General features: G+C 40.5%; 1 protein-coding gene, 1 long non-coding RNA gene and 1 pseudogene across 5 annotated transcripts; 1 reads left to right on the plus strand and 2 right to left on the minus strand.

The window, feature by feature from the left end:
- Nucleotides 1–11933: 11933 nt before the first annotated feature.
- Nucleotides 11934–12680, minus strand: LOC148978289 (uncharacterized; annotated as a pseudogene).
- Nucleotides 12681–18628: 5948 nt separating this feature from the next.
- Nucleotides 18629–121195, plus strand: galnt13 (polypeptide N-acetylgalactosaminyltransferase 13). 4 transcript variants are annotated; one of them, XM_039663986.2, is made up of 14 exons: nucleotides 18629–19094; nucleotides 24991–25235; nucleotides 39415–39583; nucleotides 44453–44619; nucleotides 49951–50158; nucleotides 67109–67279; nucleotides 68979–69096; nucleotides 69277–69457; nucleotides 79648–79787; nucleotides 80423–80521; nucleotides 86703–86837; nucleotides 87980–88009; nucleotides 92668–92879; nucleotides 117748–117883. In XM_039663986.2, the coding sequence occupies exons 2-13, from the start codon at nucleotides 25094–25096 to the stop codon at nucleotides 92851–92853; spliced, it is 1746 nt and encodes a 581-aa protein (XP_039519920.1). In that variant the 5' UTR covers nucleotides 18629–19094; nucleotides 24991–25093; the 3' UTR covers nucleotides 92854–92879; nucleotides 117748–117883. The 4 variants fall into 4 exon arrangements, with proteins under 4 accessions (XP_039519920.1, XP_088989157.1, XP_088989158.1 ...); XM_089133031.1 differs by lacking the exon at nucleotides 87980–88009 and having other exon boundaries at nucleotides 18630–19094; XM_089133032.1 differs by lacking the exons at nucleotides 87980–88009; nucleotides 92668–92879 and having other exon boundaries at nucleotides 18633–19094; nucleotides 117748–121195.
- On the minus strand, nucleotides 73370–74502 carry LOC148978290 (uncharacterized). The gene is made up of 2 exons (XR_016169247.1): nucleotides 74363–74502; nucleotides 73370–73887 (listed from the first exon to the last, which is right to left on the minus strand). It is a non-coding gene; the product is annotated as an uncharacterized LOC148978290 (long non-coding RNA).
- Nucleotides 121196–144179: the final 22984 nt, after the last annotated feature.

Here is a 144179-nt window from a genome sequence, read left to right on the forward strand (position 1 = left end):
CCACATCCAATTTTTTTTAGGACCATACACAAATAAGGAAATCCAGGGTAAAAGTGCCGGGCCCATATTCATAAAGAATCTTAATGCAAAAAGTAGCTCCTAGTGACAAAATTCTAAGAAAATTCTTTAAAAAAGTGGGTGTTTACTCTTAAAACTAAAGAAAAAATCCTAGTAAAGAAAAAAGTAATTCAGAAAGCATCTTAACCCTTAAAAAAGGTCTTAAGGTCAAAATGGTTAGGAGTATGGATGAGGACTTTTAAGAGGCTTAGGAGTTTCTTTAGCAGAAGAGAAAATGGCAGAGAGACGGAGAGGGAGAAGAAATGTGTTGCAATAGATGACAGTGAGTTAATAAGACACTAGACAAGATCGTGCAGGGATCATGTTTGTCACTGATCTTATTAGAGACACGCTAATGACACAGCGCAATGCCATAACGCCAGAAATGAAAGTAATCACTACAATAAGATATTTGGCAAATGGGAAAATACAATTAAGCAGCAGTGATTTGGGTCTGTCACAAACTTCTATAAGCAGTGATAACACAAACAATTACAGCACTTTCAGACAGTGGCGGCTGGTGAAAATTATTGTAGGGGGGGCTGAATAAGAGGGGGGTCTGGGGGTTCCCCCCCAGAAGATTTTGAAATTAGTAGATGTGATTTCCTGCATTCTGGTGCATTTTAGGCCTTAGGCCATGCCCTTACCTATACCAATAAAATAACTTAAACCAGTCAATACCAATGGTCAAATAATACAATAATAATAATAACAGTTTGACAGTTAATGATAATGAACAAGTTGCATGTTTATTATGCTCTGTGTGCTGACAGAAAAAGTGCAAACGCATAATATTGATAAATTATAATATAATAATAATTATAATCCCTATAGGTAATACAAAAAAATAATAGGTAATACAACAATCTAGTTCCCTATCGTAGTCACTTCGAGTTACGTCAGAAGTGACGGAGATTGGGGGTTTCGCATAGAAAGCCAATCCTCTTCGAGTATTAAAACACGAGCCAATGGCATGCAATGCCTTGGGGCTGCGGAAATTTGCATAGCGTACTCCGCCCTACTCCGTGAGTATAAAAGGAGGAAGTGAACGCAACCGCAGTATGTTTTCGCTTCGGAGCCAAGAGAACCTCTTCACTCCTGAAAGCACTGTTCAAGACTCTTCGAGACGAGCGTCCTCTTCAGTGTTGGTGTGACGGCGGTACCCAGCGAGATTCTGCATCGCCTGCGATCTGAGCAGTGGTCTGCCAGACTTTGCGCTTCTCCCTGGTCGCTTCAGCGCTGAAAGAGTGAATTTCCTCCTCTCATTGAAAGAGCTGCACGCGCACGTCTTTTTAAAGACGGTTCGCCCGTGCTCTTCTGGGTGTGATTGATTTCTGTCGTCATCTGATGGTCACGATCGCTGCTTTGTATGCCTGGGCATTTCAGCATGCAGCAGCAGCGTTCGTGGATGACTCATTTTCCTTCTGTGGGAACATGACCATCTCTACACTGAGGTCGAGACTCAATGATCTCACTTGAGTGAGAGTCCCGGTCCCCCCCGCTCGATCGGTTTCCTCCATAGGGGGCCCGTCGACCCGGGGACCTGGTGATTTACGGTGATGGTGTGGGATAAGCCCCGACGATTCCTCGGGCCACACCTCCCGCCTCAGTGCGAGAGCCAGCGAGCGTTAGTTCGATTCAGTCGGTTGCTTCTTCGGTGGCACCGGCTGCTTCGGGCAGCGCTCCAGATGATGATGCGATGTCGATCACAGCATCACTAGGCGGGCTTGACTCCTCGGGAAGTGAGGATGCGGCCGCGTTGCCTCCCTCGGGAGCGTCAGCGCCGCCGTGTCTGATCCCGCGATGATGGCCGTGCTATCTCGGGCGTCCGTGAGCATCGGGTGGGGGTGGAACTCCGCCCCTCCCCGATCTCTCGCGGCTGAATAATTGGTTTTTGGGTAACGCTGCCGCCTTACGGCCACGGCCAACCCCAATTTCCTTTTTTCCCCGAGTTGCATGCGGAACTGACACGCACTAAAAAATAAATAAATAAAAAAAAAAAAAAAAGCGTGCTTAGTTCCCCGCCCTTCCTCCCCTCGGCGATGCGGCTGTCTGTGGGTACGCTGGGGCTCCCCCGGTCAACCGGCGGTTGCTCTCAGATGCCCCTCCAAAGCCTATGGGTTCTCGTCGTCTATGGCGGCGCGATTCTGTAGAGCGGCGGGACAGGCAGCCTCCGCCCTGCATATGATGAGCACCTACAAAGCTAGCTGCTCAGGAATGTGCACGAGGAGGTGACGGACCAAGCGAGCTGCGAGCCTGTCGCCTACCTTGTCCTTAAACGGGTCACGGAGGCGGTCGCTCGCTCCCTTGGTCAGGTGATGCCCACCGCTGTGGTCCAGGAGCATCATAATGTTCGGCGGTGCGGTCCAGGACTTTGCCCAGCACTTCTCGACCGCCTAGGAGCAGACGAAGGCGGTTTCTCTGCCCCGACGGCCAGCTGCTGCCTCCAACCAGCCGTCGGCTCGGACGCCTCCGCCAGCTCGCCGCCGAGGACGCCCCCCTGCGGCTCCCTTCCCTCCCACGCGGCCCCAGCAGCAGCCTTCAGCCGGTTCGCGTCGCGGAGGAGGCCACAGGTAAGCGTCCCAAGAAAAGAGCCCCCCCTCAGGCCGCGTGCCCCGCTAGATGCCAGGCGAAGCGATGTTCCTGAGGCGGGCCGCTCAGTGATAGTGTCATGGTTTTTCTCGGGAGGCGGTGGCAGGGCCCCTCCTTCCCCGGTGGAGGGCCGGTGGAGAATCTTTTGTTCTAGCTAGCTCCCTGAGCTGGTTGAGGAAAAGCTGACACTGTCATTGAGCACACAGACTGGAATGAGCGCGCACGACGTCCAGTGCGTCGCCCCGTTCATTCCTCTCTGTCTCGGAGGGCGCGGAAGGGTGCGTGTGTCGTCCCCGGGCTACGCCAATCCCTTCCCCCTCTGTCGCCAGACCCCCGGCAGAACAGACCCCCGTGGAACGCTCTGCCTTCCCTGGTCTCTTCTGTCGGGGAGCGGGTTTCGACGGTGCATCCGGACGGGGTAACTCCTGCACGCATGCCGGTCGACCCGCCTCGCTGCCCCTCCGGGGGGACGTCTGTGGTTCGCATGACCCCGTTGGCTCACTTCCTGGAAGCCTGGCTAGCGCTTCCCGGGGTTCCCGCTGGGTCATCAGAACGATCGGATTCGGCTACGCGATTCAGTTCGCACGGTCTCTTCCCCGCTTCAGGGGAGTTCGCTCCACGATGGTTGGTGGCAATGCCCCAGTCTTGAGAGCGGAGATTGCGACCCTGCTGGCGAAGGGTGCAATCGAGACGGTCCCTCCAGCCGAGGTGAGGTCCGGGCTTTACAGCCCCTACTTCATTGTCCCCAAGAAAGACCGGTGGGTTACGACCGATCCTGGACCTGCGCATTTTGAACCGTTCTCTCCATCGACTACCGTTCAAAATGCTCACGGCCAAACGCATTTTCGAATGTGTTCGGTATCAGGATTGGTTTGCAGCGATCGACCTGAAGGACGCGTACTTCCATGTCTCCATTCTCCCTCGACACAGACCGTTTCTTCGGTTTGCCTTCGAGGGCCAGGCATACCAGTACGCCGTTCTCCCATTCGGGTTAGCTCTGTCCCCTCGCGTCTTCACGAAGATCGTCGAGGCAGCCCTTGTTCCCCTTCGCGAACACGGGGTTCGCATCCTGAACTATCTCGACGACTGGCTGTTACTAGCACACTCTCGAGCTCAGGTTTGCGAACACAGAGACCTGGTGCTACGGCACCTAGCCCGTCTGGGCCTTCGGGTCAACCGGGAAAAGAGCAAACTTTGCCCCGTGCAGAGGATCTCTTTTCTCGGCATGGAGATAGACTCGGTCGCCATGTCCGCGCAGCTCACGAACGAGCGCGCGCACTCACTGCTGGCTTGTCTTCGACAGTTCGAGGGCAAGAGTGCGGTTCCACTGAAACTTTTCAGAGGCTCCTGGGGCATATGGCATCCGCGGCCGCGGCAACGCCGCTCGGTTTGCTTCATATGAGACCGCTTCAGCTGTGGCTTCGCGATCGAGTCCCGAGGTGGGCATGGCATCGCGGCTCGCTCCGAGTTCCAGTGACTCCGACGTGCCGCCGATCCTTCTTCCCGTGGTCGAACCTCAGCTTTTTACGGACAGGGTCCCTATTCAGCGAGTTTCCAGGCATCTCGTTGTCTCCACGGATGCGTCTACCACGGGTTGGGGTGCCATGTGCAATGGGCATGCAGCCGCCGGTTCCTGGACAGGAGCCCAGCGCCTCATGCACATCAATTGCCTCGAGCTGTTGGCAGTACGGCTCGCCCGGCACCGCTTCCGAGCGTGCTCTAGGGCCAGCATGTGCTTGTCCGCTCAGACAACACTACGGCAGTAGCGTACATCAACCACCAGGGGGGGTCTACGCTCGCGCCGGTTGTCGCAGCTCGCCCGCCACCTCTTGATATGGAGTCAGAAGCACCTGAGGTCCCTTCGTGCAGTTACATTCCTGGAGACCGGAATCGGGCAGCCGCGAGCTGTCCCGGGCCCGTCCCATCTCCGGCGAATGGCGACTCCATCCCCAGTCGGTCCAGCTGATTTGGGACCAGTTCGGGGAGGCACAGTTAGACCTGTTCGCCTCTCGGGACTCGTCCCACTGCGCCCAGTTATTCTCTGACCCGCGGCTCTCTCGGCTCGGATGCGCTGGCGCACAGCTGGCCACGGGGCCCACGCAAGTGTGCGTTCCCCCAGTGAGCCTCCTTGCACGGGTGTTGTGCAAGATCAAGGAGGACGAGGAGCAGGTCTTGCTGGTAGCCCCCTACTGGCCCACCAAGACGTGGTTCTCCGAACTCTTGCTCCTCGCGACAGCACCTCCTTGGCCTATTCCTCTGAGACCGGACCTACTCTCTCAGAGACGGGGCACTCTGTGGCACCCTCGTCCCGATCTTGGAGGCTGCACGTGTGGCTCCAGGACGGGACGAGGCAGGTTTGAGTTCGCTGCCACCTGCGGTGGCGGCAACCATCACTTCCGCAAGAGCGTCGTCCACGTGACACCTTTATGCGTTGAAGTGAAACCTCTTCGTCAATTGGTGTTCTTCTCGCTGAGAAGACCCCCGGAGATGTTCGATCGGAGTCATGCTTCCTTCCTGCAAGAGGGGTTGTAGCGCAGGCTGTCGCCCTCCACCCTTTGGATTATGTCGCGGCCATTGCCGCGTCTCATGATGCAGTGAAAGGTAAGTCTATGGGAAGCATGACCTGGTCATCAGGTTCCTGAGGGGAGTGAGGGGGCTAAATCCGCCTCCCTCCCCTCCTGCCCTCTGGGGACCTCTCAGTAGACCTGGGTGCTCTGCAGAGGCCTCCCCTGGAGCCTTTGCAGTCGGTAGAGTTTTTGCCCTGTCCTATGTGACAGCACTCCTGATTGCATTGGTATCCATCAGGAGAGTAAGGGACCTGCACGCACTCTCTGTTGACGAAGTGTGCCTGGAGTTCGGGCCGGCTTACTCTCACGTATTCCTGAGACCCCGGCCTGGATATATGCCCAAGGTTCCTACCACTCCCCTCCGGGACCTGGTGGTGAACCTGCAAGCGCTGCCCCTGGAGGAGGCAGACCCAGCCTTGGCACTGCTCTGTCCGGTACGTGCTCTCCGCACCTATGTCGACAGAACGCAGTGTTTCAGGACCTCAGACCAGCTCTTTGTCTGTCATGGGGGGAGCCAGAAGGGAAGGGCTCTCTCAAAGCAACGGCTGTCCCACTGGATAGTGGATGCCATTGCTTTGTCTTACCAGCAGCAAGGCCTTCCGTGCCCCCTTGGTGTGACGGCCCATTCCACTCGGAGTGTAGCCTCCTCTTGGGCTTTAGCGCACGGCGCCTCGCTAACAGACATCTGCAGAGCTGCAGGCTGGGCGACACCCAACACCTTCGCCAGATTCTATAATCTGCGAATTGAGCCGGTATCCTCTCACGTACTCGTTTCGGCCAGTTCTGGATCCGCTCAGGTGTCTTCGCTTGCTCGCCACTCCACTCCCCGGACTGGATAAGTGCGATATTTCCTCAGTTCTTCCATTGAAGTCTTGAGTCCTCCAGCACCGACGATGCGGGCACCACTGCGTTGCTCTGGATGCTAGCTAGGTGCCTCCATGCGCACGGTTCCCCATGGTAACCGTCTCATGTGTATTATCCACTGTAAGCCTCTCTGAGCATGTGTCTTCCCTTGGCAAGCCATCTGCCACCCCTGGAGTTTAAATCAGTAGCCACCTGCGGTTGGTACTCCAGTGTTCCATATGCGTTCCTATGTGGCCATATGTGTATTCTTAAGTCCTCCCTTCGGTAGGCAGCTGGTAGCATGTCCCCTTCGGGATATGTTCCCAGTGTACCTTGGTAATCCTGTGTCAAAGTCGGATCCCCAAAAAAAAAAAAAAAAAAAAAAGAGGTAAGGCTCGGGGGTTCAGTCTTTCGCAGGGCACTGGAAGACAGCTTGAAGATGGCGTGATGGCACAGACCCCCAATCTCCGTCACTTCTGACGTAACTCGAAGTGACTACGATAGGGAACGTCTCGGTTACGTATGTAACCCTCGTTCCCTGAGTAGGGAACGGAGACGTTACGTCTCCCTGCCACTTCTGCTGTATCGCTGGGTAGAGGCCGAGTTCAGTCTTGGCTCCTCAGCGAAGACATACTGCGGTTGCGTTCACTTCCTCCTTTTATACTCACGGAGTAGGGCGGAGTACGCTATGCAAATTTCCGCAGCCCCAAGGCATTGCATGCCATTGGCTCGTGTTTTAATACTCGAAGAGGATTGGCTTTCTATGCGAAACCCCCAATCTCCGTCACTTCTGACGTAACGTCTCCGTTCCCTACTCAGGGAACGAGGGTTACATACGTAACCGAGACGTTTAATCAACCCCCAGCTGTAGACTACATATTTTTGACAAATTGACAATTGGATAATGGATAACAATGTGTTGATACTAGAGAAAGAGAGAGAGAAAAGGCTCTGAAAGAGAGGTTGGGACAACATTCTTGATTGTAACACCCAAGTATGAGAAGAAAGTTGATTTTAAATAGTATGAAACACAGTAATCTATCTCAGAACTTAAAAACATTAAGACAGTGTTTATGTGTGTGTGTGTGAGTGAGTGAGTGAGTGAGTGAGTGAGTGAGTGAGTGACAGAGCGACTAACTTTACATTATTTCCACTCGACGTCACTGGCGCTGCCATTCTTCTCTCATCTGAGGTAAAAAAAAATGTCCCGTGGTGCGCGTGCACGGTGCACTCCCCTAATCTGATACTGTGGGCGATATTTTCAGCGCCCCCAAACCATAAAATTTGACGGCGCTGATTGGCGAAATATAAACTTTTTTGCATAGCAACCGGGGAACCATTGGCTTAAATTCCAGCACTGTGGGGCTGAGCGAACTGGCGCCCTGACAAGACAGCCTATTGGCTATACTACTACACCAACATGATAAAAGTAACGAAAGTGAATGCAAATATCATTCTGGTGAGTTCAAAACACTTTTCAAAGTAAAACCATTATTAGCATATAATTAACAAAGATTATTTTTCAAAATGATAAATTATAATATATATATTAAAAAAACAGACAGACAGGTCGGAGGGAGGGCGGCGCCCCAGCGCCCTCTATGGGCGAGCCGCCCCTGCTTTCAGAACCTCTTATTATGTCGGAGTTCTTATATGTACCACCTTATTATGTCCCACCTCGCAGGCTCAAAAAAAACTATGCATTATGAATATAGCAGGCTTACCTGGTGCGCACAAGCAGGGGAATTAACCATTAATAATTTGCACTATAAGCTCCCATGTCTGCTTCTTGCTCCGTGCCGTGACACCCGGCCCAATTTTTTTCTTTAATGATGATGGTCTAGTGTTCATGCACTAACTGGACTAACAGCAAACACTGTTCTTCTGTCCACTCTGGGAAGAGTGGAACAATTTTTATCATTCTAAGCCAATCAAATACCTTAGGAAATTAACAGCATGGTAAAAAAAAAAAAAAAAAAAGATTTCTATATACATAATGTATATGATGAGAGTAAACTCTATACTTAAAAGTGCTCTTTTTCTTCTTGGACAACCAACCAATCACAGTCTTCAAAAGAGTGTGTCATACATAGCAACGGGATCAACCCCACCTCCTCACTAAGATGAAAGTTTTTATCTTTTCCTTACTCAGAGTTGCTGTCAGATCAGTCCCGAATCGCTCTTAATCTAAGACTCCTACGTAAAAGTTTTTAAGCTAAATTAAGAGTTTTCTGAGAGGATTCTTAGAATCTTTATGAATACGGGCCCTGATCTCCAAGATGACAATGGGGCAATCTTTCACAAAATGAACATTGACTGAAGTTGAGCATTGAGGGCAAACACAGAGTGCCACTGGGATTTAAAACAAGAAAGGGAACACTTTAGTGGTTGTAAACAACATAATCCTCATCACAACTACATGCCCCACCCGCTACAGCTGTTGCAAACTCAGGAACACCCCCCACAACCACCTGCCCTGCCAGCTACAGCCAGCCATCCCATCCTCAGAAACACCTAAACCAGCACACCCGGCTGCTATGGTCCTGCATCTTTAGCCCTGCTAGATACAGTCCCATCACAACCATCTGCCCCGCCAGCTACAGCCAGCCATCCCATCCTCAGAAACACCCCAACCAGCAGACATCGATGCCGGGTTGGGCACGTAGTAACATTGCCGGAATCAGTGCCGGAATGTGCACTGTGTAAACAAAAGCCAGGACCAATGCCGTAAGGGGTGTGTCATAGTGATGGCGTCCCATCGCGCGACTATTGCTCTTAGAAGAAAGTTTGTGTTCGTCATCAACAAAGAAAGGACTAACAAATGTCTGCAAACTGGAATGAAGTAGAGAGCAGGAGTTCCTCACTATCCGCACTGAAGCTGAGATCGTTCACCAGCTTTGTGGAACGGTATGCGCATGTACATGTTTTTGACATACGCGGTACATTACACGTCTCATCCTGTCGTCATATGTCTTTCCGGGATCTTTACAGGTTGTGGGTAGAAACACTCACAGATCCTGGCAAATCACTGGCAGTGTTAATGAACCGAAATCAAACAATCCTGGGACAAATGCCGGGTCACATTATCTGTGTATTTTCCGGAATCTCTGTGTGAAAGGGGCTTATGACTGCTGTATACATTTTAAGGACAATGTGGTTACAATAATGTATGTAGTGATGCATTGCAGGCATGTCCTTCGCTCTAAAGTAGGGGCTTACAAATTATTTTACTGGGATATTCAACATGTTGGTCTGAACATAGAGCTGGAACGTGAGGTATGTGTATAGTGAATACAACAGATTCAAGGGTAAAAATCATATTGATGTTCAACAAATAAAAACAGACATAATACAGCCTAAAATTAGCATGAATATTACACAGAAAAAAACACATGAATTACACATGTGATTTTGCACATGTGAAATTTAACTGTGAAAACATTTTAAAAAAATTTTGTTTGAATCCCATGTGAATTTCCATGTGAAACACATAATTTCACATTTGAAATGGATATAAACCCATAAATTCCCATGTGAAACCTAAGATCACATGTGAAACATGGATATTCTCATGTGAAACCCATCAACAAACATTTCTCATATACATCAATAATTGATGTATGTTCAACCAATATGCACTCCATGTAACTCCATGTGGAATCCATGTACAATCGTGTATACAAATACAACACAATTGCATGAAACTCAAATAAGGTGTGTGGCCGACAAGCAGTCATGGAGGTATTCCATGTCGTGTAAGAGGAAACAAAAGTTAAAGCAAATAAAGTAGGCTACATTTTGTCAGACTCAAACTCTTTGACACCAAGGGCAAGCCATGACCTTGTTGAGCTGTTGGTATGAAAAATAAAGGCACTATATGCTGTGATTGAGGCACAAGACACATCTAATGAGTCACATTGTGTAAACAGCAATTTACCACAACAAATGGATGTTCTTAGGGCCTATATCTGTTTCACAACATGAACACACATTTTACTGATTCAAATTGAGATTTATTTCAAAACATGCAATGCAAATGCAAGCAGTCCATACTAATTAGAAAAACAAAACAAATTACAAATTAAAACGCAAAGCATTTATTAAAATTATCCATTCAAATACCTCTAAAATGCAGATGTAGCAGACATGTTTGTGTATTGTGTGTTTATGCATGCATGTTGTCTCAAGTCATCAAGTCTCAAGTGTTTCCTTAAGCAGACTTCCTGTTTGGGGTAGAAAAACAAAATCAAAGATTAGAGCAGTACAAACACCAGTTTCATTTATTTTCTTTGGATTGGATTAGATCTGTTATGTTCAAGTGATGACTTGGTTGTGTACTGTATATTTAAAGTAATCAAAAAATATAACAATCAGATCTTGTTGAAACCCACATCATGACCTCCAGAAGCCAGCCAAAGTCTGGAGCCAGCCAAAACTGGCAGCTATTTCAGTCATAAAAGTACAGATCATATTTCTATATTCCAGATAAATCAAAGCAGCGCTCACCAAGATAACAATTCATGATTTCCATTACACAAGAGTAGCTGTTAGAACTTCATGCTGATTTATACTTGGCTTTCGCCAAGGTAAGCTAAGACATAGCTTTACAGTAAACTATGCTTCTCCATCCATTTCCCTTCTCCACGACGGCTGCAACTACAGTGTGGTCTCCCTAGTGGACCACCATGAAAACCGTCTGGATTGAGCCGAGTAGGGGATATCGCCAGGGTCTTCAAGTGGGCACCTTCCGTCCTCAGTGTTTCGTCGACTAGCCCACGACACTTCAAGAGGGCTCGACAGTGACCCTGGCGTCCCAGAGTCAACCCCCTCCATCCCCCACTCAACTCAGCCCAGCTTATTGACCCCTACAGAGACCTAACAAAATACACAGGAACGTAATAACTGTAATTTCAGTGCAACCTACAGTATACAAACAGACTCTTCAAGAATTCTAAGAAACCGTAGAGTGGCGGCCTGTACATAGCCAGCTAGAATCTTTCCGTCTCAACCACAGCCAGTTGCTGCTCCTTTCTGCTGCTTCAAATAAGTTCTTTACCGTGTGACGCAACTCTTGGCCACTGAATCTCTCTTGGCCACTTGGTCTCTGAGGAACGGGGTTGTAGAGTGTGCCACAAAACCTCGACAACCCTCGACACTGGATAAACTTGGACTATCCATCCTCGCTGCTCTGCCTCAGTGGCCAGATGAGCATACCGCAATTTCTTCCTCTCATATGCTTCATCTACCGCATCCTCCCATGGCACTGTTAGCTCTATCAGCTGAACAATGCTTGCTGATCCAGACCACAAAACAATATCTGGTCGACCTGGCCCCTGGAACTGTTTACCGCCCAGCCTTTGTCATCCAGAGGGCCCAAATGGCAGAGGCAGATGTGCTGGAAACACAGTCAATTGCTTGCTTGAGGGTAGATGTAGAGAGGCTAATCAGAAGAGTGAAGGAAAACAAACTGTTTGAAACCACAATCCCGCTTTCTATATCAGGGAGAATTAATCAAATTTTTACAGTCGCCTGTCTACTCTCTAATTTCCAAAATGGCCCTCTGGTCAAGACCTGGGCAAATGAGATTTTAAATGTTGACCTTGTATTGAATGGTGTGTGTGCATGTGCATTCCTAAAATAAATGTTATTCACTTTTATGTGCGGTTTTGTCTAAACCAACATTGTAAAAGTAAATCAGACAAGTTTGCATGTTTGCATTGTTTATTGAGTTGATCAGTTACATACATTTTTGCATCTAAACATTGAAATAAAATTTGTCAACTTTGTCTCTGATGACCTTGAACACTTCTTCATCTCTGTATATTCTATCAATCAGAGTGTCTTCCTCCGCAGACACAACAAAATCACACCACGTCATGCCACCAAGAGCTGCCCCTGAATTTGGTAGTGTGATGTCTGCAGCTCCATTTTGCCTAAGGTGATTTTAACATAGGCACAGTCAATGTAGTTTTTAACATTTGGGCACTTAATTTCTAGAACACCAAAAGGAGAGTGTTCTGTCGGGTCATAAACTACTCCATCCGGAGATGCTCCCAGCCAAGGCGTGTCTGGGTGGATTATAAATCCACACGGATAGTGGTTGACCCTCTTTATTTGAGTGTACTCCCATATGGCATCAGCCTCCAACTCCAGTCCTCTTCTCATTGCCTTTGTCTGATATGTTCCCTTCAGGATCCTATCAGCCAGACTGTCCTCACATTTGTTGCTGACAAAGCAGATCTCCCTGAAACGGGAGGCAGCGAGTCTTGGTCTCCGCAACTTGTGCCATTCCTCGCAGGAGCTTTGGCTTCTTGTGTCACTTTCCAGTTTATTTGCCATGTCCCAAGCTTGCGCTCTGCCTCAGTGGTGTTAGATTGCATGTAGATTGAGGGCTGTAAGTGGTAACCTTGCAGGGATAGGGATGGACGAGGTGGAGCAACGTGGAAGGATAGATCTCTATGTGCTGCTGCTGGCTTGCACCATCCCAAGGGCAAAGTTGACCAATGGAACCTCACAGCTGATGTTCATGCTACACACCATTGGCGACTCCGCTCTGGAGAAGTCGGCATACGTCTCAGTCACCTTGGGATGGAGTAGTATATAGCTAGTAGGGATGGGCATGATCAATCGACGATCGATTATTGATCGATTATTGAAGAATTTCATCGATGACGTTAATTTCTTATCGATTATCATTAAACTAATGCTGCTGTGTTGCATAGTGTGAGTGGAAAGTGAACGTGTTCCCCGGGCTGGTCATGTTAGCGCGGAGGTACCTGTGCATCCCGGCAACGTCAGTCCCCTCATCAGAGCGGTGTTTTCAGCAGCTGGACTGAAGCATTTGTTTACACTCGACGCGTCCGCACGAGCGTGAAGGGGCGCGCAGCAAATATTAGTATAAATATAAAAACCTCGTCCGTTTGGGGGGGTGCTCACGCGCTGAAGTGCCAGGCGAAAGTGTAAACAAGGCTTGACGGTCACCATGCAGGTTGCGGTCGCGTCTGACCACAGATCATGTCATCAACATGCTTATCTTTCTCAACAAACGTCAGTAGACTGGAGCAGAAGTTGTATGCGAGTTATTTTTTATGAAGCTTAAAGTAGCCTAGCCTAATTGATTGTCAGGTAGGCTAATCTCTCTCACCCTTTCTCGACTCCGTGCCTTGATTGTATTACATTTTGACAAAACCTGTCAGATCTAAATGTTATTATGTTTTTGGTTAAGTTATTTTTATTATTATTTATTATTTTGGAACAAACGAGGGTCTCACGAGGGCCAACTCGCAGCGGCAGGTTCAGTTGCGTTAGAGCATATCTTCAAATTTAGCCTAACCGAACGCCCAGTTTAACTGCCACAAGTTGATAATCTTGTAATAAAGATCTAATCGAGGAAAAACACGCTTTATTGTTGTATTTTCATTGCATTTTTAATTCATAAAAGTGAAATAGAATAAATTTGAATATAAAAATATTAATGATTAATCGATAGTCGATCGTTAATTCTTCCGACGATCGACTAAGAAAATGTAATCAAATGCCCATCCCTAATGGCTAGTTTAGCAATACAACCAAGGGGGTAAACATTGACCGGAAGTTGAAGCCTCGCCGGAGCTGCCATCTTGTAGCAAAACTTCACTTGCGTTAGCATTCCTATTGACTCCCATTCATTTTGGCGTCACTTTGACAGCGAATAACTTTACATCTGAGGCATTTGAGGACCCCATTTGTCCTTTATTTACTTCTAAAGAAACACGACAATGTATAAAATGCTCCATTACCTTGTAGCTTATGTTATGGCCCCGTAGAAGCAGTTTTAGTGAAAGTAGGTTAACGATTGCGTCATACCCATGCAACTCTCTGTCGCACAGTAGAGAGATTACCCAGATAGCATGGTAACATTAATTCAATGTTGAGTTTTGATCCAAACCATCATTTTGGTTCAGATTGACATTTCAATGTTTAAAGTGTGTTGGATCAGCATTGAAATGTTGATGAAAGCCAACAAGTGTAAGTTTCTCATCCACAAATCAAAATACCCATGTATTGATACAATATTGCTCGCTTTTACCTTATACCGTCTGCTGTTGCTTTAGGGCGGCTCTTCGGTTTAGCAGACAGCACAGCCATTTTATCCACTTGGCCTGGTTTTATAGTCTGTAGTGTGTGCAAGACATACTTTAAGCAAATCTCCAGAAAAACAACATAACAACTACAAAACAGTAATTAGTTATATGCTTTTGGTTTACTTGCCAAAGTTCTAGGTTTGTGCCATTGCTGTTCTCCCTCAGTACAGCTTGGGGGGGGGACTACAGGCACCTTCAGCTGCGAGTAGTGGGCTGTCTGGTACAAAAGAGCAACACAGTGGTTGCACAGCGCAGCTCCAGCAATGCAAGAACATTTATGGTGAATCAGCTCTACAGGCTTGCTGTCTTTAAGCACCACCTGCAATGTCATAGTAAGTCACAATTTATCATAGCCTCAGTCATTCTTTTAGGATACTCATTGCTTACAGATTCCTTTAAGATACAGTCTTGCATTGTGACTAATTTTTTTAGACCAGCAGACCACTCCTGATGTTGAATCCCCTTAGAAATTAGGAGATAAAACAATATTCTAAGATGTTTGTTGGATTAATGAGTTGAATATTATGCCATATCATTTTCCACGTATTTTAGTAGTAGTACCTTTCACTCCAGATTGTAGCTTAATTGAAGGATCAAAACAATAAGCAAGAAAACATTCAACCAGTGGGGACCAGCTAGGTAATTCGCTCTTACTACATCAGCCTTCATGTAAGCTTAAGACCATGGGGGAAAGGTGCATTTTTATACAAAGCTCCAAAATTATCGAACATGCTTTCCTCCTACCATTAGAAATGCACCCATTCTGTGTCACTTTAAAAAGCTGATTAAGACACATTTATTTAAGGCTGTTTTTCTTTAATTGTTGTACTGCCCTTTGTTGTTTCTGTTTATTTTGCTGTAGCGCTTTGGGTTTAAGAAAAGGGTATTACAAATAAAATGTATTATTATAGGTAACCTGCTTACTCGTACTGTACATTAGTGTTTTCTAGTCACCATCGTCAATTCACTAAACTTTACTCTAGCTGATTCCCCACCTGCTAACATAACTAATGCAAGCAAAAACCCAGTGGGGACAAGCAATGCATAGTAAACATGTAGCACTACTACATTAAACATTGCTAATCCCCAGGAACATCAAAAATGCTGGGTTATTTGGCTGATAAGCAAACTCTTTTCTTATCTCATCTTCTTACATTATCTCATTTTCTTACATTATCTTATCTTATCTTATCCTATCTTATCCATAACTAGTATCACCATACACTCAAGCTGTGAGGTTTCTCTTTTTTCGTCAGCGACCTGTTGCACATTGCCCTGACGACCACCTCTCCTGAATCCTGGGCCCGTATCCCTAAAGATTCTGAGAATCCTCTCAGAGAGCTCACTTAACCTAAACATTCCTTGCCAGGAGTTTTAGCTTAGAAATGATTCCAGAACATTTTCAATGAACTCTGAGCAAGGAATGGATGGAAAATCCTATCTTAGTGAGGAGGTGTGGTTGACCCCGTTGCTAGGTATGAGTCATCATTTCATGATTCGTGATTGGTCGATCCTACAAGTTTGATGAAAATGAACTTTTGATGATAATGAGCAAAGGATGTACCCTCAAATCAATGAACATAATTATACAGTCTAATCTTATGCAGACTGTAATTGTAAATAATATTTCACATTCGAGAAAATATCTGGAAAATGAATAGTAAGCTGTAGGTTATAGCCTAACATTAGAATCTATGTGAACACTTAAGCTCATTACACCCTGTTCAAATACTGATTCGTGTCTTATTTGCTCATATTAATATCCTAGCAGGCACATTTTGTACTTTCACTCCTATATGGACCCCATTGAAAACAAGATGGCCTATCTCAAGGGGCTGTCCTTAATGAGAAATTGCAACGTTGCAACTCAGTGTGGTCTTAACGATGGTAACACGGCTCAGCTTTTATCAATGTCTGTGATTGCTGGCTGGTCTATTTATGAAGGCTTGTTAACAAATATCCTACAAACACAGAAAATGGAGAAAAAAAGGAAAAAATAAATTTTGTGCAGCTGCTTAGGGGAACTCTTAAGCCACTAAAAGCCCTCTTCCCTGCTCTTAGCAGATCTCGCCTTAGGAGCCCTTTTAAGCGCTAGGAATCTTAGGGGAAATTCTAACTTAGAATTTCCTATGCAGGTACAATGCAAATTTATATTTTACTTCCTAAAATATATTTACACAATGTAAAATGTAAAATAGTGCCCTGTTGAAGTTTTGCTACATTTTATTTATTGTTTTCTATTTATTGTTTTCTTTATTTTTATTTATTCTTTAAAGAGATGCACTGAATTTTGGTGAATAAGAGCACCTGTTTTATTTTAATGCACATAGTTGTACATAGTTGTACATTAGCAGGAATGTAGCACAATATGGATGTGAATGGAGTTACAATTAGCCTATGTGACAATAAAATTAGTTTTGGTTAAAATCAACAAATAATCGTGATAATCACGATTATTTTGATCAATATTGAGATCACGAATAAATTATCTTTTTGGCCCAAATCATGCAGCCCTACGAAGAAATGTACATTTTAAATCCCTTGTCCCTCTTACTTGTCGGGGTGCGGGATCATATTCTAAATTAAGAAATCATAATGCAGTAAAAAATGATTTACAGGGAACATAAATAATCACTTTACATTTCGAGTCTTACGTTCATTTGTCACGTGACATACGCAATGAACAGATCGTTCATGAATCACATATCTGGGACTAATGCAGCAGGATGTCGAAACGAAATATGGTGGATTATTATTATGATAATAATAATATGATAATAAGAGCGCACCAGGAGCGCTCACAGCCGAGGAGACCGACTTTCTTGTCATGGCCGTAAAAGACGGAGAACTGACGTTGAATGGGGGTAAGTTATGTCCTTATAGTTATGCATATAGTTATGACCAAACAGGTCTAATCCGTCATTACTACAATAAGCCTGAAAAAATTGGGTAGCCTAAATGCCTAAGCTTGAAGTGTTAATATTTTTCCTTGTTATAATGATTTGCAAAAATAAAAAAACAGCTGCATCTATGTTGATGAGAGAATCAAAACTGTATGCGCGTTGTGCAAGCTACATAATGGCCAAGCATGCTGGTTTTTGCTGGTATACATTGCAAATAGAGGGGCAGCAAAATTGTTTTTTGCCTAGAGCGGCAGAAGTGCACGCGCCGGTCCTAGCTGTAAACACTGATGATGCGAAATACCGGAGTGAACATGGCTGTAAACGACTTTTGCTTCAGTTTGAAAAACCACAGAATTTTCTCCATAACAGAGCGAATTGCATCCCGTGTCTTGTTTCCCATTTCTGCGGTTGTTTTGGTTTTCGATTTCTCTAACCTACAATGTAAACTCGGCACTTAGCGTCTACGTCACGGCTCTCAGCCCGCCCTCTGTTCGTTGATTGGCCGGCTGTTTTCAGGCCGGTGGAAAACTGAAAGATAGGCCGCTATCTCAGACTGACTACAGGAGCGAAATGAAATTAGCGGAAGTAGGAAGTCTGACTTAGTCAGGCTAGGAGAGCACAGCAAAAAATAAAAAATAAATAAATAAATAAATAAATAAAATGGCAGTTGTCTCATGTATTTAAGTTGTTGTAAATATGTCTTAAATATTACATGTTGGAAATCAATCCAGTTTATATCAGTCAGATGTTCTGTATTTTGTTATAATTATTTGTACATTTATATTTGTTTTATTTGTAAAGATTTTGACAAGAAACATCAACAACAACAACAGCAACAGCAACAACAAAAATAATTCTGCAGTGACTAATTTGTAGGTTCCGATCAGGCAGCAGACAGTTCACATTCACAACCATAAAACACAACTTTTTTTTTTTTTTTTTTTTTTTTTTTTTTTGTGAGTGTGTGTGTGTGTGTGTGTTTGTGTTGAAATATTGCATAGGCAGAACAGGGTAAGTTGGACATTTTTTTAAATAATATCCACTGCGTCTAGTTTCTACTGCGTACAGCAGGTGTCGCTGCTGTGTCTGTAAATGTTACTGTGGACAGCAGCAAATTTGTGAACCATGGATGGATAGCAAATTGCAAATATCTCTGTTTTAATAATTATGTAAAAAAATCATGTAAAAATATTGTAATCATTTTTAGGCTATATGAAAAAAATAGTTATGTATCGCTTCTTATGATCACTTGTGATCGTGTCCTCGTGAAAAGTGAAAAAAGGTAATGCAACAAATTACTATGTATCATACTTATTAATTGTATTTTAATAACACATGGGAATGGGTATAATGGATTAATTACTACTACAGGTTCTAATTAAATACTGGCTACCCTTTTGTTTAATCGTGTGAAGAAGGCATGAGTTTGCAGCAGTAAAGAAATAGCCTGATGAATTATTATGATTTTTTTTTTTCAACGAGAGATCTGCCATTAGAGATAGCCTACATCTACCAGATGTCCTCGGCGCACTTGCGCATTGGTGTTTTGAGAAGGACACGCCTCTTGTCTCCAGTCATCCTAAATCCAATACCCCGACCGGAACGATCCCGACATAATATGAAAGCATTTCTAAGGACAAGCAAATGTTGTTTTCAGATGAGGACACAACCTGAGACCTGGTGCAGGACATATAGCTCCAGCATCCTCATCCTCATCTGATTCCAGGAATGACATCTGGCCAGTGATGCAGTGGACAGAATGCATGCAGCATCATTTGTCACACAGACAGTACTGTAAGGGGCAGCTCGAGGTGTATTTGGCCAAATAAATCCGGCCTGTTATTCGTTTAATTACTCATTCATTATTTTGTTATTGGGAATATGTCATTGCTCGCATCAAGAGATAGCCTACACATGAAATCGTGTTGGAATTATAAATTATAGGAAACGGACGCAACACGTTGTTGGCTGGTCGTCGGGAGCTCAAGGTGTCATTCAGCCTTTATTCAGTAAGTACAGAAGAGTCATTGCCTGCCTTACATGTAAATAACTACCTTAAATATTGAGTGGACATTTCAGCATTCACGAATCGATGCAAAACCAGGCTATACGGAAACAAAATCTTAACTTGTATAGCAGTCATCGTTATGTCCGAGTGGAAACCAACCAACAGCTTTTATTTATTTATTTAATAGCTAAAACCTGAGCATTTCATGTCATTAAAACTTACCTTTTTTGGCAGCTTGTGACCCAAACATATTTTAAAACGATCACGTCATCGGCATTATTTCAGTTTGTGATTGTTGTGACATTTCTTGTCAAACCAATTTTGAGTTTTGCAATGCATAACTAACTGACACATTATAATATTCGGGTTGTGAGGGGTTATTAGCCTACTGGTGGGCGTGGACAGAATAAATGCAGTTGCTCCAGTCAACTTGACACGAGCTTAAATGATCTTTAGTAAACACAGTAAAAGAATAATATTTGTCAGAAGGTATTAAAATTAATATTTAAAGAGCTTTTTGGATACTTATTTATTTTATGTTGAATTCCCCAGCTGTCATTTACTGAGAGAGAGAGAAATTATTCTCAAATGTTGCCTTGGGCATCTGATGGCATCACTTACTGTGAGTCTAAACAGGTGTGTGTGTGTGTGTGTGTGTGTGTGTGTTAGTCATCTGATTAGCAGATGTATGTGGATACAGTATATGCAGGCCACCATCCCTTCATGAAAAAACGCCTTAAGGAAAAATTGTGTTTGTCTTTAATTTGAAGTGAAAGCTGCTGACTCAAGAACTCAAGCACATTCTCTGCCACTGGAACTGATTTTCGTGTGAGTGATTTGTAAAAGGAAATAAAAGCTAAAGGATCAGAGGATTAGTGAGTTAACTAAGCTCCGAGACATGCTCACTTGGTGACCTTTGTAGTCCTGTGTCATAAACTGCTTTTTTTCTTCTTATCATGTCTCGCAATGTGTTCAATACTCTGTTACTGTATGTCAGTTGACTTTGGAAGCATGTGCAATATTCTGCAAAATATCTCCAAATGATCTCACTGTGCTGTTTTATCATACTTGTGTTGCAGTTCTGTGCTTTTTAACCTTTATGCAGTCATAGTTGTTATTTTAATAAATTGAAACAATCTGTAGAAATTTGCAGAGCTAAAATAGTCACAAGGTCTCGCTTGCTACCAAGCTGTGACTCTCAGACTTCCAAAGGCCCAATGTGAAGTGAAAGCCTCTTAATTAAGATCTAATCAATGCTTTCTTTGGGTTTTGAGTTTCAGGATACTAATGGTAATAGCGTTGAGGTAACTGTACACCACAGTTGAGTTTTTAGAGTTTATACCAGTCTGCTAGTTAACTGAAACATTGGAAGAAAACAAACAATTGAAACATTTAAAAGAAAACTGGTTCAATTTCATCTCTATTCTTTTATTAATTTTCAAACTTGTGAAAATGTGATTTGTTTACCAAGGGTCCGTATTCTTTTATCTTACCACTAGGACAATTTTATCTCACCACTAGGAGTACTTCTAAATCACACTAAAATATTTTAGCTATGAGTTTTTGGTAACACTTTATAATACGGGTGCACTAATATGCATTAATTCATGCTTAACTAATGCACAGATAATCATGAGTTAATGTATAAATCATGAAGAACTAAACCATTAATGAATGATTACTGCATCAGCAAGCAATAAAGAGTCTGTATGATTAATAGATTAAGTAATACATGAATTGCTATTAATTCAATGTGTCATTGTGTATTAATTGCCTAATAACATATTTTATTAACTAATAGTGTAAATTAATGTGTTAATTAGCACAATTAGTCAAAGCTATGCACTTCAACTTCCAGTTGTCTGCATTAATTAATCATTAGCTAATGATTTGCAAAGGTATCATTATGTTATGACTTTACTTGTTAAGGCATATCATTATTAACTAGTCATTTAGAAGTTGTAGTAAATTTGCGCATTAATTTGCACTAACAATGAAGTAATTAATCATGTATTAATGCATATTAGTGTACCTCTTGAAGTTGAAATACAAGGCTTTGGCTCATTCTGGTAATTAACATCAATTAACACTATTAGTTAAATAAATGGAATTAATTAGGGAATGAATCCACAATTACATATTTAATTAATAATAATTCATGCATGCACTAATACATTAACCTTACAGACTCTTAATTTGTTCCTAATGTGGTAATCATTAATGAATAGCTTAGATAATCATTAGTTACACATCAATTCAGTATTATCTGTGCATTAGTTAAGCATGAATTAATGCTTATTAGTGCACCCGTACTGTAAAGTGTTACCAAGTTTTCTCTTAAAAGTTATTCACAACTCTTTGTAAGGAAAAATTACAACTCCTAAACTGAGTGAGTCTTCGTTGCTATGGATGACGTCAATTCTCATGCACGAGCTTCCTCGCAATGATCACGGTGATTGGATGTTAGATGACAGGTCCATCATGCGGAACATAACACAGATGCAACAAATCATGGAATTACCATGGGGGCAAGGGCGTAACTTTGGGTCTACCATTGGGGGGGTTAAACTCGCGCCATATTTATTAATTTATTTATTTATTTAATCATTTTCTTTTGTAAATGGTAACGTGCTAATTTGCCATTCCTGTATTAGAAATACATTGTGATATACTTTTATTCCCCACTTCTTAGGTAGGAAAGGGTTCCGAGCCCCACCTGTCCCCAATCAACCCAACAAAATGTTAAGAAACTAGGCTTTAAGTTTAACTGTTAAAATTTATTTTATTAACATCACATTGTAAAAACTTAGCATCCAATAACAGCATTAAAACCAAAAACATACAGAGAAAAAAGAAAGTGCAATTATATTATCACTTTGCATGAAATACAACTCAAAAGTAGATGGAAAAATTGTGTTTGCATTTATATAGCCTCTAATAACATAAAATTCAGAGTGTGGACTAACGTTAGTTGTGCTATGATTCATTCTGTCACTTTGCAAACTCCATGCAAAAAGAACAAAAAATAAAATCATAATAATAATAATATCAAATTGAGCTGAAGGTGGCGAAATCCTAATAATGTACATAAGATACCTAAAATACGTTGCGCATAGCCTACAGCAAAGATGTTTCAACAACAACAAAACACATCCACTTGCACATATTTGACAATCGGAATATCAGATCTTAATATCGCTAGCAAATTGTGAAATTCTGAATAAAAAAATTTAAATAAAAGCAGATCATCAGTCATTCAGCTGTTGTGGCTGCGGTGTGACAAGCAATGAAGGACGCGTCTCCATGGGAACCATAAAATGATACTACGAAATGATACTTCAATAACGGTCACCTTGAAAAACTTTTAAACTTACGTGTGAAAAGGTTAAGTAAGGCTTACATTTAAATGTGTCTTTGTTTTGTTTTGAGAGTATGGTCAATAAATAAAGGAATTAAAAAGATGGGCACAAAAAAAACCTGTTTGTCGTGCCCCACTCGTCTCTATTCCCCAACAGTAGGCCGCGCCCACGCGCCACACTTTGAGAAACAGCTAAATGGGGTACCTCCGTTTGGTCAGGATTTTTCCTTTTTTTGGAGCTGACCAACAATTAAAAAATCGTTGTCTGGATGCCTTTCAATGTCCTTTCCATCTTTCTATCCGTTAGAATGCACCGCCAGCTATTTCCTCAAACCATTCATCCCAGCGACTGTGCAACATAGTAAACAAACTTGGTAGAGAAAGCGGGTTGGGTAATACCAAGTCGATGCGGTGGGCGGGGGGTACATTAGAGATTATTTAAAATATGATACTATCTTTCTTGCTGGCAAATGTATTTAATATTAATTCAGAATATTTCATATTCATTCTAATCTGAATGATGTGATGATATTGGGGGGGTTATATAGCTGAGTCTGATTTTTGAGGGGGTCATAACCCCCCTAACCCCCCCGCAAATTACGCCCATGCATGGGGGTAATCCATCAGCCGGAAGTTGAGCCGCCATTGTAGCAGAACTTCAGCTGCTGTTAACATCCCATTGATTCCCACTCATTTTGGCATCACTTTGACAGCGAATAACTTCACATCTGAGGCGTCCAAAGACTTAATTTGTCCATTATTTCTTTCCAAAGAAACAAGACACAAATGTATAAAAGGATCCATTACTTTGTATCTTAGGTTAGGGCCCCGTAGAAGCCGTTTTTGTAAAAATTGGCTAACGATTGCGTCATAACCATGCAACTCGCTGTTGCACAATAGAGACATTACCGTATAGACAGGAGGAGAAGCTCGCAGACAATCTTTTACTGTCTATGAGGCAATCAGGGGGACATGGAGGCACAAAGTCAAGGGAGAAGCCCATAGATAGAGAGTCCATAAAAGCAACGGGACAAAATATTTCAACAACGTTTTTGAGTAATTAAGCAATTCAGATTTGTCTTGACACGGCTACTAGAAGATTTTCAACTGTCATTCTGTCATCAAGCTCAGTTTGAGCCTGCGCAGTTGACTGGAAGTGCAATAATCGGGCTTCAGTCTTCTCAGTTAAAATCAATGGGGTCGCTGTGCCCTTTTTTATTTACTGTCTATGGGAATTACGACATCTAAATATGTCTGTGTCCTACACAAAATAATAATAGTAATGTCATCGAAATGCATATAATGACATGTTTGTGCAGGCTCCAGTGAAGTATAATTCTAAAAAGGCTGAGAGAGAGAGAGAAAAGTCATGAATTCAATTAAATTAAATCCTAAACCTAAACCATTCAATTAAATGGTAGCCTAAACCGCCTCTTGCCTAATGATGAAAAACGACACTTGCATTAACACTTGCTTGGTTAATTGACATCCTATTAGCCTACTTAAAGCAAGGAAATGTAATAGCTGAATGACGATGAATTATGAACTCGCCAAAACGGAAAAGAAAGCCCAACTGGACGCAGAATCGGTTACTGCTGCTGGCCCAGTTGGTGTTTAAAAAAAACAACAAAAAAAACACATAATAAACGGGAATTTCGGCACTGGGATATCAAGCAAAACTAAGCGTGAGACATGGGAGAGGATTTGTATGCAGATTAATGCAGTATTCCCGCTTGTGTCGCAGACCCTGGACGACTGCGAGAGGTGGCGGTCTGCACTGACCCAGACTTAGGTGCTACTTTTAAGGCTTAAATGCTTTGTGAATTACTCTTGGTGAAAAAAATTAGGCCTAAAATTTGGAGTGACATGCCCATTATTTTTAGGAGTTGCTCTTAAATTGACCAGTTAGGACCTACTTTTAGCCTTATAACTCTTTGTGAATATGGCCCAATAACTAATTATAGGCCTATCTAATTAATGAAGCTGTCCATACTGGAGTCCTGACAGAAAACAGTTTGTAAACCTGGAATTATTTGTTTTCTGATAGCTTTCACTTTTAACTTTTTGCAGCTTTCATTGTCAGGTTGTGTATATATAGAATGGATTCTATATGGATTCACTGTGTTATACAGTCTGGAGTAAGTGTACTGTTTCCAGTAAATATTTATAAATATTTTGTGGAATCTGGCTTTTCCCGTAGATGGCGCGCTTTAACCTCACGCACGAGCAGAACCATTTGCGATCTGGAGAAGCGTCTTTCCGCTTGCAAATTCCGTCATGTAAATAGCAATCCGCCATGGCGTGAGCACAACTGGCTTTTAAAGGGAATGGGGTTTACTCTGATTGGTTTATTATATGTTGCACGCAAAACACACCCATTACTCATTAAGAGAGGACCAACCCTTTTAGACTATGCGCCAGGCATGATGACCATTTTTCATATCGTCTTGCTATGTATCATTTCTAAAGGCTAAATGATAAATGTGTTGCAAAGAAGGATTTCAATCCTAATATTTATGCATTTCTTGTCTTCTTCCAGTGGGATGACGTCTCAGCGTGTGTCCTGTCACAACTCCCCCTGCCCCATCTCCTGTGTCCCTCTCGTCTGCCCATCTGTGGGGTCCTGACGCCAACAGGGGCTCATGAGACGCTTTGTGTACTGTAAGGTGGTGCTGACCACCTCTCTGGTCTGGGTGCTAGTGGACGTCTTCCTGCTGCTGTACTTCAGTGAGTGCAACAAATGCGATAGCAAGAAGGAACACTCACTCCTGCCTGCGCTCAGAGGTGAGTCAGACCGTTTAACACTATTCATATTTACTGTCTCTTAAGATGGCTCCTTGTGCACCCGTGCAGATGTAAACTTGTGTACTTACTTATACACTCACTTTGTAAATATAATGATAAGGCATACAGCCTGTATTTAAAAGGAAAAGTTAAACCCACAATGAAAATTGTCACCATTTACTGTCCTTCCAAACCTGTTTGACTTTCTTTCTTCTGTGAAACACAAAATGTCAGGTTTTTGTTCAGATTGCAGGTTGCTTTATTTTATACAACCAATCCCTCTGAGGGCAAATGCAGACCTTGCAACACATCAGTTTGAATGTTTGCCAAAGCACATACAACTTTTGAGGAGAACATTTTCAGTAAATGATGAAGGCAAGAAACTGCAGGAGAACGATAAAAATTTTAACTAATAGATACAACCATACTTTGTCAGTAATGTTTAAAAATGCAAATGGGGCCTTATCTAATTGAAAATGCACTCATTTAGATAAATTATTACAAAACATATAAATTTAAACAAGTTATGTTAAAAATTCTGATTAAATTTTTATGTTAGAGTTATAGGTTTTTACAGAGGGTTTTTTGAATATCTCTTTTTCTAACTCCATAAAATAAAAAGAAATACGGTAAACAGTCAGTAGAAAAAATCACAGTTTTTTTTTTTTTTTTTGGGGGGGGGTTATTTAAATCAGATGATTGATATATGAACAAACCGTCTCAGGTTACGACTATAACCTATGTTCCCTGAGAACATGGAACGAGACACTGCGTCAAGCGCTATGGGGAAACCCCTCAGCGTGACTGATGACTGAATTGCTGTAGAATCACGTCAATCCTATTGGTCGGTGTCGGCCATGACGTCATGCTCTAGTGCAACCAGGAAGTATAAGAGGAGCGCCTAGACAACATGTCATCCACTTCTTCATCTGAAGGGACTGTAAAAGCAGACCAGCGGCATGGCGACGAGATGCAGTGTCTCGTTCCCTGTTCTCAGGGAACATAGGTTACAGTCGTAACCTGAGACGTTCCCTTTTGAAGGGAACTTCGAACTTCGTCAAGCGCTATGGGGAACGAGATACCCACGCTGCCATGCCGAGGGGATGCTTCAGCAACTATGGCTACAAGCAAAAACACATTAACGCAAAGTTAAAGCCCCCTACTGCTTAGACGTCAGGCCAACTGTAGCACTACTCCCTACGGCCAATGCCCGAGCTTCATCCTAAGTGTGGGAACTCTGTGAATCACACAGAGAGCTTGCCAGCTCAAGGGCATGGGAACCACAGCACAACCTACAGAGGGGGGTCTGCTTTACGGTGCTATGGGAAGCAGAGGCCTCAGCAGGATGACTCTGAGGTTAGAGGAGGCCTGCCACACTTACACCACTGTGGTCTAGAGCTTTTCCTCATAGGTTGAATAAAGCTATGATGCAGCACGCAGGTAGTAAGGGGCATAAACACTCTCTGTTAGTGAGACGGCCCCTTACTACCACCTACAAAGCTTTTTGCATGGATGCCTCAGCAGGATTACTCTCGAAGGAGAGGAGACCTGACACATGCTAGCAGAGCGAAGGGAGCGAAGGGCCTAAAGCAACTTTTCATAGAGAGAGGGGCCACTTCAAGCTCCATCTGCAACATCTATATGAATGGAGACCTCAGCAGGATGACTCTCGGAGGAGAGGAGGCCTGACACATTTTAGGAGAGCTAATTCAACGATCATCGGAGCTCAGGGATCGTAGTGCCTAAAGTACCTCCTCAGATAGAGGGAGGCCTCTTCTCAAGCTCCACTTAGAATGCTGTTTGCATGGAAGCCTCAGCAGGATGACTCTCGAAGGAGAGGAGGCCTGACACATGCTAGAGTACCGCTCCAGCGCTCAGTGAGCGAGGAACCTAGGTGTTCTCCCTCCACACTCTACCGAGCTGTATATATGGAGGCCTCAACAGGATGACTCCCATAGAAGAAGCCTGATGCATATATTTCGGAGAGGTAGCTCGAAGATCATCAGAGCTCAGGGAGCTAAATACCTAAAGCACCTCCTCAGAGACGAAGGGGCCACTTCTAAAACTTCTCCATGTAATAGAAGTTAAGAGAGAGCTCGACTACCACCAGAGGTCAGGGAGCGAGGGGTCTAACAACTACTCAAGAAATGAGAAAGAACTCCTTCCGCGCTCCACCAAACTGCCTGCAAAGTCTGCATATATTGAGGCCCCAGCAGGATGACTCTCGAAAGAGAGGAGGCCTGACAAATATTTAGGAGAGCTAGCTCAACGATCATCGGAGCTGAGGGAGCGAAGGGCCAAAATCACCTCCTCAGAGAGAGAGGGACCACTTCTCAAGCTCTACCTGAAATGATGTATGCATGGAAGCCTCAGCAGGATAACTCTCGAAAGAGAGGAGGCCTGACACATGCTACAGTAGGTGGACCGATATACGTATTTTAAGATAGCTAGCTCAACAATCACCGGAGCGAAGGGCCTAAAGCACCTCTTCAGAGAGAGAGGGACCACTTCTCAAGCTCTACCTGAAATGCTGTATGCATGGAAGCCTCAGTAGGATGACTCTCGAAAGAGAGGAGGCCTGATACATGCTGAGAACAGATAGCATAGCCTAACTTTAAACATGGAGGCCTACGCAGGATGGGAGGAGGTCTGACATATATATAGGTGCTAACTTAATCACACAAGCTCAGGGAATGAAGGGCCTAAAGCACCTCCTCATAGAGAAAGGGGCCACTTCTCAAGCTCCAATCAGAATGCTGTTTGCATGGAAGCCTCAGCAGGATGACTCTCGAAGAAGAGGAGGCCTGACACATGCTAGAGTACCGCTACAGCGCTCAGGGAGCGAGGGGCCTAGGTGCTCTCCCTCGGCACTCTAATGAGCTGTATATTTAGAGGCCTCAGCAGGATGACTCTCGAAGGAGAGGAAGCCTGACACATATTTTGGAGAGCTTACTTGACGATCATCAGAGCTCAGGGAGCGGAGGGCCTGATTGCACCTCCTCAGAGAGAGAGGGGCCACTTCTCAAGCTCCACCTGAAATTCTGTTATCATGGAGGCCTCAACAGGATGACTCTTGAAGGAGAGGAGGCCTGGCACACGCTATAAACAGAAAACAGTCTAACTGTACATATGGAGACCTCAGCAGGATGACTCTAAAAGGAGAGGAGGCCTGATACATATAGTTAGGAGAGCTAGCCCGTTACTAAGCACTCTATAGAAACATCCTGTTAACTAGGGGAGTACTACATCATCCTACTCTAGAGGAGCGACTTGACCAATGTCTCAAATACAGAGACACATACTGCCTCCCCAGGGTTATGGGGAGCAGGGGCCTAGCAGAAAGCCTGCCAAACTCATACCAAAGTGGTCTTAACTAGTTTAGGTGTTTTGAAATGACTATATTAAATAAAGCCAGCCCAGAGCCCGAGAGATAAAGGAAACCCATCCTATCCAGGAGGGGAACGGAGGCCATTATTACAGCCTGTCTACATTCAATTAAACTGAAGGAGACACGTAGTGCTAAATACTCTGTTAATGGTGTCTGGTTTGACCAGAGAGAAACCGCTCATCGAGATTATTATTATTATTTTTCTTGAACGCTTCCCCTCTGACGCGTTGCCATGACATTATTTCATTTTTTTTCCCAGCCTGGCCGGCGCGTTCAGTAGAGCACTGACTGGATGTGTCAGAGCGTGTATCCCCGCCCAACAGTCCGTTCTCGTCACCTGTCGACGATTCTGAGAGATTCACTCCTCTCTCAAACTCGTCAACGAGCTCCCTCTGAGATCCCCGCAATCTTAATCTCCTCTCGGCCTTGGCATGAGCGGGACCGCGAAGAAAGATAACTGTCAATCCTCCCTCGAGAAAAAAGGCCGACGAGAACGGAGCGCTCTCGTTGAGAAAAATGCTCGCGATCGGCGCACTCTATCCCCTCGAGAACAGAGCGCGCGTGCTCTTCACCCAGACAAAGCCACAAATGTAGCGAGTGCCACCAGGTGTGAGAAACCCCTCGCACGGGTCGGCACGCTTCCCTTGTTTGCCATAGTTTCGTTTTACTCACAGAGTCAGTGAAACAGTCCCTGAAGACGAAAAGAGGATGACATGTTGTCTCGGTGCTCCTCTTATACTTCCTGGTTGCGCTAGAGCATGACGTCATGGCTGACGCCGGCCAATAGGATTGTCGTGATTCTACAGTGTTTCAGTCATCAGTCACGCTGAGGTGTTTCCCCATAGCGCTTGACGTTCGAAGTTCCTTTCGAAAGGGAACTTTAGAGTAGTTTGCCCTAGTGAAAAATAAATATAGCAAAATGTATTTAAAAAATACATTTCTTTTATGTATACTACAAATACATTTAGATATTTATGTACTTAAGTTTCTCTTGGGGTCCTCCTCCTGATTTTGGATATTTCCTCTTAAATATTTCTTTTTTGGCATATTGTACCATGTTTTTGTATCTTTTTTTGTATCTTTCTCAATGCTAGGATTAACGCTGTGAACTGTCGTACCAATCTTTGTCTAAATGAAACATTTCTTCTTGTTTCTACATTCTCCGCTAAATGTCCAAAGTAAAATGCCCTTGTAGCTGTTATACTCCTCCAACAAACACATATTTTCCACTGAGGTAAACTGCACTGAGCGGTTGAATGCGCTTACTCGATCCGCCATGTTTTTTTGTTCTGAAAAGTGTCTTATTTTATCCAGAATGCATTGCAGTGTAGTCCTACGATAGTCAGAGTCTTAAGTGCTTATTGTGCAATGGTCGGATTTAGATGGCAATCTGAAGTCTGACTATCTTCTATATCTAAGCCATAGTCAAAGTCTATCTTCGTGAAACCGGCCCCAGATGTGCTCCTACAGTTAGTCTGGGTTTCCCCATGCTGCCTTCCCACAGCGCGGTTTTATTCATGCTGAAAGGCAGTCTGGATACCATGGCCCAGATTTTCGCCTAATTTAAGGAATCAATCACAGAACGGTGAGGGAGCAACAAGACGATGACGACATCTATGCGACACACCAAAGCAGTTTGTTTGTTTCTATGACACAGACACATGGCAGCAGACACGAAGCTACCTTTTGATGCAGACTTAGATATTGTTCTAAGTAGTTTAGAATGCAAGTTTATTTTGAAAAAAGAGCAGCTTTTGGCGTTAAACTTCGCGAGACCCCAGTCGTTATTGTTGTCTCGCCATTAATCACCCTAATGAAGGACCAGGTACAGGAGGCGGTCAACCTTGGAGTTTCTGCCGCTCAGCTGTGTCCCAAGAAAGAAAATGCGATAAAGAATTGTCGATACCAACTTCTGTTTGGCAGTCCCGAGGCCTGGATGAGTGCAAAGTGGCAAGACATGTTAGTCACGGAGTTGTATAGTACCAACCTGCTAGGCATCGTCGTCAACAAAGTCCATTTAACTTATAAATGGTAAGTGGTATTTATTAATATCATATTGCCATTACGCCTGTAGACTACTGTGGTTGTCACAGTGCCACTAAGTTGTGTTGCTTTTCAATATCATAACTTTCAGTTGTGCACACATACACAATTAAAGTTGTTGACACTTTTGTCATTAAATTTTAATTTTTACAAGCGCAAACAATTTCCAATGCAAATAACAACTTCAATGTCTACTCTTAAACTGTACTTAATACTTGTGTTTTTCTAATTGAAACGATTGGCTATGAGCTACGTACAGGCACATTTGATAGACATTCTTAGCACCCAATAAACTGCGCCAGGTAAACCACGCCTCAAATACGAGAAAATGAATGAGTAGTTCCCAGACCTAAGTCTTGACGAGAATTGGGTCTGCCGTTACCCAGGCTATCCTACAGTAGTAGTCACATTCAAATCAGGACTCAACACTCAAATCCAGACTCAACACTATTTAGCTATGCATTTACTGAATGAGCACTGTGCCACTGTTCGTCCTACTGTTTTTACTGTATTTTATTTCATTTTTATTCTAAACTGTTTTAATTATTCCTATTTCTTTTGATTATTTTAATTTCTTCTATGTAAAGCCCTTTGAATTACCATTGTGTATGAAATGTGCTATATAAACAAACTTCTCTTGCCTTAGTGTATTGTCATTGTTTTCTGGCCTTTAAATCTCTTGAAGTGTGCTCACCAGCTGCTCATTTCTTACTGTTTAATCCCAGCATTATCAGATCCTTGTCCTCACTTCAATGCTCTGCCTGGTAAACAGGTTTAACTCGTACCGTAAGCTGCTTTCAGGTTTAGATGTGGCCCACCAATGACCATAATCACAGTCTTTTTTCTGAGTCTCATCAAATGTCTTGTTATGTATTCAGATTCTGTGGTCTGCTTGCTGCTTCTAATGAAGTGGACAAACAGGAAGCTTGTGCTGGTCTGAAATACAATCTGTATCCATGCATTCAGGATTTAATTAGGGTATTAAACAGTCAGATGAGGTCTAAGCAGCGACAATGCTGAAAGAGTAGGGCTTAGAAGCACTGCAGTCTGTTGGCTATTTTGCGAGAGATTGCTTTTTTTTATAAGGTTGGACCAGCTTAAGGATCTTCTCTCATTGAGGTCATCACCAGTGATTAGCTAGTCTTAATGGCAAGAGGTGCTTATCTAAAGGTTATGAAATCAGCTCATAAATTGAAAGTTCAGTTTCAAAGCAGGGCATTTTATACATTTCAGCAAGCCACTTATGCCTGTACAGTGCATATACCAACATGCACTATAATGATTTTAGATCCATAATTGCTTGTTAATTATTACCTTTATATTTTTGCCTGAATTGTTATTACCTACTGATTTTTCTTAATTAGTCTGTTAATTATAGAGTTTAACTTCATTGGCTAGCAAATATCTTATATCAAAATGAATTGGCAGTTGGCATAGTTCGTCACAGATATTCTGATGTGAATCTATCCTTATTATTCCTAGTCTTATAAATGCTGAGAATTCCACTTCCTTTGGCATTTAATACATATTTAATAATGAGGAACTTTATTTTTTACATTTTCTGAAAAAAAAGAAGAAAAAAAAGCTGAATAGCTAATAATGGTTTCCGTTGCACAGCTCATTGTAACAATGCTAGTGTGTAGGGCATTACAATGAGGTTGCTAAGGTGTCCTGAGTGTTTTTAGATGGTTGCATACAATTTCTAGTGACTGCATACTAACTGGCCCAAGACAACAACCCAGGCTCATTGGGAAAATGTGCCTGTAGCGACGTTTCTGCAAAATGACATTATGGTGCTTCAATCTGCACTTTTAAAATGGAATGTCCAGTGAGTGGAGCTAAAGCTTTTTCAGTTTTATCCAAAACAGATGAATGTAATCGCCTAGTATTGTGCAAGCAGACTCGATGAGAGATGTATCTAAATTCAGGTTGAATTTAATGATATAAATGATGACAAAGAAGGTAACAAAGAAGGAACACAAGGAAACAAAGAGATCAAGCTGAAAACTACCACATATGACATCCATGGAAGGACAACCACCAACAAAAAAACATATAAAATACAGGGGTATATATACACAAGCAAAGAAGACACACCTGGGAACAATCAAGACTAATCAATGGGATAAACTACAAAGAACTACAAAGATGGCACCAGGAACAGGAAGTAACTAAAAGGTAAGACATTTTCAAACGCAACACAAGGAACATGTAAAAGGGCAGCTCAAGGAGCCATGTTGGAGCTGGATCACCACGGTGGAGCCGGCGACCGCAGAAAGCCATGGCTATGGTGGAACAACAGTGTTCAAGGACGGCCTCCTAGACCATGACAGAGAGTTCCGAAACGGCCTCCGTGGCCCTAACAGAGCCGTCAGGGGGCACAGAAGGAAGATCTCCATGCCAACGAGTGCCAACAAGTTCTCTTACAGAAAGGCAATTTGGAAGGACTCACAGTATATGACGTACAGTATGCTTAAGTTGTCTGGATACGAAGCGTTGGTATTGACCCCTCTTTCAGAATCAACCTTTTTAAAATCCAGCAAAATGATTGGCGCAAAAAGTATAAGACTTAAGTGATTTTCTTCGGGACATTTCCTTTGAAAATTATATTTAACCACCATGTCCTCAGTGACTCATGGTGGGAGTCTATGGAGACTCTTAGGGTGTATTAACACCAGGAAAGTCCACTAGTTAACTTACTTCCGGGCCAAATAAAATGTTTATTTTGTTTTGTTTGGTGTGGTTCAGATTCACACTGACCTTTTTTGCAAGTGAACCAAAATGTGTAAACAACACAACACTTCTTACGTCATTCATTCATTGGACAGACATTCTCAAGCAGCCCGATCTCATGAAAGTTCGTATCTATGGCACGAATGTCATTTCTCGTGGCATTTATACGGCAAAAACAGTTTTTGCGTGTATATGGCACGCGATTTTCGCGTACATATGATACGCACTTTTTTGCGTATAATACGCACGAACTCCCCACCCCCCTAAATCTAACCCAGGGTTTTTTAGTGCGTACCATATACACGAAAAAAAAACCACTTTTGGCGTATAAATGCCACGAGAAATGACACTCGTGGTATAGATACGAACTTTCATGAGATCGGGCTGTCTCAAGCAGGGAAAAGCAGGAAGTGCAAAAACAGGCAATTTATAGTGCAATATTTATTCTTTTACTGATTTCGTGTCATCAGCTACTAACACAATATGAAGAAACTCATGAATATCATATGATACAATGTCATATATACAAAGCTGCAATTAGGATTTTGCGAAGACGAACATTTGCTGCTGCAAGACGGTTGTGGCGGAGAGAGCATGCTCTTGACTGATAAAGCTAAGAGTGCAGGGCACATTTATATGAGGCTCCGCACCTCCTCACAACTCAAGTTTGTCCGCGAGCTGCCATGCTAAAAGTGCAAACTGTTAATAAACATTTCTCCGTTTCCCATAATGCACAGCGCAGCTGGGTTCTTTGGTAGTTGGGTCTGTTCGAGGTCGGATCACACTCTCACCACAAACGAGTTTGTTTGAAAGCGTACTGGTATGCTTTTGGTGTGCACTCTAGGGCGATTGCTGCATTCGCCCAAACAAACCGCACCAAGGGGGACAACAAACTTTAGTGTGATTCAACAAACTAAATGAGGCAAGTGTAAAAGCACCCCCTATGTTCATCGGTGCATCCCAAACCCCAACACTAATGCCTATTTGGCACAGACACTGTACATCTCCAGCTGCTACAGTGAGGATACAGAATCAGTTCCTTTGAAGAGACTGCTTTTGATTTTGCTGGTTGTTCTCACTCACTGTGGACACACATTGGTGTTCAAACATATTATAAAAGGTAATTTTGCATAATAGGTCCCCTTTAAAGGAGCATTTTTATTGAAAGTGGATCATATATGTAGTCGAAATGTAAAATAATTTTGGAATTTGGTGCCCTCTTGACCTAAAAAAGACAGAAAATAACCAAAGGGCGCATTTGTATGTAAGACAACAACTCCCACAATGCACCCCATTGCACAGCTCTGCAAGCCATACCGACTAATCCGGAACTGCGCAATCAGAGAAATCACTCTTCCGTCTACAAAGCTAACGTTAGCTGTCACCAGAGTTAGAAATTCATTTCACACAAAATGTCTAGTTAGTTGGCTGTGGCGTGCAGGACGATCGAGTGTGAGGGACGTAAGAGGACGGTGCGAGGCCGGTGGCGTGAGTGATAATGAAAGACATCGGTGAGACACACAGGTCTCACATCTCTCACGGTGGAGCGAAAGCATAAAATGAGGAGTGACGACAGCAGATCGAGAGAGAAACAGGCCTGATTTTATGTTGTGTTTTGTTTCTGTTGTGTGTAACATTACAGCAGGCGTCAATGAGGGGCTGCTGGCTTCTTTCGTTTTGTATTTGTTAATTTTACTATTAAAATGTTTAAATATTCGCCGGTTCCCGCCTCCTTCCCAAAACAACAAACCCTGTTAATGTTGCATTGGCAAACTCATTAGTGAATTACTCCTCGTTTGTATTTATTTGGTGAATTACTGCATAATACCTGCATTGTTCAGTCAGGCGAAACTAGGATGGTTCACAAACGTCGATGTGCTCGTCTGATTGAGAGATTTCGTTCAGGAGAAATTGCCATCCTTGAAATTCTCTGCAGCAGACGGACTCTATCTGTGTCTACATCGGATTCGAGCAGCAGAATTTCAAAATCCTCTTCTTCCATATCATGTTTAGTTTCTTCCATCATTATCATACTTCCTATCTTCACAGTGCTTGTTAGCTTAGCTTCCAAACAAGATGGCAGATATTGATTCAGTATCTGCAAGTGAAGTCCCACCCACTGATCTGTAATAGGCCTGTAAGGTGAGTGGGGTCCACACCCTTGAATAATAATGAGCTAATGTTTGTAGTCTCGACACTTTTTAATGAAATGTGACTTCCTGCTTATTATGACGCAAAATTACGATTTTTACGTCATAATAAGCAAGTAAAACACTTAAATCCTTATTTCTCCCATCTCAGGGGAAAATAACGGAATAAACCATGACCATTCAAAAAAATTACTGGGTTTCTAAAGATACAAAGCTGAAGTGTCCCTTTAAGACATGCTTTTTGGGGCATTAAATAATGGCACATATACAGTAAATTGATAAGCGCAAACCTTATTAAATCATCTTGCATGATTAATTTAAATACTCTCCCATAAACTTTGCACCTGAAAGGGAATTTTCTACAAATGCATATCCAATAAGGGCAGCTACAAAATTAACCCTGTCCACGTCTTTTCAACACTTTTTTTTTTCACTGTGTGTCATTAGTAAATTCTGACAGTATTTGTTTTACGGCAAAAGAGAGTTTGCACTGGCACAATATTTTAGTTAATATGGCACTGAGTGTAGTAATAGTAATGGAAACACCACTAATGTGATCAGTTTTGTCCAGTCTTTAGAGTTTCCTTCTGTTTCACATCTCTGTAAAATTATATCTAGATGCATTTTTATATATCCTATCTATGGAAGATTTCTAGTCTGTTCAAAAGATAAAATAAGTTGGTTTATTTTTAGCTTTACTGTGCAGCCAAATAGGCTACTAAGTTCTTTTCACTGCAGTAGATGAATCACAAAAACAGCCGCCTTAAAGAGAGGACAGATGTTGTTACAAATATGGATCTTATTACTTAATAAATAGTGTACTGGGATCAATATAGTAATGCAGTGGTGCATTGTTGCTTCCACATCTTAATTGCTACATCATTAAGTATACATCACCCTCTTCCCAGACTGAGAATGCAACAGAGCTTTACATTCTAATAAAACAAAAGAGAGATGCTTAGTGAGTATTAATTATTTAACATCTTTTATACGTCTTTAAGAATAACTCTAGAGAATCTCTTTAAAAGGGTCAGACCGGCTCTGTTCTGTATCTTGGATTTATAATTTTTTTATTATTATTAAAACAGTACGTTTTGACACAGTACATTGTCTCCTGCACAAAGTCTACTAGTATTGCTGCTTTGCAGTTTATCCAGAATACGGTGTCTTTCCTTTTCAAAAAGCTTAAAATACTGTTTACGAAGGCAACTCACAAGGTTTTGGAACAGAGTATGGGACAACGCTTCCAGATTTATTTCAATGACATGATATTATGGGCTGTCCTTGTGCCCAAATGGATGCTATTTATGGATGAGGCAGCTAAGAGAGCTGTGTGTAAGGGTATATCAAATCCCCCGGTGTTCTGCTTTGAAATACTGTGAAGGTTGAAGACAGACGTTAAGAAGCAAGGCTGCAGAGTTTCACTCTTGCAGTTTTTGTCAAAGACTTAGATAAGTTGCTCTTCGTCATACTGCAGTCACAGCACTCCTTCTTTTATTGCCGTGTATTGCTGCTTCCTGCATCATATGCGGTTTTCTGTCAATATTCATAAAGCCATCATGTCATGCACGTGCTCTGCAGAATAATCCTGTCTAAACCTGCCCCTGCAGACCAACAGGTTCACCCTGAAACAGATCAGACAATCCATTACTGAGGATCGTGATTGGCTGAGAGAGGTTTGGATTGAACCCTCTTAACCTGGTCTTCTGCAGATGGATGTCACTCTGGGAGAGCTCAGACTGTTGGTTTATAGATGGCAGTGATAAAATTCATGAAATAATATTGTAGACTACAAATCACAGTGCTGGTCAAACTGTTCACAAAGCCCTAGCAACAACTCAACATCTTAACAGCCACATTGTAATGCCCTAGAAACCACTTGGAATGCATCCTAGCATTGTGGCTGTGAGTTTTTCCAAGGGCAAAACCACTCACATTTTCTTCAGAAACTCAAAAAACTCTGTTGGCTGTTTAAAGGATGCATTTTTTGTGTGTTTACTTGTATAAATATTAAATACTATTTTTGTTTTCATATTCTAGTAATCAGATGCAGGAGGTTGAGGTGACTGTAGGAGGGTGAAAATCCTGGAAAAGATTCACTAGCAAACGTGTGCTACTTTAATGTTTTCGAAGGAGCATCTTCAGTTACCACAGGGCAAATATGGGCGTAACCTATAACGCCTACTCTATCGTACTTAATATCCAAATTTACAAGGCGTCTAAATTATTAACATGATCAAAAGTTTGCTGAAAAGTCTGTTGTACACAATCTTCTGTCATCTCACTGCTAGCCAACACATATGATGAAGGATACGCTGTCGTTTTCAAAACCATTAGTATAAAACAAAACGTGCAGGAGATCGCTAAAGTATCAAAGAATAAACGCAAACCCCACAATGTATCAATAGTTTTCATTACCCTTCAAATTGCACAAATCGAAAAACTCCTATATATCGCAAAACAGGCCCACATGAGGTGGTTTTTCAGGCAGTTTGAAAAAGCAATGTTTTGCAAAACTGCAATGGAAACAGTTTTTGCGCATTTACATGTCATCTGATGTAGATGGTTCGGTATGTTTGGACAGAAGACGAGACAAGTATACCCGCTCACAAGTATCTTTTCTTGCCATTACTGCTTGGATAACGCGCCTACTGTATTTGCCATGATTTTTTTTTTAATTTTCAGTCACATAACATCGGTTAATGGAAAGGTTAACATCATCGCTTTTTTATTGACATTTAGAAAATATCTCAAAGGTTTTGCGCAAATCTGTAATGGAAACGCGGCTAATGACAACCAACAAACAACTGAAATCTCAGGGCTATAAATACATGGGACAAACTAAGGAAACCAAACTAGACACGGGTAAAATGAATATGTGTAGGAAGGAGGAGTCAAGTGGAAGGCTGAGGTGTAGCCGGAGGCCCGGAAGTCCATGTCAGAACCAGGGTTGATGATGAACCAAGGTGGATCTGGAGGTACTAGGGAGCTCGAGGGATGACGGACCACGGTGGGGCCGAGGGAACTCAGAGCTCTGCACCAAATTGTATATTTTGCTCAGATTTGATTTTTTTTTCTTAAAAAAAGGTTTAAAAAATATTAAATAAAAAAAAAAAACATGTTGATTTGCTTGCTCTCTTTGCCATTTCTGTTTGATTACAGTGTTAAGTAAAATTTCAAGGACAGAAAGTGTCTGTGTTGACATCCTATAACATGGATCAATGGTTCAGAACACAGTTGCCAATTTAAATGGATTTTAGCGAAGGCTCTGAAAGCCATATGTGTTCAAATACCACAAGTCATGTGTAATATGTGGTTGTGATATCTGAGCTTGAGTATTTACAAGCCATTTTATTTCCATATGTGAAGTCAATTGCAAATATTAACTTAATGAAGAAAATAATGAAGGGGAGGATTTTTTTTTTCAGTAGGAATTGATTGGGAAAATCCTAAATAATTACCTTTAAAGGAGAACTCCGAACAATGAACCTTTGGTCTAATAAAACATCGGTACATAGTCAACCGTTCTCTGAGATTTGTTTTCATGATAATCGAATGTAAAGAGTTTTATCTCTAAAAACTGTTTAGCGTATAATGCTAGTAATGGGGGCATTCACTAAGTAACAAGAAATCGCTAGTTTATACCACTAACAAGGCTCAAAATAGCCCCACACTAACGCTGTAACATAATGAGGCTCCATACATGCAAAACGAAGCATTGAGAACTTTGTAAGTGTACAGACCGTTTAAGATACTTTATGAAGAAAGTTCACTTCGCGTATACAGACAGGAGCCATCTTAAAAAATAGAGTACATACAGAGTACATAATCCACACTGACTTTCACCCTGCTTTCTCTGTTCCAGCGGTGATGTCGCGCACCTACGAGGCTCCAGGTGAAATGGGGAAGGCTGTGATTATTCCCAAAGATGAGCAGGACAGAATGAAAGATCTCTTTAAGATTAATCAGTTCAACCTGATGGCCAGTGACATGATCACGCTCAACAGGAGTCTGCCAGATGTTCGGCTAGACGGGTGAGCACGTGTGTGTTTGTACAGACAAATCATGATCACATTAATGACTCTAATCACAGGATCCAATATGCTGCCAAAATTCCAAAAAACACAAATCAGTTGTCCTTTGTGTTTTATGAAGAATACAATGACAAGAAACTCAAACAAAAATAGACTTTTTATGTTTCTTTTTTAATGATATAAACAGCAATAATTTGTCATTTCTATAGTGAAAATTACCTACCCTATCTCACGACCAATTCGTACGAATTCGTACGAGTGATTCAAAAGTGGCTAATTCATACGAATTCATACGACCTCACTTGTACAAATTTGTACGATTTGTCTAAACCCAGGTGACGGTTATGTTTAGGGGCAGGGTCAGGGGTAGGTCATTCGTACGAATTCATACGAATTGGCTAATTCGTAAAATATGTACGATTTAGCTAAATCGTACTAATTCGTACGAGTGAGGTCGTACAAATTGTTACGAATTAGCCACCTCGTAAAATTCGTACGAATTCCCGTGAGATCGGGTTGAAACTACAGACATTTATTAGTACATTAGTACATTTATTAGATGAATGGCATGTGTGCTTACCTTGAAATTCATGGTTACATTTGCCATCAGCCCTGCTAGCCTGTTTGAGTTTGACAATTAAAGTTTTACATGAGAGTACCTGTCTTCGTGGAAACAAATTAGCCTCAAGGACTTTCCACAATGAAATAGTTTCAGTGTAAAAATACTATTTGTATGTGATTTTTCTCATGAACCACTTATCAAAATGTTATAATACAAGGCCCCAGGTATGAAGTCATTTTGAACTAAATCTGGCCATAGCAAGGTTTGTTAGAAGTTTGCTTCGGTGGTTCCAAACATCTGACCAGTGCATACTTTCTAGAAATCTTTGCGCTGGCTCTTTAACCTTTAATATTCTATTGGTCCATGATGATTACATAATAGGTTGGTGTGCTCTGGATGCAAGAGGGTATTTGTCATCGCAGTGGTAACATTTTTGTGGTTTTGTACACATGCATTCTAAATCTAGCAATTTTTCTGGGAGAATAGGGTAAGATTTGGAATTGATTAGATGTGTTTGTGTTTGTCAGTTGAGCTGATATATTGTACGCAAATATCAACCAAAAATACACAAGCCCAATTAGATGACAAAATAAAACATAACATGGAAGTTTGGATTTTTTTAAGGTCAATACATATATTTAATTTGCACTACACAGTCCCAGTCCCTTCTCGTGGCATTTATACGCCAAAAGTGTTTTTTTCGTGTATATGGTACGCACTAAAAAACCCTGGGTTAGGTTTAGGGGGGAGGGGGGTGGGGAGTTCGTGCGTATTGTACGCAAAAAAGTGCGTGTCATATGTACGCGAAAATCGCGTGCCATATACACGCAAAAACTGTTTTTGGCGTATAAATGCCACGAGAAATGACATTCGTGCCATAGATACGAACTTTCATGAGATCGGGCTGAAAACATCTGTCCATCTGTTTTGGAAATTTAAAATGAAATGATTTGAGTTCAAATGTTTCAAACATCCATTTTGTCATGCACTCTAAAAAATGCTGGGTTGTTTTAACCCAATTTTGGGTCAAATATGAACAAACTCAAACATTGAGGTCAAAATGTAATTTAAAAATGTAACCCAATGGCTGGGTTTGTCCATATTTTACCCAAAATTGGGTTAAAACAACCCAGCATTTTTTAGAGTGTGAGATATTTTTTTATTAACGTTCAACAAGAATAGGTGGTAAGGATTAAAACATAGTTTAGTTACTGTTTATTATTATTATCATTATTTATAATTGTTAAAGCCAGATTATTGTACAGTAGTTTCCTGAAGCATTAACTGTCACTACATTCCCTTAAGATTGTAAAATGAAGCATTGAAGTCAAACAAATGTGAACAAAAATGCCATATCTTTGGTAAACTGCAGAGCAAATGCTGCTTCCAAGAGAATCATACATCAGCAAATGCAGGGAGGGGTGACATCCTTCAGTATGCTGAACAGTGGCATAACTCAAACGCACCAGATGAATGTGGCATGTTTTGCTCTAACAGCTCTCTGGGATTTCATTATGTAACTCGAATGGCTCTTTGGATTCTGTAAACAAAGACCTTTTTCATTGCACTGAGAAAGAAAGAGGGAGGAGAACAACTGGGTTTTTTACACTTCCTGAAGAAAATTTCAGTGGTGCTTCCTTTATGTTTGCTAAGGTGTTATTTGGAGTGGTTTTAAGATGTGTTGCTTGGCTATTAAACATCATTGTTATGTGATTGCTTACCAGCCCAAGTTAATAGAGCCTACCTCCAAGTCTAGAAATTCTGGTCTCAAAAGATACATTGCTCTGGTCTCTCCTTAAATTTAAGTCTGTGGAATAATTTTGCTATTTTATCATCTACCAGGTGAAAATTGTTGAAAATGTCAGATCACTTACAAAACTAATAGCCAACAAGCTGCTTGATTTGAGGAATCATTTATGCCAATACCACATTGTGGAACGAGTTACATGCTTAAGTTTGATAATTTGTGGTTATGGGTTTGTTTAAATCACATCTATGAGCAATAGAAATAGTGAGGGTGGCCACTGGCCATAGCAAGCACTATTCATGAATACTTTAGAAAATCATGTAAGAAAACCTTGGGGTGAAATTAAATCAATTTGTCTCCTAGAGCAACAACATTGGTGTAATATTGCAGTGAAAAAACTCAGCAGCTCTATTGTTTGTGCAATTCACTCACTGCATCGGGCAGAAATCTCCTGTGGGTCACTATGGTATTCATAGATAGATGCTGCACGCCATCATCTGTAATCTGTCTCCAGTTTGTACCCTTTTGCCCCCATCCTGTCTGTGCACACAAAGAGAATCAGAAACCCTTCCCTAGCTACTCATCCATCTCTTTTCATTTACTCTCATATTCTTTCTTTTTTTTTAGCTCACTCCATCTCCAATGCAGTTTCATGCTTTATTCAGGATCTCTTGGTGATGCTAGCCACTAGCTATCTAGGTGATGTAGCCACTAGCTAATGTGGCTATATTAGGACAGCAGCTGAATACATTTGTTAGTTGTATACAGTCAATACTCGTGCATAATACACTTGACAGTCCTTTTTATTCACTTTATGGAACAGAAAGACCAGATTATGTTACTGAAGTGATTTAGGCTTTTACTGTGGGAACCATTTCATGCTATTTTTATATAATTAGGGTACGCAGAGGGTCATTATCTTGCTTGATAGATAATTAGATGCCATTACCATGTTTCTTGCAAAAAGCATCTTTTTTCATTGAGAGCCGTTTAATAGTCATCTATCTAATTAAAATTTGCAAGTAACATATTTCTCAGTCTGCTGAAGAGGATTTTTTTTGTATGAAATCAATGTTCACTATCATTGTCAGAGATCAACAATGATTTAATGTTGTATTAATGCAACCTGGGACAAATATGTCTTGGAAGTGTAAGACTGGAAAACTGGATCTCAGTTTTGGTCTCACCAGTGCCCTCTGAAGACAAATGACATTGCTTGCAAAATTCACATTTGACACCCTACCCCCTCCCTCTGAACTACATCTTTCTCTCTCCCTCTCTCTCAGTCAGTCAATGACACTGAGAACTCACACAAGAATCTGGTTTTAATGTGAATGTGATAATCATTAAGGAGTGTTTGATATCATTTAGAAAGTCTCAGGGTAACTGGTAATATGTCTCATTCCCAAAGAAATAAAACAAAAGGTAATAAGGTTTTAAGAATATAGAAATATCTTGAACACAGAAGGTGTGTCTTTTAGTTAACACCTTCTGCCTTGTTGTCTGAATGCAAATTACAACCAAGCAAATGGTCTGCCCCCAATAAACATGGTTGGGGGATTCAGTAACTTTCCATTGTAACCTGGTGATTTACATATCAGGTGAGGTCTGATTATAAAGGGAGATGTAACTAGAGTTCGGGGCTGCCTTTTTGTATTCAGATCAGTCCATGATGTTGTGTCTTCAAGGCTCAGCTCATGTAGCCTAATATGTTGGGTAAAGCTCTTTGTTCTAGAAACATTGATGGTTTGCATTCATTATCTTGTGGAACTGTAATAATACATTTACCTCACATAATAAATTGTTATATTTGGCTATTCTAACAGACTTAAAAGGAATAGTCAAGCATTAACATATTAAATGATGCACAGATATCATTGATAAACCCTTTTCATTTTATGGAGTCAGATGAAACGAGTTAATACATAAGATTTAATGTATTGCAAAGTATTTAAATTTAAAAATGTATTTAATTAAGCATCACTTTGCCATGGGAAAGACGGAACATGCTTGAAACATTCACCACGAATCGAATTCCGCCATTGGGTCGATTTCGTGCCGGATTTTACAAAAGCTAAGCACAAAATGCTACAATGATTCACAATATACTCTATTACCATAACAAAGTTTTAAATTTGTATTGCAATTTTAACCTTATGGTCTTTTCCTTTCACCACATAACTATTTAGTAACACACAAGATATCCCATATATACTAAATAGCTAATCTCATCTGCTTGTTTATATTGTTACAAAATGTAAACTATATTTGTGCCCGCCCTTATGTTTACCTGCATACATTCAGTACACAGTAGAAAGCAATATATACTAAATAGCATCTTGGCTGCTTGTTTGTTTGTGTCGCCACAAAATGCATTCTATATTTTATTACCCAGCTCTAATATGCTAAATGCAAGGAATAAAGATCTTTACATTTCATCAACATTAACATCATAATTGTCTTTTAAACTGCTTTGAGACAATATGTATTGTGAAAGGTCAAATAAATCTGACTTACTTGACTCTGTCTAAACATTTTTCTGTTCTTGTCTGTTCCTCAGCTGTAAGACGAAGACATTCCCCGATGAGCTTCCAAACACCAGCATTGTGATCGTGTTTCATAATGAGGCATGGAGTACACTCCTAAGAACCGTACACAGCGCCATAAACCGCTCGCCCAGACACCTGCTGCTTGAGATACTACTGGTGGATGATGCCAGCGAGAGAGGTCCTAATCACATCACTAAATTTACTGATTTTATTAATTATGCTTCCATGTTGAGTTGTTCACATGGTATCACTCTAGCAGTCAGTGGCAGAATAACTTAGTGTAATTCTAAAACCCGGAATCCAGAAAAGTTGGGACATTTAGTAAAATGTAATAAGTTCAAGAATCTAATTTGTTAATTTTTTAACCTTTATTTAACTGACAAATGTACAAAGAAAAAAAATATCCAATGTTTTCTCTCACTAACTTAAAGGGTTAGTTCACCCAAAAATGAAAATTAAGTCATTAATTACTCACCCCCATGCTGTTCCAACCCCGTAAGACCTTCATTCATCTTCGGAACACAAATAAAGATATTTTTTATTTAATCTGAGAGCTGGATCACTCCTCCATAGACTGCCTAAGGGACTGGCTCTTGACGGCCCATAAAGTCATTAAAGAAAAGCTTTAAATATTCCATGTGCCTACAGCGGCTCAATTATAAGTTTATCAAGCGACGAGACTACTTTTTGTGCGAAAAAAACATAAATAACGACTTTATTCCACTATTCCATTACTTCCTTATGGGCGCATGCGCGAGAACTGAGACGAGGATGTTCTCATTCGTCTACTTCTTGTTACCGGCTGCTCACCGCTTAGGAGTTTTACCGCCACCTACCGTATAAGATGATGTGCTGATATAGCTGGAAGCGCAAAACTTTCTGTTTACAAGCAGAGGAAGATGCGCGCTGTACATACGCTTTTCAATTAGCGTATTTTCCGCACTATAAGGTGCACTTAAAAGCCTTTAATCTTCTCAAAAAACGACAGTGTTCCTTATAATCCGGAGCGCCTTATATATGGATCATCATTTTATACGGTAGGGGGCGGTAAAACTCCTAAGCTGTGAGCAGCCGGTAACAAGAAGTAGACGAATGAGAACGTCCTCGTCTCAGTTCTCGCTCATGCGCCCATAAGGAAGTAATGGAATAGTGGAATAAAGTCGTTATTTATGTTTTTTTCGCACAAAAAGTAGTCTCGTCGCTTGATAAACTTATAATTGAGCCGCTGTAGGCACATGGAATATTTAAACCTTTTCTTTAATGACTTTATGGGCCGTCAAGAGCCAGTCCCTAGGCATTCTATGGAGGAGTGATCCAGCTCTCAGATTCAATCAAAAATATCTTTATTTGTGTTCCGAAGATGAACGAAGGTCTTACGGGGTTGGAACAGCATGTAATTACTAATTACTTAATTTTCATTTTTGGGTGAACTAACCCTTTAAGTGTATTCTGTAAAATAAACCAATTTAGATTTGTATGGCCACAACACACTCCAAGTTGGGGCAGAGGCAAAATAAAAGTGTAAAAAGACTATAGATATCTAAGCAGGGGCGAAAATTTCATCAAAATGTTTGGTGGGGGGGGGGGGGGGGACAATAAACATAACAATTCACCTTTGGCTAAGCCCCGCTCCCCTTAGTTACTGTTTCTACATCCGTCAAACTTCGTCTGCGCACTGCATGGCTTATGTTTTGGGAAGGGAAAAAACAGACACCCCCCTCCAACCTCTCTGGGAAACACGTATCTGTGTTACAAATGCCCGAGGCACAACCTTTAACCATAATTTGGATAAAACTACGACGGTAATAGCCTGCCGAGACCAAAAATATGAGACGCCTGTGTTGAAAGTCAATGAAACGCTGTGGAAAAGTGTCCGACCTCTGTGGGGGCTCGTTCTTGGCTGCGCTGTGATTGGTGAATCTACATTCTAGGGCGTGGCTTAGCCAAAGATGAATTCTCAAGAGCAAATTTTGAAGGGGACACCAATAATACAGGCAAAAAACAAAACAAAAAAATACAGAGGAAAGCCTTACTACTATTATTAGTGTAGCATGGAGACCATTTCATTATACTTCTTAAAATTTCTTTCTGGTTTAAACCAGCAGTGAATCTGTTTACATACTCTCCTCACGCAGCGAGCGACTCATTTCATTTCATTCATTGACTCACTATTTAACTATATTAAATGATATAAACCGACTAAATCACAGTGAAAGCGTTAAAATCTAAATTCACGGCGCACCCGGACTAGTCTAATCTACAAGACTAACGTTACATCACGTAGTAGTGTATGTGTACACTCTGTGTGTTTGTGTGTGGGGTTATACTGTATTAAACAAGCTAGGTAAACTCATAGACTATTATAAACAAGGAAGGGTAACGTTATAATCGCTAACATAGCAGACTGCATCAGTGGCAAAAGTACATTGGTTACACAATCATATATTTGTTTTTTGACATGATTTATTATAATGACTCAGCATAATCTATATTAAAGAGAAAATAATCACTTCATCCGATGTTTAAAGTGAATAAAATAACATTGAATAAAGGGGGTCGCACGGAGGAGAAGCGCAGCGCCGTGCCGCGTCACGTCTAGGACAACTCCAGGTATCGCACACCGGACGCGCACTTTCTCATCAGTGTATGGCCAGCAATATTGTAATGTTTAATGACATGAAATGAAAATAATGTCTGTTCTATGTTATTATTGTACTGTACAATTAAATACAATCGTTGCTGAGTCTGCCGTCTGAAAACTTTACCCCAGAGCATCCGTTAACTGAATGAATTAAGAATCTCACCTGAAAAATCCAATAACATCAGCAATTATCATTCAAGCAGCTGATTTCTGTAAATGAATGCAAAACTAAATGTATATTGCAGCATAGGGCGAAGTCAGGATCCATCAGCACCGATTTGAGACAAAAATAATTTAAATTGTATATAAAACTATGTAAATGGCGCTCTGTGGCGCAGCAGGGTTTTGAACACGGTCCTGAGCCGTCGCTGGGCGCCGCGGACAGTCACCGAATGGCGCCGCCGGTGTGTGTACACTCATAGAGAATAATGTGTTCGAATTTTAAAGACGTGGTGCTGCGCGACGCGACGCTGCGCTTTTCGTCCGGTGCCACAACTACTCAAAAACTACGTTCTTCTCTCCCGCCACCGGAATGTGTGTATCTGAGGTAAAAGGGGCAGAGGCAGTGAACAAACGCACTGTGAGGCAAGGGAGGGGGGTCTCAAAATGTTTAGAACGCTTTTTTTGTTATTGCCCCGTTTGCATTTTTTTAAATTTTATTTCTTAATTATTTTAAGAATATCATTACATTATTTACAATACACATATTTTAATGTTTTTTTTTGGGGGGGGACAACCCTCAGATAGGAGTCGTCCTGAATCCCCCGTTCCCCCCGCGTTTTCCGCCTATGTATCTAAGTTAAACTGTTGAAACAGTCCACAATGGGGAATTGGTAATAGGTGAGCGTATCGTGTTTAGGTATAAAAGGAGCATCCACCAAAGGCCGGTCTTTGCAAGCAAGTCATGGCTTTGTGCCAAATTTCATGAGAGAATTGTCAAACAATTCACCAATCACATTTCTCTATGCAAGATTGCACAGACTTTATGTTTTTCACCTACTACCATATATAATGTTGTGAAAAGATTCAGGGAATCCAAAGAAATCTCAGTCCGTGTAGGCAGGGCAAGGGCAGGAGACCTCTGTTGAACGTTTGTGACCTTTGACCCCTCTTACAGCATTGAATGAGAAACCATCATGCTACCCTGTTAAATACAGCCACATGTGCTAGGAGTACTTTGGAAAACTGTTATTACTTAACACAGTCTGCAACTGCATCAAGAAATCCAACTTGAATCTATGTTACACAAGGACAAAGCTATACATCTGTTCAATGCAGCATTTTATGTACCCCAGCTCCTCTCAGATTATCAAAAATCACAGTGGAAATATGTTCTGTGAGTCCATGTTTCAGCTTGTTTCGGGGAAAAAAACTGCTTTTGAGTTTTCAGTCCCAAAGACAAAAAGGACCATCCAGACTTTCATCAGTGAAAGGTACAAAGCAAACTTCTGTGGTATGGGGGTGCATCAGTGCAAACGGCATGAGTGTAAAGGCACCACTGGCGTGGATGCATATATTAAGTTTGTACAGAGACATATACAGCCATCAAGATGATATCTTTCCTGGGCAGCAAGACAATGCCAGGCCTCATTCATCATGTGCTACAATAGAGTGGTTTTGAAGACACTCTACACCATAGCGTGGATGTGCTTGACTGCCTGCCTTGAGTCCAGATCTGATTCTTCTTAAAACTTGCACATTCATGAAAAAAAAAAAAAAATTCCCCCATGGACTGCAGCTATCTTGTATCAGGTGATATAGACCCCTTTTGCGCCGACGTCACAGTTACGTCACTGCGCTAGCTGCAGGCAAAACAAAGTGAAAACTGGAGGCGGTCAATGCAAAACAGCACAGATTCGGCTACATAATAAGGAGCTTAAATAATTGTTACTATTATTAAATGTCATCTTGTTGTGTTGTTTGGTGCAAGAATTGATGAAAAATGAATATGCTGTATCTGGAACTTTTATTTCTAGAAAATATTCACATCTTTAAAATCACACTGTAATGTCACTCTTTACATTGTCGTGGTCTCGGCGCTGGCTCTGCAGAACTGCGGATCATACACACAAGTCTTGTACAGGACCATATAGGCATCTAAAGATTTGTATGCCTAAGTTTCTCTTTACGATCGGTTTCTCTATAAGGTAGGTGTAGAAGTCAGGCCACTCACCCGAGGTGACGTACGTTAATCCTGTCAGATCGTCCATGCATTGAGTGAGCGTGTAGGCGGCTACAGGTTGGCCAATCTGGTTCCGTCCGTTAAAAATAACTTTTGGAAATAACAATCGCGGTCCTGGACACTGAGTGACCTTACACATTAAGATAATATCGGATTTTCTCCAGTCATTGTTAAAAAACAATCTAACAATCCTTGCTAACTAGCGTTAGTGAAGTGGCCAGATGGATCTTTCTGCCTCCACCTAAGCTCCGCCCACAAAAAAACGTCACCATGTTTACCAACGGTAAAAGGGTCTATTGGACAAAAATTTTACTTGCAAAACTTAACAGTAAGCATCCTTAATTCCCAAACATTTAACAAGTGTAATTAAAAGGAAAGGTGATGTAACACATGACCCTGTCCCAACTTTTTTGGAGTGCGTTGCTGCCATAAAAATATAAATTGTTTATTTAAGTTGGTTGATGAAAACTTTTAGTCAGTTAAATAAAGATTAAAGATAATTAACAAATCACAGATTCTTGAATGTCCCAACTTTTCTGGATTTGCGGTTGTACTTTCTATACAGTCCATTAAGTTCATAAATGTCATTCAGCTTCTTAGATACCTCATTAACATTAAACATTAAGATGTGTTGTCCACCATAAATCATCTATGTAGATCACATCATCTTTTTTTTCTTCTTCCAGATTTTCTAAAGAAGAAATTGGAGGACTATGTTGCAACTCTGGAGGTTCCAGTCCGGATTTTGAGGATGGAACAACGATCCGGTTTGATTCGAGCGCGGCTGAGGGGTGCAGCTGCCACGCGAGGTCAGGTCATCACATTTCTTGATGCCCACTGTGAGTGCACTATAGGCTGGCTAGAGCCACTGCTGGCCCGAATCAAAGAGGACAGGTGAGTGAACACTACACTCCTGAGTCTAGAACTTTGAATTCTATCCACCTTATTTTTATCATAAGAGTTGGCACTGCCATGTGTAACTTGAATGCGTGTGGCTTCTTGTGTTATTTGCATTGTTTTACCGATTACACTTTATCTCTATAGTACACTTTAGACATTATATTTACTATAAGCAACTTTTTTTTCAACTAACTCTCATTAATTTGCAACTACATGTCAACTGTTATACTTTTATAAACTAAAAAGTGGGCCAGTTTAGTCCCAAGTAGTATTGAACTAGTAGTATACTTACAAGTATACAAGTATACTTACAAGTATACTACTAGTACATTGATATTAGTATTTCTTACTACATAAAATATACTTAAAATAAACTTGAACTTGAACTTTTTTGTAAGGGCAAAAGCAAACAAATGTTCCCAGCCCCCTAGGCTATAATATTTCTGGTACTATGTTTTTTTATGTGTACATGTAACAATTTTACTCTTGGTTGTGTTTGCTGTTCTCGTCAATAAAGAAAATGTCGATGGAAGAGGCCTCAGGATGCTTTATTCGCTGCAGAAATACACAGAGCACAGTGAATTATTTAGGGTACACGTCTCTCCCCTTCAATCAGCACACTCGTTAGAAGAGCGAGAGAAAGCACATCCGAATCCATCAATGGAAAATGTGCTTCTCAAGATCTTACTCAATTAATAGTTACAAAACAAAGACAAATTAAATAAAATCACAAAATTTAGTAAGCTACAAAATACATGTCACTGTTATATGGCATAAGAAATAATATACAAGGAAAAATATAATTTCCTCACAGTTTACTCATATCAGTGAATTAATTAGATTGAGAAAAATGTCAAAGATTATACACAAATAAATTGAAAGAAAAAAAACGACAACAATTTTGCATACAGACCTCACTTTTTAGTATGTATTAAACTCATAAAAACTTGATATTAAACACATTTCAAACATTTCTCAATATAACAATCAAACACAACTGCTAAAATACACAGAGCACAGTGAAATGTTTGGGATACACGTCTCTTCCCTTCAGTCTGCCCATATATATAATGGAGAAAGCTAGTAAGCATCGATAAAACACTCAAAATGCAATCAATCACTTTAAATTTTATTACGTTTTTACATTACACTGAAGCATCTTTATCTCATGAAATATATTGATGAGGTAGTTTTATTCACTTCAAAATGCTTGTTAAAGAGCGAGAGAAAGCACATCCGAACCCGTCAATGGCAAATGTGCTTCTAAGGATTGCGTTGTTAGCACATTTCACATCGGAATTATCATGTGTGTCACCAATATACTGTATGTGCCACTTATAAAAAAATCTGCATAAATGGTTCCCAATAGAATTAATTATGTAGATTGTATCATATAAATCAGTACACAAATAATACGTTTTGATGGAGTTTATTTTATACTTTTTGAACAGCTACATATTCCCTGCTGAACTTCACAAAACTTGTTCAATACAGATAAATAACTAATTAAAGCTGCAAGCAGCGATGAAAAGGGCCCTCGCACCCGTGCTATTCCCACGCATGCTTTTTGGTGGACCCCCTTAGCCTCCAGTGTATGACTGATAGACAACAATGGTTTGACTGAAAAATGTCAAAATTTAAAATACTGTGGAAACAAAGTCACCTACATCTTGGATACCCTTGAGGTAAGCTAAAACATATCAAAAATTAATTTCAAAAGGAACTATCCCTTTAAAGCATGCAGTGATTCGTCCAATGATTAAAAAATCTAACCTGGATCCTTCTGTTGTGGCAAATTTTAGGCCAATTTCTAATTTGCCATTCGTTTCTAAATTTCTCGGAAAAAAAAATATTCTTTTACAGTTACAGAGTTATTTAGCTGAGAACTCATTATTTGAAATATTTCAGTCTGGCTTCTGAAAATATCACTCCACAGAGACTGCATTGGTCATATATTAAAATATAATGATATTTTAATTACTTGCGACTCTGGTGATTTTTCAGTACTTGTTCCTCTTGATTTAACAGCAGCGTTTGATACTATTGATCACACTATCCTAATTGACCTTCTCAAGGACTGTGTAGGTATAGGAGGTACAGCTTTGAAATGGTTAATATCGTTTTTAACAAATAGGAGCTTTTCAGTTAAGACAGATTTATTTTCCCGTCAAACGAGAATCTTTAAGCCTATAATGTCTCTTACAGCATGCCTAGAAGAGGTAAAGGTATGGCTTTCTTTAAATTTTTCAAATTTTAACAAAAAGAAAACTGAAATCATTATTTTGAAATCATTATTTTTCATTATCCGAGCTATCAAAATCTGTAAACTTAAATCTGGGGGAGATGTCTGTGTATTTGAGACCCTGGGTGAAAGATTTAGGTTTTGTTTTAGACAATAATTTAAAATTTGATCGTCAAATAAATTTGTTTCTCCGTTTTCCGTTTCTCTCTTTTAAAGATCTTGAGAAATTAATTCATGTATTTATTTCAACGAGATTGGACTATTGTAACTCATTATATCTGGGAATTAGTCAGCAAACACTATCTCATTTACAACTTGTCCAAAATGCTACGGCCTGTTTCCTGTGTGGTAAAAAAAAAGAGAGAGCATATTACACCGATCCTAAGATCACTGCACTGGTTACCGGTGTGTTATAGAGTAGAATTTAAAGTATTACTTTTAGTTTATAAATCTTTTAATGGATTAGCACTAACGTATCTAGCAGAATTATTAATTTAACAAAAGCCTGCAAGGTCTCTATGCTCCTCAAATCTGGCCCTACTGTCCATCGCAAAATCGCGGTTAAAGCGCAGAGGAGATCGAGCGTTTTGCATCGCTGCACCCAGACTTTGGAATACTCTCCCAATTAACTTAAGACAGGCTCCATCTCTTACTATTTTTAAATCAAAGCTTAAAACATATTTATTTTCAAACGCTTTTGATTAAAGACTTTGTTTGTATAGACCATTTTGCAAGATGTAAACAACACTGGTCCAGACCCAGACAGCAAACTGACATTGAATCAAGGTGGAAACGACGTCTCTCATGACATTGAAACAACGTTGATTTTGCTCATCGAATTAACGTTGAACCAACGTCAGACGTGGCATTCTTCAAAGCTAAATGAAAATCGAAAATTGGTTTGCTCTCATAACGTTGAAACAACGCGTTGATTTCAAGTTGATTTTCCGTTAGTTTTGAAAGAATGACGCGTCTGACGTTGGTTCAACGTTAATTCGATGAGCAAAACAATGTCAGATCAACGTTGTTTCTATGTCATATTTCCACGTTGATTGCTATCTGGGGAAGCACTTCCTGTTTCAGTTTTTTAACACTACATAAAAGTTACAACCAACAGAACATATAAAATTGAATCAAAAAGTTAAACAAACATCTTTAAGATTTTTTCTTTACATGTGAAATAAAGAAAACAGTTACAAACTGAAACAGGAAGTGTTTCTGGACCAGTGTTGTTTACATCTTGTAAAATGGTCTATATGTATTTTATTTGTATTTTATATGTGCTTTTTATAAGTTCCTTATTGATGTGTGAGTCTATGTGGAAAGCACATTGGTCAACAACTGTTGTTTTTAATAGTGCTATACAAATAAATTGTCATTGTCATTGTCAACACTTGTAAATATTGTGTCCCAAACCACTACTTTGATTTCAAAATGAACGTTACTTTAATTCTGAATGTTGGCTTTTTCAACTTGGAGTGAGATCACATGCGGTTGCCCAATTTAACTGTCTCCTGTATGCTCTCTTCCACTGTCTCCTCCTCTAATCTGGCAACCTTTTTAGGGGACTTAGCCTTTGGTGCCCAGAATGATAAAATATCTTTTGCTTTTTCCCTGACATCTTTGAAAAATACAAATGCAATGGGAATGATTACTGTATGTTTTGACAGGATATAAACCATTACCCAGAGCACTCTGCTTTAATACATATAGCCTTAACCCCCTGGGGTCGAGCGTATCGCTGGCGATACCAGCTCACTTTTTTTCTTATAAGAGCAAAAGAGACTCAAATTACTCTGCTGATTTTGATCTTACATATAAGTGTTATACATCATTTGATCCTGTTAAGTGTCTAGTTTTTTGCATGCTCACAATAAAAACAAAGTCTTCTGCTTTTTGTCAAATAAATAAAAATAAACATGATGCACGTTTTACCTTTTTTCTCTCAGTGGAGTTTATTCTGAAACGCGTCCGAAAAATGAATTGTAACTCAGTAAATACTTGTCACAGAGACACGAAAGATTTATATTCTTTATATTCTCTTTTAAATTAAGTTATTTATATGAAAAACAACTATTCCTAGTTGATGTTATCTGTATGAAAAGAGAGAGATGTCAGTCTTTTTCCTTTCACCTAATTATAGCTTATGACGTGTTAATGTGACCCCGCCCACTGAGAGGGCACGCTATTCAAACTCTAATGTTGAGGCAAGCCATGAAAACTCCCAGCTGGATAAAACATTCAGTTATACAAATCGTACCTCGACAGCTGAGAGGAATAATACTAATCTAATAATCCTGGAAAAGTTACCTCAGATGGTAGTTTCATTGTGAGGAGCACACAGATAGAGCTGATGTAAGGCATTTATTCTTAAGTGCTTTGTTCTAATTGCGTTATTGAATAGTGTCTGTAAACTGCAAAAAGACTGTTTAAATATGAATCAGGTGTCTGAGTGTGTGAATAACGAACGAACGCAAGGATTTTCAGAAACTTTCATTTTTTGTTTTTTTCAATAACCACGCATAAACAATTTTCTCTCAAAAATATAAACATGTACATACATGTTGCTATTATGGTAGCCCTGTTTGTGCTAAATAGAGTGTAATTTCACCTATACCATTAATATGTTTATAAGCAACTGAAAAAGCACAAATGTGAGGGCATCTCAAAACATCTCAAGCACCCCAAATACACCCTAGACCTCAGAGGGTTACTGTAACTAGAAAGACTATTAATGCAGTATAATACATAATTTAAAATAAAACAAAGAAATACATCTTCTTTCCTTCCCATACCCACTATCATTTCCCTTAGTTTCAGATAATGTAAGTCAAAGCTTCTGGCCTGGTTGCTAAGTAGTTGTAGAGTTTTTGACTGCATCAATAATAATGTATATGATGGGCAGTGTTGCCACAGTTACTTTGAAAAAGTAACTAAGTTATTTTACAAGTTACTTGATTTTTAAAGTAACTAAGTTACTTTACAAGTTACTTGATTTTAAAAGTAACTAAGTTACTTACAAGTTACTTTTATTAGTTACATTCAGCAGTTGCCGACAACACACCCTCAACATAACGACCTCAACATAAAAAAAAACACACAACGTCAACATAAAAATTATAACCGGTTTTGCCAACATTCACTTTATTGGAAGTGTATTTTTAACAGTAACATCAACAATCTATCTCCTGTCATTGAAAGTTTAGCTTAAAAACTATTTCCTGAAAAAAACATTTTTTACCAAAAAAAAAAAAAAAAAAAGTCTTTCTTGACTTAACTTAAGTCTTTCTTCACCTCACTTAACATAAATACTTGTTTTTATAAAAAATAAAATAAAGACAGCCTTTCTTGTCTTCACTTAACATAAATACTTGTCTTTATAAAAATTTAAAATATAGACTATAAAATGTCTTGACCTGAAATATTTAACAGTTAACACTGTGACAAAACTTACTATTTATAATCTACATTTTTTATTTTTTTATCTTTATTTTTTATCTTATGTTTAATCCCATGAGTTAAGGAGAGAGGCGAGTAAAAACCAGTGGTTGTACATCATTAACAGAAGCTTCTCAAACCTCTCGGGTTGAAACGAAGGCGACCGTGTTTAATCGCAGCATTTCCTCCACAACAAACTGCCCGACCAACTTCTTCAACTCCCCCCACTTACTGGTTTTGCAACGAAGTCCAGCTTTTGCTTTTGTGGTGGGGAACCTGCTCTCTGCTTCGCATCACCTGGCGTGACTTGCTCTGTAAGTTTGGCTGTGCGGTGCTGCGAATCCAAATGTTTTTTGTTTGTTTTTAGTTTTTTTCAAATTTGACGAAGTGTTTCTGTAGGTAGATAACACTTTGTCACCGCCAGCAGTTTACAACCGACCTTAATGTTGCCGTCTTTAGCTGAGACAAACTCAAAATAGTGACTGTATTTCCAGCTAGAAAAAGCGCATCTCTCTCCTCCCTCCAACGTTGTTTACATTTGTGTCGCTGCGTGCGTGGTACACGTGACGCGAACCTCATGCTGAAAACGTGACTTGTCGCGCACACTCCCCGAGATGCAAGAAGAAATAAATATATGTATTTACTAAGGAAAATTACAAAAATAGTAACGCACAGTGACCTGGATAAGTAACTTTAATCTGATTACTGGTTTCGAAATAGTAACGCGTTATATTACTCGTTACTGAAAAAGGGGGTCAAATTAGAATAACGCTTTACTTAGTAACGCGTTACCGGCATCACTGATGATGGGCTATATTTTAAAGGGTTAGTTCACCCAAAAATGAAAATTAAGTCATTAATTACTCACCCCCATGCTGTTCCAACCCCGTAAGACCTTCGTTCATCTTCGGAACACAAATAAAGATATTTTTGATTAAATCTGAGCGCTGGATTAGTCCTACATAGAATGCCTAAGGGACTGGCTCTTGACGGCCCATAAAGTCATTAAAGAAAAGGTTTAAATATTCCATGTGCCTACAGCGGCTCAATTATAGGTTTATCAAGCGACGAGACTACTTTTTGTGCGAAAAAAAACATAAATAATGACTTTATTCCACTATTCCATTACTTCCTTATGGGCGCATGCGCGAGAACTGAGACGAGGACGTTCTCCTTCCACTACTTCTTGTTACCGGCTGCTCACCAGTCCCTTAGGCATTCTATGTAGGACTGATCCAGCTCTCAGATTCAATCAAAAATGTCTTTATTTGTGTTCCGAAGATGAACGAAGGTCTTACGGGGTTGGAACAGCATGGGGGTGAGTAATTAATGACTTAATTTTCATTTTTGGGTGAACTAACCCTTTAAATGTTCTAGCCTAAAAATGTTAAGGGGGTCACACACCGGACGAGAAGCGCAGCGCCGCGTTGCAGCTGCGCCGTCTCTTTATAATTTGAACACGTTATTCTCTATGAGTGTACACATACCACCGGCGCCATTCAGCGTCTGTCCGCAGCGCCCAGCTACGGCTCAGGACCCTTCAAAAAGCGTCATTTGCATAGTTTTATATAAAATTTACATTTATTTGTCTCAAATTGTTGTTAATGTACATGGCGTCACCCTGTGTGGTTTTCACTCAGCTTAGCTAAATGCTAGCTAAATAAATACTATTGTATTTTGTGACAAAATCCCTAGACAACGGATAATGTTACAACAAAATAACAGACTTAACATGATAGACACTTTTACTTTATTAACGTTCAAACATAATCTATTATTCAATCAACATAAAAAATAAATAATAAATCAAGTTAAAACTCACATCGTGCAGCTCTTCTACCAGGAGTTGATTAAAAATTGCGCGATTAGAATGTGCGCGCCCTGCGTGCGATACCTGGAGTTGTCCTAGACGTAGCGTGGTGATGCGCTGCGCTTCTCGTCTGGTGTGCGACCCCCTTTAGACGAGCTTTCGTCCAACTTACCTTCTCCATCACAACGTGTGTTCACGCAGTGTTGTTGGTTACCTAGTAATGAATGTACGGTGGCCGAGAATGTTCCGTCAACTTCCATGTGTTCGCGCATCTATGTTGCCTAGTAATGAACGCAATCTGGCTGAGATACATGCTGGCAGCAAGAAACTTCACTTTGTGTGCCTGTGCCTCGTATACAACGTTATATATAAAGCTTGCAGGACAACTTGGTTGGCATTTCCTTTCAGCACTTGCGTGTCTCACGGCCAATGCGTGAGACGTGAGAACCCTGTAAACTCAAAGGAAACTCACTAGTACTACTTAAATAACTGCTTATTCATTTTACAGTTTTTGCCTATTGCTTGAACACATTTTGCAAAATTTCGCTCATTGTGCCAAAACTCTACACACAAGTAAACATGACACAACACTGGAAAATATACCATTGACATCTGTGTCAAATTGAAACTCTACGATCAAAACCTAACATTCCTTTGTCAAAATGTAACTCTGATGACAAAATGACACATACTTGCACCATATGCTAACACTATCAGATCAGAGGGAACACACTAGTCTACTTTATATAAAACACTGCAGTCTTTGATTTTGACTGTTTATTCAGAAGGCATATTTTCAGGAGGAACATTTTCAAACAACCAAAAAAGCAAACAGGCCTACTCAATATTGTACATTGCAGCACTGTACATTGTAGTAAGATAAATTCAGATAAAGCAAAAAAATATATATAATACAGTAATACTGTAATAGAAAAAAACACTATATATATTACAGTATACATACATTATGGAGAGCATCTAGAAATGTGAGTATATGTTGGTTGTTGCATGCAGTATAGAGCATATTGCTGCACTATAGTAACACCCATACAGAACCCTCACCCCATCACAGGTACCTGTGAAGCTCTCCAAATAGATCCATGTGGTCCTGATATGGTGCATATTCAGCTGGTACTGGATTTCACCATTACTGCATTGTACATGTAAACGACAGTTACACTTACCCATATATATTCAGCTCGAAGTCCTTTGACCCTGTTACTGTTCCTCTCAAATGGGGCTCTGTAGAGCTGCTTCATGGTGATGCTGTGTTTTCCCAAGATGCGTCTGATGTTGGTGATCCTTACATGGTTTATGTTGTTGAACACTGTTCTGTCAGCAAGTATTTTCTGGTGGAGACGGATGGCATTGTCTGCCCTCACTAGGTCCACAATGGTGAGTTCCTTCTGTTGTGTGAACAGGCGTTGGCGTCCTCTCCCAAAAGGTCTTCTAGTCATTGATGTGATATACACTATAGTGCTGTAAATACCATCTGAGTGGAGTAGAAGGTAGAGAGGTGAAGACATACCTGTTTTCTAGTCGGAATGTTCTTATTATAGATGTCACTGTGAAGCGCCTTAAATGTGGCTGGACTCTGCCCAGCCTCCCTCATCGTCAGGCCATGGTTGTTTACGTGGTCCACCAAAGTTGCTCTTACAGTATATCATCAGAGTCCGTGCATGGCCTCTTTGACCTTGACCTCCTCCTCCTCCTCTTTCTCTTGCCCTCCCTCCCTCTATCCATGCTTGCAAAGTTCTTCAAATGGCTAAACTGAGGGCTTTTTGTAGCTGGCTGATTGGTGTTCAGTTTTGCAATTAAGTGCCTTCGGATGTGTATTTGAGTGGTTGCAATAACCCAATGTGTTTTGTATTTTGAATACATGTGTTTTCCAAATGGCACCCTGAGATTTCATTTTTGAACAAAGTGTCTTATGTATGAAATAGAGTGTAGTATGAAGGACCAAGTGTGTTGCATAAAGGAGTAAGTGTGTTGGAGAATTGCAACTAGAGTGCAAAGCAACGCTTTTGTTTAAAGTATGGGTACATGTGTTTGAGGCATGGTAAAAAAAGCTTCAAGTTGTGTTACTTTAGTCTAAGCATGGTTCTATAGTGTTCAAGCAATGGGCAAAAACTGTAATGACAATAAAGAGCTGGTAACCCCATTAACTGAACTGGTCATCTCATCTTCATGTTTTTGGTCATGTTCTGAAATAGAAGAAAAGTTTCTATAAAGAACCTTAAAAGGTTCTGTCAGCGCTACGTATTTGGAACCCCTTAAAGGTTCTATACACTCTTAAAAAGGGTTCCTCTTGGTTCTATATAGAACCCTGGGGTTCCATACTTGGCCAATAGAACCTTTTACCAAAAAAACGGTTCTATATAGAACCATTTTGGAGTTCAATATATGAAGCGGGGGATGGAACCATTTCTGGTTCTAAATAGAACCATTTCTTCTAAGAGTGTGTTCACAGGTTTCACAAGCCTGCCAAACCTGCGACTTGAGTCACCACCTGATTAGGGAGTGAATACTCAGGATCAGAGGTCTGTATATCATTAGCTGAACCTCCCACAGCTGCAGATATCACTGTATCACAAGTCAATCCCCATTACTTGAATGATCAGAAACAATGTCTTCAATCTCAAAGATTCACCTAGTTTTGCTGAAAGCACGGGTTGTGCAGGATCAGGATCCACCACCAATGGAAGGACATTCTCTGTCTTGGAGGATGTACTGCTCAGGTTAGCATCTGGAGCCATATTCCCTGCTCCACTACAGTCATCAACTGGTTCACTGCCGTCACTGAATGAGGGTTTAACTTCCTCAAACACAAAACATCCACAGAACATTTCTTCAAAAACATCCCCTCTGCGACCACAGGAATTCTCTGCAGACCAATTCCAGGGGGCTCGATGTTTTGATTCTTTCCAGAGAAGCTCTTCCTTCAGGTTCTTGAGTTTTACTTTCACATCGTTTGCAACATTTGTCCTCTGTCTTGCAAGAGATAAAGTCCTTCTTTGACCTTGATGCCCAGCTTCATCATGTATACCCTCAAGAACTTGCTTCACCAGTGAACTTGGAACAACATTTTGCAGTCTCCTTTTTTTGAGTCAGGAGATCACTCCAAGAGTATTCCTTCAAGCATTTGAAACTGAACATCGAAATTGTAAAATAAACTTTGTTGCAAGCAGAGAATCAGACCCAAACATGTATTGTGCACAAGTTTATTGACTAAATTACAAACATAACTAATCTAAACACACACATGAAAGTATAAAACCAGAAGCAGGAAATGAAATGATGGAAAAGATCCATCTAAATATGAAAAGAACCATCAGCATATTATTTTCAGAGCACATTATTAAATATTTGAAGATTTTCTCTCTCTCCATGAGCACATGGCTGGATTGCAGATTGTGGCCTGCGGACCTGGGCCAGAGAAGCCACCCGCAACCAGGAGAAGGGGGGAAGTCGGAAGAGTTGATGGTTGTCCAATCAGTGACGGTAAAGTGGGAGTTTTCTTCTGAGTTGGAATGAAGAAATTACAGTCTCTGTTGGGAGAGTGAAGGCATAGCAGGCTGTGGTCAAGACCTGCCGATGCCCATGGGCCACGGTGGGGGTCCCCACAAACATATACCCAAAGAAGCAGCAGTAGAAACCAGAAACCAGTTTGCTTGACCAATGAGAAAGGTGAAAAATTCCTCTCTTGGGGATTTATGGATCTTTTGTTTCAAGCGTGCTCATTTGCATGTGCAGCTGAATTGGTTGCTGATGAAGAAACTATGGAAGATTCTTGTAATACTAATATGTTGTGCAGCTATCAACATATCATAGATCGTAGTAGATCAGTAGATTGTCTAGATCTACTGCCATGTCTGGCCGAATAACTGAGCAGTAAAGAATGAGTTGGTCATTTGAGGGTTTAGAATCAGTCTAGGAGCTGGAGGTGTTAATCCAAATAACATGGAAGCATGAGGCCATGCCTGGCCTTTCTCGTCCTTCACTGTCGTCGCTCCTCCTTTTGTACTTACGCTCTGTGAGAGATATGTCTCATATCGCGCAGATGTCGCTCATTATCAATCACGCCACACGCCACCGCTGTTCTCTCATGGCCCTCGGCCTGCTCGCCACACAGACCATCTACGCCGGGACAAGCTTGATTCCACCATATCTTTATGTACACAATATTAATCTTATTAATTTTTTTATTATTAACTTATATTAATATAATCACAATATTAATGCCTTGGGGCCTAGGAAATTTGCATAGCGCACTCTGCCCTACTCCGTGAGTATAAAAGGAGGAAGTGAACGCAACCGCAGTATGTCTTCGCTGAGGAGCCAAGACTGAACTCGGCGTCTACCCAGCGGTACAGCAGAAGTGGCAGGGAGACGTAACGTCTCGATCCGTAACCGAGACGTTCCCTTTCGTAGTCACGTCGAGTTACGTCAGAAGTGACGGAGATTGGGGGTCTGTGCCATCACGTCATCTTCAAGCTGTCTTCCAGTGCCCTGCGAAAGTCTGGACCCCTGAAAACCTTTCTTAGGGGATCCCACTTTAACACAGGATTACCAAGGTACACTGGGAAACATATCCCGGGAGGGACATGCTACCAGATGCCTACCGAAGGGAGGACTTACAAAAACGCATATGGCCGCATAAGAACACATATGGAATCACTGGAGCACCAACCGCAGGTGGCTGCTAGAATTTAACTCCAGGGGTGGCAGATGGCTTGCCAAGGGAAGACACATGCTCAGAGAGGCTTACAGTGAATAATACACATGAGACGGTTACCGTCGGAAACCGTGCGCATGGAGGCACCTAGCCAGCATCCAGAGCAACCGCAGTGGTGCCCGCATCATCGGTGCTGGAGGACTCAAGGCTTCAATGGAAGACACTGAGGGAATATCGCACTTATCCAGTCCGAGGAGTGGAGTGGCGAGCAAGCGAAGACACCTAAGCGGGTCCAGTACCGGCGGAAACGAGTACGTGAGAGGACACCGGCTCAATTCGCAGATTATAGAATCTGGCGAAGGTGTTGGGTGTCGCCCAGCCTGCAGCTCTGCAGATGTCTGTTAGCGAAGCGCCGTGCGCTAAAGCCCAAGACGAGGGCACACTCCGAGTGGAATGGGCCCTCACACCAAGGGGGCACGGACGGCCTTGCTGCTGGTAAGACAAAGCAATGGCGTCCACTATCCAGTGGGACAGCCGTTGCTTTGAGAGAGCCCTTCCCTTCTGGCTCCCCCCATGACAGACAAAGAGCTGGTCTGAGGTCCTGAAACACTGCGTTCTGTCGACATAGGTGCGGAGAGCACGTACCGGACAGAGCAGTGCCAAGGCTGGGTCTGCCTCCTCCAGGGGCAGTGCTTGCAGGTTCACCACCAGGTCCCGGAGGGGAGTGGTAGGAACCTTGGGCATATATCCAGGCCGGGGTCTCAGGAATACGTGAGAGTAAGCCGGCCCGAACTCCATGCACACTTCGTCAACGGAGAGTGCGTGCAGGTCCCTTACTCTCCTGACACACGCACACGGCACACGCTCCCATCCGCACCCTCAGAGACAGAGAGGAATGAACGGGGCGACGCACTGGACATCGTGCACGCTTATTCCAGTCTGTGTGCTCAATGACAGTGTCAGCTTTTCCTCAACCAGCTCAAGGAGCTAGCTAGAACAAAAGATTCTCCACCGGCCCTCCACCGGGGAAAGGAGGGGCCCTGCTACCACCTCCTGAGAAAAACCATGACACTATCACTGAGCGGCCCGCCTCAAGAACATTGCTTCGCCTGGCGTTTAGCGGGGCACACGGCCTGAGGGGGGGGGGGGGACGCTTACCTGTGGCCTCCTCCGCGACGCGAACCGGCTGAAGGCTGCTGCTGGGGCCGCGTGGGAGGGAAGGGAGCCGCAGGGGGGCCGTCCTCGGCGGCGAGCGGGCGGAGGCGTCTGAGCCGACGGCTGGTTGGAGGCAGCAGCTGGCCGTCGGGGCAGAGAAACCGCCTTTGTCTGCTCCTAGGCGGTCGAGAAGTGCTGGGCAAAGTCCTGGACCGCACCGCCGAACATTTGGATGATGCTCCTGGACCACAGCGGTGGGCATCACCTGACCAAGGGAGCGAGCGACCGCTTCCGTGACCCGTTTAAGGGCAAGGTAGGCGGCAGGCTCGCAGCTCGCTTGGTCCGTCCTCTCCTCGTGCACATTCCTGAGCAGCTAGCTTTGTAGGTGCTCATCATATGCAGGGCGGAGGCTGCCTGTCCCGCCGCTCTACAGAATCGCGCCGCCATAGACGACAAGAACCCAAAGGCTTTGGAGGGGCATCTGAGAGCAACCGCGGGTGGACGCGCCCTGCGGACGAAGCTGCATCGCAACAGAGCGTTCCACCGGGGGAGCCCCAGCATACCCACAGACAGCCGCATCGCCGAGGGGAGGAAGGGCGCGGAACTGAAGCACGCTCTCGTTTTTTTTTTTTTTTTTTTTTAAGTGCGTGTCAGTTCCGCATGCAACTCGGGGGAAAAAGGAAATTGGGGTTGGCCGTGGCCGTGGGGCGGCAGCGTTACCCAAAAACCAATTATCCATCCGCGAGAGATCGGGATAGGGCGGAGTTCCACCCCCACCCGATGCTCACGGAGGCCCGAGATAGCATGGCCATCATCGCGGGATCAGACACGGCGACGCCGACGCTCCCGAGGGAGGCAACGCGACCACATCCTCACTTCCCGAGGAGTCAAGCCCGCCTTGTGATGCTGCGATCGTCATCGCATCATTCTCTGGAGCGCTGAACGAAACAGACGGTACCTCAGAGAGGCAGACGTCTGAAGCGATACAGCGCTCACTGGCTCTAACACTGGAGCGGTGGGTGTGACCCGAGGCTTTAACTAACGTCGGGGGGAGTGTCACTCATTCACCGTCATATCACCCTATCCGCGAGTCGAAGAGCTTCTATTTTTAGAAGCAGAACGAGTAACGGACACGGGGACTCTCACTATCAGATCATTGAGTCTCGATCACAGTGTAGAGATGCTCATGTTCCCCTTTAGAAGGAACATGAGACATCCGCGAACGCTGCTACTGCATGCTGAAGCCCAGGCACACACAGAGCAGCGATCGCGACCATCAGAAAATGACATGAAACGACCGCACCCAGAAGAACACGGGCGAGTCGTCTTTAAAAAGACGTGCCGCGTGCAGCTCTTTCACTTAGAGAGGAGGAAATTCACTATTTCAGCGCTGAGGCGACCAAGGAGAAGCGCAAAGTCTGGCAGACCACTGCTCAGATCGCAGGCAATGCAGAGTCTCGCTGGGTACCGCCATCACACCAACACTGAAGAGGACGCTCGTCTCGAAGAGTCTTGAATCAGTGAGAATGGCTTGAGGAGTGAAGAATTCTCTTGACTCCGAAGCGAAGACATACTGCGGTTGCGTTCACTTCCTCCTTTTATACTCACGGAGTAGGGCGGAGTGCGCTATGCAAATTTCCGCAGCCCCAAGGCATTGCATGCCATTGGCTCGTTATTAAATACTCGAAGAGGATTGGCTTTCTATGCGAAACCCCCAATCTCCGTCACTTCTGACGTAACTCGAAGTGACTACGAAAGGGAACTGTGCGTGTCAGTGACCTTTTTTGGAGGGATAAGTTTTAGCATATATTAATGATATGGCCGACTCCTGTTCATTGAGAGTTCACTCCATTCTTGAGAGTAACCTGAGTGCTGAGCTGGCTTCTGTGAACAACTGGTTGATTGACAATATGCTGTCTCTACATTTTGAAAAGACAGAGGCTATTCTGTTTGGCTCAAAATATAAACTAAACAGATGCTTGAAAATTCAGGGTTATTTTGAATAATATTGAGGTCAATACAAAAACATCAGTAAAATACCTGGGTTGCATCCTTGAAAACAACTTGGATGGCATTTTGATTGCCAACAAGGTTCCGAGTAAAGTCACTGGGCTGAGTTTTTAGCTAGAAATTCTGCATTTTTAGATAGGTCAACAATGATCATTTTAGCTAACGCCTTAATTTTAAACCAGTTTGAATATGCATGCACTTCCTGGTTTGAAGGCCTTACAAAACGACTTAAAGGAAGGCTGCAAACAGCTCAAAATAATTTAATAAGAGTAATTCTAAACATGGGCCACAGGTCTCATGTAGGTAGGTCACAATTTGTTGAGCTTAACTGGCTTCCTGTTGAGTCACGCGTTATTATGTCAAGACTGACCATGACCCATAAAATATTGTATGGTAAAGTCCCAAATTATTTGTTGGGTCTTATTACTAAGGTGAAGGACACACCCACTGTTTACACTCGTGGCAGTATATCAGACCTCTGTCCTTATGCATTCAAGACAATGTTAGGAAAAAAAAAAACCATTTGCCTATATAGGGGTGGAACAAGTTAGACCGGCAAATTAAAGTAATCTTAAGCATTAATTCTTTTAAAAAGAGGACCAAGGATTGGTTATTAGAGAGGGTGGCGAAATAGAAACAGGAGCCAGTTACCATCTATAACTCGCGCTGCATAGGCCCTATTTAGTAATTTTGCCTCAGATACAGGATCAACATGTTCGCGTTCACAAGCAGTTGTTCATTACCATGGCAACTGCTTGCATCTCATGCTGAATGCGATTTTCGTGTTAAAAAGTAACTATACATAAGAGATGGAAAGATGCAGATAACTATAACGTTACATTGTTTAAGGTTATGTCTATTTGTTACGATATTGATATATGAACTGTTGTCAATGCTTTCCCCCCGAGAATATCATGTTAACAACAATCCTTTGTGGAACCTCTTTCGTTTCTTTGACTAATCTCAGTGTCTCAGTCTCACGTACGCGAGTTAACCAAGTTCGGCACATTTAACTGGGGATGGGGCCATCCACACTGTTTTATCCATTGTAGGTACCGCTCACGTTGTGTTTTCGGCTTTGGAAACGGAAAGAACTCCTCCAGACAATCTCTCGGGGTACCTAATGTCCGAACAGCGTGGGCGCACTGCTTCACCATATTGCTTGGATTCAATGTTTGACGGACCTGCTCACATAGTAACGGCTGCTATGATGTGTGATTGGACAATGGCCATTTTGGGGGAGGGGCTGGCGAGAGGACAATTAACAGTTTTTTCTAGCATTTCACAGTGTTCCACTACAAAATAATGTTCTTCCATGCTGCAAAAGTCCTAATATGAAAGAGTCTCTTGTCACCTACAGAAGTTAACTTGTCAGTGCTGGGCTGACATAATAACAACATCGGAGGATTTAATTCTAAGTTCGTAGAACTTAGTGAAAAGTATATGACCAAGATTAGGGTGTGTCCATCAATTTGATTTATGTTTTTTAGCTTTTTCATTCCTTGTTTATCATCATCAGTGATTGGTTTATGACTGAAATTTTATATATTAAAAAATAGAAACTTGATGACACCCTGTTGAAGGTGAATGGGTTATTTGTGTTTGACATTCTAGGAGGGCTGTGGTCTGCCCTATCATTGATGTCATCAGTGATGAGACATTTGAGTATATGGCTGGCTCAGATATGACCTACGGGGGATTTAACTGGAAACTCAACTTCAGATGGTATCCAGTTCCTCAGAGAGAGATGGACCGACGCAAGGGGGACCGGACCCTTCCTGTTAGGTAATACAATTTCCTTTGAATTATATGCTAAATTTATAAAATTATGTAACTTATGTATTCTTATATATATATATATATATATATATATAGTATGTTTTGTGCTATATTATTTCTTTCAAACAAGAATAATGAATGACAACCGCTTCATAAAGACAACCTGCCTTCATTCCACATATTTGGTAAATGGTAAATGGACTGCATTTATATAGCGCTTTCACAGACCCAATGGCCACCAAAGCGTTTTACATTTTGCCTCACATTCACCCATTCACTCACACATTCATACACCGACGGCGGTGTCAGCCATGCAAGGCGCCATCCAGCTCGTCAGAAGCAGGTGGGGTTAGGTGTCTTGCTCATGGACACCTCGACACTTGGTCAGGTGGAACCAAGGATTGAACCACCAATCTTTTGGTTTGTAGGCAATCTACATGAACCACTGAGCCATTGCCGCCCCGTATTCCACATATTTCGAAACCCTCACATAATAGCTGATACTTTTTGTTTAATTGAGCTGACAGCAAGTAATGTAGGTGGCACAATACAGATGTAAAACTCAAATCTGATATTGTCAACTCTTTATACCAGTTCAATAATGACAACTCACAGAATAGATTTAAACAGCATTTATTGATAAGAATGAACACCAGCTCAGAGATCCATTCGTTGACGATCATATGTTGACCTGATTGGTTACAAGGTATTTTTTGACGTCAGAAACAGTCTTTGGTTCACTGCAGTTTTAAGGAGAAAATACTCAGCAATGGTGTTGACATGAATTTGCACATGGTTTGCCTTAAAGCACATTAAAAACACTACATAGACATATGAAAAACATTAAAAGCTTGATTTTCTCCACACGGATACTATATAAGAAAGCAAGGCTATGTAGATAGAACAAACAGAACTATTGGTCAAAGCAGTCGGTATTAAGAAAACCAATCAGCTGCTCGATACAGTTTCATGACTGAAATATGTATTTCTTTTATTAACTTGAGAATTTAAGAAAGGTTTTAAACTGCATTACCTTTAAATTTCATTTGTCACAATTTAATCAGACGTTTTACCGTTTATAGTACGACATCGATTATCTTAGTCAACGATAAAGCATTTTCCAATACCTCAACCATGCGTGATACACATTTTTGATATACATATTTGTAGAGGGGCCTATCGTACACCCGGCGCAATGCAGTTCCAGGCATGACTCAAGTGTTATCATTTTCACGTCCTATACCATATTGTTTATAGCAAATGCCCATTTGTATTATTGTTTTTTTTTGCACAATATACCCAAAAAACACCCATTACCCATTGAGAGAATTGGGACAACCCTTTAAGACCTTGTGCTGGCTGTGCCAATCATTTTTCCCATCGTTAAACTGGCAAAAGTGGATTTGGATACGTCCTAAGTGTGCTTGCGCCTTGTGCTTTTAGACCATGTGGTTTGTTTGTTAAAATAGGGCCCATAGTAATTCTCTATTCTGTATCCTATTTGAGACATCCACAACAAAAAAATACGTCGTCTGATGACATTTCATCATTGGCTTGCAGTGAAGAAAGTCTTTCAGTCTTCTGTGGGCTCTAAAATGTTTACACAGTGTACAAGGTTTCACATCACTTAACCTAGCTATTATCACTCTACATATACACTGTCAGATTTTTTTAATGCTTTAAAAAATATATATATTTTCCACAGAACTCCCACGATGGCAGGAGGTCTGTTCTCAATTGACCGAACTTATTTTGAAGAGATCGGCACTTATGACTCAGGAATGGACATTTGGGGAGGGGAAAATCTTGAAATGTCTTTTAGGGTAAGTTTAAGATTTTAAAAAGAACTCAAGGAAGGTCATAAACTCTCACATAGTCATAATCTTCTGGTATGCCATATTCGTTTCCATAAATACACTTTGTAATGCTCTTTTTACTGTAATTGTATGTAACCAATTTTTAAAACCATTCTGATTTAATTCCTTTTGTATGTGTGAAAATAGATCTGGCAGTGTGGAGGATCTCTAGAGATAGTTACATGTTCTCATGTAGGGCATGTATTCCGGAAGGCCACACCATACAGCTTCCCTGGTGGAACTGGTCAGGTGATCAACAAGAACAACAGACGACTGGCTGAAGTCTGGATGGACGAGTTCAAAGATTTTTTCTACATCATCTCACCAGGTAATACTCTTCATGAAATCTTTAAATTACACTTAACTGAGATGGACCTTCACATTATCTTTGGTAATCTTTGATTTGGTTGTTATTTCTACTACGTTCTAACACAACTAAAAGTAAAAGTGAAATTAAAGTTCCCATGAATTCAAAATTGACCATACTTACTTTGTTTGCCTAAATTGATCGTTTTGTGGTGAACAATTCATCCATGCAAGTCAATCCACACAAAAGCATTTTTTGGCTTCGTAATCTTTAATCAAAATCTGAAAATGCCCCTCATTGGAGGACCTTCCCTGATGACGTAGGTTTGACAGTTTGGGTGTCTGCTTAACATCCGTAACCACACCCCTCCAACTGACAGTAGACAGGATGCCTGTGTGTTTGTGAGAATTGACAGTGTGTGAGAGGAGAGATGGCGAGGAGGTGCATTTTTGGTTGTGGTACTCATGGGCAGTGTTGTGCAAGTTACTTCCAAACTGTAATACATTAGGTATTACTTGTTACTGTTATTTAAAAGTAATTCATTACAATATTACTGTCCCAGAATTGTAATGCGTTACATTACTCATGTATTACTTTTGAGTTACTTTCACCAAAATAACTAAGTAGAACTTAACTTTTGGGCTGTAACGATATGCAATATGAAACCGAAATTGCGATTCGCCACACGACTCAGATCCACGAACCTACAGAATCGCGACACACCTCTTCCAACTCCCAGCGTTATTCTCCTTACGTCCATATCCAATGCTGCCTTATCTTTAAATTAGGCTATTAGTATTATTTGAAGTTAACATTATAAAATACGTAGACCTACACCACAAAACTAGTTGAGGATAAATTATTTAAAATTGGGGAAGTCCAGCATTATGGACATGACATTTGCAGTCAAAACTTCTCAGAAAATTCATGTATTGAAACGTATATATGCTACTTCCTTAAAGGACTCCAGACATTAGACAAATATCAGTCTATGTTTTATTTTTAATATTAGGGAAAAGACACACATTCATGCGTGACAAAAAAATAGGAGGCAAAATACATTTTTTGTAATTGTGTTAATTACACTGCACAAATAGGATGAGGAAGGGTTGGCTCTCCAGTCTCCATAGAACTTAAAATATTCATTTTATTTTAGTTTTCGTGTTCGCATTTATGAGGAAAAAACAATGTTACAGATGCGACCGCTCTGAACTGGCACTAAAAGACTGCTTTAAAACTTTCACATATGTTGCCTTTAAGAAGTAAAAGCAGACAATACACTGTAATACAACTGTAATACAAGCCTCACTGAACATGTAACGAGTAAAATATTACTGAAAATTGATTAGTAATGCCTTACACTACTGCGTTACAGCAAAAAGTAATATGTTACTGTAATGTATTACTTTTGTAATGCGTTACTCCCAACACTGCTCATGGGTTAGTGAGTTACACGCAGGTTACTGTCATAACAATTTATTTTTTAAATAAAAAATAAAAATAGTTTTATAATTCAAATTAGTGTTACACCTACTTTTCTAGATCCAATCAGATGCTAGTTTGAAAAAAAATCCATGCACACTATTTTGCCTTATTTAGCATTCCGTTTCTCTCAGAAATATGTCACAACACTGGAGAAAATTTGTTTGCAACTTCCGGTTCACGGGGACTTTAAGATGATTCCACAATTCTCCTAAGCCAATTTTTTTCTCACAGGTCTTTATTAGTGTCATCATGGTGTATGGCTGTCTTTACAGAGATGGTTTCTATAAGTAGTGTGTTGATTTGCACATGTGGTCATGGTTGTTGTGAAAGACTGCAATTATCTTATCATTCAGCCTTCTGGGCCATTGTTGTGGTATTTTATTTGCTTTCTATAACCTGGCACAAACACAGCTCTCCTCAAGCTTACAAAGACAGTAGGGAATTGTAGCAGACTACATTTATTCAAATGCAATTCCTTCTCCACACTTCCTCTTATCTTCCTCGTCATTTTCCTTGTACCCTTTTCTTTCTCTTGCCCACTTGCACAAATTTACTTCTTAAAGACCCTTATGAAAAATAAGTACACTTTAACATAGTACTCATTACAAAAATAATATATCTGATAACATATAACTGGATGTAATTCAGTAATTTCGTATATGAAGAGTTCAGATGCAAAAGCCTCTAAGTGCCATTTGAAATTTTCTTCTAGAATGATCATTTTTATCAAGCTTGTATATTTAAGTTCAGTGATTTCACTTAAATGGCAATTATAATTACCTATTAATTGTTATTTAAGTGAAATTACTGAACTTAAATATACAAGTTTGATAAAAATCATCATTAAAGAAGAAAATTTCAAATGGCATTTAGAGGCTTTTGCATCTGAACTCTTCATATAATTACTTATATAAGTCTATGGTATTACGTATCAGGACAACATAAAAAATAATCTGGTCCTTGGCAGGTCTTACAATTAAGTAAATACAACCTCATCAACACATGACAAATTACACCGTACCATAGTTTATTTAACAAAAACTTGGCCCAAATGGAGAAGCAATTTGTGACAACACTCTTACTGCTTCCACAGGAATTAAGAGGGTACATGAAGAGTTCAGATGCAAAAGCCTCTAAATGCCATTTGAAATTTTCTTCTTTAATGATGATTTTTATCAAGCTTGTATATTTAAGTTCAGTAATTTCACTTAAATGGCAATGATAATTACCTATTAATTGTTATTTAAGTGAAATTACTGAACTTAAATATACAAGTTTGATAAAAATCATCATTAAAGAAGAAAATTTCAAATGGCATTTAGAGGCTTTTGCATCTGAACTCTTCACATATTCTCCAGGCCCTGCTAATCAAATGACTTTGATTAATTCATCATGCGTGACCAACTCTATAAAAGTAGAAGTTTCGGCAGGTTGCTGGTCGCTGGAGCATTCAGGTGTGTGTTAAAGGGTTAGTTCACCCAAAAATGAAAATTAAGTCATTAATTAGTCACCCCCATGCTGTACCAACCCCGTAAGACCTTCGTTCGTCTTCGGAACACAAATGAAGATATTTTTGATTAAATTTGAGAGCTGTATAACTACCACATTGGCTCCTAAAGGACTGCCTCTTGACGGCCCAGAAAGTCAATGAAGAAAATGTTTAAATATCCCAAGTGACTACCGTGGCTCAACTATATGTTTATCAAGCGACGCGAATACTTTTTGTGCGAAAAAACAAACAAAAATAACGAGTTTATTCGACTATTTCTTTTCTTCCTTGTAGGCCAGAACGAGACTTCCTTAGATTTCCACGACGCATGCGCGAGAATTGCGATCTGAAGTAGTGTAAGCTGGTGTGAGCAGATCGCAAATCTCGCGCATGCGTCGTGGAAATCTAAGGAAGTCTCGTTCTGGCCTACAAGGAAGAAAAGAAATAGTCGAATAAACTCGTTATTTTTGTTTGTTTTTTCGCACAAAAAGTATTCGCGTCGCTTGATAAACATATAGTTGAGCCACGGTAGTCACTTGGGATATTTAAACATTTTCTTCATTGACTTTCTGGGCCGTCAAGAGGCAGTCCTTTAGGAGCCAATGTGGTAGTTATACAGCTCTCAAATTTAATCAAAAATATCTTCATTTGTGTTCCGAAGACGAACGAAGGTCTTACGGGGTTGGTACAGCATGGGGGTGAGTAATTAATGACTTAATTTTCATTTTTGGGTGAACTAACCCTTTAACACTGTACCAAGAAGGAAAGACATCAGCAATAATCATGGAGAAGCAATTGTTGGATTTAAAGTCAAGTCAAGTCATGTTTATTTATATAGCGCTATTTACAATACAGATTGTTTCACAACAGCTTTACAGAGATAACAGGAAAATGATGCAACAAAGTTTGTTTCCAGAAGAAAATAGCGTCACAGTCAGTGATGTTTCATTTTTATTGTAAAAAAAGTTATCAATTTAGTTCATTTCTATAGCCGCTCTGGAGAAAACCTTGATTTCATTGTCCAGCTCAGTTCAGTTCTCATATAATGGTTTCAATGTAGGCAGATCAATATTGTTGTTGAATTTTAAATTAAATTGTTAAATTTAATGTTCCCAACTAAGCAAAACAAGCCAATGGCAACAAAAGTGGAAAAAGACTGTCGCAAGGAACCAAAACTCCATCAGGTGGCAAAATGTAGAAAAACCGAGGCTCAGTCAGGGGCCAGTTCTCAGTTTATGATTATGATTCAGGTAGCATTATAGGTCAGAAGTCAGATTGGTTTGGAACAATCAGAATATTATCTAGTTTTATTTGGATGAAGATGGGTTTGTTGAGAATCAGTGCCGATGGCTGTCGTGCCGATGAAGCCTTCACACGGGAGAGTCTAGTTGACGCAATCTGCTGACACTTCAGGGATGCGTTGTGGTTGTGTCTAGGTGCAGGTCCTCCATCTTGTCTGGATATGGCCCGGATCCAGCTGATGACATTAAACCTCAGATTAAGCACAAAGACTAACATTAGCGTAGATGTCATTCTTCTGATGATGTAACGAGTACATCGGGTGTTATAGGACATGTTCCCGGTTCCGCTTGACATAATTTATGCAGCCTAATAATCATTTAACTGATTTGAATAATAGGAATGTATCATTTTCGATGTGTATGCCAGGTTAAAGGAGAGCTCCGGCGAACAATGAACCTTTGGTCTAATAAAACGTCGGTACCTAGTCAACCATTCTCTGAGTTTTGTTTTCATGATAATCGAATGTAAAGAGTTTTATCTCTAAAAACTGTTTAGCGTATAATGCTAGTAATGGGGGCATTGAGTAAGTAAAAAGAAATCGCTAGTTTATACCACTAACAAGGCTCAAAATAGCCCCACACTCACACAGTAATATAATGAGGCTCCATACATGCAAAACGAAGCATTGAGAACTTTGTAAGTGTACAGACCGTTTAATAAGAAGATACTTTATGAAGACAGTTCACTTTGCGTATACAGACAGGAGCCATCTTAAAAAATAGTCTCGATAAGTCGATCCCCGAACGCCATTCATACAGTTCAGAAGTTCGTTGAACTTCATAGAGTTCAGATCACTCAGCATGACGTTCGTTGTTCGACTTATCGAGACTATTTTTAAGATGGCTCCTGTCTGTATACGCGAAGTGAACTGTCTTCATAAAATATCTTCTTATTAAACGGTCTGTACACTTACAAAGTTCTCAATGCTTCGTTTTGCATGTATGGAGCCTCGTTATGTTACTGCGTTAGTGTGGGGCTATTTTGAGCCTTGTTAGTGGTATAAACTAGCGATTTCTTTTTACTTACTCAATGCCCCCATTACTAGCATTATACGCTAAACAGTTTTTAGAGATAAAACTCTTTACATTCGATTATCATGAAAACAAATTATAGAGAACGGTTGACTATGTACCGATGTTTTATTAGACCAAAGGTTCATTGTTCGCCGGAGTTCTCCTTTAAAGAGATGTGTTTTTAGTTTAGATTTGAACTGACAGAGTGTGTCTGCTGTCTGACAAAAGTGTCTGTTCCAAAGTTTTGGTGCTAAATAGAAAAAGGATCTACCGCCAGCAGTCGATTTAGATATTCTAGGTATTATCAACTGTCCAGAATTCCGAGATCGCAGTAGACATGAAGAACTAGAATGTGTTAAGAGCTCGGTCAAATAGTGGGATCTAAACCAGTTAGTACTTTGTAATTAATCAGCAATATTTTTAAAAAATGTATACAGTGTTTAATAGGGAGCCGATGCAGTTTTGACAGAACCGGGCTAATATGGTCATGCTTCCTGGTTCTGGTAAGAACTCGAGCTTCAGTATTTTAGACCAGCTGTACTTTGTTTATTAAGCGTGCAGGGCAACCACCCATAATATCCTTACAATAATCTAGCCTTGATGTCATGAACTCATGAACTAATTGTTAGGTATTTGTAATCGAGAGAATGTGACGTATGCCGTGTTCCAGGCAACCTGTAACCTGTGTTTTTCCAATCTTACACCCGTGAAAGTGCACTAGAACGGCAGTCAAACCTGTGACTTCCCACCCGTGAACTCGTACTAGATCGATGTACTCCCAGTTACAAGTTCTGACATAGCCAGCGAACCTCTACAAAACTACAATAACAGCCCCTACGTATGCAGCGTTTCTGCAGGCGGTACACGGTGAGAATACACTTTAGGACAATATAACGTAACTAGTTTTCAGTCCATTGAGTGCAAGGATAAATTAATAGCCTACCAAAAACATTTCCAAATATACAAATAAAGTAAAATAAAAGGTATAATAGCTTATCTTGCCTCATGTGCTATTTTCCCACAAATAAACAAGGAGTAAGCACCTTTTGTGTTAGACATTATTACAAATGCGCATGAGCCCCGTAAGGTTCGTCATGCTGGTTTGTTTACATCTAGCTACCACAATTCTTTGCGCTCAGGTAGTTTGGCGTGAATGACCTGCAATGCAACAAAGTCGTAAGTCGTGGTTTGAAGTCGTGATTTACATGCTCAAAAACCTGCTTAGAACACAGCAGTATTTTAGGTATATTTTTAAGATGGAAAAATGTGGTTTTACAGAAACATGACTTTCAAATGAAAGATTGGTATCAAAGAGCACACCCAATTAAGACAATTAAGCACACTTCTTTTCCACAAGTCTTGGTATAAAAAACAGCATTTTACTTTACACTTGTTTAATGCGATCTATTTTAACACTCTAATCTACGAATAACACTCTGATCTAGCTTGGGTGAGTAAATAAAACGTTTAGGGTCAAAGTAAAAACATCACTATAAAGTTAAATTGAAATAATAATAGTCCTTGCTGAAATTATTTGAGCTATTAAAATCAAAGACAAGACTCTTCATCACGTTTCAGTGACAGATGAAGTGAGGAGAATTAAATTCATTAAATAATCACACTGTCATAAGGACAACATTTTTGTGGCACCTTGGTTACACTCATTGTGCTACCATTCACAACTTCTGTTTCACAAACTTATCAGTGATTGTTTTTTTTGATTGAAGTTAGTCAGTGCCTCTTATTCCTACGAAACATAAATATTTAATCCATTAACCCATTCAACTTTACAGTTTTTTTCTATTGCTAAACCACAGTGGAGCACAACTGGAGCTACATGTGCAAAACTCTAACTCCAGTCTGCACAGCAGCAGTTCATGTGGACCAAACTCTAGATCGTTTTTCATTGCTTGAACACAGTTTTCAAAACTCTACACACTTATCCCATGACTTTAACCACAACCTGCACAACACTGTGGATTTACAGCACTTTGTTCAAATGCTAACACACTGCTGTCAAAACTGTGAACCACTCATTCAAAACAGAATAAATTTCAGCCTTGTGCCTTTCACACACTGCTGACGTTCAAACAATTTCAGCTGAAAGGCCTGAGAGAGGCAGGGTTACAGTATTACAGTATGTACTTTTAGTTTCTACCTTTTTTTCCTCATTGCTGTAATTCTGTAAATTACTACAGACTATTGAAGCTAATTTTCAATTGTTATGTTCTAAAAATGTAAAAATATCAAATGAAAGAATGTCACTGTTTTTTTTTTTTGAAGAAAATATTACTTTGTATGAAGTGTGAAATTGTTGAAACTGTAAAAATGAAAAGTTAGTATTTTCTGTATTGGTGTTTGATGCTACTGTTTTTCCTCTCAGTGTGTTCTGTGTGACAGTGTGTGTTATCTCAGTGAGGGTTGTGCATAGTGTCGTGTGTTAAGAGTTGTGCTCAGGTGACTGTTGGTAATGCAGACTGTAGTTAGAGTTTTGCACATTTAGCTCCAGTCGTGCTCACTGCCGTTTAGCAATCGAAAAAAACTGTAACTGAATCCCCCTAAAACATTTTACATCCATCTGTCTTGCTCATATTTGCTGATATGGACGTTTTGCATGACAGTCCGCAAGCGGTTCTGCCATCACAGATCAGCCGGACAGATAATTCACTCTGATGAGAGATTTTCCATATTTTATTCATGCCTGGCATTGTGCTAAGTGTCTTAGTTCTAATCTGCTGCTCACGTATTCATGACAGTCCTGCTATTCTTATCTGCATCTCACCCCTAGGGAGACCTGGGAAATGTAGTGCTATTGTGGGGTTAGAAAGCCTCAATATCCTGTACAAGGACAATAATGAGATTAACCTTTACTGAAACTCCTGTCAGTTCACTTGAGAGGGAAAGATTCAGGAGGAACTCTGCGGTAATGTGGAGCAAAGGAGGGAGATTGTTCCTGGAAAAGCATCCCAGTGGTGCTGTGCGGTGTTGTGGTGGGCTGACTGGAGTTTGTGTGTGTGTGTGTGTGTGTGTGATAAATAAATAGTGTGGTCTGGTATTTCTCGACTTTTTCAACCAGGTTTCGGCCAATATCAGAGATTATAAAAAGAAATTATAGACAAAAAACATAAAAGTTTGCCCACCTTGCTGTCTTAGTTGTAGATGAGATACATTTTCTGATCCTTTTTTGTAACGTTTATGTTCTTAACCCATGTAACCCATGTTGTAACCGTTGTGTATATGTCAAAAATGGGAATATGCTTGTTATATATATGAAGAGTTCAGATGCAAAAGCCTCTCATTGCCATTTGAAATTTTCTCCTAGAATGATCATTTTTTATCAAGCTTGTATAGTTAAGTTCAGTAATTTCACTTAAATGACAATTAATAGGTAATCTTCATTGCAATTTAAGTAAAATTACTGAACTTAAATATACAGGCTTGATAAAAATGACCATTCTAGAAGAAAATTTCAAATGGCACTTAGAGGATTTTGCATCTGAACTCTTCATATATATATATATATATATATATATATATATATATATATATATATAGTTGTGTTTGAGGAAAACATGAAAATATACACTTACAAATTTCTGTGAATTGGACTACATTTATAGATATTGTGGCTTATTTTGTCTTTTCTAACACCTGTCACTCTTTTCATCTTATGGAAACAACAGAACGTACATTTGTTTTTCTTGGAACAATAAGTCTAAGTTCGTTTAATTGAGGCCTGAGCTCAAAGGGAAAAGATATAACAGGGGACACAAGAGCACATAACTTCAACCCAGTCATCACAACTGAGAGGAGCTCTGCCCCACTGCGTCTACTGAAACACACAAGATCGTTTATCATCTGCATCCCAGACAAAGAGAGAGAGAGAGAGGTCACAAAACGCAGCAGAAAAAAAAATCTGTTAGACTATGGATGAAATGCAGAAAGTTAACACTCAGCAGAAAGACACAAATGCCTGGGACTTTCGCTGTCAGTGTATGCTTTGATCGTTGAGGCTTCTGGGATGTCAGCTGCTCTGTATGTGTGTCCGGCAAAGCTACACATATAAGAGACCACCCATCTAGAAGATAAGATTAAGGAGATAAACAGTTTGGTGAATGTCGGGACAATTTTAATGTGAGCAGATAGGATTTTAACTCGAGAAAAGTGATGTTGACGCTCCCTCTAGTGTCTGCTGTTTCAAATCGAGACATCTGAGGTTTTTCAATTGTCCCACTGCTTTTTTATTTTAGGCATATAATGTGAATCTGGGAATCTGTATCTGTGTTTTATTGATTTATTTTATATTGGGGTATGGATATTTGCATTAACAGTTCATGAAACCCTCCTTATTTCAGCACTGGTTCTTCACATCACTGCAAGAAATAACTGAAATTGTCAGCTATTATAAAGGTTTTTTTTTTAGTTTTACAATGTCTATTTTGAGAACATTAATATAGTAGAGCATTTGTTACATTTTCACTGTCAGTTTGTGGTTTGGGTATGTTGGCATATGATTTTGATTTGAGGGGCTATCGTCGCTCCCTGCTCTTATCCATGCTAGGCTGCATGGATGGGCAGGGAGTTATTGCCCAGAATGGAACCATATCACCAATCCAAACTGTATGCTAATTGTTAATCATCTTTGTCAAGATTGTTCCTGACAGAAATTACTTTAATAAATGTAAACATGTTCACTAATATTGAAATGGACCAAGTTTTTCCAGGTGCTATAGACTCATTATCTGTATATGTCTTCCTCATTTACCCCGTGTCATGTTTGTAACTGGGTAATTTACATGTTCATTTAGCAGACAATTTTACCTCAAGTGACTTCTAAATGAGGGTCATTTCATTGATTTCATTGATTTCAAAGGAGAAAATATGATTAATTTGATGGATGTTAATTATTTGTGTTTCTTCAGGTGTGGTTCGGGTGGATTATGGGGATGTTTCATCTCGGAAGGCCTTGAGGGAAACTCTGAAGTGTAAACCCTTCTCATGGTACCTGGAGAACATCTACCCTGATTCTCAGATTCCACGCAGATATTACTCACTCGGGGAGGTACGAGACTTTCATTGCTTTCTTGGTCAATATGGTCATTAAAACAGGTCAAATTAGCATGAAAGTACAATCACATAAAATCGCAGAAGGAAATGGAAAGTTCTGAGCATTATCTACTGACGACGTGTAAATTAAAGTACACAGACACAGCCCGATCATTTCCATAATGACCAACGCAATTTGCCAAGGGCAAATGAGCAAAATGTGGATGGTAAATAATGAAGCAAATGCCAGTATATTGACTGCCGCAAACCGTAATAAATCACCTTTCATAATCAATTTAAATACTCTTCTCCAAATTTTGCGTCTGAAAGGGAAACTCCTACAATTGCATATGCAATAAGGTCAGCCGTAAAATTAACTTGTCCACGCCTTAATTTTTCACTGCATGTCTTTTGTAAATCCTGACAGAAGATTTTTTAACACCAAAAGAGGGTATGCGCTAGAGTAAACTGTTAGTAAATGGCACTCAATGTGCAGGTTTATGTGTGTGGTTATGCTGAAATCTCTGCAATATAAAAATGTATTAATTAATTACATTAAATTTAATTAAATTAAAAGAATATTGCAAAGAATATTATTTCTTAAATAAAAGAATATTGCTCAATCCTCAGACATTGTCCTCTTGTTAATAGATCAGAAATGTTGAGACAAATCAGTGTGTGGATAACATGGGCCGTAAAGAGAATGAAAAGGTTGGCTTCTTCAACTGCCATGGAATGGGCGGCAACCAGGTAAGAAAGCTGTGAAGTCAAATCACATTTATTTATATAGTGCTTTTTACAACACAGATTGTTTCAAAGCAGCTTTACAAAGATAACAAGAATATAATGCAACAAAGCTTGTTTCCAGAAGAAAATAGCTTCACAGTCCAGCTTAAGTAAGTTCAGTGATGTTTCATTTTGTTGTAAAAAAGTTATTAATTTAGTTAATTTATATATGTAGCCGAGAAAACCGTGATGTTATCGTCCAGCTCAGTTCAGTTCTCATATAATGGTGTGAATGCAGGCAGATCAATATTATTGTTGAATATTAAATTAAATGTCCCCAACTAAGCAAGTCAAAAGCCAATGCCAACAATGGTGAAACAATGGTGAAACAATGGTGAATAAAGGCGACAAAATTGAAAAAGGCGACAGTGGCAGGGAACCGAAACTCCATCAAATGACAGAATGGAGAAAAAAACCTTGGGAGAACCCAGGCTCAGTTGGAGGCCAGTTCTCCTCTGGCCAACAAATGAACAGTGTATGATTATGATTCAGGCAGCATAAGGCATAAGTTCATAGCACAACTAAATAATGCCACAACACAACAGAAATGTTCCCAACCACTAGAGAGCTTTTGAAGCACGGTAAAGTTAGTTCCTTTTCGAGGGAACTCAACACTGCGTCATTGAAAATTACTCTTTGGGGACGCTCCCTAAGCGTGTGCTTCTGAAGTATGAATGAAACTAGTCTAATCCTGATTGGTGTTGCGTCGTGACATAACATTTGACGGCATAGACATCAGCTTTCGCTCTTCAGCAAGCGTTCTATGTTACGACTGTCTGTCTTATTTGGTGTTGTTTGTCTGATTCATGTTCATTCTGGCCAGCGGACAGTTTAAGAAGTGTGTGCACCCCTGCCCTCGTTTCATTACGGGTGGGGACACGCATGTTCTGTGTGTGAACTATTCGGGAGTGCAGCACGCCCAGGCAGCTCTTGAGGGAGCTGCCTGTGGAGACTGTGAAGCACTACCTATGAGAGTGCTGCGCTCCCGGCTGGCGTGCTTTGACGAGCATGGTCAGGCTTGCGTTCCCTACGGCTCTGATCCCGCACCCGTTGAGGTGGCGCGGTGATTGAGATTGTGGGGTTCAATCTCAATCTCAGCTATGGAGGCCATGGAGAGGCATCTGTGGCTGTATTTGTCAGGAATAAAAGAAAAAGACAAATCCTTTCTGCTTGAAGCGCCGCACTCACCTTCTGGCCTGTTCGGCGACGCCGTTACATCGGTCGTTGACAGGTTTCAGGAGGTGAATAAGCAATCTGCAGGGTTTCAGCAGTTCCTCCCCCATAAATCTAAGTCTAAATCGAGTAGGGTGAGGCAAGGAGATCAGCCGCAGCCATCAGACAGCTCCTCGCACCACGCGGAGCAAAGGGAGAGGGTTTCCTCTAGAGCCCCTCCTCCAGGAGCTTGGCAACAGAGGAAATGCTCCCAGCAGAAGACCTCCAGCCAAAGGGGCAACCTGAGGGACGTCCTTCAGGCTAGGAGGGCTTCGGGAAAGAGGTCCTAGCCGGGGTGGTGGGACCTCTGAGGGCTGCCCCCCTCCACTGCATAGCAATCGATGTTATTCTCGCAGCGGAGCCCTCAAGGAAACGATCTGGGTTGCCCACCGTGGTGACGCTTCAGGCCACATCATTTTCCAGCGAATGCACTCCGCGTCGTTTTTCTCAAAAAGATGAGCATCAGTTATTGTCACGAAAACCGTATCCACTACAGCCTGCCAGTCTTCCGCTTCAGGGGGTCGAGAAGGGTGCTCGAAAAACACCAGAGGCCAGTCTCGAGAGATTGGTTTCCTGAGTAGATTTTGTAGAGGCATGGTATCATCTTTCCAACATATCTGCATGAGTCCTGCATATAATAAAATCAGGGTACAGACTGCAGTTTGCGCACTGCCCCCCAAATTTTCTGGGGTGGTGCAGACTACAGTGGTTCCAGAGCAGGCTCAGGTGATGGAACAAGAAGTGCAATCTCTGCTGTTAAAGGAGACCAGAGAACGTGTTCCTCATTCAGACAGGGAGTCTGGGTTTTACAGCCGGTACTTTATAGTTCCAAAGAAGGATGGGGGGTTGAGGTCGATTCTAGATCTCAGAGTTTTGAACCGGTCTCTGAGGAGGTTCAGGTTCAAAATGCTTACTATTCCACGATAGATATAAAAGATGCCTATTTTCATGTATCCATCCTTCCATGTCACAGGAGGTTCATGAGGTTCGCTTTCGGGGGTAAAGCTTACCAATATCGGGTTCTTCCATTTGGCCTAGCACTCTCTCCCTGCAAATTCATCAAATGTATGGATGCAGCACTTGCTCCACTGATACGTCAGGGCATCCGTATACTGAATTATATCGACGACTGGCTAATTCTCATTCTTCAGATTATAATTTCACTCCTGATAGCTCTGCCATGGCAGATTCCTCTGAGGAGGCATCTGTTGTCTCAGGCGGAGGGCTGGCCTCTCAGGGGGTTCAGTACCTAAATGCTGGTCTATCAGCCGGGGTGGTTGAAACCATATTTAGCTCTAGGGCTGCGTCTACTAGGAGATTATTTGGCCTCAAGTGGAATGTGTTTGTCACTTGGTTTAGGGAACATGAGTCAGATCCAGTTAACCTCCCGGTGGCTTCAGTTCTAGAGTTTCTTCAAGATTGTTTCTCTGCGGGTCGCTCCCCTTCCATGCTTAAGGTGTATGTGGCTGCCATTGTGGCTTTCCACGCGCCATTAAGTGATGGGCCTCTGGGGAGGCACCAGTTGGTCATACATTTTCTAAGTGGTACTTGGAGGATGAGACCGACAGCCAGTCGGCTTCGCCTAGGGATCTTACGCTAAAAATGGTATTTCTCTCAGCTATTACCTCTCTTAAGAGGGTAAGAGATCTCCAAGCCCTGACTGTGACACCAGCTTGCTTGGAGTTTTCCCGTGGCAGAGTTAAAGCCTTTTTGCATCCGAGTCTGGGCTACATGCCAAAGGTTCCTACTAATACGGCTCTGTCCACAGTCCTTCAGGCATTCTATCATCCGCCTCATGTGTCGGCAGAAGAAGAGAAGGTTCATTTGCTCTGCCCCGTCAGAGCTTTGAGCGTGTACCTCGAGAGGTCTTCTTGAAGGAGGTCGGACCAATTATTAGTGTGTTTTGGGTCACCTAAGAAGGGGCTCCCGGCATCCAAGCAAACCATGAGCAATTGGATTGTTCAGGCTATTACGTTGGCTTGCAAGGTGCACAATTTGCCTTAACTTTTGACCATAAGGGCTCATTCTACTAGGGGCATGGTATCTTCTATGGCCCTCCTTTCCGGAATACCAATCCAGGAGATCTGTGAGGCAGCCGGTTGGGCTACCCTATTAGGTTCTATAGTCTGCACCTCCCTAGTATGCCTGGCGCACATGTGCTCTCGTCCTAGCTGAGTGCCTGAATCAGTTTCACTCCGAGGCAGGCCTATTCAGTGCATGGCCTACTGGGCATTCTTTCCCCAAAGAGTCGTTTTCAGCGACACAGTGTTGAGACCCCTCGAAAGGGAACGTCTCGAGTTATGACTATAACCCTTGTTCCCCGAGAAGGGAATGAGACACTGCATCGTCCTGCCACACCCCTCAAGGCCTTAGAGCTTCTTGCTTCATCGCGAGGCTGATTTGTGTGTGTGTCAGCGTCACTTTTATGCATCCGGTTATGCCGTCACATGTTACGTCATGACGCAAATTCAGTAATACCGTCGAGTGAGATTTCCCAGTTATCATCCACCTCTTTGGGGAGGTCAGTCTGGTATGCCTGTAATAACCCCATTGTGTGTAGGCATGCACACGTCTAGTATCAATGCAGCAGCAGTTCCCTTACGAAAGGGAACTAACTTTGAGAAATCACAAGTAAAATTGTTAAGGAATAAATGCATAAAGAGGGTAAAAAGGGTACATGAATTATCATGAATTCATGTATAAATCAATGCATGAATTATGCATTCATTCATGCATTAATTTCTCATGTTCAATGTTTTTCATTCATCATGACTTCATGGATGAACAACACCTTGATTAAAACATAAACTAAGATAAGCACATCGTCATGAATTATGATTTATGACGCATGATCATGATGTTTTCTTTGTTCTTTGGTCTATTTTGGTGTCTCTCCAACTTAGTCATCATTAACTAAGCATTATCTATTAATTAACTTCATCGCGTGTGGCCCCCAAACTAAAGTGGTTACTAGGTCACTGACCTAGACAAAGAACAAAGAAAACATCATGATCATGCGTAATAACCCAGATAGCAAACTGACATTGAATCAACGTGGAAATATGACATCGAAACAACGTTGATCTGACATTGTTTTGCTCATCGAATTAACGTTGAACCAACGTCAGACGCGTCATTCTTTCAAAACTAACGGAAAATCAACTTGAAATCAACGCGTTGTTTCAACGTTATGAAAGCAAACCAATTTTCGATTTCATTTAGCTTTGAAGAATGCCGCGTCTGACGTTGGTTCAACGTTAATTCGATGAGCAAATCAACGTTGTTTCAATGTCATGAGAGACGTCGTTTCCACGTTGATTCAATGTCAGTTTGCTGTCTGGGAAATCATTATTCATGATGATGTGCTCATCTTAGTCAATGTTTTAATTAAGGTGTTGTTCATTCATGAAGTCATAAATGAAAAACGTTGAACTTGTGTTAGTTCCTGATGATTCAAGAGATATTAATGCATGAATGAATGCACAATTCATGTACCCTTACAGTAAAGTGTTACCAAGAGATCTGTACTGATGACCTGTGTCTGGATGCATCGCGGCCTACAACGCTCTGAGAGCCCTCTAGTGGTTGGGAGCATTTCCGATGTGTTGTGGCTTAATTTCGTTGTGTTGTGAACTTATGTTTGCTTTTTAAATTTCGGCCCAGATCTGGCTGACTACATCATGCGCTGTGGTCGTGTTCACGCACAGGACATTTTGCCAACATTAACCATATCATCTCAAAACTGAACATTTGGATATACTGTAACACAGTCTCATCCCAAAAAGTCATATAACTGACGTTTTGGGACGTATTTTGACCATACGTCAATATTCGCCTTTTTAGGGCCCCCTTAAACGTCGGTAGATGGCGATCCCGGGCCGTCATACAACTGACGCTTTACCTTTAACGTCAGTTAGGTGACGGGTTAGGTTTAGGGTTAGGTTTAGGTATGGGGTAGAGTTAGGATCCCATAACCTCATCTACCGACGTTAAAGGGGGCCCTAAAAAGGCGAATATTGACGTATGGTCAAAAGACGTCCCAAAACGTCAGTTATATGACGTCTTGGGATGAGACCGGGTTGTTGGATATTGAAAGAAACAATAAGGATACACTTAATTTTAGAATAATGTGCTGGTAGCTCTTTTTTATGCAATTACAATGCACAGGGATTGAGGCCATCAAATAATGCACAATGAAAGTATGATTAAAGTCAATCTTCTGAAGTAATAGAATAGCTTTGTAAGACAAACAGACTGACATTTAAAGAGGCCGTTTGATGGTATTTTAAAAGGTCATTCATTCATTTGTTGGGTGTACTAGAATAGTTAACATGCTTTAATGTTTAAAAAACAACAGTATGTAAGAGAATAACGAGAGTTCTGGTTTCTACTAAGCCCCTTCTTCCGAAAAGCTCAGAGTGTTCTGATTGACCAGCTGGCCCAGTGTGCTATGATTGGCCAAACACCTCAAGTGTGTGTCAGAAATGTAATCCTCTTACCGAGTTTCGCGAGTTTCGAAGCTTCCAAGGCTTCTAAAGCAAACGGTTAACAATGTTATTGGTTTTACCGTAACAGTTGGAGCCTGAGTTGGATTTTGAAAATGAAGCTAATCAAGCAGATCGTTAGGAACCAACACAAAAACGGCACGACATGGCAACAACACAATGGCCACATCGCTAGGTCTCTCTCGCTGTCTCATGAACATTGAATGGACAGCTAGGCAAGATGTCAAGATTTTAGTGAATAACAACTTAAATTAAGATACTTTTATGGTACTGTACTTTTGCATCTTTTTAACTTGAAAGCCCACTGTTTGGCAGAACACAATTAAATAAGAATCACAAGTAAAACCGTAAAGGAATAAATGCATAAAAAGTAAGGAATTTCATTATTATTAACACAATTAATTCCCAGTTGATCAACCTGTTTACAGGTGTTCTCATATACTGCTGATAAAGAGATCCGTACTGATGACCTGTGTCTGGATGCATCGCGGCTTAATGGACCTGTTGTTATGCTGAAGTGCCACCACATGAAAGGAAACCAGATGTTTGAATACGATGCAGAGGTACATATTACACCGAATATACCTCACACAACAACCACATCACTCTTGCACACACTGAAGTCAATGAAACAAATACTTAAAAAAATAGAATAGTATTATATAAGGTATAGTGTATAGTTAACAGTAAACCACATTTGGTTTATACTGACTATACTCACACTAGGACATCTAAACCATGACCGAGCTCGTTTGACCCCAAAGTTTGGTTCCTTTGGCTAGTGATCGCTCCATACCGTGCCGGGGTGTGGTTCACCTAACCGTCCCTGTCCCGCTTGGAAGAGGTGGGCCAGAGCACTGTCCAGTCGGGCTCGGGTGCGGAACGCTTAGTGTGATTGCCAACCGTGCCGGAGAACTGAACGTTTACTACTCTTTTGTGCCCTGCAGCTCTGCTGTCATCATTACTACTTTGACACGACAGTACACTTTTCAATTAATTTAATCACTAATATAATTTAGGATTATAACGGGTCTGGTTCTCACATTTGGTGAACTTTATTTATGTAGAACTGGAAATGTAGTTTGCGAGTAAAGCTGCAGCTGCCTCCATAATAATCTTCTGATACTTGCAGTGCATTTAAGTGAAAATTGCTACGTGGCATAAATGATAAATCTATTGGTGTGATGCAGTGGAAGAGTCCCAGGACTCAAGTTGTAAGTTTGAGCCTCACAAAGATCATACAGAAGGAATGCTCATCCAGAAATGAAGATTGTCATCTTTAATTTGATTTAAATATAACTTTTCTTCTTCCCTTCTGCTATAGCTCAAAAATCTCATTCTCGCTTCTGCATATTCGAGCTTGCAATGTATTAATTATTCATATGACACTTTCGTCGTTCACACGCTCACATATTTATGGAAAGAAAAAATATATATAAATGAAAATGTTTAGTAATTTTTCCATATTAAACATTGTCATTGCCCTGCTGTCCACAACCATATCACATCAGACCTTCAACTAGTTGAAAAGCTTTTAACCACCAGATGGTGCTGCATATCATATTATTATCCACCTTGTGCGCTCCTTTATTTTTGTAGTATGTCATGTTTTTTCCTTGTCTGGAGCAGAACTGTGTATTTGAGATGCTGTGCCCTGACAATTATTGAAAGCTTATTGAAACTATTCTTTGTGTGCATGTCTTAGTATGTTGGCAAATGGGAGTATGACTTTAAGGTAAGATAATCTGAATTGTGTTTTGCTGCGTGTTGTTTCACTATTCTGGTGGTGATGTCTGTGAACTAGACTCCTACTGTATTTGAGTGACATTGTGAATGGTTTAGAAACACACTTGCATAGATTCATATACAGACTTGTAAGCCGGTTTAGAGTGATGACATAGAGGAATATATTTGTTTACTATACTGCCGTATAACATCTCCTCTTAGCCTCCGTGGGCATTGATTTTCAGTGAATATTACAAAATCAATATCTGAGATTCATTACAACATTCTCAAGATATCAAGAAACACATTTTACAGATGCCACAACTGAATAAAGAAAAAGATGGAGATCTTTGATCTTCTGTTAATATAACAGACACTTCTTTGTCAGCTAGGTCGATTGTGGTGCTTATATATCAAAATAAATGAGTCATTTAATTAAAAAGAAAACATCACACTTGAGTCGTAAGGGACATTGGTGCCGAATCTCAAAGGGGCGCAAGAAATCAGAAGCATTTAAAAATAGATCTCCATACCCTCGGTGGCTTTGGTTTTAATGTTGGACACAGACATGAATCCAGTGTTTAGTTTTCACCTCTAAATTGCCTCTAATGCAGGGCATTGTATTTGTTCCAACTCCTGGAGACTTGTGCTGCAGGACTTTAGTCCTATAAATGATCGAATCATAAAAAAAAGATGATCTTGACATCATTTCACATCCTAGAATTTGCCACCATTAAATTGTGATTCAGTTTCCAATTTTATCCATAGACTACTCGATACTTGGCAACCAGAGAGACAGACATCTGCTTTAAAAATAGCTCTCAGGTTTTTCTCACTGCATGTGGAAAAATGATGATTTTGGTTTACTGAGATCTCATGTTCTCAGTTTTTGGCACTGTTTCCAATTAGCTATTAAAAACACCTGTTTTAGAAGAAAAAGAGCCATTAACTCAGCATTGCTAAGTCAGCCCCATTACAGTTGATTGCTGTCATTACGAGACAACAGCAAATACAATCTATACACCCACACTTATTTCCTGACTTTCCAGCCCTACATTTGCATTTCAACATCTGACCTTTTCCCATGACTCCTATTAGTGTGTGCCCTTGTTTAGAACGTCTCTGTGTGTCTCTTTGAAACATTCGAATGTGATGTTTTGTCCATGTCAGTTCAAGTACCGCTGTCATTAAAGCAAATACATTCTGAAATTCATTCACATTTTTAATTATTTATTATTATTATTATTATTATTATAAAAATAGTAGAATATCATTTGTGGTCTCAGTCTCTTTTTATTTCCTTTTCTGAAGCTTAATTGCATGTTAAAGAAGTAGTTCACTTTTCCAAAAACTTTTTCCCCATGTCATCCAAGATGTCCATGTCATTCTTTCTTCATTCGAAAAGAAATTAAGGTTTTTGATGAAACCATTCCAGGATTTTTCTCCATATAATGGACTTTACTGGGTACCAAACGGTTCAAGGTCCAAAAGACAGTTTCAGTGCAAACTGTTCAAAGGGCTTTAAACGATTCCAGACGACGAATAAGAATACGAAACGATCGGCCATTTAAAAAATAATTAACAAAGTTTAAGTTTTATAAGCTCAAATGCTCGCCTTGCTCTGTTCTGTTACTCACGTTCATGACTCTCCTGTTCGAGCTCGTTCATCAAAATGAACAAATCTTTTTTTCGAGTCATTTGGCTTTAACGAATTGACTCGAAAAAAGATTTGTTCATTTTTATGAATGCGTTTGAACAGGAGAGTCACACAGAACAGAGCAAGGTGAGCATTTGAGCTTATAAAACATAAACTTTGTTATTTATTTTCTTAAAGGTTCTATATGCAACTTTTTTTTTTATAAAATTAATCCTTTTTTTATTGCCTGTGTTTGAAGGGGTTGTAATCACACATTGCAATGATCCACTTTTCGAGTTTTGCTATTACCTCTGAAGGCCATTCATATTTATAAGTGAGGTCTCCGGGTCGGATTTCCTGCAAAATGCATCAGATGTGACGTGCATGCGCGCTCCCGAGCCCAGTGTTGTAGTACTCGAGACTCGGACTCATCTCGGACTCGGTCTCGAGTCCATATTTTAATGGTCTTGGTCTTGTCATGGACTCGTGTGCATTTGGACTCGGAATTGACTCTTACTCGAACATTTTTTTTTTTAGGACTCGGACTTATTCCCGAGTCCACTCGAGTTCAATTAAAAATATTTTTCATGATTATTAATGTATGTTAACAAAACATTTCTTTAAATTGATTGACACGCCCAGTGATTGGTGATTTCCTAGTGCGCAACTGCGCATGACAAATTGTAATAAAATTACTTTTAACACCACCTACTACAGTATGTGGCCTTTTTATCCTAAACTGATCATATTTTTTAAACTCTAAGTAAATTCAGTAAAAATAAAGGATTTCTCTAAGTAAATAAAAGTAAATTAGGTAATCAACCCTCACTGGTCTCGGTCTCGACTCGGACTCGACCGTCACTGGTCTCGGACTCGACTCTCTATGGACTCGGTCTTGACTCGGACTCGACTCTCTCTGGTCTCTGTTTCGACTCGGACTCGAGTGAGGTGGTCTCGACTACAACACTGCCCGAGCCTCTCTATCCTTCCAGTCAACCATGTCTCTATCCAGTCTCTATAATATCAACCATGCGACCAACGGCACTTCAGCTGACGACATGGAGTCTGATAACAGCCCAAAACGTCCTGCCTCCAGCACAACACAGACTCCAACAGAAAAACTCCACATAAATATGAAAAACTAAAAAGTTTTATCTGCCCAAGCTCGTCAGGCAAAACGTGAATCTGATCGACTCCGGACGAAAACGTGGATCAACATAGTAAACTCTAGTGAAATAGCAAGGTAAACTACATGAAACATGACATGAATACAAAAGAATGTTCCAGGATAACAAAAAGTCGGTGCTTTAGGATGTAACTTATTTTATTTACTAGATCTACTGACTAACGTCACTCATCCCACTACTATCATATTGTTTATAATACACATTTCCAGACACGTTCAGTACAGTAATGTTACTTCCTACGATCTCACTGATACAATGAAACTGTTCAGTTTAGTTCACTAACCGTTTTCGTTATCATACACTGTAAAAAATGATTTTTTTGGTTAAGTAAATGCTAGTGAAAAAACCCAATGTAATTTACTTGAAAAAGTTAGTTCAGGCAAGAATTTAAAAAACGAAGTAAATTCCATATCAGTACTTATTTCAAGCGAGTATAAATGAAAGTGTAATATCAACTCAATAAAATTAAGTAAAAATTACTCAACTTTTCTAATACTGGGGTTCCCATCATGCACTGGACCTTGAATAATTAATGAGGTTCATTTTTCACTGGTTTCAAGCTGTATTTACACTGTTTTATCATTGATTTTTGTTTTCAGTATTAGTAAATTGCCATTTTGTGACATTTCGAGTAAATTTTTTGCTTAAAACGACACATTCAAACACAAAAACGATCCATCAAATGTTACCACCATTGTGTATTGTCTATCAAGTATTGAGGTGTTTGCATTCACATAAGGCTTAAAGTCTGACATGATGTATATATAAATTACTTAGATGATCCAAGTAAAGAACATACTATAAATGACTAATAAAATTCAAGATAATTGTTTTAGTGAAGTGTAATGCAAAGGCAAAGGAAATTGGTATTTATCAACCTTTTACAAGCCGAGTTAAAATTACTTATTTTTTGTAAAGTTTACTTAATTCCACATTCCAAGTACATTTAACTTAACGATTTCTAATTAAAGCTACTGATAAATATGTTTAGGTTTTTACTTGGCAAATCTTTGTAAATTTACTAGCATTTTCTGAGTGAGATCGTTTAGCAAGGTTTTTTCAAGTAAATCCTACTCCAAATTTTTTACAGTGTATATTATACATTCACCTATGTTGGCATTGCTGATTGTGAAAGATACACGAAAATAGTTAGTGAAATGGCTTATAACATCACATGTCGGCTAAATGGAGTTTATTGTAACATTATGATCATGGTACGAGCACAGAGCATTAGTTCAACGTCAAGATGATAAAAGTAGGCTATTATTGTACCTGCAGTGGGAGTTTACATTAGTTTCCAGCATGTTATGTGATTATTTCGCCGTTGCGTTGAAAGTCTCCGTGTGGCCGGTAGTGACTGCTCGCTCTTGAGATCTAGCACGCACACGAGCACGAGCACTAGCACTCTTGTTGCATTCTGAAACATCACCGCTAGAGGCCGCTAAAAATCGCATAGAGCACCTTTAAATGAGTGATCGCTTCGCTTGATAAGACCCTTATTCATCGACCTTGAACCGTTTGGTACCCAGTCCATTATATGGAGAAAAATCCTGGAATGTTTTCATCAAAAACCTTAATTTCTTTTCGACTGAAGAAAGAATGACATGGACATCTTGGATGACATGGGGGTGAGTAAATTATCAGCAAAAGTGTTTTTTTGTTGTTGTTTTTTTTAAGTGAACTACTACTTAATTGCAATTCAATACAAGTTATATGCAATTAGCAGTGCATCATTTTATTTAGTATTAACAGTCATTTAAATTTTAAGAGACTGGGCCATGTTTTGAGCTCTTTTTCACCAGTACCCAAACCTGGTTTATTGTCATGTTACATGGGAACCATCAGAAACGCACCTTCCTCCACATCATCACCCAGTCGTGTCTAACCATCAGTCGGCTGGAGGATGGAACGTACGGCCCAACCGTGGAGTACTGTGATGATAGTCCCCTTCAGGCCTGGACCCTGCGCAACTTCACCAGACAGGAGGTCTTTAAGAAGCTCTACTACAGTCCAACTGATTACTTTCTGTAATTACCAGAACGTCCTGTTGATGGCAGGTCAGTACTGAACGAGTCAGAAACCCAATCCACAAGAAGACCTTAGAACAGTTCCTTTGAGGTGATGAGTATTTAGGTAGGCAACCCATAGTTATTAGAGTTGTCGTGGAGATGGTGTCCTTTTGACCACATGCACATATTTGTTGAAATATTAGGCATATCTGTCTTGCATATGATTCTGGATTTAGTTTGAGTGTTATTTTATTTGGTCTGTCTAGAGTTTTTGAGCTTTGGACATGTAATGATGTCATGTATGGACTGTGCATTGGAAATTTGAAAAGGCTACTGCTGAACTTTTTTCACCAGATATTTGGAGATCATGATGAGGGATATGTCTCAGTCAATATTCAAATGAAATTTTGACAAAAATGGATTTGAAAAGTGTATGATTCCTACATCAGTAGTTAATTACATCATTTCTTAGCCAATCTCCAATCAGCAGCTGTGGTTGCCAGAAATTTACTGAAAAAAAAAATATGCAAGCAACATTTTTGGTATTACGGATAGAATTTAAATTTACTGTAAAAAAAAAAAAAACCAACAAAAAAAACGTGGTATTGAATTTTAGTGCGATGGTCCACTTAGAAATAGACATTCAGTTTATTATTTTGTCATTATTGAATAACTACACAAGAACAAATGAGTAACACAATATTAACATTCTAATTACTGCTATTAACTAAGAAACTCTGATTAAAGGGATACTTCAGGATTTAGCATTAAGCTTTGTAGTCGTAGAAAACCTGTAGTATTTTCGAATTACTATGCTTTCCACCCTCATATTCCCCTGAGGCGAGAGATTTGTGTATTTTTTGTCTGGAAAAAAGGATTTTTTGGCCAGAGACTAAAGACTACAGTCAGTAGTAGGGTCTTTCCCGCTTGTTTTCAACCCGCCCAAAGAGGGTGGGATCTCACTCACAGAATGTACACATTGTGTCAGCCATCTTTTTTTTAGAGGCTAAGCTACCAGGCTCTTGTTCTGTGGAGAAAGCTGAGTATTAGGGGTTACTATCCTCTTTTTCCCGGACATGTCCGGCCTTCGATGTCCGGGATTTAGCTTTTGCTTTCTGCAGTCGCCATTCATTGTTTACATGCACACCTTTTGTTTCAATCTAACTGAATTCATTCCATTTGTGAATCTGAATGTATTGTTTACATGAAAGCTAAACAAGTGATCGGTTGATGTGCTTTTTTAACATTGCTAAGAAAATTCCCACTCCCCCGTGAGAGATACGAGACCGGTGTGTCTCACAGGTGTCGCTCAAGCGTGCCGCACAAGCCTTCAAAAGTGAAGCCAAAATGTCTCGATCGCCCCCCTGTGACCGGACCTAGTATAGCTCATAACCCCCGCCTCCCCATGTTATTCAATGGGATGCGAGACCAACTAAACAATTAAATTACACTTCACATATCCTTTTTCCAAAGATAGTTTCTGTCATTTACTGTAGTTTCTATCACGTTGATGTAATTTCAAGTGTTCGTTTTTAAAATAAGTTTGTTTTTAGTTAGTTATGTGATGATAAAAACGGTGCTCTGACATCATGATTGACAGGTGTGATTGACAGGTTCTCTGTGCGAGGTAGTCACTGAAGCACCAGCGGACTTTTTTTAATAATGTTAATTATGTGGTTAGTAGTTGTATTTACCTTATTTTAACGAGGCTCTGCAATCAGCAGACATCATTGGAGAAGAACGAAGCAGACAGAGGACATTTAATGAAAGTGCGGGGCGTGTGCTTGCGTGTGATTCAGCGAGAATGAGGGCGCGGTCTTGATTTCGCTGCTTTACTTCCTGCTCACGACTGCACATGACTGGTCCCGAAACACGCAAGTGCGCAGACTCAAGTTCCAAGATGTCAGCGTCATATGGAGACACTGGCGGCTTCAGTTCTCTCTGATGGAAAAGAGCGAAGGGGCGTCGTCCATCTTTTTTTATAGTCTATGGTGTCGCTCATCGGTAATCATGCCACCAGCCTCGCGTCGTTCTCCCACGGCCCTTACTAGTCCTGCTCGCCACAGTAAACATAATCAATGGCGACTGTTGAACGCAAAAGCCGAATCCCGGACATTTTGGCCGATCTCGAAACACATTTTCAGGCAGACTCATCACAGAGGGGCTGTTTACACCTGGCCACTTCATGCGTTTTCTGTGATCGGATAGCTATCCGATCGTGAAAAGACCAGGTGTAAATGCCCTCCGAAACGCATTCGAGACGGATTTGAATCCGAACGCTCAAACCACTCCAGACGAAACTCGACAAGTGTAAATGCATCTGGTTGTTGAAACCACATATTTCAACATATACTTCCAAAAATGCTAAAAAAATAAAAGTGTGAGAGCATGTTATAGGCTATGGGCCCTATTTTAACGATCTGAAACGCAAGTTTCAAAGCGCAAGGCGCAAGTAACTTTGTGGGCGGATCCCGGCGCTGTTGCTATTTTCCCGGCGGGATAAATGCCTCTTGCGCCTGGCGCAAATCTAAAAGGGGTTGGTTTGAAGTAGCTTCATTATTCATAGGTGTGGTTTGGGCGTAACGTGAAATAAACCAATCAGAGCGCCATCCAACACCCTTTAAGAACAGGTGCGCATGTTGCATGCCGGTTTGTTATTATAACGGCGGGTTTACCAGGCAGGCGCCAGGAGCGTTCACAGCCGATGAGACCGACGTTCTTGTCAGGGCAGTGAAAGACAGATAAGTGACGTTGTATGGGGATGGGAGAAACCCTCACACATCAGCGTCGGTTAAACATTATATACGTATGTTTCTTAACACTATTGGGCAAACAGGTCTTATCCTTTAGTAGCCTACGAGTACAATAGGCTTTATGCACAACTTACTTCCGCATTCTCTGTAAAACAGGTCGCATCGCTTCCGGTCCAGGTCTTTTGTATGTGCTTCATGAATTTTTTTGCGGTTTTACTCAAGATAACTTAAAAGGAGCGAGCAAAGATTAGCATAAACAATATCCCTCACATGTGCAGATTGATATTTAAACGTTTTATATTTTTTATTCTTCACAGCAACGTTTAGATATTTAAATGGAATAAAACGCCAATAACAAAGTGAACTAGTTAGGTTAGCTGATTACCTTAAATATCCATAGATATCGTAGTCAGTTCTTACGGCCGTTAACACTTTCTCTGACAAGCGGATGCGATGAGACCCGTTTTCCGGTTTGGTCACGTGACGCACGGCATAAAGCCTATTAGCCTTAAAAAAATGGGTAGCTAATAAGGTTTTTTCATCTTCATGTAAACCTATGATTTCCCTCATTTGTTAATATTTTTCCTTGTTATAATGTATGAAGTATGATTAGCAAAAATAAAAACTGCTGCATCTGTGTTGATGAGAGAATCAAAGTGTATGCGCGTTATGCACCCGCTACATTATGGCCAAGCATGCGCGCTTAAAATAGCATTATGAATATGTATAATGTATATAGTCATATCATTTTATATAATGTATAAAGTCATTTGCGCCAGGTGCAAGATAGAGACCCATATGTCATATTATTTTAGACAGATATGACGACGCTACTGCGACATGCATCATCTCAGATGAGCAGCTGAGCGCATATCAAGCCAACGTGCTGCAATCTATGGCAAATCAAAGTGAAAGCTAAGTCGCAGACACTTAACACTACCATTTTCATTAAAAGTAAAGAAACAAAATGATCTTACCAGTTCTGTTGCCGCTCTCTCTTATTGCTGTCTTTGCTGATTTTGAAATTAGCCGATGATCAATGAAATGCCGCTCATATCTGTTGCTTTCGGTGACGTGCACTTCATTAAATCTGCATATATAGCATGGGAATTGAAGATTGGATTTATATCCGTTTTGCAAAAACACATTTATGTGACCATTATGTGTAAATTAAATCGTTTTGATAAATCAGATAGCTATCCGATCTGAGAAAACGCATGAAGTGGCCAAACAGCCCCAGAGACTCACTAGTATCCTAGACTTGTTGTTTAACTAATGCGCTCTGTTACCGGTAGGCGTGGCCTCCTAGGGCAGCGAAGCAAGTGCATTCTGGGAGTTGTTGTCTTTCATCCAAATAAGCCAAAAATACCTTTTCTGGCTTTTCTCAGTCTAGAAAGCTCCAAATTCTAAAAATAATTTCACATTTCTTCTACATACAGTAAATGACCAATTTTAAATACACATTCATCTTTCCAGAGGTGAAGTATCCCTTTAACATTCTAATAACTGCTATTAACTAATAAGAAACTGATTATGTCTAATGTAAAGATCATTGTAACCCATTAGTAATGACTCAAGTATTACCAAATTCTATTGATTGTGAGGCCATTTTTTTATATTAAATTGGTTTACGGAGCTCAGGCTGTGCTGTGAGTCTACATTCAAGGCAGGTTTCCATGCGTTTAGGAGCAATTACTGTTGACCTTTTGAGGGAAATGTGAGGGGACAGCAACTCAAAGACACACAAATGAAATAAAAGACATCACAGGAGCAGCTGGATATACAGCTATTTCAACGACCTTCAGAGCACCTCTATGTCAAATAAAATTTTATTTAAAATTTTTATTTTATTACACAAATATTTTATGTTGAAGTATAATAAGCTTACTGACATGGAAATGTACTGACGGCCAGCATGGCCACCTATTCCAGCTATTATTTAGTGTCAGATCGGAGAAGGCGGTTTTATTTAAGCTTGATTATCTGTTCGTGGTGGACTGAAATGGGCCTGTCTTTGTTTACAAGCTCTTTTGAAGTGATCTCATTGTGAAAGGTTTCTTTCATGGCCCGGGCTTGCATTAACACGATCTCACGGTCACACGGCAGCTGCGCTCAGCACAAAAAGAATGAGTTTTTTATTATTATTATTGTCTAAGCCCTGAATTTGAATGGCCTCAGCATTTTTAATCTGCATTTTTTTTTCAGCATATGTTCGGCCACCAACGCTTCATCAATGCTTGTGTCTTTGTGAATGCTTTTTTTCACTCATAGGTTTTTCTTTTCATCATTCATTTGTCTTCTAACTGGTGCATATGAAGGACAGCAGTACTGTATGATTTTACACACTGCAAAGATTTTATGGTATGGCTTTAAAAGCTGAAGTCTTCCAAAGCTGAACATCTTCCAAAGGATACAGCATTTATCTGTTATTCTCTTGAATTTCTTAATGGATATTCAATTTACAGAGTGGACACTAAAATACCATATATATCACACATTCATGCACATATATAAATATATTATACCACCATTTGTTTTGTCTACAAATCTATAAATGTAGTTGAAAATTTTAATTCATACAAGATAATGACTTTTTATGATGAACATGTTGTCATATTTCTGCATTTTAGTTATATTCTCTATATTATTTATATATATATATATATATATATAATTATATACAATTTTGAGATGAAAAAAAAAAACGTTTCGTTCAAAGGATGACAAAAACATTTCTTAAAATAAAAAAAGTTTTGTTTTACTTTGAATTTGATTTTGTGGACAAGAACATTAAAAATAGTTTTGTTGTGTGGTCAAATCAAGTCATACATGGCACTTGATGCAGACTGTTTCAAAGGAGCTTTACATTGATAATGCAAAAATGTTGCATTTCAGCTGAAGTCAATTCAGTGTTGATTCAGTTCTGTTGTAAAGATCATCAATGAGCAATTTAGTTCATTTCATCTATACAGCAGTTCTGCAGAAAACAGTGATGTCATCAGTCCTCAGACATACAGAAAGACCTGTCTTATGTTATTATATTTGATAAGTCATGGCAATGTAGTTTCACATTAGTATTCACACATGCATTAGTAAAGAAAGCCCATGGAAACATTATTTTAAAAAGCCCCCCCCCCCCCCCCCCTCCAAAAAAAAAGCCATGTGCTGTTGAAAACGACATCAACATGGAAGTGTTTTGTTTTTATTGCAAACCATACATTAATATAAAGAGTGCATTTCAAGAAACGTGGCAGTTGAATTTAAAATATTTTGGTTTTGTACATCCTTATTTGTTGTGTGTGCAATGTGTAATCCTCTGTGCTGTCCTGATATCAAGCTTTAATTGAACTCTTCTTCAAACACATCTACATTATCGAGGAATGCTGTATATTTATGTTCTATGTAAAATAGGCATCGATGTGAACAAGTGTTATTGACTAAGTGAGGATAGAGCATTAGTTTGATGCCGTCACTCGGCGATGCTGTCTGTGTCCGTCGCTGATCAGATGCACACTGATAAAAGCATCTCACCTAGAGATCTCTGTAACCCCCCACACATCGAAACTATATCTGCCATTGAGAACCACACAAGCTATGGGTGCCATTGTAGCAAAAAGAAATATCTAATGTAAAGGCTTTGTATAATACTGCTTATTAATCACCCCTCTGTGACAAAGGTTTCTCTCATGCTGCATTAACACATTTCCAAACATGTGCCCTTTTTTGCTATACAGTCTTCATTCTCAGTAAATAGTGTAAATTTCTATTGTTTATTATTATATATTCTGGTCTGTAATCTCAATAGACATTGGGTGACTATCATATAGGGAGATGTGTCAGATTATAGTGGTCAATAAGTGGTGTTTTTAGGGGTTGGTTATTAAACTGTTTCACTCAATCCTAAGCATGTGCATTGAGTCTTGCAATGGTCATGTATCATTACAAGCCTAAATGATTCATTATTTCAGACCACCTGGTTGCATTGGAAATAACTTGTTTGAAGTTTGGTGCAAAAATGTCTAACAGACTTAACTTGTATATGTATATTTTGTTGCTTCTTGCTACTCTATATCTAGTCTGCATACGTGTGCTTTCTACCAATAACAGTATTTATTTCTGTAAAATATTGATTATTATCTTTTTAGCCAGAATGAAACCATAGCACTGTCTAACTTGTGGTCAATATGTGGTATAAAAAAATATGATGCCACTCCATTCATTAAAAATGATGCCAGAAAGGTCAAACCATTATTTTTATCCATGCGAAGAGTTTATTCTGGAAGTATCTGTCCAGATCCCTGTGTGATTTCATGTTTATCAATGTTTTTTTTTTTTTTTTGACATCTATAAGTTACCATTTGTTTTTTCCCACATTGATTTAAGGCAGCAAAAACCACTCAAAAGAACGTGTGACATTTAATATTATAACTCCCTGGGATCGTCTTGATCAGATGATAAATATCTAATTTCAGACACTAAACTTTAGAGGTCACAGGTTCACATGCAATCTGCTAGCAATCACTTCATTACTGCAAGGCTGATTTGGCCTCTGCTGATCCTGCAGCCAATGAGATTGCTTGCTCAACATTTAAATAGCCTGACAACTGGTTCAGTGTTTGCTTTGAGCTGGTCCTCCAACAGGCTATCCGAGTTCCTCTGAAATCCTTCAGCTCCACATGCCTAGATCGTTTACAGGATTGATGTGCAGTATGTCTATTTATGCAGCAGTAGCATAACTTAAATATTCACAGCAGTGTGTCTGTGTATCTATTAGCAATAGAAAGTCCAAATACATCAACATTGACAATTCAATTGCATGCTAAAACTATTTTGAGAGCTGTAAGGATTGAAATGCATTAATTAAAAACCAAAATTAGTACTAGTTGTTCTAATCCATCTCATATATTTTAATCAACCAACCAAAGTTTTAGATCTACATTGGTGTATGTATATCAAAAGTGGAACATTTGTTAGAATTTTGTTTTGTCTTTTGAATGCTCAGCAAGCTATTGCAGCAAAAAACACCAATAGATTGGGATCTGTGTGCAGATTTCTGTCCCCAATAACAGCTACAACAAACACTTTGGATTTTTTTTTCAAATCCCACCATCATCCCTTGTTCCCATAGACTGTAAAAAAGGCTGTCGATGGGGGGTATGGGCCGTGCCATATTGGAAAATCTTGAGAAATACAAAATACAAATGTTCAGAAAGGATACAGAGGTGGTATGATGTGTTGTCAGATCATGGCCGAGATGTCAAATTCCACTCGGCGCAGCCCTTTATCAGCTGTCAATCAAAGTTAACCGCCCTTATTTGTCATACATTTTATATCTACTGTAAATATGATCTAAACTAACGAATTAGAAAATAAATATTTGTCATATATTTTATATCTAATTATGATCTAAACTAACGAGTTAGAAAAAAAAATATTTGTCATAGATTTTATATCTAAATATGATCTAAACTAACCAGGTACAAAAAAAAATCACCCCCCTCACAGTTGTCAGGCACTCGGAACCTATCCAAAAGGTCCATGGGACCAAACTGGAAACATATGAATTTATGCTGTGAAAACGGACATTTTAACATGAGGTCTATGGATATTTGCTCCCTTTTGGGAGCTTCCTCTAGCAGATTTTAGATGTATTGCAGTTTTTCTCACTTCCTGGTAGGCTTCATTTTTCAGAATTTTTTTTCAGGCCGTTTGTTTACATGACAACGCGTTTTGGGTGCCTGAACAAGCCAAACTTTTAAGAATGTGTTTCAAAGTGCACATTTTTGAAAACGGTCTCACGAATTTCTGAAGACGATGACTTCATGCAAATGCGTAAAACGTGTTCAGTTTATAGTGTTTCATCGCAATCTAATAGCCTTGCAGCAGAATTCAGAGATATTGTAGTTTTCACGGATCCATGTGAATGGGGATCGTTTTGACGATGGTGTCGCCAAGTGGAAAACTCGAAGAACAAATGTCTCAGTTTCCTTTGTTCTAGTTTCCCACCCGTCATTATTTGTCACGGACATTCATTAACAATTTAGTTCATCACCATAAGTTCCTTATTTCCTTTCAGTCAGTGTCTCGTATTGTTTGTGCTATGCACACTGTTTTGTTTGTGTTTTTTCGGATACCTGTATTTACCTTGTTTAAATAAAGAAGTCTTTTACTTTGTTAATCAACGCCATTCATCATCATCATCATCAGAATACGCATGACAACCTGGTTCCGGGTCTACTGTTCTCAGTGAAGAATAAGATTTTTCCTTTTTATTGCAGTTTTAATTGGCTTTTTAAAAAGATACAATAACAACCAAATAAACAGACCATACTTCACACTTACATCAATTAAACAGTGAGAAGTTTATGAGTATTTGGCGTGCTGTCCAGGGGGAGGGTTCCGAGCTCAGAATTTTTGCCCAAACCCAGAGTGCTCCCACGTTGTTAGAGTAATTAGGACATGAAGTGAGGAGATGGGAGGGCTGCTGTTAAACTGTCAATGAACTGAGATAAGTTTGCTGTATATATACCTCTTAACTCGTTGATTGGGTTGATTAAGAGAGTGTGCCCCACTCGTTCCTAATAAGGTTTGATTACCTGAATGTGTTCCACTTGTGATTAATTAGGAAGGTTTAATTTTCTGAACGTGCTCCTCACGAACTTTGTTAATAAAACATCATATCATTACAACAAACAATTTAGGATATATAAGTCAAATATTTGTATTTTTATATATATATATATATATATATATATATATATATATATATATATATATATATGAAGAGTTCAGATGCAAAAGCCTCTAAGTGCCATTTGAAATTTTCTTCTAAAATGATCATTTTTATCAAGCTTGTATATTTAAGTTCAGTAATTTCACTTAAATGGCAATGAAGATTACCTATTGATTGTCATTTAAGTGAAATTACTGAACTTAAATATACAAGCTTGATAAAAATGGTCATTTTAGACGAAAATTTCAAATGGCATTTAGAGGCTTTTGCATCTGAACTCTTCATATATAGCCCACAGTGTGCAAATTGATGACTGGCCAATTAATTAATAAAAAAGTAGGCTAATACACACCTCAGGTGGTAATGCGGCCACAAAGCAACCATAGACTGTAAAAAAATATGGACGTAGTATCCGTGACGTCACCCATAGGTTTCTGAAGAGCGTTTTTGAAGCCTAAAGTGGGCGGGGCCGGCCGTCGCCAACTTGGCAGTGCGTCACCTCTCGTCACTACTAGGTGGCTATCAGAATGTGGAACGTTCAGTTGAAGCAGACCATAAACAGGGGCTGTCAAACTTCAAAAAGTACCATACAAGTATCATAAAACTACAATGTAAAAAAATGTTTTTTCAGAGTTTTAAAAAGATGTTTTTTTTTACAAGAAAATAGCTAATAAAAAGTTTTATGTTTGATTCAATGTTACTTGCCATTTCTTTGTAACTATTTTTAGATTTTTTAGCCATTTATGAGTGAAAATTGTTTCAACACCGATTTGTTCTTGCTGTATTCCAAGTCATCAATGATATAATAATCATTAGCTCTCTCTTCACTCATGTGTGTTCTGTGTTAAACAGTAAAATCAGGGCAAGCATCGGTGAGCTGCGAGAGCTCTATAAAACACAACACACACTTCTTATGTTTGGATATTAACAATCTGTTCATGATGAACTCAAAATGCTCAGTAATTCATACTAAACCTGAGCCGCGTGCGGTCAACTCATTTGTAATGCTGTCTTCTGCATGAACTGTATAATAGTGTCAGAGTCTGAGCAGTCTACAGTTGAGGAGAGGCAGAACAGTGCATATTCTCACCTATCTCTCAGTGTGAGACAGTGACTGATTACCTTCATTCAGAGCTGTTGAGGAGCAATCACCCCAGGCTCCAGGCTTTTTGGAAGGGTGTCTGGACTCAGCAGGGCAGAAGCTTTCATTATCCGCTTGTGGAGTTCTGTGGATGGCATGAGGCAATGGAGACTGTACTGAATGCCCACTCTGAAGAATCATATAGCTAAACGGTGTAAATATGGGGTTTGGTTTTCACCAAATCTGCCCATGTAACTGATAACTTACCCCACCCCCATCCCCCAAAGCATAAAATTCAGAAATATATATTTCATAATTTTAAAACCAGAATTTAATAGTGTGACCAGACATTGATGTAAATGTGAATACTTTGCAATGTTTGTATGTTTCAGTAAGTAAAATATTTAAATGTAATCAAATAATGCTGAGGGCTATCTTTGACATTTCTGCCCTACACATTTAGAGAATGCTCTGGGAGGATCAAAGGAGTGATGACAGGATGAAAGAGGAACAGGCCAAAAATTTACTTTTTTTTTATTATATGATTAAAATATGTTGATCGTTCGCCGGTTCCCGCCTCCTCCTGTCGGATGACGTCTGTTTGTGCTTCCCCATTAGCCTGGTGGTCATTCAAGTTTCATTAGCATGCATCTCTGAGGAGTCTACAAGGGGATGAGAAATGTTAGATGTATGGAACATGAGCTTATGTAACATACTTGTCCCTATTCAAATAAACTTAAAATAAAAGTAGTTCACACTCTCATTTTGTTTACTCCAATATAATATTCCGCTGTTTTTTCATACAACGTGTTCAGTTGATTCTATGTCTGATGTGATAGTTTCCACTCATCTCATGACCCTTTCAGTACTTTACCTGGAGGGGATAATGTGGACTTGTATACAGCTTGCACAAATATTTATTGAAGGAGGAAGAGGCACATTCAGTCCAGCAAAGGGGAATGGGGAATACCCAGTACCTTGCTAGAGATGAGAGTGTGTAGATGCTTCCATGTGGTATACTCGCTGTAGGAGTGGAAACAGAGTTGAGATAATCACATTTCTTTAAAGTCGAAACCTAGAGACTTTAGCTGTGCAGACCTCTTTCAATTGAGAGCAACTGCAGCCTCCCTGGCTGACTCTGCTAGTTGTTTAACTCCTTCATTGCCTCCTCTTTCAACATTTTAGCTACATCTGAGACTATGTACAGCATGATTTTATGTAACCAATATGGCGATGAAGTCAAAAGTGGTCATAGCTTAGTATGTATAGTTAGTAAGCCTGTGGGGCAACGCATTCTCATCCTAGGGCGTCATATAGTGACGCTTTTGACAATGAGTATACATCCAACACACATGGCATCCTTTAGCACCAGTGGCGGCTGGTGAAAAATATTGGAGGGGGGGCTGAATAAGAGGGGGGTCTGGGGGTACCCCCCCCCCCCCCCCGAAAATTTTGAATTTAGTAGATGTGATTTCCTGCATTCTGGTGCATTTTAGGCCTTAGGCCATGCCCTTACCTATACCAATAAAATAACTTAAACCAGTCAATACCAATGGTCAAATAATACAATAATAATAATAATAACAGTTTGACAGTTAATGATAATGAACAAGTTGCATGTTTATTATGCTCTGTGTGCTGACAGAAAAAGTGCAAACGCATAATATTGATAAATTATAATATAGGTAATACAAAAATAATAGGTATCTAGTTTAATCAGTCCCCAGCTGTAGACTACATATTTTTGACAAATTGACAATTGGATAATGGATAACAATTTGTTGATACTAGAGAAAGAGAGAGAGAAAAGGCTTTGAAAGAGAGGGTGGGACAACTTTCTTGAGGGTAACACCCAAGTATGAGAAGAAAGTTGATTTGAACTAGTATGAAACACAGTAATCTAGCTCAGAACTTAAAAACATCAAAAAACAAAGCAAACACACAGGTATTAATATTCCTATAACTACTTTTAGGGATGCACCGATCCACATTTTTTCACTTCCGATCCGATCCCGATACCTGACTTTGGATATCGGCCGATACCGATACTTTTCCGATACCAGACCTGTGTTTGCTTTAACATTATTTATCATTATTGTTGATTTTATATGATGCTGAAATAAACACCTCTCTACAAGCAAGGATGATACGTACGTATGTAGCCTATGTCAATATATATATATATATATAATAGATATATTAAACAATAGATAGACAATTAAACAAAGATATACACATTATACAGGCCTACACAGTGCTTTAATTTCAGGAAGGTCTAACATTATTCAGGTATATCGTCTAAAAAGAATTATAATAAAGTAATCAAAAGTAAAATAGCACTGCAAAGTTTATCATAGATAGATTTATGCTTATTAAAGCTGAAGGTATTCATTCAAGAGCTGTGAGTGATTTTCTCTTTGCCTTTGGTTGTTTTATTCTCAGTAATGTCGCAATCGTCACATTTATACTGCTGCCCCTTTAAGAACTAGTGCGGATTTCATAGTCTACTGATGCACCATATTTTCTCCCAACTATTTCCATAAACCGTTTATGTCTAAAATGAACGTAGTTAAGTGATAATCTCCAAGCCGGTCGTTTTGACATTTTTGTGCAGGCTACATTTGATCGTTTAGACACGCATATGAAGCCTAAAGTATAATTTGCTTGTCTGTTTCGGAGCGCGCGCCGCCCTCTTGCGCAAATTTTGTGCTTTTAATAGCTCTTTTTATTATTAAAAGCGTCCCGCAATTTAGCAACAGCAGAGACGGCATTTTACAACAATTACCGATCGTGCTGATTCTGTCTTAAAGTTTGAGTTTTACGGAGAAATGACAGTGCACCGCCGCGATGGGAAGGAAGTTGGCTACACAGAATGCGGCTATTGTTTAATGTTTTTTTTTTTTTTTTACCTCAATATATTCTTTAATCTTTGGAAATCAGACTAATATCACAGATCTAAAGTGTAACCAGGCTATGTTTCCTCTGTCGTCACTCATTAAGCAGGGCTGTCGTGTTGTGCGTGCTGTGGCACCGCGTGAGAGATCTCTCTCTCTTTCTCTTCTGGACTGCGAATTGCAAACATGCATCATCACAGACAAATAGTTTAATTTATACGGCTTTGCAAACATTGCATTTTGCTGTCTTGCTCTGCTGCGGTGTTTCCAGTGTGAAGTATTTCCACCATAGGATTTCCACACAGCGAACATATTGGTAGCTCAATGCTATCCTGCTAGCTGGCTGCAAACTGCGGAATGGATTTCTTGAGCGGGCGTCTGTGTGTCTCATTGAGCCCTATTTTTTACAGTCTATGATTGAGCTGCACCTCCGTTCAGGATATCCATTCCACAGTTTGCAGCCATCTAGCAGACTAGCAGCCCCGGGGAATCCCTTTTGGAGTCATTTCAGCAGCCAACGTTAAAGCGCAGACATGGATCATAAATATCGGATTTCTCCGCAGGTTGGATCGGAAAAATCCGATACGTGAATTACGCTGGTATCGGTCCCGATACCGATACTGGATCGGATCGGCCCCATCCCTAACTACTTTAATATCAAATGTGCGTGAAACAGTGTGTGTGAGTGAGTGAGTGACAGAGACAGACAGGTCAATTCCCACGACTAACTTTACATTATTTCCACTCGACGTCACTGGCGCTGCCATTCTGCTCTCATCTGAGGTAAAAAAAAATGTCCCGTGGTGCGCGTGCACGGTGCACTCCCCTAATCTGATACTGTGGGCGATATTTTCAGCGCCCCCAAACCATAAAATTTGACGACGCTGATTGGCGAAATAGAAACTTTTTTGCATAGCAACCGGGGAACCATTGGCTTAAATTCCAGCACTGTGGGGCTGAGCGAATTGGCGCCCTGAGAAGACAGCCTATTGGCTATACTACTACACCAACATGATAAAAGTAACGAAAGTGAATGCAAATATCATTCTGGTGAGTTCAAAACACTTTTCAAAGTAAAACCATTATTAGCATATAATTAACACAGATTATTTTTTAAAACAGACAGACAGGTCGGAGGGAGGGCGGCGCCCCAGCGCCCTCTATGGGCGAGCCGCCCCTGCTTTAGCGTCAATATTACACGCTTTGGTTATGGGTAGGTTAAGGTCTGGGGTAGGGTTAGGGTTAGACCACTCAGAGGCACTTTCTGGCCCATATATATCTGTGTCTCATATTGACGCAAAAGGGTGCCATGTGCGTTGGATGTATACGCATTGTCAAAAGCGTGACGCCTTGGGATGAGAACGGGCTGTGTGGGGTAGTAGCAGTACAGTAGCCCACCTTCTTTTAGACGGAAGTTGTTGTCGGAAGCAACTGTACAGTAGCTGTGGCTACTTTAATGGACCAATCTCAGATTTCCATTCGGCCCCCAGAATAATACTGAATTTAGGAATAGCCTAGTAAGAGCAAAAAGTATTCTATATTTATTTATTTTTAAATCAAATGAAAAAAAAGCCTTCTGAAAAGTACTGTAGCTTGTGCAATAGCCTGCCTTCAATCAAAATTGACAATAAATGCGTTGCTGTCATTGAACATCTTTTATTGTTTCACATGCTAATTTTTTCACAAATGTCAAAATTTTCCTCACCTGGGATTTGCACCCAATAACAACCATCAACAGAGAGGAACATGGTAATTGCAAGCTTTGCAAGCAAATAAAAGCGACAGTCCTCAGTTATTAGAAAGTAGCCTGTGATCCTAAATACCCCTTAAATACTCATTTTCCACCAAAGCATTTTGGGAGCTGGTTTGCCTGCGCGCGAACCAGTTTTTTTGTGTTTCGACAGCCAAAAAAAACAGTTCTCGGCCAGGAAAACTGGTTCCAAAGCGGTACCAACTCTTTGCTGGGCTAGAACTGTTCTTTTACCACGTCATGCTTACGTCAGGGGCTGGGGCGGGTTTAGATGTGTTCTAAATATCTTTTCTGACCATAATATAGGATCGCAAAGCCAGGAGAAACATTTGCAGAAACACGATGGAGTCCGCCTTTGTAAATGTTATGCTTGAAGTTGAATTTTTTTAAATCATTACAAGCAAAGAAGAAAACAGTCACAATATAGAACAAATAAATGGAAAGAAAAAAAGACACAAGACAGGGGTACATAACTAATCAGAAAAAGATTACATATCAAAGGAAAAGATTAAAAGACTTACTTATTTCAATTGTTTTTAAAGCCTTCTTGGTACGTGAGTTAGAGATAATCCCAAAGTAATGTTGTACTTGCAAGCGTTTCTAGCTAAGACATACTGTATGGAGACCAGGCTTGTGCAAAATTCAGAATTTCAGAATTGGCCTCCATTCAATTCATGAAATGGAATTTGAATCGAATTTACTCCGCCCCACAGGAAGTTGAATTGGAATTGGAATTGGAATGACAGGATGTGGAATTAAATTCATGGCAATTCAAAGAAATTCCACACAGTCACACAACAGAAATAATGAGTTGAATCTCACATAGTGGAGAGCGGGGCACAACGTGATGCTTTTTGATTTTCTTTGTTTGTGCAAATCTATTTAGAGTATTTATTTTTCCCACATTAATTTCCCACATGTCTAGTACAATTTTGTGGTTTTGTTTAATTAATACAATGTATACTTTTTTCTTGATTTACCCTGAAAAAATGTTGAAATGTGACAACATGCCCCATAGGTGGGGCACATTGTAACATGTGAGGGGCATACTGTAACATCACCATATGACAGCTTAAAATGCTATCTCATCTAATCAAAAAAATATTAGGGCTGTCAAACGATCAATCATGATTAATCGCATCCAAAATAAAAGTTTGTGTTTCCATAATATATGTGGGTGCATTGTGTATAATTATGTTATATATATATATATATATATATATATATATATATATATATATATATAAATACACACACACATGCTTGCAGATTCTTAATAAATATTTTCATGTATATACTGTATATAGATTTATATATAATTTCTATTATGTATGTGTGTGTATTTATATATATATACTGTATATATATATATATATATATATATATATATATATATATATACATACAAAATAATTATACACCCACATGTATTATGTAAACACAAACTTTTATGTTGGAGGCGATTAATCGCTATTAATCTTTGACAGCCCTAAAAAATATACAAGTCAAACCAAAATATTTTCTTAATAAAATACAATTATTAACCTTTTCATACAAAATAATGGCAGTTTTTAATCATTCAAATAATTAAAGAAATTAACTAATATGTGAGTTTGACAACAAACACATGGGAAACACAACTATACAGCATAGTTTAAAACAAAATAAAAATGAATAATAATGAACATTGACTCAGTCTTTATTTACATGTTCTTTATTCTCTGTTTTCTCAGTATAATTCATAAAACTATAGAATAGCATCTTTCTAATTAGGGGCACATTGTAATGCAGTGTTACAACATGCCCCACCAGCGCAACTGGGGTTTAAACCCTGCTAGTGTCTTCTGCTATTTAGCAAAGCATTAAAGAACTATATCAACTGTTAAACAACATATTGGATATTCAAATAATATCAGATTTGTCTTATTTTAACTAAACAAAAAAAAATAGAGATGAAAAATTAACTTAAGTGGGAAATGTACTTTTGCTATGGTTAATTAAATGTTCAGTGATAGCACCCCTAATCCTACCCATCTCCGCCCCATGATCCCTAACCCCACCCCTAATCCTACCCTTCTCCTACCCTTAGATTTGGATCCAACTTCACCCCCTGGATCTTTTGTACTGCAATGAGGTGCTACTGAGCTGCCTCCCAAGTATCATCAAAGATCATCCCAATCGCCTCTTCTGATGTCTACTCCTTCATTTTTTATGTATTAGTTTCTTGTTTTATTATTTTATGCAATCCAAAACACAATAAACTGCCGCACTCCATTCCTCTCTGTTCAAATCCTTGCTCGAAAGCTGCTGTCATTTGCTGGCGGAAAGCATGAAATTGCCATAATATGCCGTATATTGCAGAAAAGTGCATACTGTCAGGGGCAATTTGAATAGTTTTGATAGTGCAAATGGTTGAGTAACATGAAAACAACTTGGTGGTATGACACCGCCGGTTTTAAAAGGGTTTAGGTTTTTAAAGCTCTTTACATTAACAAAGCAACTGGGATGGATGGCATTCTGCTTTTATTTTGAAAACCTTTAGAAAGGAATGATCTGATGGGTGAACATTTTTTAGAGTTAGAGGTCTATTGATTGGATTTACATATTATTCCAGTTATTAAAAAACAAAAACAAAAAAAACTATTTTTTACCAGTTCCAAAAAGACCTAGTCCTCAAAAGTGTAACGACTATCGCCCAGTCGCCTTAATCTGCATTGTGATCAAATGTTTGGAGAAGATTATGATTTGGAAGCTTAAAGAAGCTTAAAGGAGTAGTTCACTTAAAAAAAAAAAAAAAAACTGCTGATAATTTATTCCCCCCCATGTCATCCAAGATGTCCATATCTTTCTTTCTTCAGTCGAAGGTTTTTGATGAAAACATTCCAGGATTTTTCTCCATAATGCACTTTATATACTTTACACTTGAGCGATCGTTTCGCTTGATAAGACCCTTATTCATCGTCTGGAATCTTTTAAAGCCCTTTGAACAGTTTGCAGTTTGTACTGAAACTGTCTTTTGGACCTTGGACCGTTTGGTTACCAGTAAAGTGCATTATATGGAGAAAAATCCTGGAATGAAATCCTGGAATAAAAGTGAACTACTCCTTTAAGGAAGAGGTTGGGGACAATCTTGATCCGTATCAGTTTGCTTATCAAATCAAATAGGAACACTAATGATGCTATTCTTACTGTGGTCCATCATGTTTTAAAACATATTCAGAATCCTAAGACTTATGCCAGGTTGTTCTTTCTTGATCTGATCTCTGCTTTTAATACTATGCAGCCACACCTTTGGCTCTCCAAACCAAATAGCATGGCTGTTAATCCATAATACATCATTCCATGTATTTCTTACTGGTAGGATTCAGCAAGTTAGAGTCAAGCAGACTGTTTCTGCAGACTAAACTCATGAAATAGCGTGTGTATGACACGCCAATTCGTATTTCCATTTTTGGCGTGCTATCAAGACGCATAATCGCCTTTCAGCGTGTTTATGAACGCTGTTGACTTAACGTTATATAAATATATGACTTACCTCAACCCCGTCCCTAAACCTAACCATCACTGGGGTTAATGGCATTTATGACTGGAGATTTGACTGCGTGTACAGACACGCGGAATGACGCGGACGTTAATGGCGTAGACATACACGCATACACGCGGATAGCTCAAAATGCGTAGAGATAACACGCCACCTGGCGCGAAAGTGGCGTATATGTTTACGCAAAAGTCATGATGTCATGTTGGTTTCTGAGTGTAGGTACATTACTATTGGTATCCCCCAGGGGTGTGCATGTTCACCACTCTTATTTATACTGTACGCCAATAGTATCTACTACTGTACAGCAATATAAATAGTATCTGAGGATATAAGAGTCACCATCCTGTCATTTATATTTAAACAGCAGTATTGTATTGTATGTGTCCAAGACAAATTTATTTCGGGACAATAAAGCCCATCTTAACTTATATTGTCTTAAAATGTCTTAGATGATACTGCCATTCTAGATCTTCTGTATAAAGGTAAGGACAAACTGAGGAAATATTTTTTTTGATCCCAAGTTAGTAGCCAACCACATCATGATTAACAACAAGACCATTAGACAGGTTGCTTCGTACAAATACTTTTTCCGGAGTCTTAGACTTGCCGTTGCTCAGAGGTTCACGTTGCTGTTTTATCATGCCTCTATTGAATCCATCTTACTGTATGGTATGGTGGCCTGGTTCGTTTTAATTTGACAGTTACTCCTAGATCTGATGCGTATGGCAATGAATGTGGTCGGTCTAGGGATTTACCCCCATCTTCAGTCTATTTTTAACAAAATTATTTTTAAACAGACAAAGAAAATGATTTTGGACCCTCATGTGCCTTATTCTGGACCCTTTGTTCCTTTGGCTACAAGGCTGTTAAACTCTAGTGCAAAGGACACAACTGTCTGATTGTTTTTTTTTTTGTTTTTTTTTTTTTATTGTAGATTTTCACATTTTCAGACAAATAGACAATACAATCACAGGACATAACCAACCAAACACACACACACACACACACACACACACACACACACACACACACACACACACACACACACACACACACACAAAACTCCTTCAGTTAGATTCAAATGTGCAGAAAACCACATCACCTGGCACTCAGGGACGTGCACAGGGGGGTTGCTCAGGTTGCCCGGGCAACTGCCCATATGCCCTTCTCGACTCAGGTTGCCCTTTCGAGGAAAAAAAAATCGTACAATGGATGTAGAATTTCACGTCCTAGACAAAAAAATAATATAAAAATCGCAAAGCCTCATTCACTTCCATTCGGGCACTGAAAGTGAAAGTCAAACTGTTTCCACAAGACCATAGACTGCACGCGACCGGTGCGACGGGTGCGTATGGTAAGGCACCGCAAATTACTCAAGCCGCGCCTCCATCTCGTGTCCCGCGCTAATTAATGTGTACGAAGTCCATGACAAAATGAAGCGAAACAATCCTTCTCGTCACGAAAAGAGGAAGAAGAAAAACATGAGCGTGAATTGCGGGAACAGTCAGGTAAACTTGTGTTTTCTCCTCTCTAGTTTGATGTCAGCAAAGTTTTATGGTTTTTGGTCTTGCTAACCTATCTGGGCAGGCAGTGCATCTCTTGCATCACTTTTTGCCTGACAAAAGTGAGAGTAAAATACCATTATTTATTACGTTTTGTTTTAGATAAACGACAAAGTGCAACAACAGTGTTTGTTTACTGCAACTCGGAAAACATAACCGCGTCGCGTGTGTTGTGTTCATATGCGCGTGCACGAAATGAAACTCGCATTTTTCAAGCAGAAATGTGGAGACCAGAAATAACGTACAATACGTGAATGATGGCACTCCCAATCAAAGTACACATTATAAAGACACTGATTATCTAGTCTCAGTGTAGTTAAAAACTCTAAACAACTGCACTAATTATGCAAGATAGAAACCAATGTATTGGCAATTTGACATTGATTGACTATTGATTTATAGGCTATATTGAATTTAAAATGATGATTACCTGGACATTCTGGTCAATATGAATACAAATCCCTCAGTAAATAACCATAAATCAAGATTTGCTTCAACATGCATAAAAAAAATAAAATAAAAATAAAAATCATAGGCTACTGATTCCGAAAATACCCTGTAGAGTGAATCAAAGTTAATTCCAAAAGCCAAAGTTCAGGGTTGTACTTTATTATTTTCTTCTTATTTATGTTTACGTTAATATTCACTTGTTATCTTAACATTCTATAAAAAATGCTTTATTCAGTAAATATTGTTTGTTTGAACCTCATTCTGTTCTATATTGTTGTACTTATTCTTTGACTGTTTTGTTTAAAGGAGGAAGGATTGTATGGGCGGTATTGAGTGGCAATGGCAAATGGTTTACATGGCTCACGGCATCACAGATCAGGTAGAGGGCCCCTTAGCAGAATTTTGCTTAGGGCCCCATGCAGGGGGAGGTCAGGATTGGCAAAAAAGGATTGTATTTTTTCCCGAAATCTAAGCGTTTTTTATTTTTTCGAGTTTTTCCATTCAATCCAGATTATTTCTTTTCAAATAAATAAATAAATAAATAATAATAATTTAAAAAACAATAAACAACAATATGAGGAACTCTTTTGCTCATTTGTGTTATCTCTGACATTTTGCAATATTTATAAATAATAATAAGACCATAAGATGAGGCATTGCGTTTGGACATAAACACGGCCAGATAAGGCAATTTGGAAGGTGACAAATTCAACTGAATATATTCCTTCATATAGCCCGTGAGGGGGGAGGAGAGGGGGGTTGCCCTTTTTTCAGGTCAGAGCAACTGCCCCTCAAAATTCCTGTGCACGTCCCTGCTGGCACTGGCAAGGAAGGTCAAAACAGATGTTTTCCTAGTGAGACATTATAAACCAGGTGAAATTGTACAACTTGACCACATGAGATATACATAGGTATCTTTCCATTAAAGACAGAGTCAAAGGAATAACTATAAAATCCTAATAAAAAAAATGAATTGAAAAACATTAAATAGCTTCATTGATGATTTTTAACAAGTGATTGAAAAAAAGGCTTCAAATTTCTCTATATTTCCGGAAATAGTATCTGAGTCTTTCCACGTGCAGAGTGGAGGAAAGTTCTGACAACCAAAACTTGAATAGTGGCTTTAAATTTTTCTTCCACCTGCAGAGTATAGATTTTTTGGCAATCATCAAACATACTGTATAGGCAGTCGGGTAGCATTATTAAGGCGCAACAAAAGAGGCCGACCAGCCAAGAATGGCAGTCGCAGGATCCAAGGGAAGCTCACAAGCATAAACTTCAGAAAGAAACTGAAAAACCTCTGACCAAAATTCACCCAGTTTTGGGCATGCCTAGAAAAGATGACCAAGAGTGCCCTCCGCAAACTCACACTTATTGCAAAGAGGGGAGATAGTAGGATAAAAAAAGAGTCAAGTTTAACCCTTGAGTAATGTAATCTGTGCAACACCTTATACTGAATAAGTTGGTGCCTGGCATTAATAGAGCAGGTGTATATATTTTTAAGACATTTTTTTTTATGCTTAACCCTTGTGCATCAATTAAAAAAAGTTACACATAGGTAAAAAGAGGACAAAAATGTCCATGTCAAAAAACTGTCATAAAAATGTGACGCTTTGGAGCACAGACTTAAGTTTGGTATCATTTTAAAGAAGACCCTTTGCAGATTATTGCTGAAGTAAAAAAATAATAATAAGTAAATCCAAAAAAAAGTTATATAGGTATAAGTTTATGAAAATTATTTTTTTAAAATATTTTATATAACACATATATATTTTTAAATCAGGTTGAACTCAAAACTGCAATAAAATCAAAGCCATAAATCTAAATAGGTTGTGTTCCAAATTTGAGGATGATATCTCAAAAAATGAGCTTTCGGTAACAGTTTGTTTGGGCGTAGTAACATATTTTCCCCATTGGGTGCCAGCAAAACCCCACTGGTGCTCACAGTGATTGGATTTGAATTTGCAGTTTTTCTCTCTCAGTAGTCTCGTTTCCATCCACTTTTTGCGCTGTTATGTTATCGACAAAGTGAATATGCGGAAAAAAAACAATACGAAATTTGCCGTCTCCTGACTGTTTCCATTCAATTGACCTTTTACCGATAAGATTGTGTGCGTGATGACGTCACGAATGACGAAAGCGATTTGTCGCATATGTTTTGGTGTATCGCAAAAAAAAAAGTGACTTCAGCCGTTTCCATAAACATTTTTTTTTATTTATTTATTTTTTATCGCAAATTATACCTTTTGAGGTTCCAGTCAGCACACCCTCAACACCGAAACAAACAAACAAGAAAATCGAGAGAGTAGGCTATTCAGGCAGTTAATTGAAATTTGCCAACTTACTGTCATTTCAATTAACAGTTACACAAATAATTGCAAGTGTCCGAAATATCAGAAGACGACGGCAGAATGAAGCAGTTGCTCATCTGATAGGGCTCGAAAACTACCCTTATTATGCGACGAAGCCCAAGCGTCTGGGAGAGACCACGCAATAAGGCGTTCTGGGAGGAAGTTGTGGAGAGACACTTTACTGAAAGTCTCTGGGTGCAACATTTTAGAATGACACGGCCGACGTTTGAGATGCTGTGTGGATTCATTGGTCCTGATGTTGCGCCTACCCCAGGTTGCCACCGACCACCGATTCCAATACGAAAGCGGATTGCCATTGCCCTCTACAAGCTGGCAACCTGCGCCGAGTATAGAGTGGTAGGCGAAACTTTCGGGGTTAGTCGGGGTTAGATTTCTCTGTCGTTTCCCGTCAAAAATACATGTTATATCATTTTCTTCCATTAAATGGAGAAAATAACGAGTCTCCTCATCTGTCCACGAAAACCGCTCCGAGTCCGCCATAGTGTTTGTTGTGACGACGACTGCACCTTGCGCGTGAGGAAATTATCACGTGACACCACGTTTTTTTCCGTGAAAGCCCTTTTTCTCGACAAAAAGTGTTTCCAAACTCGTTTTTCGCGACATTTAAAATATCGACATAACATTTATGCGCTAAAGTTAAACGGAAAAGGATTGTGTCGACATTTGCAAAAAAAAATCGTTAATTGGCGTTTCCATCAGCTATATCGGTAAACATTTTGATGCGCAAAACCTTTTTTCGCAAAAAAACCCTTGGATGGAAACCTGGCTAGTATTACAAACACACACATATTTTTTTTTTATAACTAAACACACTCTGACATCCATACCAACACACCCACACAAATATCATTGCAGAATTTATCCAGTTGGCTCTATAATATGCCGAACCAGTAAACAGGAATAAAGTGATATTTGTTTTATAGGCCAAACTTAAAAAAAAAATTTGAAGCCTTGCCCTCAGAATGAAAGCCTCTTAACAAAGATTGCATAGTTTTATAGTTAACTGAACCGGGGATTAAAAATGGCAGTTTTAATGGGTTTCAAAGGGGACATTCTTGTCCAAAAGGGGCTGAGAGGGAGTATTTTTTGTACCTAATGCAAAAAATATTTTTTTAAGAAAATGACGGTGAAATAGTAAAATTCCAAAAAAAAATACACACCTGTGCCAAGTTTTTTGCAGTTAGCTTTAAAACAGGCAAAGTGATCAAAAAAACAAAACTGAAAAGGACAAAAATGTCCATAACGATGCACAAGGGGTTAATTAGTCAAGAGCTGTGAGTGAGTTTCTCTTTTTCTTTTATTGTTTGATTAACATCAATGATACAGACAACAGCAGGCAAATTAGACTAATTGCATGGATCCAGTTTTCTCCCACCTTCTTAGTAAGTGTGTAGCCTATGTGACAAATAAGTGTGTGTATTTGGCCAAAAAGCTGTGTAAGATAAGTCAAATGACGATTGCATGGTGTCTGTCATTCTGCATCACTTGCTGTCGGTGTAGATGAAGCATTAAAATGCATTCATTTTAATTCAATGAAAACAGTGCTATAGCACTGGCTGCTCCTGACTGGATACAAGGTTATCTTTTCTATACTTTCACAGAGCCCCACTGACGTTCATTATAGACATTATATTTTGCCAAGTCATATTTTACCTTACTAACATTTCATTTATTACAACATATCTTACTGTTAATTGATTGGACTGTGTTGGATAGTTGCAACAAATTCAATCCAACTAGTTTGTTTTTCATTTTCTACAAACGTGTGCTCACCCCACAGCGGCTGACTCTGCTCCATGTGAACAGTAACCAGTGTCTCGACATGCCTTCTGAAGAGGATAAGATGGTTCCCACTCTCAGAGACTGTAGCGGCAGGCGCTCACAGCAGTGGATCCTGAGGAATATGACGCTAAGTGTCTGACAGAGCCGGCAACATCCATTTCAGACCTGAATCTCGGCACTCACCACACAACACGAGTCCTGGAGTCAGGTTTATGGCCTTCTTCACAGCTCTGTGAATTTTCATTTGCTGGTTCATGATCAAGTCCAGCCATGCTTTGATCAGAAGAACAACTCACAGCCCATTTACTGACCCAATTGTGGCCAGGCTTGTGTCTCTGTTCATGTCTGGACTGCATCCTTCAACTCTCAGATTCACTGGTCTAGGGTCAGATCACAGCCATTGTCCAGCTTGGCGAGGTTTAAATGCATGCTGTCTCTGATCTGTGTCACTGGCTATCTATGCTGCTCATCATCTGTGGGAGTTATGGTGCCTCTTAATATCCTACACGTCATGTCTTTTACAGTAGCCTATATGTTTCTTTAGAGATGGAATGATTGTGTCAGCCTCCTCTGTGCTGAAGTGGATTTAGCTCTAGGCAGAATCCTCAGCTCCACTTTCTTTAAAGCACCTGAAGGTATTGTGTGTTGGTCAGTGGATTATACATATTACTCGCTGCTGTTTCTCAAAACTATCTTTATCTCTTTCAGTGAGGCTGCAATATATACTTGACCTGCCTTAAGGAAACTTGACCAGAAAAGCATGTAGAAAAAAAAAAGAAAAAAAAAACGCAGAACCAAACATATCCAGATATTCAAGGGAAGATTTTTATTTTTTAAAAAGCAGCTCATTTTGAAGTTGCATTTCATCTTAATATATATTAAATAGTTCATGTGATTTATGGGTGTATGATTTATCTGTGTTTTATGTAGTTTATCTAAATTTAGTTAGATAATAAGATATTGGAAATTGCACAGGGAATGCAAAAATTCAAACTTGCTGTTTGAAAAGAAACATTTCATTATTTATGCACATTTAATCATGTTATCATGTGCAAAAAGAAAAAAAGTGGCTTCATATTTAACCCCAAAACAAATGACCAGGACATTTCTGTTTTCAGGGTATTTACTTATCAAGTCCATTTTATTTTGATCAAACATTTCAAATGTAGTGATTGTGTGTCTACATTTGGTAATGTGCAAAAAAATCATGGAAGAATTGTAGGAAGCAACATCTCACAGGGAAAACTAAAACAAATCATTTGAAGCTTCATAAACACAGGTGTGACTGATGGATGGTCCTGGACACTGAACTGTACAAATTATGAACTAGGCCTTTTGAGCATTGATGTACATATTAAAGCAAATATTTTTTTAAGATTAAATCTAAAAACTCCAGTGGAAAAATCGATACTGCTGTAATACTGCTTGGTGTATATAAAATGTTTGGAAAATACTGTACAGCTTTATTCCACTGCTCCTATATGTGCACATCTAATGCATACAGTTTGTATAGACCTTATTCAGAGCAGCACCATGACAGGTATGAAAGTGAGGCTGTGAGGGTAGACTTACCGTGTTTCCAATGGCATCCGCTGTAAAAAGCTGAATAAAGCTCCTATATTACTTACAATTTTCCACAGCTTACATTGTCAGGAGTTTTTTGTCAAATGAAATTTCTTGGAAAGATATTTTTCCAGTGTTTCATGAGCAGAACAATCCGAAAACACGTTAAATAACAGTACAGCCCATTGAAGAGATGCATGACTATCCCTCACAGCCTCGCTTTCATTCTCATTAAAAATCAAAGATGGCGCTGCCGTGAATAAGGTGTATTGTCAATGTTATATCGATGTCTGTTTAACACACACACACACACACACACACACACATTTAATTTTAATAATATTGATTCTTGAATTGGGGGTTTAATGGTTTTGTGTACATGCTCACAATTGAGAGGGGTATCATACAATTATATGTCAATGATTAATATGAGCTATCGCATGCATGATACAGTCTGTACATTCATGTATTTTTTTTATCTTCATAAAAGCGGAAAATATGTGACTTTGTAATCGACTTAATGTTAACTGTTTTGTACTTTTTTTGTCACAGCTTTTTCTCTCAACTAAACTCATGTTTAACAGATTAATATAACTGCTAACTGTAATAAACCATTGTTGATAAATGTATCACCTTCTTATTAATAAGTTAAGCAAAGCGAAACTACTACGTCTGTGGGTGTCTCTTTTTTAATAACCCAGATGTGTGTGTGTATATATATATATATATATATATAGTATATAAAGGAAGTATCTGGACTAGGTTATCCATTGTGGTTTGTAAGTTATCTACTGTAAGTGGATTCTGAAATGAAGAGAAATGGATACGTCACCAAAATGGAACTATAATTTGTATAGTTCTAATTCAGTCAAGTCACCTTTATTTATATTGAGCTTTGTACAATTGTTTCAAAGTTTTACACAGATAACAGGATAATGTTTCAGTTTTTCAGTTTCAGTTTCGTTGTAAATATCATCTATTAAATTAGTTCATTTCATCTATAAAGCAGTTCTGCAAAAAAAAAAAAAAAAATCATCCAGCTCAGTTCAGTTGTCATACAGCAGCGCCAGTACAGTCGGATCGATAATATCATAAAATATTACGTCTCCCAAATTAAGCAAGCCATAAAAAACTAGGGGTAAACCAGGATCAGTCAGGTGACCACACTGACCTGACTTAACCTCAGGATAAGGATATGGCAGACAGACTAATATAAGTTTAGATGCCATCTTCTTATGATGTAACAAGTAGATCAGGTGTTATTGGAAGCGTTCCTGATTTTAACTGCTTTTGAATAATATAAATTAACAATGTGCTATATGCCAGGTTAAAGAGATGGGGTTTTAGTCTAGATTCAAACTGACAAGAGTCACAAGACTCAAACTTAATCTAGATCTAAATCTTAGTCTAGATTCAAACTGCCAAGAGTGCCTCCTGAATAATGCTGGGAAGACTATTCCAGAGTAGAAAAATGATCTACCGCTTGCAGATTTTGACATTCTAGGTATTATCCAACAGGCCAGAATTTTAAGATTGCAATAGACATGAAAATCTATAATGTGACAAGAGCTCACTCAAGTACTGAGGAGCTAGACCATTTTGTGTTTTTTAAAAATAATTAGCAAGATTTTAAAATGTATAAAATGTTAGGGAGCCAATGCAATGTTGACACAATTGGGGACATACTTCCTGGTTCTATTAAGAATTCTAGCTCCTGTGTTTTGGACGATCTGGAGTTTGTTTATTAAGCGTGCTGGGTAACCACCCTGAAGAGCATTACAATAATCAATCCTTGAGGTCATGAACGTATGAACTAGCTTTTCTGCATTTGTCATTGGCAGAATATGTTGTTATTTAGATATATATATTTAAGATGGATTTTTTTTTTAAAAAAGTTAGAAATGTGGCTTTCAAATTAAAGATTGGTATCAAAGAGCAAACAGCATTAGGATCAGTTCTTGCGTTTAACATATAGGGAATTGTTTTTTTTTTTTTTTTTCCAAATCATGTTTCATCAATGTGTCTGTGGTTGTGACTGGAACACTTCATTTTGAAAGTGTTGCATTTGTACAATGCGCAAGTATGCCTGTAAAATAAACTGATGCTGCTTATAAAAAAGGGACAAGAATGTTGAAAATTGTTTTCTTCACTTTTCCATGGGAAATTTCTATAAAAAGAAGATTTGAAATAAAGTAGATTAAGGTTTTCACTGTAACCTATGTAGAATACTCAGGGCCAGTGCATTTGCGCAGAAAGTGCTTAATGTGAAAACTGTCCCTATAAATTGCGCGTATTGAATTGAATGGGCATCATCCTCTCTCAGCTGATTCTATAACTGTTGCCAGTCCTGATGCCAATAATTGTAATGTAGCGAGGAGATTAACAAATGCTGGAATTGAATGTGAACGCTGAGTCAGAGATTCAATGTCATCTTTGATTTCTTCCTGTAACTGTAATATTGCGTAGCTGTATAACACTTAATGATTTAATTTTCACTCAACGTGAAAAAGTGTGATTCTTGTGACAAAAATATTTTCAGCTCGTCTCCTTAGCCTATGTGTCTTGCTCGGATTACTGCTGCCATTTCACTAGGAGGCATATACAAGGAAACCCACTTTCTATATTACACCTGCTTTTCAGAGGCGGAGAATTTTCAGGCAAAATAGAGGGAGCGGTTTCACCGGCTTTTTCTGTACATAACGCAGAATACATAATTAGCAGCAGTTTACACTTCCCCTTCCATCTCTTTATGTGACACTCCCACTTTCCCCTTGACTATCCCATGATTGCATGACACGAAAAGCGCATTTTGCCATTCTCAGTTCCAGTTCCCGTCTGCGCTTTCATCTCGGTGGGTCCCGTTCGTACATACCTCGCTATGGTTTTATGCGTGGGAAAAAAAAAATCTGTGGGAAAGGTCTCATCTCTGGGCCATTCGTCAACCCGGGAACAGGACATTGCATGGGGAGAGGAGGGTGCAAACCACCGTTTCCCCCACTGACTTAAAAACAAGGAGTCTATCCAAAGTACAGGATCCCCGTACAACAAAAAAGAATTGTTGTCAGGTACCTCGACTTCTGAAGAAAAGACCGCCAAACAACACACCTTGGGCTGAGTTGAGACTGGCGGGTGCACCTTGCTGCACACCAAGCTTCTACCAGCTCATCCCTCTAAAAGTTCATACAAGAACTGAACAGAGATCATCCTCACTAAGGATAAACTTACTGCAGTCAGTTAGGGTCTGTCTTGGTCTAACAAGAACAATTAACGAGAATCTGTTAACAGAACAGATACTCCAAACAAGATGGTTGAGGTGAGAATCAGGTTTATAAAGCATTAACCCCCATGGCTGATTTTTCTTATCAGTGCAAAACAGACTCAAAATACTGAGATTGATTTTGATCTTACATATAAGTGTATTATACATCATTAGATTCTGTTAAGTGTCTATTTTTTTTGTGGATACTCACAATAAAATCAAACACTAAACAGGCAGGGTATGTATACACACAGAACATGACAATCATGATGAGGAACAGCTGAATGCAATGAACAGTGATTAGAGGCTGACATCTTTATCGGGAATCCTGCGGGATGGGAAACAGACAACAGTCCTTCGGGCGGCCAGGGCAGTGAAGACCCTTCGGGCGGCCAGGGTGGTGAAAACCCTTCACACGGCCAGGGGAACGTAGGTCGTGCAGGCGGCCAGGGTGGTGAAGACCCTTCGGGCGGCCAAGGGGGTGCAGGTCGTGCTGGCGGCCAAGATGTCGACGTCACCTCGGGTGGCCAGGGCGGAGGTTTAGGAACAGAAGACACTGGCTCCAACTCTGGAACAGCAGACACTGGCACCGTGAACCGTCTCTGACTGGGCAGATGGGACGTGACCATTCTCTGACTGGGTAGACGGGACGTGACCATTCTCTGGCTGGGCAGACGTGACGTGAACCATCTCTGCCTGGGCAGACGTGACCTGAACAGTCTCTGACTGGGCAGACATTACCTGAACAGTCTCTGACTGGGCAGACGTGACGTGAACCATCTCTAACTGGGCTAACATGACCTTAACAGTCTCTGACTGGGCAGACAGGACGTGAACCATCTCTGGCTGGGCAGACGGGACGTGAACAGTCTCTGACTGGGCAGACAGGACGTGAACCCTCTCAGAATCAGCCTCCGGAAAAGCGGCTGGCTGCTGGGACACGGCCTCCGGGCTTTTGGGGATGCTAGAGATCTTCCCCCTCCTCCGCCGTTTCTGCTGGTGAAGTGCATGCTCTGGGCTGGATGGAGACAGAGGCGGATGGAACTCTGGACTGGATCTCACGAGCCCAGGGTTGAAGAGGGGCCTGAGTGGATAATGGAGTTGGGATTCCTCTCGACCACTTCCTCCACAGCGACCTCCACGGGTCCCACGAAATTTGACCAACCGGGTCCCCTCAAAAAACTCCCTTCTCTCCCGCTCGGTGGCTGGGGAAGAGATATGAAGAAACATACTGCTGGATCTGGGTTTGACAGAGTCCTTCTGTCACAAAATCACACAAGGCAATCAGAAGATCCAATAGCAGGTAAGTTTAATAGGGGAATCCGTACTCACAAAACAGTTCAGGCACTGGTCAAAATCCAAAAGGCTATCCGAGACAGAAACAAAACAAAGAACAAGCTAAATATGTGAAATATTTCCTTGAAATATAACCTCTGTGAAATATATAAAGGACTCCGTAACAAACACTAAACAGGCAGAGTATCACAGAACATGATATTCATGATGGGGAACAGCTGAGTGACAGATGACAAGACATGCCAACATGTCAGACCAACTGCAGCAAGGAGCAATTTAAGACATTTAAAGATGAATTTAGGCAAATTGGCTGAAAAATCACATACAATTAACTAAAAATGTGATTAAATGGATTATCATTTTAGACCAATAGGTGGCGTAGTTACAAAATCGATGTGATGTGGTCAGAGTTTGGTGACGATGAAAAAATCTTCAGACCAGTCGCATTAAAATTAAATACAGAGATTTATTCAAAAGTTATAAGCATTATTAGAAATGTTGTTATAGCTTTGACCAAAAGGTGGCACTATCTTGAAATCTTTTGAGTCTCTTACAGTACAGTACAAGAGAGTAGAAGAGAGTAGACTTGACGTGAAGAGAGAAGCAAAATAAGGAGAGGTAAGGGGAGGGAGAGGGAAAGAAAATGCGACCGCCTTAGTTGAGTGCCAAAGAAGAGCCTTGTTATCACTGTGCAGGCAAGTGGTGGTGGTGTAAACGTGCAGGGGTTTTCTTGGCACACTTTATGACAATGCCGTTTTAATTTGTTCATGATGTCATCTCAATGGATAGACAATCTTAGTGGTTTCAGATGTGACCTGATGTTACATTTAAAGAGTATTAAGGAGAAGATCAGCAGATGAACTGACAGAACTCCTCTCTAAAACACTAGTTAATAAGACCCTCTGTTTCACGTTGAGACTTGTTTTGTGTTTCTTTAAATAACACTGCAAAATAATTTCTGGAGATTATTTCTCCAGGGAGAAAGAGTGAGGCAGAGGGAGACATGATTATAAATACAGTGTTTGTACATTTTGTGATATGTGTGTGCATTTTTGTGTGTGCATCTCTGTGGGTATTATGGTTTCGTATATTTGAGATGATTATACAAATGACAAAAAAAAAAAAAAAAAAAAGAACAACACACCCCCTCCAAAAACATAAAAAAATAAAAACACAGGCAGGTTAGTGTCTCATCTCTCTCTCTCTCCCACTGATCTCAGAATTGTTGCTGCTCTTAATTGGGATGGGGGCGCTTGGTTCGGTTGCTCCAGAGAACAAAAGGGGTTTTAATTAGTGGGTGTTACAAGTGTGAGTCTCATGGGAAGGGTCTATATTGAGCTACAGTGAAGCTGGACACATTCTCTAAATCCTCATTGTGGTAAAAGCATACCCTTGTTCCCATGTGGAAATAAGACTCATTCTTAAAATGAACTCTATAGCATTGTGTGCATTAATGTGTATTAGTTCACAATATACCAGAAAGTACTCAGTTGTTCAATGTGATAAACATATACTGCTTTCTAAGAACAGTATAATGAGACCCTTACCTATCAAACGGATTAGCCACCTAGTACTCACTCGTACGAATTGGTCTTGAGATAGTGTTGGTAGATAGGAACGATGCTGTTAACCCGAGTGTAGCCCACTATGAATTTCATTAAGACGCTTTCCTTTAGCGTCAGTTATACCATGGTCTGGGTGAATACTCGATTCTGATTGGCTGCAGGGTGTCCGTTAAAAAGTGATAGAGGACACCTAGTAAAGTAGTTCTGGTGAAACTGCCTGTTTACCATTCGAAATGAATAAATAAATGCACTACCCACAGCTGTGAGTAACCATAGCAACAGACAGTCAAAGTATCCGTTAACAATTTGCTCTATCAAAACAAACATCTAACGTTAGTTAGATATTACACAGCCTACTAATACAACAATGAGTGACTTCATTATTTCTTTTAACATTTATGGAAAATATGACTTTGACGACTGGTATGCTGCTGAAGAAAGAAAAAATGTAGATAAAACGAAGAAACGTCGCAAAGAAAATTACACCGCTACTGCTCTGAATGAGACCCTGCGGGAGTTTTACGCAGCTGTCCAGACAACCAAGGCAGGAGGAGAGCAGCGTTTCAAGCCTAAGAAGCCTGTTTGATTAATTGTTTTATGTGTAATTAAAAAAAAAAAAACTATGCCTACCTTTGTGTTTCATAAAAAAAAAATGCATTTTGGTTCTACAAGCTGAGCGGACTATAAATATCTCCGGTTGCTAAATAAACCAGGCGAGTTATTATTTGTAAAAGCTTGATTTAGCCTAATTAAAATATAAACTAGCAGCTAATGTTTTAAAAATGTTTTATTTGGCAAGTGACCATGGTATAAGCAGGTTAATGCCCTTCGAGGTGTCCATTGTCAGGTTTTAATGGACTTCGGCGGAGGCAACCGTCCTCCGCTGCGCGTCGGCCGGTTCACGCCTCGCCGTCGTCCATTAAAACCTGACAATGGACACCTCGTCGGGCATTAACCCTTACTTAGATGACGCCGTAGGATCGCGTCATGTAAGTGACGCTAAAGGGCGCCTAAAACGTCAAATATTGAAGCATGGTCAAAGGTGACGCCTTGGGGTGAGAATGTGTTGTATAATGCTCATTTTCTCAATTGCTTAATTATCTTTAAATTAAAACTAAAACCAATAACAAAATGTTACTTGAATTTAAATAAAATAAAACATCAAAAATTGTATTACATTTGTGTTCATTTTAGTTAGTTGCCAATACATACTTTCTCATTTTATTTTAGTTTAAGCATTAAAATAACACAAACAAAAGCTTTCATACAAATTAAAAAGAACTATTGATTTAAATAAAAAAAGAAAACTAATACAAATTATACAAACACTGCAAAATTACTAAAATTACAAACTACTTCAGAATATTAATAAAAACTATAACAGTAATGATACTGAAATAACATTGATGCCTATAAATATTAAAGTTTGCCAGGTGATGGTAATCTGCTGTATTCCTCACAACCTCACACATTTAGAACTGAAACATGCAACAAATGACAGTGGGAATAAATTATTTTGTAGTGAATTGCCCCTGAGAGCTATAGTGGATACTATGCATTGTAAAAACAAAAAAGTAAGTCATGTTACACCTCTACTGATCTTGGGACACACTGAAATGTTTCTAGGTTGGTGATGGCACAGTGGATAAGACACATGCCTTTGGTGTGAGGGACCCGCGTTCGAATCCATTGTGAGACACCAATGTGTCCCTGAGCAAGACTCTCCACCCCTACTTGCTCCAGAGGCGTGCGACCTCTGAAATAAAGAGCAATTTGGATGTCGCTTTGGATAAAAGCGTCAGCTAAATGAGTAAATGTAATTTGCTATGGACGCATTGTATTTTACTCAGCAGCACGTTTCTTATATAATCCTCCGATCATTCACCCAGATCCACGACTGCAACATTACAGAACAAAGATAGAGTATCAACAAAACAGCCAATAAATTTCAGAGAAGATTGAAAATAGGTTTTGTATAGCATGTCCTCAGTGAAGATGAAAAACTTTGACCCAGAATGCAGTTATTGGTAATCATTACTTTCACAACAGAACAACGGATTCCAATATCTGTGAAATAACTAATCCCACACTACCCCACCAGTCTCTGAGAGGTACTAAAGACTCTAATAGACCTTTTCTGAGCTCACAATGGAGGCAAACAACCTCATGCAATAACTCTGATGAGAGTGATTAAGGCACGCAGTGGGAAACGAGAGAATTGATTGTCTGGAGTGATTGGCTGAGTGACCCTGCATGGAAGTGCTGCGAGAGAATTGAACTCAGTCATTTTGTATCCCCTTTCCTGGCTGATTATATTAATAAGATAAATCCAAGATCCCCTATCAGGCCTTAACCTGACTATTTTTATGAAATGGGTTACACAAATCTCTTTCATGGTCTCTGGAGAGTCGATCAGTTTTAGAGGGGAGATATAAGGGATCATTGCTCTCACAGGATTTGTCAAAGATTGGAAATAAATCGAAATGGGGCAGCAAATCAAAGTCAGAAATAGCTAGAATTGGGGTTGCCAATCAGAGTTTTCTGCCCCAGAATGGCAGAGACCTAATTAGTGGTGTTTGTGCTACTGACATAAATGATTCCTCAAATCATACTGCTTGACAAGTAGAATGTTTAGTTGCTTTTCCTTGTGGATGATGCAATGGGTGAAAAATCATAAATTCCATTAGACATGCAATGAAGGTGGATTCAAAGCATACATAGAGATGAGTGTATATATATGAAGAGTTCAGATGCAAAAGCCTCTAAGTGCCATTTGAAATTTTCTTCTAGAATCATCATTTTTATCAAGCTTCTATATTTAAGTTCAGTGATTTCACTTAAATGGCAATGATAATTACCTATTAATTGTTATTTAAGTGAAATTACTGAACTTAAATATACAAGTTTAATAAAAATCATCATTAAAGAAGAAAATTTCAAATGGCATTTAGAGGCTTTTGCATCTGAACTCTTCATATGAGGTGGGCTCCAAACACTAAAGTTGCAGGCACATTTACCATTTCTTGGAGTAATTTTGCGGGTGAAAATTCAGTTGGAATCTGTGAGATGGGGTTTTGCATGAGGGATTGACAGCGGTGAGGATAAAGTGTTGAGAGCGGCCAAGAGCTCTCAAATTAAGAAATGCTCAACTTTATGCAAATAAAGAGCAGAAAAACGCCTGGTGTGCAGCTGCAGCTGTGAGGTTAATGTCTGTCTTGAGCGTTTGCTTAGATTGTGCTGGAGTTTCTGCTGGATTTAGTGCATAAATCAGTATTTACACATTGAATGGATAAGTTGTTATATGTACTACCCTATCTCACGACCAATTCGTACGAATTCGTACGAGTGATTAAAAAGTGGCTAATTCGTACTAATTCGTACGACCTCACTCGTGCGAATTCATACGATTTGTCTAAACCCACGTGACGGTTATGTTTAGGGGCGGGGTCAGGGGTAGGTCATTCGTACGAATTCATACGAATTGGCTAATTCGTAAAATATGTACGATTTAGCAAAAATCGTACTAATTTGTACGACTGAGGTCGTATGAATTGTTACGAATTAGCCACCTCGTAAAATTCGTACGAATTCCCGTGAGATCGGGTTGTATATGTATGTTAAATATTGCAGTTTGGACATTTTCATTTTGAATAGATTGCCTGTGTTTACAAAATGAAGAGTTCAGATGCAAAAGCCTCTAAGTGCCATTTGAAATTTTCTTCTAGAATGATCATTTTTATCAAGCTTGTATATTTAAGTTCAGTGATTTCAATTAAATGGCAATGATAATTACCTATTAATTGTTATTTAAGTGAAATTACTGAACTTAAATATACAAGTTTAAAAAAAATCATCATTAAAGAAAAAAAATTCAAATGGCATTTAGAGGCTTTTGCATCTGAGCTCTTCAAATATTATTAAATTGACACTTATCTTTACTTTGGCCATTCGGAAATTTGCATCTAAAATGTAATTGTGTGTATATGTGACGTTTGTATTGGCTGTGCAAAGAGGCGTTTTAGCATTGCCAGAGGCATCGAGCAGAGTTTTGACTCTGCAGTGTGAATGGAGCTTTAAGAACACATTAGCAGCCACGTACAGTAACAACACCTTGACGACTACCGGAAAATCATAACATTGTTGTGCACAACGTATCTCTTTCTTGTTCATCTGTCTTTATTTCATGCTCTATTTATTTTCTGACAAATGGTTCATTGGATATGTATGACAGAATCTGTATCATTTATAAAAGCGCGTCTATACCACAAAAAGATTTTTCACCCACAGCACCCCCTCATCTCTGGAAGATTTTTTGGCTGCTGTGTTAAGTGCGAAAGTTTAAAATGCATTAATTGCTCCTCGCTGATGGGAGATAATCTGCACAATTAAAATAATTGTTCTGCTGGAGCTGTGCTGGAAGAGTCCCCTGTCACAGCTCTTGCGAGAGGCTGGCCATAAATAGCAAGATGCTCCTCACCATATGCTGTCGAGCTCATAGGGGACCGCTCCAGTTCAGACTGCCCTTATGTGCCACTTAAGAGCAAATCTTAGAGATAACAGCTGTCAAATTACATTTGTAACTGGCTGTTTTTGAGCATTACAAAGATCAAGATAACGTGTAAAGTCTTACCAGGAAATGTGGTGTGTTTGTTTTACTTGTGTGTGTCTGTGTGTGCAGTGTACAGTATGTTATGCTGTGTATTATGCATTGCCAAAAAGTAGAAGACTGAGCTTCTTTATATTATTTGTAATGCTGCTTGTCATTTAAAACAAAACTGTTTTTAACTCTAGTCAGCTAACTTCTATGGAGGACACTTTCTGGTAGTGTTGTAGACCAAGTCAAGACCAATAAATTGAGGGGTTGAGACAATACCATGACCAATACCATCTAAAAGATCCACATTATTTACCAATCTAATGAAATTACTAAAAACACAATTTATATTTGGACTGCAGAGGTGGCACATGTCACATGTTACTGAGTAGAAATACACTACGTAGGAGAATGTTAAAAAAAAAAAACTGTCTTTATTAAATCCAGGCAAGAGAATTGCAGGAGAATGGCAAAACAAAACCACATAACATTGACGAGACAGGACAAAGAACTGAACAAAACAGCGACATATCAGAAAAAACGAGGGAACTAATGAACTAATTCAAACTAGAGTTACGTTCAGACTGCCAGTCCAAATCCGATTTTTGTGGGTATTTCCGATTGAAATCTGATCAGAATTAGCTAATGTGAACAGCAATTATACATTACATTTTTACAAATCTGGTTCAAGCTACATAGATATGTGGTTTGAAATCCTATTCAAATCGCATTTCTGTAAATCCTTTTCAGTCTGACCGATCTGATCGGATTTATCCAAGTGTTGTTGCAAAGTAAATAATTTTAGATCAGATTCCATTCGGATTCACAAATATTCGGATTTGGACTGACATCGTGAACACAGCCTAGGTCAAACAACTGAACAGAATAATCCTGAATTGACCCCAGGAGGAGGACATGGAAGAAGCCAGGAACAAAACAGTCATTGGACAACCAGGAAAAAGAGTTGCGATTTAAGAACCAAGGAGGCTAGCCAAGAATGAGGCCCATGGCGGCGTCGAGTGAGGGAGGAGCCATGGTGGAGAAGGGGATGGCATAATGAGGACATAGCAATGACTATAAGGAGGAACCGGGGTACCAGAGTGCTGAGGTGGAGCCAGAGCAAATGAGGCCCAAGGTGAAGCCAGAGGGAGGGCAGAGCCAGACAGAGCCTCATGGGAGTGGAGATTTAATGCAGCGGACGGCTCGCAAGTCCGTGGCACAGGAATTATTTTTAATTCTTTCTTATAGTTTTAATCTTGCAAGTAAAGAAATTTATAAAGTCATTAGGGACGTGCTGTTTGGAAATGTCTGAAATTGTTGAAGATTTATTTCTTGTAAATTTAGCCACTGTTTCAATTAAATACCTAGGATCGTTTTCGTCTCAAAGAGACGGAAATAAGCAGATATTGTAGTTTTCAAGACGTTTCTGTATATGCAGCAACATTGTTTTTCAGGCTGCCATCTTGAGGGCACAAGTGTGCTCGCTATACCACTACATTGGACTGTTTTCCTTAATTTTCTTTAGCAAAGCGCAAATGAGCAACCATGTCTACAGTGCTAGAGAAGAGAGAGTTGATTGATTTTGTTGCAGCATCGAGAGCACAACCGTAACAACAAAAAACTATTAGAAAGTTATTGATTGCATTTGAAGCAGCAAGTTTTACATCCAAATACATTAATGATATTAAAAAATAAATCAGACATTGCACCAGGAATTTGTATGACTAGTTTATGACTAATAACTAGGGCCTGTCCTAAAACCCTAACTTGTGGTATTTGCACTTCACCACTTGTCTAGTTACATGACAAATTTAGTGTTTTTGGCCCAAGAGTTCAAGTGGGCACAAAGACCACAAGTGTGCATATAACTTTTGATTACCCAGTAACAAAACATAGTATTGTAAAAATGCAAGAGATTTATTTAAATTAAACATTTTGATTTCCAATACTAACACAATTTTAAAAGGTTAAAAGAATAATTGTGGTGCTTATTATTAAGCGTAAAAACACAGTTGCAAACGTTTTACAAAATGCACGGTAATGGTTCCTTCGTTAATGAGTAACTACACAAGAACCAATAAGTAATGCAATATTAACAATCTAGTAACTATTATTAACTAACAAGAAACTCTGATTATCGAACTAGTAATGGCGCACAGATGAAAGCGGTAGTCCAATATTAACTAATCAATAACTAGCCTACTATTTATTGAATGCTTAACTACTGAAAAAGTTTATTAAAAATCTAGTAACTACTATTAACTAAAAATAAACTCTGATTAATGAATTAGTAAGTAATAGTGCACAGATGAAAGTGTTAATACATACTTATATGGGAATTACTAATTATTTGGATCCGTATTCTAAAGTAAAGATCATGGGAGCTAACTAGTAATGACTCGTAAAGTGTTACTAACTAGTAAAGTGTTACTACATACTTCTAAAAATTTTTCTAAAAGTATAATAAAGTTCACCAAAAATCTCAAACGGTTGAAAAGACTTTAGTGTTTGGTTGCACAAGTCATGACTAGATCATGTAGTAACACTTGAGTCATTACTAGTTAGTTCCAATGATCTTCACTTTATAATACGGATCCAAATAATTAGTAATTCCCATAAAACTATGTAGTAATACTTTCATCTGTGCACTATCACTTACTAATTTGTTTAATCAGATTTTTTTTTGTTAATAGTAGATGTTTCAGTAGTTCTCTGGGAAGCATTACAAAAATAGTAGGGTAACACTTTATTTCGATAGTCCACTTTAGACATTCAACTAACTATAAGTAGCTTTGCCACTACATGTCAACTAACTATCATTAAAGTATTAGTAGACTGTCTGCTTAATATCTGCTAACACTTTATTTTGTTGGTCCCCCAACAGACATTCAACTGACTGTAAGTAACTTAGCAACAAGAAGTCAACTTGTTCTCCTAACCTGAACCCTAACACCTAACCCTAACCTAACAGTCTACTGACAGTCTTCTACAGCCTACTAATACTCTAATGACACTTAGTTGACATGTAGTTGAAAAGTTACTTATAGTTAGTAGAATGTCTAAAGTGACTATCGAAATAAAGAGTAACCAATAGTAGTTATTGATTAGTTAATAGTGAACTACCACATTCATCTGTGTACTATAACTTACTAGTTTGTTAATCAAGAGAGTTTAAGAGTTAAGAGTTTCTTGATAGTTAATAGTAGTTACTAGATTGTTAATATTGTGTTGTAAGGAATTGAGGCGAATCAAACACAGATTAATCAAATTAATCTCTCATGGGATTAATTCACATGGATTCAACACTCCAAAGGTTCTGGAACTCACATTCCATTGACTGGATGGCTCCAAAAGGTCTGCTTTGGGGGACAATAAACCCCCCCTCAGAAGACTTTTTATGGTCCTGCAGACCAACAGAATGCCACAGAAAGGGGGCACTCCTTTGATCCCCTAACAGAGATGTTACGCAGACCTCTTCTCCCACGAGTTGAACATACCACGACCTCACTGTTGAGATCTCTCTGAGATCTCACACATAAAATCATATAAACTCACCACAGAACAATTCTTGGACTTATAGCCAAACATCATAATTCTTGTTGTTCCTACACTTCATGTGTTATTATGCTTAGATCACATATTAATCATATAATTGTTATTAATTGTGATTGTTTATAACTCTAGAGCGTGAATGCCTCGTTTCATATCAAACGAATCGTGTTCTCTTGATTCAAAAGATGGCTTGATTGAAATCTGTGTAAAATGTTTTGTATTCCTTTAAATCTATAATATTTTAAATGTGGTCTCTTGTAAAGTGAGAAGATCACAGATCATGCCTAATTAATGATCAGCAGAAGTTAGATCCACCTCCTAAAATTATACCATTGTCTCATTGGCCAGAAGTTTCTGGGAGGTTGGACTGAGTTTTAAGTTAAAGATCCGAACAAAGGAACAAGACCTCATGTTCAGTTTTGTGTTCTGTTCGTTCGTTCGTTCAGTTCGTAACTGTTAAGTTCGTGCCTCTCTCTAAAACAACAAGAGAGTGTTCCTGTTCGCGATTCTCTCTGAAACAAAGAGCGTGTTCGCACGCTTCTACATCGACTAGACCAAATTCGACCAGCAGACAAAATAACCCATCGAGACCGGGGTTAAAACAGCTCATTCAAGCCATCCAACTCGCCTTACTTTCATTTCTTTCCTTTATTTTCTTTTTCGTAAGAGTCTCGTTTCAAAGTTAAGTTTGCTGCAAAGCTTCGCTTTAAACGGCTCTCCGCAACGTGCTTCGAACCGTAAGGACTCTCTTTGCCTGCTAACGCCCACGTGACCGGCAAACTCAGGATCTTCCATCCAGGCACTTCAAAGACAACCAGCCACGAGGACCCGGGAAACCCCCTTCGACACAACACTGCGAAAGGAATTCCCTAAACCACGCAGACACAAGCAAGTACTCCAGACTCTTAGCTGAACTGGTGCTTTAATGCAAATTGAATAACCTCTCTAAGAAACGAAGGTTAAATTAAAGGGGTCATGAACTGGCTTTTTAAATTGTATTATATTGTTGTCTGAGGTCAATTTATGACGTTCGCTTGGTTTTTGCATTCAAAAACATCAAAATGAATAAGTAATAGGCTATTTTGTACCCAAGTTGTGAGCCTTCCTGAAAAACGGTCGGTTTTTATGGGCGTGTCGCACTGAAGACTTGGAAATAAACGCCCACTGCTGCGAGTGGATGACAGTTTTGCATATCATAATGAGTTTAACTCACCCGTCGGTGTACGTGGGGGAAAACGTCCAATGTTGTCAAATGGCAACCGGATTCGCCCACATGTTCGACCCAGAGTCCGTGTGTTGCACAATTCCTGTCAGATCAATATAGACGGCACAGCACCGTTCTTTACTCTAAATCGGTCTGCAAATCCAGTCTTGTTTACAAAACAATCCTCAGTGAAATGAAGCGAACAGACGACGATGTTTTACCTCATCACCTGGAACGTCATTAAAAATAAAGTTTATCCATGAAGTCCTATTGTAATCCAGAGGAAGCTTATGCAGCGACTGTCTTCCACAACCAGGCACTGCAAAATATTCTGTATTGCTCGGTAGAACGATCCGGTTTGTCATCACGAGGTAGGCATGTATGTTAGGCTACTTAGCTATGCGTGTAATACACGAATCGGTGGGCGGGGCTAAACCGGCCTTGTTGAAGTAGGCGTTGATCTTCTTCTGCGGGGGTGGTGTTTTAACTCCTTCAACGTCATAGTTTCCCACTTTTAAAAAAGGCTGGTTTTCAGAGGCTGGCGTCAATAAAGGCTTTTATTGGACTAACAAGGATGTTTTCAGTTCTGAAACTTACAGGAGATTCTTATAATATGATGACCTCTTAGATGTCAAAAGCTCAAGGAAAATTTGATTTCTCAGTTCATCACGACTTTAATGCTTGGTGGTCCATTCCAGGTTACATCTTGTAAAGTGCATAGAGAGACTTTCTCTCTCATGCCTGTTCCAACTCACTCTTTCTCTCTCTCTTCTCCTCTGTGCCTTGTTTGAATGTGTGTGTGCGTGATTGTTAGACATCAGTTTTATGTGTTAGAATAGCTAATAAAGTCTTGTCCATATATTTGAAAAGATAATTGCCTTGTGTCGTGTTTGCACATTTAATGTCTTGTACTGTTCGAACTAAAGTTACCTTGCTAAGACATAGTGTTCACTATAGATTGGGTATATATATCCTTGCAAATTACGGCCTGTTCAAATGAACTCCAAACGAGTCATTTGCTCGGTTCAGTGATTCGGTCAAGATTCATTGTAAATCAATGAATCATTCCCTTTGATCTAAATTGGCCTTCGGCCCCCTTTAATACATGTTATGTATATTATTAAATGTTGCATTTGCAACAGTGTTACTCATTGGTTCGTGTGTAGTTATTCATTAACGAAGTGCACAAATCTCCCAAAAATATCCAACACTTTACATTTCACTACCAGGTTATATGGAATATCTAATTAATTTAACTTACACTGGAAAGTTTTCCTAGTCATGTAGCAAAAATTGGGGCATACAAATTCCCGAAGGTGATATTGGAGATAGTGTGGATAAGCAACACATTGGCTGGGATAAGGTGTGAATTCCAAACTGTGTTTTTGCTTCCTTGAAGGGCACTCTGGGAAGGGGAGGACATTTGGAGGGGTGTTCCAAATGAAAGTTAACACCTGAATCCCTTCATGAAGGGCCCTTCCACAAGTCTGGTTACATTTGATGGTCACTTCTTGATGATCAGGATGCTGCCTTATATTTAAGTGAAACACCATTTTGTATTTAATTTGCTTATTGCATCATTATCTTCTATTAATGTTGACAGATTAATGTTCCTTCCTTCAGTATGCAGATATGAAGCCTTAAAATTCTGTATTTTATAGTAGTGCACTAGGGTTTGGAACAAAGCTTGTTTACAATAAGATAAAGCTACAATCCAGGTATGTCAAACATTTCTGCATTTGGCTAGAGTTTTCTCTCTCTTGCTGGCTTCAGAGTGCATTCTGATCTTAAACTGCTCAGCGAGATGGTGATGATGAAATTCTTTTGTTTAGAGTCTACCATTAGCAGAGACTCAAGATAAACAGAACCTCTTCTGCTCATTAAGGAAGGGAAGAGCAGACGTTACACTGACCCGCTCTCACCCGGAACTCATTAATATCACTGTAGCTTCCGTGAGCCGTGGCTGCTGCTCCTCTTATCTGACATCTTGCTATATTTAAGACTTAGAAGACTGGCCACAGGAAAATTCATTATCTCTGAAGAAAAGGAAAAGGCCAAGAGAAACTGAATACTAATTGGATTTATCTGTATATTATTGAAATCCAAATATTCCTTGAAATGTTCCCATTACATAACGCATTAGGCTGAGTAAAAGTTAATAGCAGTGCATGTGGACACTTCTAGTGACAAACGATGCCTGAAGATTGTTAATTAAAGACACCAGTATATTTCATTTATGAAGAATTATTACCACTGTCTTCTGTACTAATATTATATATGTACTATACCATTATACTGTAAATTGTATCCATTCCTCCTGGGATAGTGCTCTCTAGTAATATGGCACATAGTCTTAGAGCTCAAACATGACGATTTGGGGCTCAGGTCAGGAAGCAGACAGATTGGCTAAACCGACCGTCTGCCTGTCCCACGTCACTGAGGTTAGACGAATCGCATCACATAGAGATTCTTTCACCTAGATATATCATGATTCATGATATACGCCTTATTCACGGCAGCGCCATCTTTGATTTTTAATGAGAATAAAAGCGAGGCTGTGAGGTATAGACTTGCATCTCTTCAATGGGCTGTACTGTTATTTAATGTGTTTTCGGATTGTTCTGCTCATGAAACACTGGAAAAATATCTTTCCAAGTCAGTTGACAAAAAACCTTCCCCCAAAAAAATTTTTTTTGCCTTGGCTGTGGCCGGCCAAAGACCCATGAAAGTCTGAAAAAATATCACCGCCATGGCCGGCGGAAGGGTCCTCACTGCAGCGGCCACCAGAAGGGTCTTCTTCACCCTGACCGCCTGAACGTCCTGCTCCGCCCTGGCCGCCTGCACGTCACGGACTGCAGGATGCCCACCCCCCCTCCCGTGTTCTGTCTTGCACGGCGCGGGTCGTGTAGCGGGAGAGGGTAGTTATGTCACAGTCATTGTCTGCACCAGTCTGTATTTGTCATCACTACACTTCCCAGGATCCCGCTTGTCTCCTCACCTGAACTCACCTCCTCATTCAACCCGGTCTCACCCCAAGACGTCATATAACTGACGTTTTGGGACGTCTTTTGACCATACGTCAATATTCGCCTTTTTAGGGCCCCCTTAAACGTCGGTAGATGAGGTTATGGGATCCTAACTCTACCCCATACCTAAACCTAACCCGTCACCTAACTGACGTTAAAGGTAAAGCGTCAGTTGTATGACGGCCCGGGATCGCCATCTACCGACGTTTAAGGGGGCCCTAAAAAGGCTGATATTGACGTATGGTCAAAATACGTCCCAAAACGTCAGTTATATGACTTTTTGGGATGAGACTGTCCTCATTAGCCACCTGTTTCTCGCCGTGATCATCTGTGTCATCTGTCCTCACCTCGTTATTGTTCATTTGTATCTGTATTTAGTCTCCTTCTGTTCAGTTAGTCTGGGTCGGTCGTCTATGTATAGTTGTTTGAATAGAAGTCCTGGAGTGTTTGCCTTCATTTCTCTAAGTTTAAGTTTGTTAATAAAACATCTAAATTGAGTTCATTTTGTCCTCATCTTTGTCCTTGTCCACAGTCTTAAGTCAATATATATATATATATATATATTGTGGTATGGGGGGCGTGGTTTAGCGCTGTCTGCGGCGGGAGAGCGGGGGAGGAGTCGAGCGGGAAGTAAGCGGGTCAAGTTCAAATGATAAACACCTGTCTGTAATTCCAGTGATTGGCGTTGGGAGAGTATTTGAGCGGGCCAGTTGGACACCGCACTGAGAGAGACTGGAGCTTGTGTGTGTGCAGAGCTGGAGGAGAAGCTGTGGAAGGAGCGATTTATTCGAGTGAGAAAAGGAAGCTGTGAATCAGCGGGAAAGAGGCTGTCCGACTGTAGACATCATTTTATTGTGAAGTGCTGAGACACTGTGGAAAGAGTTTTTTTGTTTCTGCTTAATAAAGCACACAAGCTCCTGTATTCGCCGACCCCTTGTCTTCTTCCATCACCTCCTTGAACCTTGTCACACTGGTGCCGAAACCCGGGATGGAAGAAGCAGCAGCCGCCGCCAGGAATCCTCTGTCTTCGCCGTTTGCGGAGATCATCCAGGGACTCGCGGGCTTGCACCAACAACACCAGGCAGCCCTGTTGAAGATGGAGGAGCGACAGGAACGTCGGTTCGACACGCTCCTCAAGGAACAACAGGAGGCCCGCGAGCAGTTCCGGAGCTGGGTGGACCAGGGGGTCCGGGCCCCGGCCGCGGCCCCCATGCTGCACAAGATGGGGCCGCTGGATGACCCGGAGGCCTTCTTGGACCTCTTCGAGAGGTCGGCCGCGGCCGGGAAATGGCCGGAAAATGACTGGCCGCTGCGCCTCATTCCATTGCTGTCCGGAGAGGCGCAGCTCGCCGCCCAACACCTGCCCGTTAGTAACCTCCTGGTCTACCAGGACCTTAAACGCGCCATCCGGCAGCGGGTCGGTCGGTCTCCGGAGCAAAGCCGCCAGCGGTTCCGGTCCCTAGAGCTGGGGGAGATCGGCCGGCCCTTCGTCTTCGCGCAGCAGCTCCGGGACACCTGCCGCAAATGGCTGGTGGCCGAGGGACGCGACGTCAACGAAATCATCAAGCTGGTGGTGCTGGAGCAGTTCATTGCGAAACTGCCAAAGAAGACCGCGCAGTGGGTCCAGTGCCACCGGCCGACGTCGCTGGACCAGGCCATCACGTTGGCGGAGGATCAGCTGGTGGCGTGCCCGGGGGTCGGCGAACCCCAAACATCTTCTCTCTCTCTCTCTCTTCCCCCTCCCTCTCTCTCTCGCCCTGTCCCCGCTCCCAGGTCCCGAGGAGGAGGTCCTCCGCGTCCGGCGCCCCGCTGGAGGTCCGGGCCCAGCGCTGAGGCGGTCCCGGCGCCCCGCCCTCCGCCTCAAAGTGGGACCCTGACTGGGAGCGTCCCTCCGTCTTCTGGCCCCGCGCTCTCCCCTCGCCAATCCCTTGACCCGTTTCCCGCCACCGGAGTGGCGGGGAGGCCTTGGCCGGCCTGTTGGCGTTGTGGGGACCCGGGGCACTTTATTGATAGGTGTCCACTGATGGAGGTGGACACCTTCATTCGGGTCCCCTATGCGCCACAGGCTGCCCCCGATCAGACTGGGCTGTATCAGATACCTGTAAGTATCGAGGGGGTTACGTATCAAGCTTTGGTGGATTCAGGTTGTAACCAAACCTCCATCCACCAAAGTTTGATTCAGCCTGGGGCATTGGATAAGAGCCGCGAGGTTATGGTGCGGTGTGTGCACGGCGAGGTGATGGGATATCCCGTCGTGTCAGTTATGATCCAATTCAGGGGACAAAAGCATTGTGTGGAGGTGGCAGTTAATCCGCACCTCCGGCACCCGCTGATTCTGGGAACTAATTGGCCGGGGTTTCAATCTTTATTGGCATATTTGTGTGCGGGTGCTCCTGGGCAAAACCAACGGCAACGGGCGGGGGCGACCGTTCAGGTGGGCGAAGCTGTGCCGGGACCGTCGGCGGCTGTTTCAGGGGAACAAAGCGGGGCTGAAAATAACATCTTTTCAGACCGTGATGACTTTCCTCTGGAACAGTCCCGAGATGACACGCTGAAAAACGCGTTTGAGCAGGTCCGCGTCATCGACGGACAGCAGGTTCGGCCAGAACAGCCGCTCACGTACCCGTATTTTGCCGTGATTAAAGACCGGTTGTATCGGGTGACCCAGGATACCCAGACAAAACAAGATACAACCCAGTTATTAGTTCCTAAGAGCCGTCGGGAAATGCTTTTCCAGGCGGCTCATTGTAATCCGATGGCTGGACACCTCGGGCAGGCAGCCACGTTAAATCGTTTAATGACCCGATTCTTTTGGCCGGGCATTCATGAGAATGTGCGCAGGTGGTGTGCGTCTTGTCATGAATGTCAGTTAGTGAACCCTCCGGCCCATAGTAAAGCACCATTGTGCCCCCTGCCGTTAGTCGAGGTCCCCTTCGAGCGAATTGGCATGGACCTCATCGGGCCATTAGAGCGATCAGCACGGGGGCATCGCTTTGCATTAGTCCTGGTGGATTATGCAATGCGATACCCTGAAGCAGTCCCACTACGCAATATTTCGGCTAAAAGCGTTGCGAGTGCGCTGTTTCAATTAATCTCCCGGGTGGGAATCCCAAAAGAGATTCTCACTGATCAGGGCACGGCGTTTATGTCACGTACGATACGCGAACTGTATGAATTATTGGGCATTAAATCGATTCGCACCAGCGTCTATCACCCACAAACAGACGGCCTGGTGGAACGATTTAATCGCACGTTAAAATCCATGATTCGTAAGTTCGTGCGGGAAGACGCCAAAAATTGGGATAAGTGGTTAGAACCCCTCTTGTTCGCTGTACGGGAGGTCCCCCAAGCCTCCATGGGGTTTTTCCCCTTTGAGCTTCTCTATGGCCGCCAGCCCCGCGGGGTTTTGGATGTCCTTAGGGAGGCTTGGGAGGACGGACCTTCTAATAGCAAAAACGAAATTCAATATGTCCTGGACCTGCGAACAAAACTCCACACTTTGGGGCGGCTCTCTATGGAGAACTTGTTACAGGCTCAGGACAAACAAAGTCGGCTGTACAATAGGGGGGCTAAGCTACGTAAATTTGCACAGGGAGATAAAGTGCTCGTATTACTTCCCACATCCAGCTCGAAATTACTCGCCAAGTGGCAAGGACCGTTTGTGGTTACACGGCGAGTTAATGATCTTAACTATGAAATCGCTCGTTCAGATAGGGGGGGAGCGCATCAAATATACCACCTCAACCTCCTTAAAAGATGGAATGAGGTGGAGTCAGCGATGCTGGCGACGGTGGTGAGTGGGGAGGAGGATCTCGGGCCAGAGGCGAATGTAAAAGTGCAATCCCTCCCTCTGGCCACTTGCGGAGACCACCTCTCGCCGTCCCAGGTCGCTGACATTCAGCAGTTACAAGCGGGTTTCGCAGATGTGTTCTCGCCCCTCCCTGGCCGAACGAATCTCATACAGCACCACGTTGAGACGGAGCCGGGCGTGGTGGTTCGCAGCCGACCGTATAGATTACCTGAACACAAGAAAAAGGTAGTTCAGGATGAATTAGCGGCGATGCTGGATATGGGAGTAATCGAGGAATCCAACAGTGACTGGGCAAGCCCGATAGTTTTAGTGCCTAAAACCGACGGCACCGTCCGGTTCTGCGTGGATTACCGCAAGGTGAATGCTGTATCGAAGTTCGATGCATATCCAATGCCAAGGGTTGACGAGTTACTCGATCGGCTGGGCACGGCTCGTTTTTATTCGACACTGGATTTAACGAAGGGATATTGGCAGATCCCCTTATCTCCAATGTCCAAAGAAAAGACCGCTTTCACGACGCCGTTCGGATTACACCAATTTGTCACCCTTCCGTTCGGCTTGTTCGGGGCAACTGCCACCTTCCAGCGCTTGATGGACCGGATTCTACGGCCGCATGCTGCATATGCTGCGGCGTACTTGGATGACATTATCATCTATAGTAATGATTGGCCGAGGCATATGCAGCATTTGCGAGCGGTCCTCAAGTCGCTGAGGAAGGCGGGGCTCACGGCCAACCCGAAGAAGTGTGCGATTGGGCGCGTGGAGGTCAGGTATCTGGGCTTCCACTTGGGCCACGGGCAGGTGCGTCCCCAAATTGACAAGACAGCAGCGATTGCGACCTGCCCGAGTCCCAAGACCAAAAAGGAGGTTAGACAGTTCCTGGGGCTGGCAGGATATTATAGGAGATTTGTGCCAGATTATTCGGACCTTGCTAGCCCGCTGACTAATCTAACTAAAAAGGGGGCGCCAGATACCGTCCAGTGGACGGAGCAGTGTCAGCAGGCTTTTACCCGGATAAAAGCAGCTCTGTGTGGCGGCCCGCTGTTACAGGCTCCTAATTTTTCTCTTCCTTTTTCTCTGCAGACAGACGCGTCGGACAGAGGATTGGGTGCGGTCTTGACCCAGGAGATAGAGGGCGAGGAGCGGCCGGTGCTGTACATCAGTCGTAAGCTCTCTAAGAGGGAGACGATGTACAGCACCATTGAGAAAGAGGCATTAGCCATCAAATGGGCCGTCCTCACTCTCCGCTATTATCTCCTGGGTCGGGAGTTCACCCTCTGTACCGACCACGCTCCCCTGCAGTGGCTCCACCGCATGAAAGATGCCAACGCGCGGATCACCCGTTGGTATCTGGCACTACAACCTTTCAAATTCAAGGTGATCCACAGGCCGGGTGCGCAGATGGCTGTGGCTGACTTTCTCTCCCGGAGGGGGGGAGGCTGCAGGCCGGACGGCTCCCCGGCCTGAGCCGGGCGGTGGGGGTATGTGGTATGGGGGGCGTGGTTTAGCGCTGTCTGCGGCGGGAGAGCGGGGGAGGAGTCGAGCGGGAAGTAAGCGGGTCAAGTTCAAATGATAAACACCTGTCTGTAATTCCAGTGATTGGCGTTGGGAGAGTAGTTGAGCGGGCCAGTTGGACACCGCACTGAGAGAGACTGGAGCTTGTGTGTGTGCAGAGCTGGAGGAGAAGCTGTGGAAGGAGCGATTTATTCGAGTGAGAAAAGGAAGCTGTGAATCAGCGGGAAAGAGGCTGTCCGACTGTAGACATCATTTTATTGTGAAGTGCTGAGACACTGTGGAAAGAGTTTTTTTTGTTTCTGCTTAATAAAGCACACAAGCTCCTGTATTCGCCGACCCCTTGTCTTCTTCCATCACCTCCTTGAACCTTGTCACATATATATATATATATTTTTTGTTATTCAAAGAACGCGTTACAATATTAATGTGCGCCTATAGGCCTATAGTCCACAACACACATACACTCTGATTATTAAACACACAAGGATGCACAGCAGCACACAAACATGTCACATTTTTAAAATAAAAGGATTACAGTGTACATAAAGATATGGTAGAATCCGGCCCGTGGTTTGCTATGCAATAGTTTGCTTGGGCACTTTTACCTCGCGCACAAGCAGTTCCGTTTGCACTCTGGGGAGGCGCTCGTTCTTTCCACTATCAAATGCCGTCATCATAAATCCCAAAACACACCCATTATTCATTAAGAGAATGAGGTCAAACCTTTAAGACCATGCGCCTGTCGCGTCAACCATTTTTCCCGACGTTAAACTAGCAAAAGTGGATTCGAACATTCAAACTTAAGTGAACTTGCGTCCTGCGCTTTAGACCATGCGCTTAGATCGTTAAAATAGGGCCCTAAGTCAGTTTAAATCTAGACTGAAAACAAATCTCTTTAACCTGGCATACACATAGAAAATTATAGATTCCTATTATTCAAATCAGTTAAATGATTATTAGACTGCATAAATTAGGTCAGTCGAAACTGGGATCATTTCCTATAACACCCAATGTACTCCTTACATCATAAGAAGAATGCCATCTA

The sequence above is a fragment of the Pimephales promelas genome, chromosome 7 (assembly GCF_988280905.1).
Source record: "Pimephales promelas chromosome 7, fPimPro1.hap1.1, whole genome shotgun sequence".
Lineage (NCBI taxonomy): Eukaryota > Metazoa > Chordata > Actinopteri > Cypriniformes > Leuciscidae > Pimephales > Pimephales promelas.

Coding starts and splice junctions, on each gene's coding strand:
- galnt13 (XM_039663986.2), top strand. CDS start 25,094: ATGAGACGCTTTGTGTACTGTAAGGTGGTGCTGACCACCTCTCTGGTC. Junction 69,458..79,647: donor TTTCTACATCATCTCACCAG/GTAATACTCTTC, acceptor GTGTTTCTTCAG/GTGTGGTTCGGGTGGATTAT. Junction 79,788..80,422: donor GATATTACTCACTCGGGGAG/GTACGAGACTTT, acceptor TCTTGTTAATAG/ATCAGAAATGTTGAGACAAA.